At 33.3% G+C, this 121,896-nt stretch overlaps 11 protein-coding genes and 1 non-coding gene across 22 annotated transcripts; 5 read left to right on the top strand and 7 right to left on the bottom strand.

The window, feature by feature from the left end:
* Positions 1-815: 815 nt before the first annotated feature.
* Positions 816-2,546, bottom strand: LOC133313235 (xyloglucan 6-xylosyltransferase 2-like). Its single transcript, XM_061514577.1, has one exon. The coding sequence runs from the start codon at positions 2,455-2,457 to the stop codon at positions 1,102-1,104; it is 1,356 nt and encodes a 451-aa protein (XP_061370561.1). The 5' UTR covers positions 2,458-2,546; the 3' UTR covers positions 816-1,101.
* Positions 2,547-7,540: 4,994 nt separating this feature from the next.
* LOC133313248 (translocator protein homolog) lies at positions 7,541-8,041 on the bottom strand. Its single transcript, XM_061514593.1, has one exon. The coding sequence runs from the start codon at positions 8,039-8,041 to the stop codon at positions 7,541-7,543; it is 501 nt and encodes a 166-aa protein (XP_061370577.1).
* A 5,439-nt stretch (positions 8,042-13,480) lies between these two features.
* LOC133313239 (heat shock factor-binding protein) lies at positions 13,481-22,618 on the top strand. Of its 2 annotated transcripts, XM_061514584.1 has the most exons (6): positions 13,481-13,585; positions 14,390-14,443; positions 14,818-14,841; positions 14,943-14,985; positions 15,270-15,362; positions 22,605-22,618. In XM_061514584.1, the coding sequence occupies exons 1-6, from the start codon at positions 13,583-13,585 to the stop codon at positions 22,616-22,618; spliced, it is 231 nt and encodes a 76-aa protein (XP_061370568.1). In that variant the 5' UTR covers positions 13,481-13,582. The 2 variants fall into 2 exon arrangements, with proteins under 2 accessions (XP_061370568.1, XP_061370567.1); XM_061514583.1 differs by lacking the exon at positions 22,605-22,618 and having other exon boundaries at positions 15,270-15,667.
* LOC133313252 (protein SICKLE-like) lies at positions 17,080-20,121 on the top strand. 6 transcript variants are annotated; one of them, XM_061514602.1, is made up of 5 exons: positions 17,080-17,326; positions 17,399-17,606; positions 17,784-17,888; positions 18,029-18,101; positions 19,426-20,121. In XM_061514602.1, the coding sequence occupies exons 2-5, from the start codon at positions 17,576-17,578 to the stop codon at positions 19,484-19,486; spliced, it is 270 nt and encodes an 89-aa protein (XP_061370586.1). In that variant the 5' UTR covers positions 17,080-17,326; positions 17,399-17,575; the 3' UTR covers positions 19,487-20,121. The 6 variants fall into 6 exon arrangements, with proteins under 6 accessions (XP_061370586.1, XP_061370583.1, XP_061370584.1 ...); XM_061514599.1 differs by having other exon boundaries at positions 17,784-18,101; positions 19,426-19,579; positions 19,678-20,121; XM_061514600.1 differs by having other exon boundaries at positions 17,784-18,101; positions 19,426-19,587; positions 19,678-20,121.
* Positions 22,619-22,772: 154 nt separating the features above from the next.
* LOC133313247 (protein ALP1-like) lies at positions 22,773-24,468 on the bottom strand. Its single transcript, XM_061514592.1, has 4 exons — positions 23,938-24,468; positions 23,613-23,838; positions 23,175-23,515; positions 22,773-22,856 (listed from the first exon to the last, which is right to left on the bottom strand). The coding sequence occupies exons 1-4, from the start codon at positions 24,466-24,468 to the stop codon at positions 22,773-22,775; spliced, it is 1,182 nt and encodes a 393-aa protein (XP_061370576.1).
* A 3,979-nt stretch (positions 24,469-28,447) lies between these two features.
* Positions 28,448-28,564, top strand: LOC133313258 (U5 spliceosomal RNA). Its single transcript, XR_009751800.1, has one exon. It is a non-coding gene; the product is annotated as a U5 spliceosomal RNA (small nuclear RNA).
* A 437-nt stretch (positions 28,565-29,001) lies between these two features.
* LOC133313234 (small ribosomal subunit protein eS21y) lies at positions 29,002-30,865 on the top strand. Its single transcript, XM_061514576.1, has 4 exons — positions 29,002-29,064; positions 29,171-29,267; positions 29,375-29,507; positions 30,411-30,865. Exons 2-4 carry the CDS (start codon positions 29,218-29,220, stop codon positions 30,474-30,476), a joined length of 249 nt encoding a protein of 82 aa, XP_061370560.1. The 5' UTR covers positions 29,002-29,064; positions 29,171-29,217; the 3' UTR covers positions 30,477-30,865.
* A 13,430-nt stretch (positions 30,866-44,295) lies between these two features.
* On the top strand, positions 44,296-50,062 carry LOC133313227 (probable protein phosphatase 2C 40). 5 transcript variants are annotated; one of them, XM_061514563.1, is made up of 4 exons: positions 44,296-44,589; positions 47,920-49,098; positions 49,331-49,595; positions 49,694-50,062. In XM_061514563.1, exons 2-4 carry the CDS (start codon positions 47,923-47,925, stop codon positions 49,819-49,821), a joined length of 1,569 nt encoding a protein of 522 aa, XP_061370547.1. In that variant the 5' UTR covers positions 44,296-44,589; positions 47,920-47,922; the 3' UTR covers positions 49,822-50,062. The 5 variants fall into 5 exon arrangements, with proteins under 5 accessions (XP_061370547.1, XP_061370548.1, XP_061370546.1 ...); XM_061514564.1 differs by lacking the exon at positions 44,296-44,589 and having other exon boundaries at positions 46,145-48,561; positions 48,643-49,098; XM_061514562.1 differs by lacking the exon at positions 44,296-44,589 and adding an exon at positions 46,147-46,428 and having other exon boundaries at positions 46,678-49,098.
* Positions 50,063-55,151: 5,089 nt separating this feature from the next.
* LOC133313246 (heavy metal-associated isoprenylated plant protein 35-like) lies at positions 55,152-56,651 on the bottom strand. Its single transcript, XM_061514591.1, has 4 exons — positions 56,528-56,651; positions 56,348-56,421; positions 56,096-56,171; positions 55,152-55,873 (listed from the first exon to the last, which is right to left on the bottom strand). Exons 1-4 carry the CDS (start codon positions 56,649-56,651, stop codon positions 55,152-55,154), a joined length of 996 nt encoding a protein of 331 aa, XP_061370575.1.
* A 5,222-nt stretch (positions 56,652-61,873) lies between these two features.
* LOC133313242 (uncharacterized) lies at positions 61,874-75,050 on the bottom strand. The gene is made up of 7 exons (XM_061514588.1): positions 74,752-75,050; positions 74,603-74,641; positions 74,401-74,454; positions 74,207-74,260; positions 62,439-62,492; positions 62,282-62,353; positions 61,874-62,161 (listed from the first exon to the last, which is right to left on the bottom strand). Exons 1-7 carry the CDS (start codon positions 74,794-74,796, stop codon positions 62,039-62,041), a joined length of 441 nt encoding a protein of 146 aa, XP_061370572.1. The 5' UTR covers positions 74,797-75,050; the 3' UTR covers positions 61,874-62,038.
* Positions 75,051-95,424: 20,374 nt separating this feature from the next.
* On the bottom strand, positions 95,425-95,970 carry LOC133313244 (flowering-promoting factor 1-like protein 3). The gene has a single exon (XM_061514589.1). The coding sequence runs from the start codon at positions 95,950-95,952 to the stop codon at positions 95,623-95,625; it is 330 nt and encodes a 109-aa protein (XP_061370573.1). The 5' UTR covers positions 95,953-95,970; the 3' UTR covers positions 95,425-95,622.
* Positions 95,971-118,908: 22,938 nt separating this feature from the next.
* LOC133313237 (protein SRC2-like) lies at positions 118,909-120,060 on the bottom strand. Its single transcript, XM_061514579.1, has one exon. It carries the CDS (start codon positions 119,954-119,956, stop codon positions 119,060-119,062), a length of 897 nt encoding a protein of 298 aa, XP_061370563.1. The 5' UTR covers positions 119,957-120,060; the 3' UTR covers positions 118,909-119,059.
* Between the last annotated feature and the right edge of the window lie 1,836 nt (positions 120,061-121,896).

Below are 121,896 nucleotides of genomic sequence, written 5' to 3'. Positions count from 1 at the left end.
GAAAGTTTACTATTTTTTTTAATATTATATATTTTCATTACAACATGAGGGACAAAACCATAATAGCCAAATCACAAGGACCTATAGTGATTTATCTCTCAAATTGTCATGCATTGCAATTCTGAAGATCTTCCATTAATGATTAAAATACATGAAACACTGGGCTCTTTTCCTGGTTATCAGTAACTGAAGCCGAGAATAGTTATTGTCATTGCACCATAGCTAGAATGTAAAATCAATCGAATACTAAGACCGGTCTATTGTTTTTGAGTTTAACTTATGACATTTGGCTAGTTTATGTTGCACTACGTTTGCCAATATTAATATACATGCTGTTAAGTGCCCAATCCAAAAAATGAAAACAAAACTAACGGAACAGAACTATAGAAGAGTGTCTGCTTTATAAGATGATGGAAAGGTGAGAAGCTCGGATTTGGATTCACTGCATCCTACATAATCTTTCTCCAAAGCCAATTCAAACCGTCCATACATAATCCTGCAGATTAATATGTCAACATCTGTAACATAGGAATTACAGAATCATTAGACTATTAGAAGGTGGATGGATATGATGATCTTTAACGGATGCTTTTTCCATCTCCTTGACATTAAAAGCTCTGTCTATCTTAAGTTGTCGTTCTTGCTAACCATAATTGACAAGAAATCTTTCCTAATCAGACATTCCTTCCGTCATGACCCTTCAACCGAAACGAGCAAAGACATAGCAAGCACAACAAACTTACCCAAAAATAAATAAGGGAATTAATCTCTATTTCTCATCAATTTATCCACAAAATGGACAAACAGAACAGGGTCCGGGAAAGATACAGATGAGGAGGGTACTTGTTCTTTTCAAAAATCAATACAATAAATTGATATACTAAAACAATGATAGGCAAAAGCAAAATAAATTAAAGATTACAACTTTGCAACACTATCATGATGAATAGCAACTAGCAACAATTCCATATTTGGCATCTATTATAGCGGGCAGGCAGATGAACCAATAGAGTGGTAGGAAGTAGGAACCAATATCAACAACAACTATTAAAGTAGAAGCTAATCATCATTAACCTCCAAAAACCACCATCATAATAATCCTCAAGAAGAAGAAAGCTTGGTAGCTTTAAAAGCTGGATGAAGCAATCCAAGCTCATCGTTAGTATTATCAAGAGGATTCTCAGTCTCATTCCTCACTCTCTTCACCCTACGACTAGCAAGTGACTTATGGGTAAACCCATACATCTGCAAAATCTGATTGTCCCCAAAATTGTAAGCACGGTCCATCTGTTTCAAGCACCTCTCAACAGGGTAATCCCCAAACTTACCACAAGGCTTGCAACCCACAAAGTGAGTAACAAGTGGCCACCTATGATCCCCAAGACCAGGGTGATAATTCTCAATCATCTCCTCATAACGATCCACCAAAATCCCCCAATAACCATGCAAGTAATAACCATTCTCAAGGTAAACCTTGTCACCCCATTTCTCTCTCCCAGTTGCCAATAGATAAACCATTGCAGATTGATCATCAGCTTCAAAAACCGGTCTATTCTTAAGCTCCCTAGTGAGAACTTTCCCAGCCTCATCCCTTATCTTCCCTTTGGGTCCCATGGGAGCCCAAGCATCAAGAATGTCCAAAGACCATTGACAGTTTCTCAGAAGAAAACTACCAGTGTTCAAACCAATCCAATTCTTCTCATCATACACCATCTCATTCCACCCGTGCAACACAAAGTTGTGATCTTTGTAACGTTCCCAAGGCACCTCAAAAGCCATGTCGGTGAACATAGCGTCACTGTCCATCCACCATAGGAACTCAACCTCAGGGTGAGAAAGCAAAAGCTTACGAATCAATGGAAGCTTAGCCCAAAACCCTGCCATTTCCGCATCCAAAAGTGCCATGTTGTAGAAAACCTCAATCCCATGAAGCCTGCAATAATCAACCTTGTTCTTAATCGCCTTCAGCAAGTAATGGTCCCCAACCGGGTTTTCACACGGTTTGGGCGATGACCCGGTTACCAGAAGAACCCGGGGTTTATTTGACCCGATGAAATTCGGGTAATCCGGGTTGTTTTTTAGCCACGATTGGCGCTGTTGGTCCCAATCGGAGATCTTCGGGCCGAGGGTGTAAGGAGTGTTGGCATCGCGCTTTTCGTCTTCGCCGGCGTCTTCGTCGACGAGGATCTTCGATAGATCGAAGGTGGCGTAGTTGTTGTTGGATTGGGTTGTTGTCGGGTCGGGTTGGGATTCTTCGAGGACGCGGCGGGCGCGGGCGGAGGAGAGGTGGTGGCGTATCTCGTTGAAGTCTTGTTCGGGTGTGCCGAACTTGCCGGCGCCGATTGTGCCGCGGAGGACGACGACGGTGAGGAAGAGACAGACGAAGGTGACGCCGCTGTGGCGGCACGCCCTCTGGATCTGACGGCCTCGCCGAGTTCCGAGGCACCGCTGCAGCATTGTCTGAGTTGACTCGGCCCCGACACGAACGAACTCGATTACTCAGAAGTCAGAAGGACACTTGTGTTGTGATGCCAATTATGCGAAATGTGTGATGTAATAATGTGAGAGAGTGAACGCCTAATCGCGTTAGTTATGATCGTAGAATTTGCGGCATATTTTAGGGCTTTTTATTTCCCTGGACGGCTCTGTCGGTGAACGATTGTCACGTTAATACCTCCTGATACCTTAAAGAGTTTGGTGATTGTCATTTTAGATGACATAAATTATGTCATTTCAGAAAAAAGATAGACACAGAAATCATGAAAGAGAGAAAGTGTGTGTTTTTTAATTTAAAATTCAAATTGTTTGTGTCTGTACTTCTTTTGAAATGACATAACTTTCTGTCATTTAAAATAACAAACATTCTTCCTTACATTAAATTAAAATTATTATTTTGTTTTTTTATTGAAGAAAAATATATGTTAAATGTTTTAAACGTTTTTTAGTTTATATATTAAAAGGATTGCTATATCAAATATCTTGTTACATGATCATATTTCTACGCATACAACAGAGAAGAGAGAAAAAATCAAAATATGAGGCCTATGTATAAAGTTGTTTGGTTGAAGAGATCTGAAAATTTTTCCATACAAATGAACTTGGCAATCCAAAAAGTCATTGTTTGGTAGAGAGATTTATTGAAGTTCCCCATCTATGCTATTTGCATAGCATTTCTCCATTTGGTCATAGAAAGCCAGTCATTGTTACTATTCAGAATCTGAAGTTGGTGGTGGTTTTAAGTGGATAGCTGGGTAAATTGGAAAATGACAAAATAAAACAGACTAAGATACCCTCTGATTCTTGAAGACAGATGATAGATATTATCTTCAGCGCTCGTCTTTGTTTGAGTGCAGAAGCTTATCTTACATGGACCACACGCACAACAAATTTTGTCCCTTATCATAAATCTCATTTCGCAGATGTTTACAAATGGGATTTACAGGAGCATTGAACATAGAGCAACTGTCAACTCAAAGAACGAGAGGATTTCCATTGCTGCATTTAACTGGCCTGAAATGAACACAATTGCTGGTCCAGTATCAAGCCTTGGTATTCCTGAAAGACCTGCAATGGATTCCATTCACGCGAGCAGCAACAATAATCATACATGGATGTCATCAGGATCCAAAACAATCATTTTTTGAACCTGAAATGTATTTACTGACTTTGCCTGAGAATGAAAGATTATTCATGTACACAGAATGATTATGCCATCAAATATGTATTCTTCAAATAGTTGTATGAAGTGTGCCCCCAACTTGTAGTTTTTGTATTTAATATTCGTTACTGAATGCATAGTGTGTTTTTGTTTATAATATTTAAATGCAGTTCGTAATACTAACTATCTCTATTCATGAGTCGCTTTGCATCATAAATAATATATGTATTGTATGAAAATCTATATTTTCGTAAGTATAATAATTATATAATGATACTTCACGCCATCAAATTCAATGATACTTCACGCCATCAAAATGACTCTGGAACAAATAAAAAGTTATTGAGATACCACCAAGGTTACAATATAAAATATATTGAACATTATGGCATGTCCAGAGGAAGCATATTTGAAATGAAGTTGTTTTAGGAGCTCCAAATGACACAATGCAATGTAAACATATAATTTATTTCTGATATAACATACACAAACTTGAGTGATTTTTCACATCTTTACAAGTGACAAGCTTTCAGCAGGGATATTTTTACATCTTCACACAGGGATATTTTCGTAATTGTCACTTATTTCTCCATCTATATTTTACCTCAAATCAAACATAGACTTTATAAATCTTACCTAATTTGCCCGGTAAATTTTTTTCCAACCAAACAACTTTTTGTTACATTTTCCTACCAAACTCACTTTCCAACCATTTCCCTATCAATTATATTTCCCTAGTATTCAAAAAATTTCCCCTCAACCAAACGCCCCCTAATTGTATGTGTAGGAATATCATGTTACATTATGTAACATGATATTTGATTTACTCTAAGAAGATTTTGTGTTTGTTCTTTTAAAAAACATAAAATTGTGTCCCTTATTTTTATAAAGTAGAATTGTGTCCTTTTAAATAAGAAAGAGATACACCATGGAAATAATAGAGGGGAAAATAAGTATTTTTAATTTAAATTTTAAATAAAAATACTAGTTTTATTTAAAATAATCATCCTTTAAAATGACAAATATTTTTTCAGAAAAATATTTCATTGCCTCTTCAGCAATTTTAAAATGAAATCATTTTGTTATTTGGGGAGAAAAATATAGGGAATTTATTAAAATTTATAATATAATTGGAAAGAAAAATTTTTAAAATACCATTTATTTTTTATCCTATATCGAAAAATGATGTTGTTTAAAATTATAGGAGATAATTTTATTTGTTGTGACAGGAGAAATATTACCCTTAAAATAATGGTTTTAATGTTTGTAAAGTGAATGTAGATAAGTTATCTACATTCGCGCCAAAACGACGTCGTTTTGGATTGAAAAATTAAAAAATTATAATGGAAAATACTATTATAACCCTGAAATAAATTATAATTACAAAAATACCTTGATTTCCGCCTCAAAATGACGTCGTTTTGAGCTCAATGTAGATAAGTTATCTACATTGACTACAGAAAAGCGAACCCTAAAATAATATGTCCTAACATTTTTAAAATTTAAAATATATGTGTATGCGTATATGCATATTTTTTTTAATGTGTTGAAAAACAAAAATCTTTAGGTGGTGTTTGGTTGGGAGCTTTTCAGCGGATATCTATGTTTTTCAAGTATGGCTTTTAGAAACATCATGTTTGTTTCAACGTATTTTCACCAAAAACTCATCTATCCAATTTGTATGGATTTATGAGAAACATAGATATCCGCACTGTTTAGAAACTCAATTTGAAGGTGGGATTTTTCAGAAAACCGGTTATCTGGTTTTTAATGCACTGTTGATTTCATAAAGTTACCTAATTTTCCCAGTAAAGTTTTTCCCCACCAAACAACTTTTTTTTACATTTTTCTACCTATCTCATTTTATCTATCTTTCCAATCATTTCTATATCTATTACATTTCTCTACTATTCCAAAAAAATTTCCTCAACCAAACACTCCTGCGTCAAACCTAGCTAAACAATTTGGCATTAATTGACGGAGTACGTGACATGTATCACTATAATATGCTAAGTTGTTTGCGATGGTTGAACAATACAGATAAGAATGGCGTGGCCATGTGGATTTTATTGTGGTCCGGAACCACCATTTTTTAGGTGATTCCTTAGTGTAAATAGAAGTGTAAAATTAAAAAAAAAAAAAAAATAGCAGTGGTAAAATGGGGAAAAAAATTAGTATTGTGAGAGGGAGTACCAAATCAGTAGGTGATCCTGGAGCATATTAAATATTTCCCAAATTCAAATAATTTTACGTTATTTATTGTTTGAATGTCATGCCAGCCTACGATTTCAAATAATTTCTTTAATATCAGCAGGGATAATGGGTAAAAAAACCTAACAGTGGATTATGGAGTTCACTCTAAAATATTGACGGCCAACATATTGTTGTTTTTATAGCTCTTTGATAGAATTTTTTTAATTTGAAAGGATTTTGTGATCACTATTTATTCATGAAATCCTATTTACATTTCTAATTTTTATCTCCAACTCATCACTATTGCATCTCATAATTAAACTTGCATTTTGTATGTTTTGTATTATTCTTAATTAACTAACTAAATTTATTTCAAAAGTTTTTCTGTTCAAAACTAAAATTTACTCACTCTCTCGATCTATTCGATATTAGTATATCATTTGTATAAATTGCATAAAAAAAAAACATTGAAGCTGATTGTTCTTAGATATGTTCAGTTACGGAAAATATAGGAATTTTAAATAAAAATGGATTCTCTCATGTTTTAATTAACATGATCAAGGATGATGATTTTATGACCATTTATCCTCATATTTTTTTTTTATATCTTCTTTTATCATCATTGATTCACGTTTGTATAATTATAATTTTTCAACATGATATAATAATGTTAGTTAACAAATGAGAGAATTCACTCCAATCCCATTTAAATATATCTTTACTTTATAGATAAAGATATGTTTAGAAAACAATGACGAATTTTTATCAAAACTTGTTATCATGAACGGGACAAACAAAATAGATTATTATCCCGAGATAATTTCCTCTCTTTTTAATTTGTCTTTTGAAACATATAAAGTTCGTCATAAAATTAGTACCTCTCACTATATCAGATTCCTTTTATATTTTGAAATAAAAATAAAAATAGTAAGTGTAAGTTAAACTAGGATTATCAAATTTCTTACATCAACTTGGTAAGAAATGTACACCAGAGGATCGAATTCACATGAAAAAACAGATCAAAAGTAAAAGATTATCTATTTACAACTCTAAATTAAATGGAATTCTAAATTCACGGCTGGAATCCCTGAAACCAATAGTGCCAAACATAGTTGACTATATATTTCCAATTCTAAATTAAGAGTTTAATCCTCTAAAAACAAATTTGCCGATTCTATGAATATAGTCCACTTAAATGACTGAATTGTTTTAAGTATTAAAAAACGTTTTGCTATAAGTGTTCTTAAACACTTTTTAAGGAATAAAAAAATAACAATTATTAAACAAAAAGTAATATTTCTTTAATTCCTAAAATATTAAATATTTTACTTTTTAATACTTTCATTTATTTATTTTTGAATAAACCACAGATATCTTCATGGGAGACAATCATGTTCGGGACGAGTTTATGATTAAAGCTTTAAATCCCTCCCAAATATTATAATGATGTGCGGAAGATCGAACATGTGCTCTCATCCCTATCTGCTCAGCTATCATGCATCAACTATGTTAACATCTTTGATTATTTTTTATTTTTTTTATTTCTTAACAAGTATCTACCGGCTTGCTAACAAAAACACTAATAAAAATTACACATTTTTTTCTTCCTCAAACAAACCCGCATCATTGGTAATCTAAATCTAAGTGGGTATTAATTCCCATAAAGTTAATAACTATACAAAAATGTAATCAAAGAAAGATTAGCTTGAAGCTAATAAGAGTAAGATATGCAGCCCATACCAGACATGGTTTGGCCAGATCTTTAGCAAAAGGGTTGACCTTTTTAAACCTCAAATAACACAGAAAGAGGGTACCAAAATTCACAAGGCAAGAAACCGAAGCAAGCCAATATGCACTCATAACAAGCACAAGGGGGTGCCACACAATGCTTAGAGAGACTTGAGCTACGTAGAGAGACAATGCATCTGATTCCCCTTGAAACCCTCCATCAGCCCAAACTAGCCAAGCCGCGAGACCCATGAAGAAAGATGACCCTAACGTGGCCAAGTGAATGAACCAAAGTGGTGCAAACCAAAAGGGCTTGACCAAGCTACGGTACTTGCGACCTGAACCAAATAGGATGATTATGGTCAATGTGAGGATGAGAGGGACTGCAATACCTACAGCTAGGGAACGTAGTGCTCTCTTGGCTTGTGCTTTCTTTGTTTCATTCACGGTTTGAGAAGCCATGGATTTTTTTGATTTTTTTTTTTTGGTGGGGTGGTGGAAGAGGAGATGAAAGTAGAGAAGAGTCAAAACAATTTTAATGAGAGAGATTAAATCGTTAAACTAGTGTTTTGGAGCAAAATTAGGAGAGTGTTAAATTAAGAATTTGGTATTGATTAGATACATGGTAAGTAATGATAGGAACTAATATATATGGTTAATTATCCATTGAGTATATTGTGTTCCTTTTTTAAGTCAACGATTTTTAAGGAAAGGAAAATTTTAGTAACTTACTTGAATGAATTAAATCATTGGAGACTTGGAGTGTTTTATTATTATTATTATTATTATTATTGAAGGGTATTGATCAGTGATCACACCGGGTGAGGTGCAAAAAAATGCAAGCCAGTACATGAAGGAGTACTTGAAAACATGTTCATTGTTTGGAATATTGGGAATTGTTACGAAGATATCAACCTACCTCCACCAAAATCTTCATTCAATCCAACCTCTCAAGTTCAAGTGACAAAATAATATAACTCTTTATTGAATGTTTTTGTTGCCACCAGATTACACGTGTGATGATAAAAAGGGTCCATCACAGTACTTTTCAATCTTTCTACGGAAAACATGTCAACATATTAACATTCAGCATAGGAGCATCACCGACTTTAAGCAATTTGAAACCAAAATAGATTTTAGGGGCAAGGATTTTGGAAAAAGATTCTCAAAATAAATTTGTTTAAAGTTGAACTTGTCGAGGGTTAGGAATGTTAAGGGTTAGGAAGTGGAATTGAAATTTGTTTGGTACATGTGGGTAAATTTTAAATTTTGGGAATTGGAAATTGGAAATTTTATTTATCTATATTGGGGAAGGTTATATTTACATATTTTTTATTTAGAAACTACACTAAGTATGACCAGTCATACTTCAATCAAAAGTGTATAACTGGTCATACTTAGTGTAGTTTGTAAAAAAAATTTGTAAACAGATCATTTCCCGTCTATATTTAATATAAAGACTGTAAAACTTTTTCCTGTAAAATCAATTTCCCAGGATTTTATTTTCTGAAGCAGATTCTCATTTCAGAATACCATCAGTTACAAAATTTCCAAACTTTTTTCGGACAAAAATTACCTTGTTGAATTTTCCAAATCTTCTTCCATTTTGCTCCGTTTTCTCAATCTCAAGTCTGTTTTGTTTCCATGGAGTTTCAGCTTCAGGTCTCAAGGCATAGCCGATCCATTATAATATATCTTATAATGAAGATATATAATTGAGCCACACAAGAATATTAATAATGATATAGGAAAATGACAAGAAGATATATGAGCCATGAAGAAAGATAGCAATTGATCAAAAGTAACAAAGAATAATAAGAGCAAAAATAATATCAACGGCAACAAACCATAAATAATATTCAAGAGAAACTTAATGTCACAAACCATGGTAAAAGAATATATATATAAATAAATAAATAAATATATATATATATATATATATATATATATATATATATATATATATATATATCAAGTCCAACAAAGTATCAAAGCATTGCTAAATTTAACAAGTTCAGCATCAAGTCCAAAAGAAAATTCAAGATCCAAAATTCAATGCATAAAGCTAAATCATTTCCATATTTAATTATAGTTTTAGGACTTAGATCTAATTGTAATGATATTTGTGACTTGCATTACATGAGCCAAAAATATTTTTCAAATAGCATAATTTCAAAGTTCTTGAAATTCTTGGATAAATTTTTCAAAAAATAGATGGAAAATGGTTTAACATGTTTTCAACTTATAAACATTTTTCCAAGTACATATGCTTACAATGTTAGAAAGGTTTTAAAATTGAAAGGAATGCATTTTTAAATAAAATAGGTCTGCTGTAATGATATATCTAAATATGAAAAATGACATATATGGATATGCATATTGGCATACTACCCTGTCGTATATTCATATATGCATATCGGCATACGACTTTACCATATATTTGGATACGCATATCAGGATATAACCTTGTCTTATATCCGAATACCCATATTAGGATACGACCCTGTTATATATCCGGATACGAGGGGTTGATGTATCCATATATACCTCGACATATATCCGAATATATTATGCCAATAGGCCTATTTTACTTCTAGAAAGTGTTCCAATGATTATATTTTGTTGGAGACTTATAAATACTCACCCCCAACGGCTCTAAACAATTTTCGATACTTTTGAATCATTAGTTGAGTCTTTCTTCATAGATTTCATTAATCATACACTTGCATAACACATATTTGATCCTTTGAGCTTATCTTGTCATAAATAATATACCTATAGTTCTTCAATTTGCGTTATTTACTCTTTAAGGGTGTTTATACAATTCTGAACGCATTCTCTATTGTATTCTTGAGTTAATGGGTAGTGAGACCCTCAGTAATTGAGAAGCAACCCGTCACCTATGAAATTTTGGGAAAAGTTTGAAAATTGTCAAATACCTATAAATTTGGTAGAAGTTGTAAGGTTGCCAAGTACTCAAAAACTTGGTGGACCATAGAGTGCCACGTGGCCACATTACAAACACTTATAGTTGTGAAAAAAATTGTGAAGGGACAACATAAAAAGCAAAGGTACAAAAGCAAGCCAAACCACAATCCAATTAGAAGAAATTCGCAGGCTGGAAATATGAAACAACAAATATGTATTCTCAAAACACAAATATCACAATCTGTTGACCGGAGTATACTCCATACATCTTGGCATTCTAACTTCGCAGACTACAAAGCTGGGGGCTTTGTTCTAGTTCGACCGAATGGCCCTGCCCAGCTAGCTCAAATAGCTGCCCGGCAAGACCATCATCACTGAGCAGGTAGATCACATGACTCCCTTACACATGTATCCCTCATGCTCCCCACGCATGCATGACCTTTTGCACGTCATGGGTCATGTAGCCTCACACATAGTGGGACCCACAAGACTGGAAACGGTTATGACATCACACTTTGTGCATTTAGAGGGAATCTCCAACTTTTATATAAAGGGACCTTAGCTCCCTCACTAACCATCTTCTCTATTCGCTCTCCATTGTTGTTACTTTGCTGAATCTTCACCTCGACCATATTCGTACCCCGAAAACACCTCCCCCCCATTGTACCCTCAATTCATCTGAAGTTAGTATGGAGATACCTCAGAGCTTTGGTCCATACCATGACTTTCGTCATCTCCATCATATCAACATACTTCATCTTTTTGGGAAACAAATCCATACCTTCATACTTTGATTCAGTTCAAGTATTAAGATACCTCCCCAAATTAGTTGTTCGCTTGAACTAAGAAACATGTGTGATCATATAGCAACCTAACTATTCATATTTAGAGAAAAATAAAATAAGGATGGTTGGTTGTTAACTTTTTGCCGTGACATCTCCCAAAACATTTAAAGGCAATCCACTACATAAGTTTGCTATAGAGTTGATTCGACAAAAATCATCGAATCATCTGCAAACATAAGATGAGACTTCCTAAGCCCACTTCTACTAACCTTAATGGGTTCCATGTTCCAGCCTCCACACAATAAACAATGAGGTGAGATAGTTTCTCTATGCAAAAGACAAAAATGTAGGAGAAATAATATTCCTTTGTTGTATGCCTCTTTTTTTTTTTTGAAAGCCCCTTTGTTGTATGCCTCTGCTAGGACATATGCCTTAAAACTTCGCTCTATTAATCAAAATTGAAGCTTTACTTGTAGTAATGGATGTCGTAATAACATTAGTCATGCATTGGGTGGATATCAATACCTAACTAGGTTGACTCAGTTATATTTTAATCTAGTCATAGAAATTGAAATAAAAATAAACTAAGTAAAAAATATTAAATAAACCTAAAGAATCTAAGGTTTAATTGGTTTTAATTTTTGTTTAATTTAGATCATATTTGACTATAATGTTTAGATTTAAAATTAAAGCTACATAGAAAGTTAAAGAAAATATATCGACATAAAATGGGAGCAAGCACAAAACAAACACTTTGTATCATTTTATAAAGTAATTGTTATATGAATCAAGTTGGATTAGGAATTAAAGTTTTAACACATTTTTAAATGGGTCGAAAATGTTATTATTGTGGGTTGTATGAGATTGAGGCAATACTCGTGAATTCACATTTTAATTCAAACCTATAAATACTTCTATCCATAAGGGTAAAGGAACTTCCAACCCCATCAATCTATGTCTTCAATTAAAAATATATCTTTATCCATTTATGCAAATAAATAAATAATAAAGAATTTATATATATGTACGATTTATGTAAAAGTTTTTTTTTTATTTCATTACTCTATTTATTCCTTTGATGTGAGTTAGGTCTCGGTATTCCGACAATTTGAGTGGTAAAAAAAATGTGCAAAAGTATGAGACTAATATTGAGTCGAGCAGGAACAATTATCCAATTGTGATCTCAAAGGCCATCTTCAGAATTGGAATCTTTGCTCTTTTGATGGTGTATTCATCTTAGAGCTCATATTGCCACTTGAGTCAATTCTTAGTATCAATGTAAAAGAATTCTAAACGAACATTCACCATTATTTTAATATATCATTCTTTATTATTTTTATATCAATTACTGAAAAATGAAATAATAATATGCTAAAATATTAATATAATTTCATTTATGCTCTCTATATATACTAATTTAAATCTTAAATAAAGAATTATTTTGAAGCATTGCCCATGTAAAACATTTTACACAATTATTCAATCCCAACTCTTTAATACATTTAATTACGGGGATTAGATATTATGTCTATTTTACCTACTCTTTTTTAATATCATTAGATCAAAATTTCAAGAGAAGACATAAAGGGTGAAAGATGTTGAAAAGGAATAGATAGGGTAGCATTAGAAAAAATATAGGCATAATATCGCATCCCTTAATTATATTAAGAATTACCTAAAATATTAAATTTATTAAAATAATAGGATATTATGCCTATTTTTTATGCTCATTTTATCTACTTCTTTCCAATATCAATAGATCACAATCTTAATTTAATAGTGTTGAAGATAAATAGATAAAGTAGAGATCAAAAAATAAGCACAGTTTCATGTATTAAATAATGTAACAACATGATACATGTGTAACACTTATTATTACTTCGTATCAAATTAACCGATACATATATGTCCCAAATTATAAAGTGGATTCTCCACTTTGAATAAAGGAAAATACTACTCTCATTTTACATGAGGTAGTTATCTCTTTTTCTCTCACTTTGAAAATTGTGCCTCTTCTTTTTTCTTTTTCTTTTAAATAGCGAGCCTCTGTAACATGAGAGAACTACTCTATGTTACACGACAATAATATTACGCTTGAATAAATTGGAAAGCAAAAGTATAACCGAGACAAATTTCAGCTTAATGAGCTTTATTTACCCTTTTTCTTTTCTTGATACTCAAGGCGACAAAAATTCCCTATAAACTAAAAAAGGCATAAAAAATTAGAAATCCGCCAACACGAGTGTCTCCTTTTTGCAATAAACAAGTCACGACGGTGGATCACTCCAACATGGTAAGTGGTATTTCCTCCTCTTCCTTCTTCTTCTTCTTCTTTATTTTACTGTTTGGTAGATGAGAAAACGCCAGAAAATCGAAATGGGGGCAATTTCAGTTCAGAAAACCAAAACCCTAGGTACTAGATCTGGACCGAAATGGGGTTTTTTTATTTTTATTGGTGTTTCCTACTCTGAGTACCGAAATAGTTGAATTCGTGATTCCAGTGCCACTTTCGTCGTTTTCGTTGAGGATTAACGGGTTTCTATTAGAGTGCATTGATGTTTGCAACCAAATTACAGCATTGCTGTCGAAGTTTAGCAGTTAGTACCTGACAGTAAATAACGCCCTTGTTTGATTTTGGAAGTTCATGTTTTGGTTGATGTTGCTGTAATAACTCTCATTGTATTCATAACAATATGTATATGATTGTAGATACCCAAGAACAAGGGTCATAATGTTATGGTCTTTTAGACATTAGACTCATTAAGCAGTGCCTGAGACATCATGGATATTATATTCAGTTTGATTTTAATATGCTCACTCGATGCTTATGAAGTTGATAAAATAATGTAGTGGAAAGCTGAATCTTGTTCTGTCTAAACTCTGTTCTTGTTAACTGCCCGTATATGGATCATATCCTCTTCACATTTTTCTGTGTTTGTGTAACAAACGTGGCCACAAGTGGGTGTTTAATTGAAATAGAATGAATTGTTATGTCCATCATTTTTATTTTATGAAACTAGCTGTCTTGACAGTGGGATATTTAGTACTGTTACCAGCATTATGCTATGCGGCATCTCACTGTTTTTTCTTTCGGCAGGATGGACATGATGCAGTAGACACTAAACAGAGCACTGCTGATATGACAGTTTTTGTGAGTACCTAACAAATTTCTATTTTCTTCTCTACAATCGATAGACAAATAAATGTTTGCAAGCTATAGACTCTGATTAAGTGTATAATAAAAATACGACTTGTATATGATTTAAGATGATCATAAGGTGTTTTGCTTATCAAAGTGAAAAGTTCTGCAGTTATAACCACATTTTGATTGGTGCCCCCTGGTATTGTTATCTACTGAATATATGCTGAGGCTACTCTGTGTCTAAGGTAAAAAGGAAAGAGGCTCTTATACCATGCGTAGTTTTTTGTAGTTGATCTAACAATAAATGAATTGATAAATTCATCCCGTATCTCTCAAGGAATTTATTGCAGTATGTTTCCTAATTGAATTGCCGCTCCTTGCAGGTACAAAATCTTCTTCAGCAGATGGTAAGTTTGTTGTTGGGAATGATTGTGAAAAAATTTCATTTCATACTGTTGAAACTACATTCCACAGTTTTATCATGTTCAATTCCATAAATAATTTGCAGCAAAGCAGGTTCCAGACAATGTCAAACTCCATCATCTCAAAGAATATCCTTTGCTCTAAATTTTTAGTAATTTATTGTCACATTCTACTGGGGGAAATTATGTCAGATAGATAGCATACAGTCTTTATTTTATTTTTTATTTTTTTCTCCAAATGGAATGGGGAGGGGGTTGGCTTTGAATATCCACTCTAAAAAAAAGGGTGCTGAGAGGGAATTTTTTATTAATATTTATTTATTTTAGGGGGTTGTCCAATATTGTGACTACTTTAGTTTTATGTGAATGATAACGAACAACTTTGGTTATTGATTTTCTTAACTCCAATGCACTTGATGAGATGGGCAGCAGGATAGAGGAATTGGAGCAGAGCATCAATGAACTCCGAGCAGAAATGGGAGTGGAGAGTTCACCATCTCCTTTGGTCACCGAGAGGGAGAAGAGTCCCTCGAGTGAGTCGAAGCCCGAGATAGAAAACACAACTGAAAATGCCAGCGAATGATTCAGCATAGACTGTTGTTAGCGTTTGGCATGGTTCGTATCAAACAATATTGGTTGATGTGTTGTTTCCCTCTATTGCCCATAATTTTCTTTTTCAAAAAATAAATAAATTGAGGAATGGTCTAAATATTTGTCAACAACATCTTTGTTGCTATAGAAACTTGTTTCTTGTATACACCGAATTATGAATTATCTCCCCTTTTACAGATTATAGTGCTCAGAAGATTCAGATTCCTCTATAATTGCTGGATTGTATCTTTTGTTTTGTGCTATTATTTAAATTGTGATTGCGTCAAGTATGATGTTCTTTGACAGCTTGCGAGAGAGTTGTTTTAAGTTATTTGGCGTTGAATGTATTTGTATTTAAAATCCCACTATGCTATCATATGAATCAGAATTGTGGCACGGTAATACCTCAAATTGAGGATGTAGAATAGAAATTAATAGCTAAAATGTAACATTTGATTATAAGGCTTGAGTGTACTTTTGAATGTACAGTTTTGGTTCTTTGATTTTTTTTTTTCTTTCGATTTTTTAAAGTGAAAATGGCTTCATCTATCAACTTGTCGACTAATTATTAGTATGAATTAGTACTTGGCTAACCATTTATTATATTTAACTTTTTTATTTTAAATTTAATTTATTATATAAGAATATTTAAATAAATTAAAGAAAAAATCAGAAAAAAAAAAGTCATCTCAATGAAGTGTCATGTCATGATCTCTTGATCTGTTCCCAAATTTTGTTTCATTATTTTTTTAAAGGAAAAAATATTTATCCTATAATAAAAAAAAAATTATTCAGTAACTCTATGATGATATTATTTTGGGATTTAAGAAACAAAATTTATTTTAAAAGTTTAACTTTTTCTTTGTATAATGATTTGTATGAAAAAATCTTATATTTTTTTTTTTTTCAAATCTTAAAACAGTGTCATCTTGAATCATTGTAAAAATAAATTAAAAAAAGTTATTTAGAGAAGGAAATAATTTAGAATAAGTAATTTGAAAACCGTTTCTAAGTTATGCTTTTGAGAACAATTTTCAACAAAATTTTGTTGAGTGATAATGTTTGCCTAATTTTAAGAAATCTTAGGCTTCTTAAGGCCCCAGCCCTCCTCTGCGTATATTGGGAGATATTTTAGAAATGAGGTTTCCTTTCTTCGTTTAACAATATTACAAAAAAAAATTTTACACACAATATTTTGTGGGATCCACATGTTTTGAAGAAAAAAATAAAAGTTACGGCACGCAAAACGAATCTCTATAACATAACACAATCATTTTTCCTACAACATAACTCTTATAAAACCCTTTAGGTGACGTTTGATTGAGGAGAAATTTTTTGAATACTAGAAAAATGTAATTGATAGGAAAATAGTAAAAAAGTGAGAAAAAGTGAGATAGATAAGAAAATGTAAAAAAAAATTGTTTGGTGGAAAAAAATTTACTGAGAAAATTAAGTAACTTTTTTAAAATCTATGTTTGGCTGTAAGTAATATATAGATGGAAAAATGCGTGCGAGTTTACAAAATTAACCCTCACCTTATAAATTTTTTTTGAAAAGGAAGACACCCGTTACCCTACCCGTAACGTACGTCCATAAACTTTTGTAAAAAAAGGAAGTTTGTGTTGCCAACGACCATTTCAGAGCTGTGTTTGGAAATAAGCTTGTTTGTGTTTCCGCTTCTCAAGCATGACAAGATTTTCGTCGACATAGCACTCCAGACAGTCAGTGAAGGCATACAAGCAAGGTTTTAAGAACTGCCTTTGCATGGCACCGTTGTTACCAAGTTAGGGTTCGACTTCCATTGACGCACCGGAAGGAAAGAAAGGGCATGTTATATGCTTGCAATTGTTTTATAAAAATTGGTCCACCATCACAAGAGGTATGCTCATCTTTTTTTTCCCCTGTATACCATTGCTGTGGGTGTTGAACAAATAAAATATAATAATTACAGGTTTTGGAGCTGATGAATTTGATATAACAGACCCGAAGGAGGAAAAGAAGATGATATTTTTCTTCAAATAGGTTGTACTTCTTTATCAGTATTGCTTCCTTATTTTCTGTGGTGGTGCTGGTGTATGTGCAAGACAATATAGAAAGAGGGTGGGGATATGGAATTTCAGCAGGTACAATGTTGATTGCAGTTGCTGTGTTGCATTGTGGTACGCCATTCTATACATTTAAGAGGCCATGGCCAACGAGAAGTTATTAGTTTGCTTTTGATTTTGCTGTTCTCATGCCATTTACGAGCACGGTTTAAAGCTGCCGTTTGTGAATAATGTGTGATGGCTGTTATCCATATTGTGACTTGTGGGTTTAATTGCTTTTTGGATTCTTAGGTTGCATGGAGGATTCCGAGCAAAGGAAGAAAAGGCTGAAAGAAATGCGCTCGCAAGCTGATCAAGCTGAAGTTTCTGGTGGTATTGAAGGTTCTGGGGTGCCTGGTATTCTCTCAAATCCCCTGATTAAAGCTCCTTCCACTACGCCATCATGGGATAAATCATATGCTGCTCCAAGATTTGACTATTATACAGATCCAATGAGTGCATTCTCTTCTAACAAAAGGAGCAATGCCAATATCCAGGTTGCACAGGAATATTTCCCACCTCCAAATTTTGGTGGTTCTCCAATGGCGCAATTTTCATCACCACATCCAGGTACTGATATGTCTATCTGTTACTGTTCACTTGACTTCGGTATCCTTTAATCTGAGATGATTAATAAGGAACTAAGCAGACATTGCTGACCATTAGAGTCCTTATAGATTCATGTAGCATTAAGCTACTAAATGTAACGTATGCTGGTGTTACTAATATTACATCTATGCATACTGGAATAAGGACTTTAGCCCTTCCCTTCTAACTACTTTTCAGTACAGGGTAAACTGTTATTTTTTACCCCTTCAAATACTAAGTTTTCATCGATTTAGTTGTCAGAAGATTATTTACTTCAATTGACTACAATCTACATCTAAAATTTGACCCAATTAAGAAGGAAATCAGGTTTAAGAGACAAAAATTTACTGTTGAAGTTGGGGACAAACTGCTCCAGCCAATTGCACCAAGAAACAACAAAGTTTGCATATCCCCAGAATCTTTTCCCTCCTCATTTATGTGTCTTATTTTCATTAATTAATTAAATTTTTGAACATGTATATTTCCTTCTTTCTTTCTAGATTTCTATGACATAAGATTCCTAGCTGTTCTAATGGGTTTTTTTCCCTTTTTTTTAAAAAAAAAAAAATCTCTACTTGTATGAGCAATTGAGCATAATATATGAAACATTTGTTCCTACATGCTTACAATATATTGTCTGTGCCAACAGCTTGTGCTGATAGAGTAGTGAGAGTATTTAAGTTGGATGATGGTTCAAGTAAAAGTTTCAAGTATGTGAATTTCAAGAGCCTGTTGATACATATACATATAATCTTAATCTCAATCATATTCCATGTGTATAAATTTTATTCTCTTAACTCATTTGTAGGTTTCATATAATTAATTTGCCTGTTGGAAGTCATCCAACGGCAGTTACATTTTTTGATGATGCATCCTCCATTGTTGTGGCATCTAATATGCTCTCTGGTTGTTCATTATACATGTATGGAGAAGAGAAACCTAAAACTTCTGAAAATCAGCCACAAACAAAGCTTCCTCTCCCTGATATTAAGTGGGAAAATCAGCATTTAATTTGTAGTATTTTTTAGTACCCTATTTTCCTTGTGGTTTTTATTTGGAACTTATTATTTCCTTTGGGTTTTCGTTGACTGAGTTTGGGATAGAAACCTTTCTCTTGGTGATCTGTCTGGTTTTAAATGTCCTGGAGCATCATGAAACCCAGCTGGAGGTTTCTCTATATTGTCATTTACTTTTATCTATTTCCAAGTTGTCTGCAATAATTGTACTTTTGATTTCTGCCTTGGACATTTTGCTTTGCCATTATATTATCCAATCTTAATGTCACGAAATTTTACCTTACTTGCAGCATCTTCAGTTTCAAGAAGTCAATCAGATGTTGTGAGGATCATGAGTCCTCCATTTGGTGATCATGTAGAGGATAAGCTGGTCAATTGGAGAGGACTATTCGTTATTGTCATTAAAGCTAATTGGTTGAAATTCAAGAAGAAAAGATAAATGATGTGATATAGTCATGTGGAATGTTCTTTTTCTTTTTTTAATTTATTAGATGCTTTGCTGTACTTTTTTTATTTATTTTCCATTTTCATGGACTTTGCAGATTGTTTCTGACTCAATGAGAGCATCTTCAAAGAAGAAAATAAACGGAACATATGTGTGGTCATTCAGGGACACCATTCCAAAAGCTGGGAACCGCTTAGACTCAATGACAACTATAGAAAGTCCTTGTGTTGCTTCAGAAGGATCGGCTGATACCACACAAATGAGATCAAGCATAGAGAATGTTCCAATGCATGGGCTATATGATTCAAATAGATCTGATGAATCCTTGGATCAGTCAGGAATACCAGGAAAACACCATCTTGGGGTCAACATAATATGATGAGGGGGTGTGAATCAAGATAATATCCACTTGGGGTCAATGGAATCTCTCTGTTTTTTTTTTACATTGTGGTCAAACAATTCTGTATTTGCTTGCTGTTTTCAATACATGTAAAGGAGTCTGTAAAATAGTGAGGGGGTGTGAAGATATTATGTATCCACTTTGTGGTTTTTTTTAGTTCATCATGATTAATAAAATAGAAGATTTACGAGTCTCCTGATTCTCCCTTATTTTTACCTGAATCTGTTTCATTATATTCATGTAAAAAAAGAGAAGTTTGATAAATGGAACAAGCATTGTGGTAATTGATAATGATAATGTACTAAACTTTGAGGTGTGACATACAAAGTAAACCAATCTTACACGGTTCAATGACTCATGAAATAGCTTTCACACTAACATATGTTTCATACAATCTATTCTGCACTTGTACATCAACTACCTTCCCACTACACAAATACAAATGAATACTCCTCAACGTGTTCCATTCACTGCTTTCAGTCATCAATCATAAATTCATCTAAACTATGTTTGTGCCCATCATTGCATGCTCTGTCATATAACTCAGTGATGATGATGGATGTCAAACAATGCCCAACCTTTCATGTTGATTTCGAGTAGCCTTCAACATCACTTGCATCTTTTCCATCCCTGCAAGCTAAAAAGGTATGTAGCATATATTATATTAGACACATCCCTGATAGCCAACAAAGTTACCATCCCTTGGAAATTGTCAAATAAAGCAGCTCAGAAATTTGATACAATCGAAATTGCAAAAATCTATCATGTAAACACCAGTCAGAAATGCATAAAGCCACCTTTTCTCATTCATTTGATCTCTTTTCCACAAAGACTGTCATATTAAGTGATGACCAAAAGAGACAGAACCAAGAGTATAATGACCAAACATATAAGATCCCAACTCTTATTGGTTTTTTAAGGCTGCACACATATGAAAACATTGTCTTTAACTGAAAAGTGATTACTGATAACCCTTCAAATATAAGACATTGGCTTACTTAAATGCCTAATAATATCTGTATCCTTATATTATATCTCTCAAACTATAGAACTGAAGTTGATAAAGTGAAGAATCAATTGGAAATTGGGGCAAATATATGGTAGCACTGATATGCGCATGAGGCAATTAAAAGAACTTATTAACCAGAATTCTCAAACCTCAAGAAACCCATACAAACATCTATAGAAAGAAACAGCATCAAAGAGGTAACTAAATAATCTCCACAATAAATCACCTTAAACTATACTATACAACTATAAAGCATCCAAGCCTTTTCAAACCCACTAAAATTTACCAAACCTCCAATGATAATGGTGTACATACTGGATCAAAACAGATGCAGAACTACGATAAGGTTGCATATACATAAATCAGCAATTATATATGTATGCTATTACTAGATACCAACAAAATTGGACGATTAAACTTACCATTACAGTAGGAGTTAGGGAACTGCTGACCAATGTACTGGTAAAGGAGGATGCCTTTGCAGGAACAAAACCAAATTGGTCAACTTCACCAAAAAATACTGTGTTTCCTGTGGGGCCTTGTATCGGAACTCAGTTGGCCTCATAATAGACATCGCTCAATGCCAATCAGTTATGGCTAATACAAAAAATACTCCAAGAGTCAGTGTGGTATATATGACTCTAACACAGCAATGTGTATCCACTTGTAACAAGCATTGTGTTTGCAACATGTATTAAGTAAACAACCCACACCAAAACGTAACACATAGAAAGTGTTATCAAAATATCCATATTGGACCAAAAAACACTGCTGTCTATTATCAGATGTAATCAGACAACAACCTAGACACCAGGCACCGCCGAGCACCATCGCTGCACTGCATGAAGATGTCCGTTAAATTGCTATCTTTACCCAGTTTCACAGCAACGTGAAGTATCTGAGGTATAGTTAGATCTTCAAAATTTTCAAGCTCATTCACAATAGACATACGCCTGTTGCTTCCAGCTTGCTGCTGTTGAAAGCACGAAACCAACTTGTCCATGATATCGGTAGTTTTCTGGTAATTTTGGGAAATACCCTTCATGACACCAACAGCTTCTACAACTACAGGATCAGGGGTCCTTTGTCTTTTCTTTCCCTTTTGCACATTAACTGCAGATGCAGATGCTGTTTCGATTGGGTTTTCAGTTGCAATATCAGGACTGCAGGATCCTGGAGGGGTGCCGGTATGTAGTCTCCCGTAAGCTCTAGGTAGTCATCAAAGCCAATTCCACTCTCATCAATAAAAGCATGGTCTCGTTCCACACGGTTAACTGATTCTTGTGGGCATTCTGCATTGCGACCACTAGCCACATCCTTGCCAAATATAGTCCGCAAAGCATCATAGTGAGGGAAAGGCTTGTTGTATAAACCCTTTGCAGTAGGGTGACTCTGCACAAAAGATACATGTTCTGCATTATATATAGTACAAAAGGATATGAAATGGTTATAAATAATGCAATGCTTTAAAATTAGATAAATCACCTTCACCCAATCATCGAATATTTCCTTCTCCACTTCAATCATTTTTTTTTGCATCATTCCATCCAAAGCCGCTTCCCCCGTTTCCTCCAACCATACCATGTATAGCATTATATTGTTTTTTCAGCAACTTCACCCTCAAAGTGATGTGAAGAATTGACCAAAGGGTACAACCAGGGATCCTCTGGTGCATCATCTTTTCCACAGCACTAGAATATCCAGCTTTAAAGCCGTTATCTCCCTTCCAACATGTTCCAAGCTCTTATAGACATTCAACGAGGACCTTATCCTCTTGTGCGGTTCACGTATGATTACATCGCTTTTGTGATTGCTGACTACCTTCTACCATAATGTGAATGAAAGAAAGACAATATCTGCTATGGGTCTACAAATAAGAGAAAGTTAGTTTGATAAATAGAACAACATTACTTATAACATACAGGTACAATGAACATATGGATATAAATAGTAGAAAACGCTAATTCCTCCAACCATGATTATGCTAATACATGATACATAAGACGCTGTCAAGAAACGTACACTAATTATACAAGGAAAAACAAATTAACATAACAGGTTCATATACCAAATAAAGACTACATAATATCCGACAAACATAGATCAACAAATACTAGTTAAAAAGACTCCAACTCAAGCACGACTCTGCCAATTGTTAAACATATTTTGCGCGATTTCATTGTACCTGTTCAAACTGCTGCATGTTGACATCATCAGCCTCTAAAGGATCTATTGTCATTTCTCTCCTTATGTGGTTATGAAGCAAGCAACAAGCAGTTATAATCCTGCATTGCGTCTTAACTGGATAAAATGACTTTGATCTGACAATTGCCCAACAACCCTTCAGCATCCCAAAACATCGCTCAATGACATTCCTTGCAGATGAGTGCTTCATATTAAAAAATTCTTGTGGAGTCCTTGGTTGAGGCCCCTGCCTCCATTCAGTGAGATGATAACGTTGTCCTCTATACGGTGTCAGAAAACCTTCACCGTTCATGTATCCAGCATCACACAGGTAATAGTAACCTACAGAAAAACAATAAGTGAATACAAAAAGTAGTTAGTTATAGTTTGAGCATAATGGACAAATAAACCTCTAACTTAGAAATGGTAAGTTTAGTACCTTTTGGCACCCTTAAACCGTGAGGCCGCGAGATTGCATCTCTTAGAACCCTAGAATCTGCGGCTGACCCCTCCCATCCAGGCAATACAAAGATGAACTGACCGTCCTGAGAACAAACCCCTAACACATTTGTTGCTATGTCACCCTTTCTAGTACGGTATCTTGGCTTGTTAGCTTGCAAGGGATTTACCTTTATGTGTGTCCCATCGAGAGCGCCCAAGCAATTCTTGTATTTCAAACCACAAAATTAAGATTCAGTTTCAAACATGCATGGAGATGAAGTGTAACAAGAAAATTTCAATTAAACCCTAAACTATTATGTTACCTTGAACCACTTCCATCTTTCATCAGTCGATGTTTCCGCAACTGGCTCAGGCCGTTTCAGCAAAACATGATGACATCGTAACACAGCGAGTAACACATTTGAGAACTGCCTACTGATGGTTTCACCGGACCTCATGAATTGTCTTTTTATAATCCTTTTCTTCACATCATGGGTCAATATGTGCAGAAATATTACGACCATCTCTTCCACACCCATATGCGCAGTTGGTTCAAGCTTCCCAACTGTTTTGACCAACTCACACAATTTATGAAAACACCTTCTGTCCATCCTTGTATTCTCAATACAAGCAGTGTCACTTATATGAACTATTTTAAGGAAGTTAACTTCCATAACCCTAGCCCTGCCGTAATGATCCAAGGCTACTCTCCTCCTATTAGGTCTCGTGGTTTGAATATGCCGTATTAACAAAACACACAAACTGACTAACAACATCGTCAATTCATTCAAACACTGGAAATTCATAATGAGTGCAAGAACGAAACTAAACTCCATTTCATCCCCCAGGGCCATGATCTAACACGAAGGGACGAATTAAATCAATTAAGAACAAACAAATTATCTCAAAGCACTAGGGCAAATCAGCGAAACATACAAATTAGTAAATTAAATTTCAACATATATTATAATAATTACATCATCAAGTTAGTTCACACTAATACTCAGCAAGTGACCAATCTATCATTATGAATAATGCAAACAGATTTATATATGGTCCGCTACATTAAATGGTCGACTCAATACAATTCAAGAAAAACAATGGAAAGACTTGAATGCCCTGTCTTTCTAGGCATTCTACACTGTTAAATATTTTATTAAAAAAAGGACTCCAAAATTTGTAATATTATGACCCTTATACCGTAAACTAGTTGTTTCTTAAAAATAAAAGAGCAAATTAAAAAATTTAGTTTTATATCTCTCAAAATATTCTTTTTAATAATACCACAAGATATTTCTACATTTATTAAGCGTTTGATTAATTCCTATTAAAACTAGTTGGTATTATCAGCGGCAGCTATGTACTACAAAAACGGGGTCGACATGTGAAGCTTCTTTTACATAATTCATCGGATTCAGACAAAAATATAGTACACCAAAAGCACAATGCTTCAACCAACTGCAGACATGCTTGAAATTCGAGAAAAAATAATTATAGATTGAAATGAGAGAGGGAGAAAACAAAGTCAGAATTAGGGAAAATTTTTTGTTTACAAGGATAGCAGCTATTAACACTTTACCAAACTCCATAGTTATGCTTAATGTTCTTGGAAATCGGCCAGAAAAGGTTAATGTTTGTAATCCACAGTTGATGACAAACAACAAAAAAACGCGAAGTAATAACCAATACTGACGAAGCTTGTTACCTCGGTGATGAAGGAGAAATGTGCAGTTGAAGACCTAACAAAGTTGTTTCACCAATGCAATTTCTGAAATTAAAAAAGAAAACACCATGGACATGGATGAAGGGAAAACCGCTGTCTTTTGTAAGGAAAACACCTTAAAAACAGAGATGAAATGCTTTTTTGTTCCACCGACTTACCTCCCACAGCAACCAAACTTCGGCTAGAAAACGTGAGCTCACTGATGATGGTTTGCTTTCGGTTTCAGACCAGAAACAAGACGAGGTTGAACCCTATTTCGCACATCCATTCCCTTGCATGTTTCCTGTGACCGTGTGCAAATCTTGGTCTTTGGAAAGTTACGTATGTAAACAAGTCTGCAAATAGTGAAGCTACGATATTGTCCTTTCGCGCGCAAACAAGGGGTATGATGGTCTTTTTATTTAGTATGCACAGTGGGAAAATATGGTGCTTTTCAGCCAATCCACCTTGCAAAATGGAAAGTTTTGCCGACAATTTCGGTAGAAAAAGATGGGGAAATCGGTTAGGTAGCAAACATAGATAGGGGCCTAACTCACAAACCTATTTCAACCAAACGCTGCTTTCACACATTCCCACCAACCATTTATCTATCATTCTCACAAGATTCCTTAAACCAAACAGCCCCTTAGAGATATAGAAACCCAACATATTCAAATGGATATTGAAGTTTGTAGTTCTAAGCAGTTTTGATATTTGTAGTATTAATGTTTTCTGCATCTGGTTTCTGAAGGGTCCCTCTTTCTTGTATGAAGGGCTGTTAGGTAGGTGTCAAAATGGGTTAAAGTCCACGGATCAGTCCGCAAAGCATTATATTTGGCCCTAATCCATTAGGGTTTTTTTTTGTGGTAGGTCCTTTTTTAGCCCTAACCTTCACAGCCCTATAATTTAGCGGGCTGGGTTAGGGCTAAACCGCGGGCCAAACTTTTTTTTTATCAAAATTTTTATTATTTAAAAAACTAAAAATTATATAAATTTAAATATTAATAAATATAAGTAAAAATTATTGTGAATTTAATGGAGAATATAAGAGAAAGTGAAATATGAAAGAAAGGAAAATAAAGTGTAGAAAAAAATTAAAGAAAGAATAAAATAAGAATAAGTATAAGCAAAGAGTCCTACATAAGGACCTATCTTAGATGCATTTTTAAACATTGAAGTCATGAAAAAACCAAGAGTCACATGTTATGAACCATGTGAAAGGTCATTCATAATTCATGTGAAATGTCATCCATAATTCATGTGAAAGGTCATCCATAATCCATGTGAAAGGTCATCCATAATATTTTACAATACCCCTTTGGATGTATTCTACAATTCAACACCATTAGTGTGATGATTATAGAATATATCAAAGGTCATGAAAAACAAAAAAGTCAAATGTTATGAACCATGTGAAAGTTCATCAATAATATTTTACAACAAAAATAAATTTTTCAGTAATGATATATTTTAATAGAGATTTTCATCTGCGCATCAATAAAAATAAAATTTTCTATTGACATCTAAGCATGTTATACATACAAATTTGTTTTGAAACATATCGTATACAATGCACTTTAGTAATTTTATGGATAATAATAACTATTTTTTTTTGTAACGGTAGTAATTAAAGAAAATCAATTATTTTACTTTCAAGTATATAACATACTAAGAGCACTTATTCGATATTGGTATTAAGATAGTTTTTCTACCATTACTTTTAGTTTTCCACTATAATTGTTATATTCTGTTATGACTCCCGGTGAGAAAATCTTTATTTGATGACAATAGTGTAGCACCGATACCGACACGTGACACGATACAACACGACATTCTGACACGTTAATTCTAAAAAATGTTAGATTTTGACACGTTAGGACACGTTTTGATATTAAATAATATTTTTATTTTATGTAGTGTATATTATATTTAATATTCAATAATTTAACAAAAAATGAAACTAAACTTATAATATTAATCAATTTTGCAAAGAAACATAAGATATCCTAAATATTTATAACAAACTAAAAAAAATAGTAATCGTAATCCAACAAATCTAATAGTTGGAACTAAAAACTCAACGTAGCGCAACATTTGAACCTTTTTTTGAATTTCTATAACGCGTGTTGGAGTGTCCGAAAGTGTCGGACACGACACTTCAGAGTTTTTGAAGTGTTGGTGCTTCATACATGAGATCATTTAATAATGAATTTAATAAAAGTAGTAACTAAATTTTCACTTATATTAAAATTTTGTTTGCATTTTAACTTGTATATTTATGTACAAATCTTATTTTATTAAAAAACTAAATTATAAAAAATTTATAAATTTATAAAATATGTTAAGAAAATATTAAAAATTTATTTGTTAAAATATTTTTTAATGTACTGAATATGATAAAAAAATTATGAAATTATAATTTTGGATAGCACACGGACTGACCCTAACCGATAGGGCTTTTGGCCCGTGCGGACCTTGATTATTGAAGTTCATTTGACCCTATAGACTTTTTGGCCCTAATTATACTCAATAGTCTTCTTCCTTTATGAATATACTACTTTGGGCTAATTTTTTTGGGTAGTGGCATCACAGCTCCTGTGTTAAAATTCCTTGTCATTCATGTACTGAAATTAATTCATTTCAGGAGGTAGTATTTACAATTTGTTACAAGCGTGATAAACAGCATATATTGGAATTTGTGTTTTTGTTGAATTAAACCATAACTTTCAAATCGAGGTGGTGAAATTGACTCTCCAGTGTCCACCTATTTTTGTCTATTGGGCAAACTGGGATATTGTTTTGGATTTGATAACGTCAGAGATAACTAGAAGTTCATTACGTCTGTATAGAAGTGGTTGGAGGGAACATTAAACTGAAATAACATACCATGAGACTAGTTCAAACTGTTCTACCTAGAATGGGGTCGGATAAATTTGTTCAAATATAATCATGAAACTTGTTCAAACTGTTGTATCTTCAATATATCTGCTCAGTTAATGGTGCTATTTGCATCTTCCACGGAGTTTTCTATCCATGCTTCTAAACTAAAGTCCACATCGAACAGTGCACTAAGAAGAGCTAAAGTGCTTGTTGTATAAAATAAAAGAGCTTCTGTACCTTCAAAAGCACGGAGCCGTGTAATGAGAACAGAGCGAACTATTCTTTCGCCTTTTACTAAAGAATACCGTGTTCTCGTTACTATAAGCGGCATACGCCTATTTTTGGAAGAGTCTTCTTCATTGAGGACTCTGCAATGTTAGTTTAAATATCATTTAAAATCTTTTAATTTAAATATCTTTTAAAATCAATTCTATTGACATTAATTCCTGTAAATATAATTAAATTTACCTCATATTAGAAAAGGTTATTCTAAAGTAAACTTGAATCCACCTCATATTTAATTTCAATTATATTACACTTTTAATTATTTAAAAAGTAAAATTAAATATACTCTTAATTTATTTGAAAATAATTTCACTTTATATTAACTTTTTTCCTATCACATCGTATCTTATCCTGGAATTGCTACACAACACTAGACATTGCAAAGAAGAAACAAACTTTTGGGCCCAGAAAGCGCCAGGAATTAACGAAGGACTAGAATAAGCTGTATATGGGCCCATAATAATGGACGTTGGAAGGTGGCCCAAATTCACGAAACTAGGGTTCTTGGGATTTATAATAAGGCATCATCTCGCCTCCAAATTTCAACCTCCACGACTCTCATCTTCGTTCTTCGTTTCCTTCTGTGAGCTTTGCTTTCTCTCTAAGCGATTTGTGTTACCTTTTTCTTATTTATTTTTTTTGTTGATGATATATAGTGTTTATAGATACTTAATTGTATTCTGATTCAGGTATTTAGATCTTAGTCAAGGAGGTTTATAACACTCACAAAAAAAAGATGCAGAACGATGAAGGACAGATCACAGAGCTTTACATTCCTAGGAAGTGGTATGCAGTTTAATCTCGTTATCCTTTTCTTTTTGGAAAATTGTGGTCGTTTTTTTTTTTTTTTTTTTGAGTTTTAGAATTTGAAGTGATTTGCGAATTTGGTGCAGCTCTGCTACAAACAGATTGATAACTTCAAAGGATCACGCCTCGGTTCAGATTAACATTGGGCATTTGGATGAGAGTGGAATTTACAATGGCCATTTCTCCACTTTCGCCCTCTGTGGCTACATCCGTGCACAGGTATCTCTATATATTTTTTCACTACTTTGGGAATTTCATTATTGTTTGCGTTACTTGATTTGTGCCTTACCAGTAGTCTTGTGAAAATTACTGAAGTAATTATTTTGCCCTTTTATTATGTACTTGTTGATTTAGGGCAGTACTCATGCTTGTAGCTTCGTATTCCCCTATTTGTTTGTTTCTGTGGTTGATAAACTATATATTAAATTAAAGGGTTTTATAATTCTCATGTAATATGTCTACACACCTTCGTATGATTTTTTTTTGTCTCTGGCATAAGAATTCACTTTTCATCTAACATCATAATTATAAAACCCTAAATTAAACACCTGGCCAGCTAAGCAAATTGTGCATTTGTTTTTTCTGATTTGTTTGTTTGATGTTAAATTGCTGTTGGACTAGCTGTTTGCTTATGTTGCATAAACACTGTTGATTGTCATTACATGGTCTTTCAAAAAAAATTTGAATTAGCAACAAACTAAATTGGTTGACTCTGTTTATTACCTGTCTACTTGCTTTTTTCTTCTTGTTTTTTTTTTATACTTCTTTTGGTTGGTTGGGGATTTGGAATCATATAGTTTTCTTCTTTGTTTTTGTATTTCATGTCATTCCAAATGCCTTATATTTCTTTCTTTAAATTTGTAATGAAGCAGAGATGATTAATATGATTAACACTCTTGAGAAGATTTTGGGGTTTCTGCTAGTTAGTTTTCCCTTCACCCGTACCCTGGGTAGTAGTTTTTTATTATATTCTGCCCCCTTAATGGGGAGTGTTTTTTTTTTCTCCCTGATCCCTGTCGTCCTGGAACGTGCACTGATATCCTGTGGATGCAGATTTATAATTTACTTTTGAGGATTGGATTTCTTAGGTCATGATTTCATGTTCTTGTTTTTCATTTCCAGGGAGATGCTGACAGTGCACTTGATCGCTTGTGGCAGAAGAAGAAAGTTGAAGCTAAGCAACAGTAGATGTGCGTGATAGGTTGTTATGTGTTAAGTTTTATTCTTGCTAGAGATATTTGAGTATTATGATCTACATTTTGCAATACTTCTTTTGAATTTCGTTTGGTGCCTCCTTCAAGCAAAGTTGTTTTTGGCTGTTTGATGACAGTTCTTTGATAAGTATTTGGTTGTTTCCGTAGATTTATGTTAACAGTGATCTTTTGTAAGGTTTGTTTTAACAGCCCAAAGGAATGTATGTTGCTCAAGTTAGTGCTGCTATTGTCCATATGTGATGGATGATGCCGTGGCATATTTAAATTCCTATAGAAAATGGAGTGCTAATTTCCTTTGGACTGTGTTTGGACAAGGCACTTGAATTGAGTTATGTAGTTTTTGAATGTATTTAAAATCCACTCGTAAATTTTTTTTTTTTTGGATATTAAAATAGGGATAGGTTATTTTATGTATTTTTTTTCATGCTTATTTTGTCTTCCAATTTCTAATACTCTTATATTAGAATCTCAATAGAAGAGAGAAATGGTAAAGGTTAATGGAGATTTTGATCTAATGATGTTGAAAAGTGCTAGACAAAGTAGGTATGAAAAAAAGTAAGTAGAATAATTTATTATAAAATACAATTTAGGGATAAAAAAAGATAGGTAGAATAATTTATTCCAAATACAATTTAAAAGTGATAGAAAAGTAGTAAAGATAGAAAAATTAAATAGGTAGGAAATATAACAATCTCTAAATAAATATAGCAAAACTATTTAAATGTGTTGATAGCGGAAAAAGGGCACATGGGCTAAGTTGTTTGAAAACATTCCACTGCTTAAGGTTCAGCCATCCCTACAATGGTGTCCGTTAGGGGATCCACTTACTAATTGAAATTAATGGTGATTGGTCTTGGAGGTCCAGAATTCTAATGCAATGGCACATGCATGATCAATGCCAAAGCAGCAACCACTGACTATATGCTACGCTTACGATAAATTTGCAGACCAAAGCATCACTCAGCATAAAGCTACGGATGCAGGGTTTTTAAAAATGTTGAGAAGGTCGTATACAAAGAGTTTTTAGTGATTGCATTACAGCTAAATGGAAGTATAAATAATTTATCGGAAATACTATTCTTCTGCCGCAGAAGAATGAATAGTATTTCCCTTTGAGAGGTTAAAAGTTGAGTTTCTGTTCTTTTCATTTTTTTGTTTTAAAAAATAAGGGGGTCCACTAATATTTGTGTGTATAGAAAAACTAACTTACCAACTGTCATATAAGAAAATTAAACCCCATAATTTATTCCAACTAATAATAATAATAATAATAATAATTGGAGTGAGTAGTATAAATAATAATAATAATAAAAACATTAACCATATCGTATGATTTACTTCCAACTTTACTATTGAGATTATCATCATCTAACGATTTTGGAGATTGATTTACAAGGTAAGCATGAAAAAAATGTAAGTAAAATAATTTATTTCATTGTATTTAAGATCGTTGAATTAAATTTCATCTAACAGTAATAAAAAGGTAGCGAGGGTAAAAAGATTAAATAAGCAGGTAATATAACCGTCCGTTATTTATAATGCAAATGAAAATTTAATTTCCTTTTATTTCAAATTCCATGAAATTTAGAATACCTCATCCAATCACAACATTAGGATTCATTTGGATGACACGATTAGAATTACGTTTTAGAACTTTAAATTTAACTGTAATTATGTTAGAATTGGAATTGGCTAAGAATTTCAGTTTTTTTTATCTGTATTACCAGTTACTATTTTGTATTATAATTTTTAAAATATAAGGTAATTTTATGGCATTGGACTTAAAATCGCTTAGGTTGATTTTGTGTTTGAATTATATATATAAAATACTTACATGACATTGGACCTCAAATGCTATATATATATATATATATATATGAAAAAATATTTCTGCAGTTATGGTAGATAAGTTATCTGCATTTACTTTCAAAACGACGTCGTTTTGGAATTAAAAGATTAAAAAATTATAATTATAAAGACTATTATAACCTTGAAATAAATTAAAATTACAAAAACACCATGTAAGTTATCTGCAGTTACTGGAGATAACTATATCTGCAGTAAGCCCAATACGATGTCGTAAAATGCAGATAACTATATCTGCAGTAAGCCCAATACGATGTCGTAAGTTATCTGCAGTAAGTCCAATACGACGTTGTTTTGGAGCGAAAATCATGGTGTTTTTGTAATTTTAATTTATTTCAGGTTATAATAATCTTTATAATTATAATTTTTTAATTTTTTAATTCCAAAACGACGTCGTTTTGAAAGTAAATGCAGATAACTTATCTGCAGAAATATTTTCTGATATATATATATATATATATATATATATATATATATATATTAAATTTAAACATTCTCGCTGAATAAAATACAAATTCTAAAACATAATCCAAGCTCAGGGAAACGGGATTGATGAAATAGTAATTTCACTACAACGCTTGAGTTTCCTATCATGAACTGCCCCTCTAATCAGCGTCGCCACAATAATGACTTAGTGCTAATTGACTCAGTTCGTAAGCTTAAGATATTTACTTACAATTCCAGTCCAAAACCAAGATTACTTATAATCGTAAGCTAAAAACTTTTCCAATTTTAAAACCGTTAAATCAGTATTACAGAGCTGAATATCCAGTTCATCTGCTGGTACAGATACCATCAAGCAGAATTCATACAAGAATTTTAATAAACTCGGAGAAATTATTTTAGCAAAAAACTTATTGAAATTTATAAAAAGATAAGAACATAATATATTCACACACAAGAAAAACATTTTATGCAATTACGATATACTATATAAATTATTTTTGATACTTTTATAAACGTCTCATCTTTTTATTGATTAAATAATAGCAAAAAGGATAAATAAGATGATAGATGTAATGCTATCATTGTTGTTAAAATCTCGATTTATCAGTACGATTTTATGATTTTTTTCATCAAAACGATTTTATTAATATTTCAAACGTTTTTACGTTTTTACGATTTTTTTACGTTACAATTTTATGTTCTACGATTTTTTAATCTCCATCCGATTTTACTTAAGATCTCAATTTTAGCAACATTGAATGCTACCTCATCACGAGATATTTTTTTGCTGCTACATGAGTTTTTCTTTTTTTTCCAACCATTAAGTATGCATCACATCAATTATACAATTAAAATATAGTTAATGAAAGAAGTGATTACTCGTCTAACATTTAAAATATAGTAAAATATTGTCTACCAAAAAAGAAGAAGTAAAATATCTACTGAAAAAGTATAGTAAAATAGAGGACAGTGATGCCTAGAATATTTGATGCAGTATATATATAATGGACAGAATAAAATATTTCTCTTACTTTAAGAACATACCGTGTCGTTATTTGCTTTTTAGTTTTTGTTATTTGTTGGCGTAATCCTTGAAAATAAATAATTCCACCGATATATAATTAATCATTATATTCTTTCCTGTTTTATCCAAAAAATAATAATTAATCATTATAAAATAAATAAATAAAATTCACCATAACTAGGTTGCAGCACTTGAAAGGAATAAAATTTAGTGTTTAGGGCGGAGTAATTTTTTTTTTGACAAATGTTTAGTAGTTTTACTGGGTCTACCAGTGCCTACAAGTAAATAAAACATGTTATTATTATTTTTCTGAATGGTAGAATCGTGTCTCCCCAAACAGAATGGATGGTAGAGTTTTGCACCTTTGTCCAAACCATTTTCATGGGTTATACCTACCAAAAATGTTTGGTTACCATGTGGTCAACGTAAATCTGCATGTATAATTTGGGGACTCTTCTTTTCTGTTTACCGTATGTCTCTACTCTCTACTGTTCAAGTAACACCAATGGCAGAGTCAAATTTTTTTTTTTAAGGGGTGAAATTATAATATAATACTTTTATAATTACAACTATTTATAAATAATATAATAAAAAATGAGAAAAATAGGTATCATTTAGAGAACACAAAATTATATCATTCCAAGTAAGAGAAAATGATCGATAATAGGAGAGACAGCGAATGAAAATTTTTTTAAAAATGTGAGCCTCACATATTTGTGAGAGTAAAAGGACATAAGATGTGTCATTTAAAATGACACGTCTTTTTTTCTTAAAAATAAAATAAAATATTTCTATTAATTTGGAAGGGGATAAACTTCAGATATATAATTAAAAAATTAAAAAATGATGCTCAATTTTAAATGTTTATAGGGAGGACGATTATTGTTTTAACTATATCCTCGCCTCTAGTGAGTAACATTATGCACCACATGTTAGCACCTGTTTGGTGTGACGTATAAGGTATGATAGTATAAGCTTATACTATATATTATGACATTTTCTGTTGTTTGGTGTGACCATCGTATAGTATAAGCTTATACAGCATAATCCCTTAATACATCAAAATGATGTTAACTTAATCCGGCCTAAGGGTGAGTGATAAGGCCTGATAAGAGATTGATATATTAACATCGTTGACCAATGTAATTCTCAAAAATTAATATATTATTTTAGTATTAATCTATTAAAATAAAAATAAATTTTTTCAATATACTAATTTTTAAAATATTGAATATTTTTATTTTTATAAAAATTAATTCATATTTTTGACACTCTGATCAATAAATTTTTATAAAAATCAATATCATATGATATTTTTTTAAGAATTATATAAATTTTTTATTAAAGGATATTAATATTTATTTTTATCATATATAGTATTATACAGTGCATTACCAAATACTAGATGATATTATCTTATACAATATATTATTTTATACAATACCGTGCCAAACGCTGGATAGTATTAAAATTCAATCAGGTCTTAGACAATCAAGCCTTATATTATCAGGTTTTATACTATCAGACCTTATCCTATACTATGCACCAAACATGTAAAATTTTGATCATCATAATATTCAAAGTGTTTATACATTGTTTCAGCACTTCAATCATAGTTGTAAATAATTCAAATCAATAAACAATGACAGAACAAAAATAAATAAATATTGAGAATGTAGGTCTGCGCCCGTGTATAAAGAATAAGCAAGCTGCTTTTATATATATATATATAGAAATATTTCTGCAATTAATGCAGATAAGTTATCTGCATTTGCTTTCAAAACGACGTCGTTTTGGGATTGAAAGATTAAAAATATAATTATAAAGACTATAATAACCCTCAAAGAAATTAAAATTACAAAAACACCATGATTTTCGCCACAAAATGACGACGTATTGGGCTTATTGCAGATAACTTATCTGCAGTAACTATATATGAGGAATGTTATACTTACAATTTTTTTTTACAACCATATCTTAACACTGTTGATTTTCGTCAATCAACGGTTATCATTTATTGTGAATTAATAATTAATTAATGAGTTTAATTTGCAAAAATCATAACCGTTGATTGGCGGAAATCAACGGTGTTAAGATATGGTTTTAAGAGGTTGTAAAAAAAGGTTGTAAGTATAACCTTCCTATATATATATATTATATATTGTTGTAAATAGTAATTATGTAGTCATTTATTAGTAATTATGTAGTCATTTATTTGTATTTATTTAGTCCGTTACTTGTATATTGGGCCAAGCCCATTAGGTCAAAATTAGGTCAAGAAGTTTCTATAAATAGAGACCCCTATGTACAGATTCAAAAAAAAAACATCAATAATATTTCATAACCCTTTTTCAAGTTGGTATCAGAGCTCTCGATCCTGAGGGCTCTGCTTCCGCGCCTATTGTCTTTTTTTTTTTACAAAACCATAATTTCTTTGCCTCTTGCCGCCATCAGCCGCCACCGAAAAAATTTTTCCGGGGACCTTTTGGACCAAGGGGATCACTGTTGACCTTTTTTTTTTCGTTCTATCATTCTACGCAACGTTCCTCCGCCACAAACGACCCAAACACCTCCGACCGCCTTCAACCAGTTCTGTCTTCACCGTTTAGAACCCTTTCCGGTGACTTTTCAACCGCAACCACCCACAGACAGGTGCGCGCTCACCGGACGACCACACCGGAAAAATTTCAGCCGGAGAAGCCTTTCCACGCTCTCTCACGCGAGCGCCGCCTCTTTGTCCGCGAGTGAAGCCCACGAGCAGCTGCTTTCTCCGGTGCATGGAGGCGCGTCCGGCGGTGTTTCTGGACCGGACCACCACCATTCTTCTCGTCTCCGGTACACGAATGAATCGAATCAACACCCGAAAGAGAGGGATTCCAGAGACTGTGCTAGTATGGGACGGTATAGTTGAGAATAGATTATAAGAATTAATTGGTACTACCTATACTAACAAGATACATCTGCTTTTCGGTAGCCCGGTACGGAAGAACTCCACAGTTAAGCGTGCTTGACTTGGAGCAATTCTGGGATGGGTGACCTCCTGGGAAGTTTTCGCGGGAAGTGTACGAGTGAGGAAAAAGCACACTGAAAAGTCTCGTGTTAGTATGTGGGGATAGCCATTGATTCTTGAAGCGGTCGGGCGTTACATTTACGATATTAAGCTATATCCGCGGTCGGGCGTTACATTTACGATATTAAGCTATATCTATATCCCCACACTCTCTGTCTGCCCCCCTTCTCTATTTCTATCTTTCAGTATTCTGTTTTACACTTGTGTACTAACACATGCAAACATTTGGACGCACACATTTTAGATACTTGCATGTATTAACTGACAAAATTGGTTCTGTTATCGCACTTCATAGCTAATTTGTTTTAGTATTGTAATCATTTCTTTGTTTGTTGAGCTGATGTTTGCTGCCTCTGTATGTGGTGCAGGCTCTAAAGTTTATTGAATGAACCTTGTTGTTGGGGGCTTGAGGCATTATTAAGTATATGAGTTTTGCCTTTCCACAATCTGGAAAATCAAGCGCATTTTACTTCCTTTGGAATAACTCCTGCACCTAATGAGACCCAACCTGCATTTCGTCTAGATGAGTTAGAACGGCTCTGAACCATCCTTGATTATCTGAGTAAGCCATCTGATACTAGTGCTTTGGCTTTGACTGGTATGAGCCCCAAAACTCATTCTTTCCTTTCTTCATGTAATGATTTTAAACATTCCTGGGTTGTTGATTCTGGTGTTACTGATCATATGGCTTGTTGTGCTAACTCCTTTGCTTCTTATCATCCTACCATTGGAACTCATACTATAGCCATAGCTGATGGCTCACATACATCAGTTGCGGGTTCTGGTGACATAAACTTACAGCAGTCCTTACATCTTAAAGATGCTCTTCATGTTCCTAAACTCTCCACGAATCTTCTTTCTATTCATAAAATTACAAAAGATCTTAATTGTACTGTAACCTTCTTCCCCACCCATTGTGTTTTTCAGGATCTCGCCACGGGGAAGACGATTGGTAGTGCTAAAGAGCAAGGTGAGCTGTACTATCTGGTGTCACAATCTCCCGCAAATAAAGTAACAGATCACATCTTGATGTCTCATGGTCAATCAACTGCTGATTCTTTGATTTGGCTTCATCATAAGCGCTTGGGACATCCTCCATTTGGTTTACGCAAGTCTTTATTTCTGTCATTGTTTTTATCTAAGCCTGTTGAGTCTTTTCATTGTGATGTTTGTGAGTTTGCTAAGCATCATCGTGTGTCTTTTCCTTCTAGTAGTACTAAGAGTGTTGAACCTTTTGATCTTATTCTTTCTGATGTTTGGGGTCCTTCTAAAGTCCCTCATGCTTCTGGAAATAGATGGTTTGTTTCTTTTATTGATGATTGCACTCGTGTAACTTGGGTTTACTTAATGCATGAAAAGTCTGAGGTACCACATCTGTTCTTTCAATTTTATAAAATGGTTGAGACCTAATTTGGTAGAAAAATCAAGAGACTAAGAACAGATAATGGTACTGAATATGTTAATCACAGTTTTTCCCAATTTATACGAAATCAAGGTATGATTCATGAACTTACTTGTGTAGACACCCCTCAACAAAATGGGGTTGCTGAAAGAAAAAATCGTCATCTTCTTGAAGTTGCTCGTGCCTTACTGTTTCAAACACATGTACCCAAATGCTATTGGGGAGATGCCATTCTTACTGCAGTGTTCTTGATCAACCGTCTACCCACTCGGGTTCTCGATCATGTAAGTCCTATTCACTCCATGACTTCTTTTTTTCCTTCTGTTCCAACTTTGCAAAGTCTTCTTCCTCGAGTGTTTGGGTGTGTTGTCTTTGTTCATATTCATAAACAACATCGCAGTAAGTTGGATTCTAGGGCTCTTAAATGTGTCTTCCTTGGATATGCTCCTGATAAGAAGGGCTACAAGTGTTATCACCCTGGTAGTCGGAAATTTTGTTTCTATGGATGTTACATTTCAGGAATCTGAGTCCTTTTTCCAAGGTCCTCATCTTCAGGGGGAGAATAATTCACTAGAAGACTCATCACCTTCCTTCTTTGAATTTGAATCTTCAGTGTCTACTCCTTCACCTGAGTCAGTGTCTCTTCCTCTTGTTCCTGTTCCCAATGTGTCTATATCTGATCCTCCTGTGACTGATCCTCCTATGACTGATACACAGCCCACATTGCCTCAGCAGCAACCTCAATCGTCTGAACCACTGGTAAGTCCTGAATCTCATATTTCTGATCATGATACTTCTGATGACTTACCCATTACTACTGATTCTGATGATTTACCCATTGCTCTTAAAAAAAGGAAAAAGATCATGTCCCAAGAAATCTTGTTCCTCTTGTACTCAATACCCTATCTCCCATTTTGTTTCCTCTGCTAATCTGTCTGTGCAGCACAAAAGCTTTGTTTCAGCACTAGACTCTATTGCAATCCCAAAATCAGTACATGAAGCCTTGAAAGATGGGAATTGGGCTCAAGCCATGCAAGAGGAGATGAATGCATTGGAGAAAAATAAAACATGGGAGGTTATTGATAGACCTACTGGAAAGAAAGCAGTAGGGTGCAGATGAGTTTATGCCCTGAAATATAATTCTGATGGAACTCTTGAGAGTTACAAAGCTCGATTAGTTGCCAAAGGTTACTCTCAAACCTATGGCATTGATCATGAAGAAACATTTGCTCCAGTTGCAAAGATGAATACGGTGAGAGTTTTGTTATCCCTTGCTGCCCATTACAATTGGGATATAAACCAATTTGATGTGAAGAATGCTTTCCTCAATGGTGAGTTAGAAGAAGAAGTCTACATGAAAATTCCGCCTGGTTTTGATTCTGTGAAGGGAGAAAATAAAGTTTGTAAATTAAAAAAGGCCTTGTATGGGTTGAAGCAGTCACCTCGTGCCTGGTTTGGAAAGTTTACTAAGGTTATGATGACCTTAGGATATAAACAAAGTCAAGGAGATCACACTCTTTTTTTCAAGCACTCCCAAAATGGGAAGCTTACTGTGCTCCTTGTATATGTTGATGATATTATTATCACAGGTGATGATTTTGTGGAGAGACAGATTCTGCAAACACGGCTTGCCTCTGAGTTTGAAGTCAAAGACCTTGTGAAACTGAGATATTTCCTAGGGATAGAAGTAGCTCATTCGAGCAAAGGAATCTTTATCAGCCAGAGGAAATATGTTCTTGATCTTCTCAAAGAAGCAGGAAAGCTCGGGTGTAAACCCTCTAATACTCCTATTGAGCAGAATCACAAGATGTGCTATGAAGAGGAGAGTCCTCCAGTTGATAAAGGACAATATCAACGGCTAGTTGGGAAATTAATATATTTGGCCCATACCAGACCAGACTTAGCTTATGTTGTTAGTGTTGTCAGTCAGTTTATGCACGATCCAAAGGAGAAACATATGCAGGAAGTAGAGAGAATTCTTCAGTATCTGAAAGGTACTCCTGGTAAAGGGTTGTTATTCTGACGTGATGGCAATCTATCTTTAGAAGTCTACACAAATGCTGATTATGCTGGATCCGTGACTGACCGTCGTTCTACCACTGGTTATTGCAGGTTTCTTTGTGGTAACTTGGTGACATGGAGAAGTAAGAAACAAGATGTGGTCGCCAGATCAAGTGCAGAAGCTGAATTTCGAGCTATGGCTCAAGGCATTTGTGAGTTACTGTGGCTGAAAATTGTACTTGATGATCTAAAAATAAAATGTGAGGGACCTATGAAGCTGCCATGTGATAATAAGTCCTCTATTTGTATAGCTCATAATCCAGTTCAACATGATCGGACTAAACATATTGAGGTCGACCGTCATTTCATCAAAGAGAAACTTGATAGCGGATTGATTACCACTCCATACATTCCCACTGGGCGTCAATTAGCTGATCTATTGACAAAGGAGCTTCCTTCAGATAGATTTCAAGAACTTGCTAGCAAGCTGAGAATGATACATATTTATTCCTCAGCTTGAGGGGGAGTGTTGTAAATAGTAATTATGTAGTCATTTATTAGTAATTATGTAGTCATTTATTTGTATTTATTTAGTTCGTTACTTGTATATTGGGCCAAGCCCATTAGGTCAAAATTAGGTCAAGAAGTTTCTATAAATAGAGACCCCTATGTACAGATTCAAAAAAAAACATCAATAATATTTCATAACCCTTTTTCAAGTTATATATATATATATATATATATATATATATATATATATATATATATATATATATATATATATATATGTGAGAAAAATATTTCTACAGCCACTTTAGATAAGATTATCTACAGCTATCCTTTTTAACTAAGTATGACCGATCATACTTAGTTATAACAATAAAGTTGTTCTTTTTTTTCTTTCTCCTCAGACACTGTTGACTGAAGTGGCGGAGTTCTCTCTCCTCAGACACTATTGACTGACGTGGCGGAGAGAGAAAAAATAATTTCTATGTATGAATGGTCATACTTAGTTAAAAAGGAGTAGCTGTAGAGAACTTTATCTAAAGTGACTGTCGAAATATATATATATATATATATATATATATATATATATATATATATATATTAGAGGAGAGATATTCTAACTACAAAAATTTCTCACTACCAACTTACTACATATCTAATCACCATTAGATTAATATTTTCTCTCTCTTCAAAACTTTTTAACATTTTCTCTCTTTGATTCAATGGTGATGTGATGGGCAGTAAATTAGTAGTGAGAATTTTTGATAGTTAGAATATCCTCACTCTATATAGTATACTTAATACCATTTTAAACTTATTACCTGATTGATTACTGTTTGATTAATTTGAATTTAATGATTAAAAAATGAGAAAAATTAACTGCCGTGGGTTATTTATGTGCATGAATGAAGCTTCTCGTATAATACTACGATTATTTTAATTGTAACCACACATTATTTAGAATTTACCTATTGAGTTACACAAAAAATAAAATCAAATTTATTCATAATAATGGAGTTCGACTGATAAAATTTGGAGATTTGTCATATACCCATTTTTTTTAAGGATATTTGAATTTAATGTTGATTATTAAATATTTATTTATTATTTCTTAATTAGATATTTTATAAGTATTGTTCTGTAATCATTTTTTTTTAAATATTATTGCGACTACAATGTCATTTAAATAATTATTTTTTTAATGATTTTTTTTTTGAGATATTCCAATCGATTTATTGTTTCGGGACGGGTCCCAAAATTAAGGCTTTAAATTTAACTTGTATACTACTATACTTAATCTTGTTAAAAATAATTTATTAATTATTTATTATATTCAATAAATATTTAAACATTTATAATAATATCACTAACTAATAAATATTAAGAACTCCCCAAAGAGAACTAATAACTTCCAAAAAAATGTATCTATAAATAGTTGTGGACATCTATGAATTTATAATAGTACAGGTAGCATCATTGCGTCAAAAAACAATGACAGGAACGAATCTCAAAATTTTGTATAATTTTTCTTTTCTTGAGCATTGTATTTTTGGTTGGTGACCTTTATTTTAAGCTTACCTCTTCAGATACTAATAGCAGAACAAAAAAGGGTAATGATACAGCAACAGCCAACAGCATCCTATTCCATGACATTGATGATTCGTTGAAGTTTTATCATATTAAATTACCAAAAAAAAAAAAAAAAAAAAAGTAATGATAGAGATCGCTCTATGCCTACTATACTGATACCTATGTTGTCAACTCTTTATCAAATGATTATATTTAACAAATTATCAAATATCTAATCTAATCTAATTTATTTAATACTTTTAAAATATCTAATCTTTTAGAATATCATTTGTTTTAGAAATAGCTATTTTATTTTTCATTTAAAAACTTTCAAAAACATTAATTTTTTCAAAATTTTATTATTATCTCTTGATATTTTCATCAAGTGAATAAAATAAGAAATTATTAAAGTGAAATAATAAGTTAGTTAAACGTAATTAATTTTTTTAAAAGTTAGTGAAATTTTAATGGTTTCTTAATATTTATATAAAAATATTAAATAAATAATATTTTAAAATTAATGGAATTCTATTATATAAAGTAGACAAATATTAAAGAGTATCTTACGACCTATGTTGCACCGACGTCGACACGAAACACATGATATGACACGACATGATACTTTGACACGATAATTCTAAAAAATATTAAATTTTGACACGTTAGGACACGTTTTGATATATATAATATTTTTAATTTATGCAGTTTATATTATATTTAGTATTCAATAATTTAACAAAAAAATAAAGCTAAACTTATAGTACCCATCATTTTTGCAAAGAAACATAAGATATTCCAAATATTTATATTAAATTCAATAAAATCATAATCGTAATCTAACGAATCTAATAGTTAGAACTCAAAATGCAACGCAACATTACCTTTGAACCTTTTTTGAGTCCTTGCAACGAGTATTGGAGTGTCGGTAAGTGTCGGAATGTCGGTGAATGTCGAAAAGTGTCAGACACGACACGTCAGGATTTTTGAAATGTCGATGCTTCATCGCTTACGAGAGTCGTTAATAAAGTCCTATAAAAAAAGTTTTTTGTGTGGTTTGGGATAAAATAAGATTTTTATACGTGGGCCTTATGTCACTTGTTCTCTAAAATATTAAACTCATTTCATTCGTCAGACTATAGTTAATTTATCTCTTCATATAACTGATATACAATAATCACAGTCGACTACATATTTACCGATTACCTTAATGTGTACATATTTAATGATGTTCCATTTTTAAAATTTTTAAATTTTAAATTTAAATAAACTTCCTATCTTATCGTCTTTATTCACAAATGTATTTTGTTAAAAATATTCTTAAAATTATAAATAATATTTATTTATGTTATAATAAAAAAATTAATTATATATTTATATTTATCTGGAGTATGATATGTTATACATGTGAATGTTTGGATTGACTTTTTTCATAAAAATTTATTATTTTTACGTTTTTTCAAAAGAATTTTAAAAAATATTATTTTTCATAATTTATTGGTTACTCAGTCCAAACTTTATCAGTTAAATAAATTTTTAATGTAATCTTAAACAGAAAAATATTTTTGCCTACAGTTATTTGCATTTACTCCTAAAATAACATTGTTTTGGTGTTGAAATATTTAAAAGTTATAATTTTAAAATAAATTAAAATTATAAAAACACATTGATTCAGCCATTTTGGGCTCAATGCAGATAACTTATCTACAACTGCAGACAAAATAAACCCAATCTTAAAATTAAATTTGAAAACTTAAATTTTTTTATATTTTATTTTTTGAAAAAAAAAAGTCAAACAAACTTTTGTTTGTAATTTTTTATTTTTTGTTATAACTATAAGCATTGGAGTGTGAATGAAAGCCAAGAAAACCGGGTTTTGTTTAGTTTAGACCGAAATGTGAGCCATGAAATTCAACTATTTTCCTCAAAAAATGGAAGAGATTGTTTCTGTTCTCTACCATCCGAATTTTCTAACCGTGTCTCCTTTCCACACAGATTCTCCACTAACAAACCTTCTTCTCTTCTCTTCTTCCCTTTCTCCTTTTGTTATGCACCCTCACTTCTTCTTCTTCTACCTTCTTTGAGCCTTCTCTCTCTCTCTCTCTCTCTCTCTCTCTCTCTCTCTATACTTGTGTGTGTGTGTAGTTGCATTCTGAGCTCGTTGACTCTCTGTTGGGTCTGCTTGGCTTGTTGAGGATCTATTGGTAAGTGGGCTTTCTTTTTTTTTTTTTTTTTTTTTTTTTTTTTTTATGTTCTGTGTTTCCTATGTCATCTCTGTGTCTTTGTCTCTGGTGGGTTTCGGTTATTTCACGAAAAGAAAAATAAAATTTTTGGCTTTTTGCTGTAATTTTAATAAAAAACAATGTGCAATTAGAATTCCAAGTAAAAGTTTTGATTTTTGTTTTGTTTTGTTTAATTAGGTGAAAGTATTACTGAATTGGAACTGATGCAAAATGCGCGTTTGGTAATGGTTTCTCATTAAGTTTCCTAAGTTTTTTAGATTTAGTTATTTAGACTCTTACATTAAGTGCCAATGGTTAGGTATTGTGATAATTGTCATTTGTCAAAGTCAATGAAGCTTGAGTGAGAGAGATAGAGATTGTAAGCAAGCAAACAAGCTAGCCCATTGAGTTTTATGTGTTTTTAGAATTTGGGTTCTCCTTTTTTCTTTTTAATGGAAACTTTTTGGTTGATTCATAATAATCAATTGATGTCCTTCCTTCCTTCCTTCCTCTTTTCTTTTGTTTTGGGGGGGGGGGGGCTTGGTGAGAAGGACTAGCCTAAAGAAACTCCTGGAATCTTTACCTTGAAAAGAATTTGGTCTTTTTTTGTTGGAGAGATGTTTGGCATTCAGCTGCTTGGCCTTTTTTAATGATATTTTGCTAATAGGTGTTTAAACGTAGTGTCTTCAATGTTAAAGGCTATGGTGATTGGCATGTACCTTCTTTTCACTGTTAAGACTAAGGGGATTGCCATGTATCTTCTTTTCTTCTAGAGTTCTCTTATGTTGGTTTAGGAGGATATCTAATCGGCTATGCTTTTGTTACTTTCATTATAACCTTCCCCCTCCCTACAAGAATAAGAAAGAAGGAATTTTGGCAAAGAACCTATTCTTAAATAGTGTAGCTTAGTTGAACTAGTCTAGAAGGAAAAGCCATTATATGCAAATATTGACAGAGATGATCTATGAGGTTGAATATGTGTATCCTACAATGTTGATATTGAAGCTAATATTATTTGACACTTCAATTTTTATTTTAAAGAATTTCTTTTCCCATTCAAATTATTATAAATAATTTGTGCTATCATCATGATTTAGATCATGACATTGTTTTCCTTGTCGTATGTTATGAACCTTCCTTATATTCTAACACTTGAGATACTCTTAGGTGGGCCTCAGAATATAAGATGTTCTATCCTAGGATAGTTTTAAAGAACAAAAATATAAATATCTCAAGACCTCTTATTAAAATGCTAGACACTCATTTGTGCAATTTTATAATTTCCCCTTCAAATATGTTATCTTATCATACATTTAAGCCAACACTGATACTGTGAAATTTTCAGCCAAATGTCTATAAGTTTTAAGTCTATCATGTTTGATTCGAGCCATCCATTCCAATGCTCGAAAATTTCACTTCCAATTGGCTATATTGTTTGAATGCCATTTGGTTTTCTTCTAAAAGTGAGTAAACAAGGGTGTGCTGATAGTTTTACTGTAACTTCTCAGGAAGTGTGCGAGTGAGGAAAAAGCACACTGAAAAGTCTCGTGTTAGTATGTGGGGATAGTCATTGATTCTTGAAGCGGCCGGGCGTTACAAGTGGTATCAAAGCAGGGCCTCTCTCCCAGTACGGTGTGGTTCGAGGACGAACCAGGCGGAAGCTGGTGGGCATGTAACATCCCAAGCGCTGACGAGGGCTGGAAGTGATCGCCGGTGCAAAGAGGCACGGACAAGGAGCGGCTCCTGACAGGCTTCCAGTGGGGGGTTACATGAATGAATTGAATCGACACCCGAAAGAGAGAAATTCCAAAGACTGTGCAGGTATGAGACTGCACAGTTTGGGATAGCTTATAAGAATTAATTGGTACTACCTATACTAACAAGTTGCATCTACTTTTCGGTAGCCCGGAACGGAAGAACTCCATAGTTAAGCGTGCTTGACTTGGGGCAATTCTGGGATGGGTGACCTCCTGGGAAGTTCTCCCAGGAAGTGTGTGAGTGAGGACAAAGCATGCTGAAAAGTATCGTGTTAGTGTGTGGGGACAGTCGTTGATTCTTGCAAGTTGTCAGGTGTTACAAGTGGTATCAGAGCAGCGCCTCTCATCCAGTACGGTGTGGTTCGAGGACGAACTAGGCGGAAACTAGTGGGCATGTAACATCCCGGGCGCTGACTAGGGCAGGGAGTGATTGCTGGTGCGCAAGGGCACGAACAAGGAGCTGCTCCTGGCAGGCTTCTAGCGACGGGGGTACACGAATGAATCGAATCAACACCCGAAAGAGAGGGATTCCAGAGACTGTGCTAGTATGGGACGGTATAGTTGAGAATAGATTATAAGAATTAATTGGTACTACCTATACTAACAAGATACATCTGCTTTTCGGTAGCCCGGTACGGAAGAACTCCACAGTTAAGCGTGCTTGACTTGGAGCAATTCTGGGATGGGTGACCTCCTGGGAAGTTTTCGCGGGAAGTGTACGAGTGAGGAAAAAGCACACTGAAAAGTCTCGTGTTAGTATGTGGGGATAGCCATTGATTCTTGAAGCGGTCGGGCGTTACATTTACGATATTAAGCTATATCCGCGGTCGGGCGTTACATTTACGATATTAAGCTATATCTATATCCCCACACTCTCTGTCTGCCCCCCTTCTCTATTTCTATCTTTCAGTATTCTGTTTTACACTTGTGTACTAACACATGCAAACATTTGGACGCACACATTTTAGATACTTGCATGTATTAACTGACAAAATTGGTTCTGTTATCGCACTTCATAGCTAATTTGTTTTAGTATTGTAATCATTTCTTTGTTTGTTGAGCTGATGTTTGCTGCCTCTGTATGTGGTGCAGGCTCTAAAGTTTATTGAATGAACCTTGTTGTTGGGGGCTTGGGGCATTATTAAGTATATGAGTTTTGCCTTTCCACAATCTGGAAAATCTTTCATTCAAGTATTCTATATGATAAAATGGCCATTATCTAGTAGATAATTTTTTATAAATATATATTGATTATAACTCAGAGGACAAACCTGGAGCAGTGATAAAGCTGCTCCATGGTGACTGAGAGGTCACGGTTTTGAATCCATGAAATAGCCTATTTGCAAAAATGAAAGGGTAAAACTGTGTATAAGGATTTGACTCACGGCCCTCACCCCTATTCTTAGAAGTTGGTTTTCATGGGAAGTGATTTTTTATATATTGATTAAATATATTTTGGTACAGTTCAATTACATTTCATATGTTGCTGAAAGTTCTCATTTAGACATATTTACCAGTGATATTGACAGTATTGGGAATGGATTTTTTAAACCAGGAGATGAGCATGCTTAGTCCTGAAGGTGAACTTAAAATTAGTTTTGGATATCAATGCAATAGTGATGGAGCTATCCCTTGCAAGGTTGCCAATGGCTACACAATCCTTCCTGAAGTACGTAGAACAAGCAGTTTTTCTTGCTTGTCTGGTGCTGCCGTAAGTGCAAATGCTACACTAGCCAACACAAATATCTGCAATGGAGTGATAGGAGAAGAAATCCTTCCTAGTTTGGACTCTCCTAATTCTTTTCGTAGGGTACCCTCTTCGCCAAGTTTTCCGAAGTTGGACATACTATCATCTTCTCTTCACAGTAATATGTCAAACCTCAGTTGCAGCCCATCCACTCCAAGTAGTATGCTTGAATATGACCCATGTACATTAAAATCCACGAGTGCTCCTTCCAGAAGTGAAAGTTTTCTTAATGCTATGGAAGTACAAGTAGCAGGAGGAGCTGCTGGTGAAGATAGAGTTCAAGCAGTTTGTTCTGAGGAAAATGGGTGGCTCTTCTGTGCAATTTATGATGGCTTTAATGGGAGAGATGCAGCTGACTTCCTGGCTGGTACCCTTTATGACACTTTCATATCTTATTTTAATATGTTATGTTGGGATTTGGAATCAGATTCCACCAAAGCTTCTAACAATGTGGGTTTGGGTGGATCCTTTCAATACAAGTTGGATGATGGTCTTATTCTTCATGAGCATCAATCTTCGTCAAGATTTGAGGGAGACAACAATTCTAGTCTGAACATTAGTCCACCTGCCAAGTCAGAAACATCATGTAAATCATTTTCGCATGCGGTACTTGATAGCCTCCAACATGTGCTTAGTCAGGTTGAGAATGATTTCTTGTACATGGTCGAGCAGGAAATGGAGGAACGTCCAGATTTAGTTTCTGTTGGATCTTGTGTTTTGCTTGTGCTTCTTCATGGGAATGATTTGTATACACTTAATCTAGGGGACAGCAGAGCAGTATTGGCAACATGTGGCACAGATGACAGACTGAATGGGATTGAGAGCTTGAAAGCTATCCAGCTTACAGATAGTCATACCCTTGACAATGAAGCTGAAAGAGCTCAACTTCTAGCCAATCATCCTGATGATCCTAAAACCATTGTAGCAGGGAGAGTGAAAGGAAAACTGAAGGTTACGCGTGCTTTGGGAGTTGGCTACTTGAAAAAGGTTGGTATTCTTTTTTATATTTTAACCTATAAGTTTCCTAAAGATTTGGCATAGTTAAGAAAAAAAGGTAATTATTATAAACCTATACTGATATCCAAGCTACTAATGGTGAGTGGATGGAAGTGTTATGCATTTTCTGAGTTTGATGGTTTATAAACCCAATTATTGCAAAGAGAAAAATATTTGTGTTGCCAAACAAATAGACTTGAATTGTTTCTTTTGCCCCATGCAGAAAAATCTTAATGATGCTTTGATGGGAATCCTTCGAGTTTCTGATCTTAAAAGCCCGCCATATATTTCAACTGATCCATCACTGAATGTGCATAGAATCTCAAATTCTGATCGATTTGTTATAATCGGGAGTGATGGTTTATTTGACTTCTTCAGCAATGATGAAGCAGTGAAGCTTGTAGAGTCTTATATGTTGAACAACCCTTTTGGTGATCCAGCAAAGTTTCTTGTTGAACAACTAGTAGCAAGAGCAGCTGATTCTGCAGGTCATTTTTCAAGATCTCATGCTAAATTTAATTTTATTTGCATGAATATAAATTTGATGGTTGTTTCATTATGTGTTACTTAAGTGATTCTCTTGCAGGTTTCAGCATGGAAGAGTTGATGAATATTCCTGCTGGTAGGAGGAGAAAGTACCATGATGATGTAACCGTAATTGTGATCATTCTAGGGATGAATCAACGTACTTCAAAGGCATCAATTTGCATCTAAAGATTGACCAAAGAAAATTTGCATATGAAGCTTTTAAGTGGACACCTTGGTCAAGTAGTATTCTATAGTTTTAAAGTTATGATAGTCAAAGTGTACATATGACATTTTAGAACTAAGAACCATTAAGTTCCTTTGGTATTTAAGAATTTTATTTGAACACAAGAAATGTAGAAAATGCATTTGTTATGGTCTTGATGTATCTTATTGGCAACATTTGCCATCGCATACACTGTTAGATGTTTTCCTTGTATATAATATATATCAATGAAATTTAGCTTTTATAATGTGAAATATAGATAAACTACTCTATACTTTATTTGCAAGTAAAATACATTATAATGGGAATTAAAATATTTCAATAAAGAATATAATTGTTACTTTAAATACTTTTATTACGAGTTGATCTACTTTATGTTTGAATTGCGAAAGGAGCTAGAAGAAGTACATGAAAAGATGTAGAAGAATCTAAATTTAAGCATGAAAAAGAAAGTGCTTCACTTTTTGCCTTTTAGAGCTTACGTGGGTCGTATAAATATAATTTCCAGGTTTTGCAACGTTCTTTTTATAGTTATTGCCGGGAAATGATGAAATATTTTTAAGCTTACTTTATCTTAAAAGTTTCAATGGAATTTTATTTGGTTAATAAAATTCTTACGAGACAAAATTTATATTTAAGTAATTAATGTCTTTACGTAGCCCCACCATCTTCAAAAGTGTGAAGTATTATAAAATTCTTCCATGAAAGTATATGAATTTTCAATTTTACATACTTTTTAATTAGTTTCGGATAAGTATAACCCTTAAATGTTATTTTTCTGTGGAGCTGTTCTTTTTCACTTTAATGAAAGCTTGTTTATTTCTCTAAGCATAATTTTTTTTTTTTTTTTTTAAATCTTCTTGGGCTTCAGGTTTCTGATTGATGATGGTCTTCTTCCTTTAGTAACTTTACACTTTATTTCATAGATATTCATAATGGTTGAGGTACGCAAGCAGATTGACTCACGTGGGCATGGTAGTTAAAAACTAGTTTTAAAATTGTGTTTTTATGTTTTTACAAAAAAAATTCATAAAAAAAATTTCATCAATATTTCAAATGCTTTTACTTTTTTTATGATTTTTTATTACAATTTTATGTTTTATAATTTTTTATCCCTCTTCCGTTTTTAAATAAAAACTCTGGGTGCTTTAACAAAACGAAATATGCAAAGAACATAAAAGTTGGACTCAAGCGTCATCATTATAGAAATATGAATTTGTATCCTAATAATTGTAAGACCCGACAATGTAACTTTTACTCGAATTTAGAAATTATTCAATGATAGGGGTATGATATTTATGAAAAAGAGTTGTATAGCATCACTATAATTGCATGAATTATTAAAGTATTAAATCAATTTTACACTAATTTTAGGATTTTCTTTCAATTCATTAATCCTAATGTATAGAATATATGCATGTATTGAGCTAAGATTCAATTGTAGTATTACTTTACATTGATGATGGTGAATCCATGTCTTTTTATTTTATTTCTTTTATTTGTGGTGAATCTTTTTTTTTTTTTAATATTTCTACTAATTTATTCATCCTTTAGGACTAAATTGATTGAGGGTTGAAAGTAGTTAATCACTCTTTCTCTTAACAGATGTGCTTCTCAGGTCTCGAACTTGCATTCTTCACTTTAGAAGGACCTTAAGCTGCTATCACTCGACCAACATCTTGTTAGTGAATCCATGTTTTAAACTGTGGGAGAAATCACTACAAGAACAACCAACTTCTTCTTTTGTTTTTTTAATGGGAACAACACACTATTTGTTAGAATTATGTATTTGTGAAATTCAAATTCTCTATATCCTCTTACTGTTCCCAATTTAACTGTTACCCCTTCTAAAATTAATGTATATGTAAATGGGTATGTGTTTAGCACTAGACCCCTGATTTGAATTCGTGAGTATTGTGATAAAAGAAATTACCCTCCTCTCAAATATATTTTCTTTGTAGCTTAACTGAAGCAATCATACTTCAAACAAACTGTAGAAGATAAGGGTCACTCCTGGTGCATAAGTGCATGTTTGGTGCATAGTATAAGATAAGGTCTGATAGTATAAGACCTGATAGTATAAGGTCTGATTGTATAAGACTTGATTGAATTTTGATACTATCCAACGTTTGACATGATATTGTATAAAATAATATATTGTATAAAGATAATATTATCTAATATTTGATAATGCACTGCATAATACTATACAAGATAAAAATAAATATTTTCAATAAAAATATTCTTTAATAAAGAATTTATATAATTCTTCAAAAAATGTCATATGATACTAATTTTTATAAAAATTTATTGACCAGTGTGTCCAAAACATAAATATTTTTATAAAAATAAAAATATTCAATATTTTAAAAATTAATATATTGAAAAATTAATTTTTATTTTAATATATTAAAATAGTATATTAATTTTTTAGAATTGCACTGGTCAACGATGTTAATACACTAATCTCTTATCTGGCATAATCCCTTCCTCTTAGGCCAGATTAAGTTATACATCGTTTTGATGTATTAAGGAATTCTGCTGTATAAGCTTATACTATACGATGGTCACACCAAACAGCTGAAAATATCATAACATATAGTATAAGCTTATACTATCATGCCTTATACGTGAAAAACTCATATACAAGGCCCATGCTTATATAAAATTTGTATGAAGCCCAATAACCAAAAATATCATTATTTAGCTTAAAAAATAATATACTTTAAACATATACTTTAACATGTAATTAATGGATTTTTATAATATTATTTCTTAGTGTCAAAGTAGGAGAATGATAAATTATTATATTGTGGACTAACATAAAACAAAAATTCTTTGTTCCTTTTAAGTTTAAATTTCGAGTCATCCTTATTATTTCTCATATATAATTTTTTTTTAAATTTAATTACGTATGAATCTATTAGTGTTAGTTTCAGCTATACCCATTTACGAATAAGTAAGTATTTTATTAGATTCCTCATCCCTCCGAAGGTCAGTCAAATTTTCAGGGAATATAAGCATATAAGAATGATGTTCTAATATGGTACCTTTGATCCATTTAAATATGAACTTCACTTCATAGTCACAAAAAGTGGCTCTTTGGTAACATTGACTTAAAGATTAGGCTTACATGCATGAGAATAAGACATTACTAGCTTATATATTGGATTATAGAACGTAATAAAATATCTGACACATACTACCCCAAAGAGGTGGCCTTAAAATCATATTAGGCTACCAAAAAGTAGCCTTCAGCCCTTCACAATGAAAAATTGTTACCATAATACTTAAATAGCGCATTGTTCTAACATGAAGGCTAGGAAAATATTAATACTCAAATAGAGTTCTGTTCTAATAGGATGGATAATACTTGGTGGATAACTACTCAAGACTTAACGATACTCACATGATGTGTATCAAGATTAACTTATTTTATATTTAAAATAATTTATAATTAAAATTTTCTTAAAAGAACTTTTTTTTACTAAAAAAGTATTTTTTATTTAAAATTATTAAAACGAAACATACACTTAGAATATAGGAATATAAAAAAATGAGATGAAAGTAACTATAATTATATGATAACAAATTCTATAGATGCAAAATCACATGTCTGAGTGTGCAGCATTATTCTAATTGGAAACATCCATTCATCATTCTCTAACTTGCTGTTTTTTTTTTTTTGGTGGACAAACTTGCTGCTTTTATTTAACCACGTAATTTGTCTTCAAGGATACCCCATTATGTGTCAAGTTATGCTATTGAACAAAGAATAATGATTTTTTTTTTTAAAAAAAAAACAAATTAAGAGAAAACATGAGTCCCTTTGTGAAAAAAAAAATTTATTATTTGATTTTGTTTATAAGTTTATAAAAGAGAGGGGACTATTTTTAGCAAGTTCAGTTTTTAGAGCTAATTGTATGAATAAATTTTAGGTGCATCTGTTGCACTTAGATTCAATGCATCCCACCAATGGAAGCATTACATATCAGCGGAGAAAGTAATAATTTGGCAGAGGAAAAATAATTTTGGCTGACATATAATATTTCTATGGGAAATGTTATAATTACTACCTATTTTTTTTACTACCTCTTACTACTAAATCTTAACCGTTGATTTTCGTCAATCTAACGGTTATAATTTATTGCAAATTAATAATTATTGATAAATATGACCCCATAAATTATAATCGTTAGATTGACGAAAATCAACAGTTAAGATTTGGTAGTGATATGTAGTAAAAAAATAGGTAGTAAGTATAAACTCTCCCTATTTTTATTAGTAAGATGTACTGAATCTTTGGTACAATAGTAACATCAAAAATTTATTCCTCTTATGTATGTTCCTCAAAAAATCCTATTCATGCTGATTTTCCCACCAATGTATGAGATAAATTCTCACTTGAATGTGACATAGCCCTGACCATAGGAAAAGAGTGTTTCCCATAAATCTCAACTTTTGCAATGCAAATGAAGTCCAGCCACGTGTACATGTCCCAAAAACCTGCAACCAAACTTGGCATAAATCACGGCTTAGCCAGTGACCACCCCATAAGTGTCCTCGTAGTTGGAGTAAATGGAACTCCTAATGTTGAAAATTATGCGGTCCTAAGTCCTAACTCCCAAACAAGACTAAAATTTGTTCCATAATGTTTGTTTTAGCAGTTTCTGCATTTACATTTCCTACCTCAAAAAGTGTGCTACAAATTAGACCCTCCACTTCCTAGCATATGGCCTTTTTAGGACAGCATGAACCAAAGATTCTTCTTCCAAGTTACATAATTTGGATTCAGTTTCCAAAATCTTTTAACTATCTGACATTTGTTGTCCCGCGCTAATCTATTTGTTTTTTTTCTTCATTTTCTCTTGTCTAGATTAACTTGAGATTTACCCATTTACTAAATGAGCATAGATTTTATATATGAGATTCCCTATCCCTCCATAATATGAGCCCATAACAATGACGATGATATGAACTTTTTCTTGTTATCATCAGAGAATCTCCTCCTCCTAAAACTGAATACATAATCTACATATGAATATCAAAGGTGCCACATTAAACCAGGATTTACAATTTGATCCAGAATCTAACAAAGCTAAAATTGAACATTTCAGCTTTGAGGTGCCTCAAGTGCAAAACCAGCAAATCTAAGTAGAGAACAATGTATATGTCATGTGCTCAGTTTCCCTTTGTTACAAAATTACCATTGTAAAACTACCTAGGACCACAAAAAAAAAACAAAAACAAAAACAAAAAACTGTAGTGCAACATTCTCTTCACTTTCAAGCCCTCACATTATGGAACACCCATTAGCATTTTCATCACTAAAGATCTCAAAGGAAACCAACGGTGTTGATTGAAATTGATAACTATCTTGGTCTAGGCCTGCACACATGCAAGGTGAAGGTGGAGGAACATAGTAAGAAGGACCCACGTTTCTTCCCATAGTTGCAACATAAACCATTGGAGGATAACCAGTTTCTAAGTAAGAGTATGATTGCTGACGTGTAGGGTTGAGATTCATTTGGCCCATTTGCTGGCCCACAACCTGACCAAGATTCTGGAACTGGAATCCAGTGTGGGCAAGTGCACTGGTGGATTCTGAACTCAAACCATTGCTTCCATTGCCACCACCCTGAGCTTTCTTTTTCTTCTTCTTACCGGTACCCTCTACACCACCTTCGCTCTGACAACCCTTGCGGTCCTCCGGTGGAACCTGGTTGCCGGCCTGAGACTTTTTCGGCGGGTTGTTGTCGCCGGTTTTTGACTTGCTGCTCTTGCTTTCTCCTTTACAATTGCCAACATTCTCAGTTCCCTTGTTTTCCAAGCTTTCAGGGTCTCTTTGTCCGTTCCTCTTCTTCTTTGAGCTTTTCCCCTTCCCGTCGACATTTTCCGGCCAAATCTCGGCGTGTTTCCCGGCTCTGACTAGTTTCCTGAGAAGGGTCTCAACACCAACACTTCTGGTGACTGTTACTTTATGCTGTTGTGGGTCTATTGTTGTAGTGAAAACACCTGCAAAGTGCAAGATTTTCTTAAATGTTACCAAAAAAAAAAGTGCAACCAACATTTTTTGCTGGCTGAGAATATGAGAAGAAAAGAAGGGAAAGGAAAGGAAAATAACAATGCAATTAATATAGTCATGCATGGAATGAGAAGAAAGAAGAAAGCCATATAAAAACTTGGTATGCAAAAAGAGTTGAAATTTGAAGCCAGTTTCCACTTCTAACATAGTACCGTCAATGTTCTTTAGAACTTTCTTTACTTTCCTCCTGCAACCTTCACAGTGGATATAAATTTTCAAGAACCAAGTCTGAGAAGAACAGAAGAAGAACAACAACAAGTTTTAGTGCATAAAAAGAAGATAAATCTTGAAGAGGTCAAAGAACCAAAAAAAATATATATGTATGTCTTTTATCTTAAAATAATAGGATATGATTCATGAGTTGAAGAAATTGAGAGAACCAATTAAGGTAATTTGTTTACTACCTTATACTTCAAAGGCTCTGAAGCAACTTCAGCAGTTTTTGCATCCATTACAGAGAGGGAAGTGGAAGTGCTTCCTTTGAGAATGTGAATTGAAGGGATTGGAAACTTTTGAGAGCAGAGAAAGAAGTGAATGTGGGGTATTAAAAAAAAAAAAAAAAAGGGAAAATGCCAAGAATGTACTTGGTGGCATGCACTCTGTTAGGGAGGCAAAGTGTGCAGGCAAAGATGGATGGTTATCAAAGTATAATGTGACAACGACAGAAGGACACACTGCCTCTGCTGCATTTTTCTTCCCATTGAACATGTTTCTTCCTTCTTCTATCTTGCATTTTTTATTTAATCACTAATTGATTGTTCAAAACATGTAATGCTCAATTTTAAAAAAGAAAAGTAGGATACTAGGGAAAATAGTGATATTACTTTATCTTCATAGGCAATCAATTTCTTTATCTATCTTCTCCATGTTTTCTTGTCTCTTATAAATGTACAAGTCTTTTGTTTCATTTGCAAGTTATTAGTTTGTTCTTGGAGGAAGCTATTTGTTATTCTTCTAGATAAGATTCTTTATTGTAAATTCTATCAAATTTATGAGAAATATTTGCATGATCCAGGCTCATGAAATGTATAAATGATCTCTCTCACATATAAAGGATAGAAAAGAAAAACCAAAGAAAAAGTAAAGATAAAATGGTCGAAACATTTTTTTGACTGTGAGTGAGACCAGAGAAAGTTAACATGTGCCGGGATCATGTTAACTTTTTGTCATATTTATCATGGATAATAGTACCTTTGTTCAAGATTTTAGAATTTATAGTTCTCATATCATATATATGTATGTCTACATAAGTCAATCGAGTATATAAAAGAAACAAATATATATATATATAAAAAGAAAAGACTATTTTTAAAGTGTTCTACTGTACACGTCAATCAAGAATATATAAAAAACACTCTCCTATTTTTTTATTTTATTTTTTTTTACTAAACTATTTTGACATTTCATTTTTAAAAATAGACTTTTGTTCCCTTTTTTCTAGGAGGCATGAGGGAACCGATAGATAATGTAGGACAAGGTAAAAAGAGCCAAAACTGTTGTCCCACAAAAAAAGCCAAAAACTCTGGGTAAAGAGGAAGGGAAGAACCCTACATAACAATTAAGCAAAACTAAAAGGGACCCTTGAATGCTTCTGGTTGAAAAAAAAAACTCCATTTTACCCGCTTCACCGAATTTACTGCCAAGAAAAGAAAGGACTAGTCGTTCTGAAGTAATCAATGAAGGGAAGTGTGACTGCAGCAAAATCTAGGGTAGAAAATGTCCAATTTAAACTTGACCTGTTTTAGCCACTGCAATATGACCAAATTTAACATAATCCCTTGAACATTGGTTAAAGTGCTCTTCCATATCTAGTGTCTGCATGCCACATCAAAAGCTTCCCACTAGGAAATTCGTCATGTCATGTATTTTCACTTGTCAATGGAGAAAATCTTTGGTATATCAAATATATGTACATCTAATAGGAAATTTTTTGAGATTTAATGGGAAAAATAAAGAAAAATAATGATTTAAATGGAAAAATAATTTCCTCATTTGATAAAAAGATGTACCCAAATAAATACATTCGATGTTTCAAAAAAAAAATTCACTAGAATGACATTGAAAAAATACAACCTTCAAGAAATTCATTTGCACACAATTCAGGTTAAGAGTTGATAATCTCTAGTTTGAAAACAAACACTCTAAATCTAAAAATGTTTACCAAACCAGAGATATTTGTGATTGATAGTTCTGTTTTAGTAAATATTGCTACGATTACTTTCATATTCTTGAAAAAAAATATTCTATTATTAAGGTTGTGATTACAGATTGGGGACCATATATGTTCTTAACGGTATACAATCTTTAAGAAATATATATCCGCTGAAGTTTTATGTCGGGTAAAGATACATCAATGATTTTACGGTAGAAAATCATTATTATCATTGATTTTAGGTACATAAATGATTTTATTATATATTAGGTGGGTCCGAGAGAATTTATGGTAGGAAATCATTACTAATCAAAACAAATTAACCCAACCATAATAAATAATAGGTTTGACGTTAAGTTTCAAATCAAAATCCCATTTATATTTTAATTATGTCATAACCCAACCATTTTTAGGTTAGGGGAAACTCATGGTATGAGATCACCAATCACAGTAAAAGGACCTGATGTCATATTTTAATTCAAAATTTTAAAATATTGGATTTATTAATTTTTTTATTTATATAATTTTTTTTAATTCATTATTAATTTATATGAAATTCCATCACAGTTCAATATCCCAATAATATATATGTTTTTAAGCAAAAATTCTCATATTTTAAAGGAAAAATATTTTCTTCTACTAATGACTCATAACATAAATAGAGTCTACAAAATAATGAAGAAGAAAAATATAAAGTAAAACTCACTTATACTATGAGTAAGTAAGAGAAGAAAATTTCTCCTTTTTAGAAAATGATTGCCCTATTTTAACTATGAGCAAGAATATAAGGAGTCTCACATGGAGCATGGGCTCATCTATTAAGGATTTTTACTGATATGGACTTTTTTCTCCTCAAAATATAATTCCAATTATAGAGGGAGAGATTTGTGATAGATTCGAACCTTCATGTCATCATTATTTAAAAATAAAATAAAAAAAATAAGCAATAAATTAACTAAATTTACATCATAAATCAAGCCTGTGAAACATTTACTGCAATGAGTGAATGACTTTGGAATCTAAGACACCTAATCCCACGTATATCCATGAATCAACCATTACTCCAAAGGTCAGGTAGTACAATGGGAGCAGAGTTTTTACCGCGGTGAAAATTAGAGAATGGACAAAGACGAGACAAAAAGTAACAGTCCAAACAACACCATTTCCCATCCAAAACCGCACTTTTCCAAAGCATAGTATGAGGTAAGCTTGTTAAGATCTTATAATGGTAAATATGGTAGGTAAACTGAATAAATCAGCCATCATCAAGAGTGTCAAGACCTTTCGGCACAAGCTAACATGCACTCAAATTTTGCAAGCAAAAAACTACAATTTCACTGACGAGAGGAAATTCATTACCAAAATTCTTAAAGAGGTAGGATCATTTGACACCAGTGTCAAATTTGAAGTTTGACACCTCATATGAGAGTCATTAGATCATAAAAGATCAATGGTGTCACATGCTTACAAATCAGAGCCATTGATCTTTTTTGATCTAATGGCTATCAGATGAGGTGTCAAAGGATCCTGCCTCATTCTTAAAATAATATAAGAACTCACCTTATTTCTTTCTTGGGCTGAAAGATCTGCGTCAAAATAAATTATTAGGAGTGTCTCCAAGGTATATTAAATGGCATGTAGACCTACCCCTGCACTAACGTCACTCCGCACAACCCAACAAGCAATGGTTGGTTGAACATTAAATCCAAATTAAATGTTTTAACTTTTAATATGTAATATTTTAGTAACAATTATGACGTTGTAGGTATTCTGGAATTTCAGCATCTTTAATTATGGATAATCTCGTATTGAGGAAAAATGTGGGTCTAGGGCCAATTAGAAATTAGGACCCAGAAAGAATATGCACAGTGAGAGATGTAAGAATATCTCTATATCATGAGAAAACTTTCAATGCAACAGTCATAGGTACATCTATGTTAAAAGGGAAAAAAAAATATGGGCTTAAAATGAATTATAAAAAAAAATATGACTGTAAAAATGAAAAAAAAAATTCTCCGGAAGTACCGAACTCGATACTCTTGTAGCATTAAATTTTTTTCCCTATATCAGATTTTATACTCTCGGGGCTGTGAAATTTATTACCAATATAACTAATGTCATAGTTATATGAGCATATCCAAGAGACAATCTACATAAACTTACTTGTGTACAACATAATCACAGCTTCATATAAGTAACTACTAGCACTATGTACACACACCATTCTTCTCATAGTCTCTATTTTTGTGTATCCTTTCTATATTGCACTGAAAGACATTGTTTTATAAGGTAAGGATCAATCAAGCAAAATAACACTTTCAATTTGTTTTAGATATTTAATTTGTAATTGTAATCTATGTGCTAAACTGATACTTCACTGAAAGTTTTCATGGATAAAGTTGCTTTTATAATGAATAATCAAACAATGTTGAGGTTCGCCCAAACAAATCATCTCTAGCCTAAGTAAAAATGCTAATAATCATTTGTTAGTAGAGATAAAACTCACTTCAATGATCTCTACATTTCGATTGAGATTAGTCTTCGGCTGTTGATTGGGGATACTCTTGAAGAAACTCAAAATGCTGATAATCCAAATTTAGCGTTAGATATTAGATAGCACCTGAAATTAGTTATGCTTCAATAATTATGATTTGTTTTGTCCTGACAAAGTTGCACAATCAACCTCAATGAAGAGTCGAGCAAGCTCATTTGCAAAACCTCGTATCCATGCACAAGGATTAAAAAATAAAATGTAAAATTATCAACTTGACTTGTACTCAATAACCATCATAAAGTCCTAGGAAGTAAGAAGGCACAATAGAAAGGTACAAAGGTGGACAGTTAGAATGTTTTTTTGGTGCATCATATGCATCATACATCTATCCAAAAAAATAAATAAATTTGAGATTTGATGAAAAGTACTTAAAAAGAAGTGAATCAAATGAGAAGAAAACTTTCTCTTTTTAAAAAAAAAATATACCCAACAAAAGAAATTTCTGGTCAGGAGAGGTAGAAAAAAGAAATAATATTGTGAATGACCAGTTGGTAACAGGAGAATGCTTTATTAGTTGTGACTTGTGAACTCTATGAGACAACTCAGCCACGAACAATTACTTCGGGTTGGTTAAATACGTTCCCTATAAAAGTAAATGAAAACATAACACAAGAGAAGGGTAAAGGCATAATTTTCCACCGATTGATTCGATTCCTATGTTGTAAGCACCCTAATTTAGTTTAGGGGTTTAATTTGTCATCTTGCATGAGAATTAAATTCTTATATTATGACTAAATTAGTAATGGACTCCATATTTATTTATTTTTTTAAAAAACTTTACACACAAATTAAAAAATCACAACAATTGAATTCTCATACAATATGAGAATTGAATTATCATACAACATAAGAAAATAATTTTTCTTTAGTTTAAATACTTAAATTTTTTTTAGGAGTTGCCATTTACATACACAAGCTTTTTTCAGAAGTTATTTGAATATTTTGTGTTAATTTGAATTTTAATAAATGGCATTTTTACTCTTATGTTTGCAATTTAGTTTTTATCTTTATCAATATACATTATTTTTTTGGAAAAAAAATATTTAAAAAATTACACAACAAAAGTAAAGTAACCATTTTAAATGGATATAATAAATATGCAATGTAACTAAATTTCCACCATTCCCTTCTCATACCTAGATCTTAAATTTTTTTAAAACTAGTCTGCTCTATATAAAAGGATTTTATGTTTTCCCAATTTAAATGAAATTAGTGATTGCTCGATTATTTTTATTTATTTTTCATATAAATTTTTGAGGCGTTAAATGTATTATACCCAAAAGTACTAATCAAGCAAAACATAGAACTAACAATGCAAACACACAGAAATCATTAAGCTTCTCTCAGGGTATACACTGCTATTAGCAAATACTCCAAACTAAAGCCCATTTAATTTTCAGCTACTTTGCCACTATCCTCTTCCGGTAACAACTGCTGCTCTTCCTTGTCAATTTCTTCAATCTTAGTCTCCTTTGACTGAACTTGCTGGACATCTCCTGAGACATCCTGAAGCTGCAATGCATTCATTCATCTTAGCACATTTAATAATTGAAGTACAACGTAAATTGGGAAGAAATTTTCAAAAACAACCCCAGAAATTGCAGAATGAAATAAATCCTCCCAAAGACTTACCCCCAAGTTTCTTAAGCTAGCAGTAACATCCTCTTGTTGTTGCTGAAGGGTGGTCCTCAGATCTTGAAATTCCTAGTTTCAATTTTACAAACAAATATCATGCAACAAAATTAATTTGAAAGAGAGCACTTGAGGAAAAATCTAAAAGCACACTTACTGCTCGAAGTTGGTCTACTTCAACATTAAGTGTTTTCTTAAGTTCTGACAGCTCCTGCATAAACAAAAAAAGACCCATCAAGAGTTGCAAAAGTACAAATTTACCGCATGCATAAGAATGAAGCCACAGTAACATCCGAACCAGTTATAATTCAGCCACCATAATAACCAAAAACAAACAAGAAAGAAACGGGGAGGAACTATCTATTACTTTTCTCTTTATTATTAAGAGTTATGACCACATTATGAATGAAATATGCATCCTATCTGAACTGGGAAAAACAAGAATAAATATAAACCATGGCCATTGGAAGATCCTTTCATTTACGAAGGTAGCCAAAGCAAATATTTGGCATGTATATGCCCATCTATTAGCTTAATAATATATCATTACAGGTTTCTTGTCAGTTGTTCCACTCTGCGTGTTAAAGGTCAATAAATGGGTTTGTGTCCAACTAGATGTATTTAAAGGAGGGTAAAAATATTTTTGGTCCCTATACATTGCACTCATTTTTAATTTTTGTACCTAAATGAAAAAAAAAATTCAATTTACTCCTTACACATACAATTGTTTTCAACTATGTAGCATCGATACGACACGCAACAGGTGACGCGACACTTGACACAACACGACACTCCGACACGTCAATCCTAAAAAAATATGAATTTCGACACGTTGGGACACGTTTTAATATTAAATAATATTTTTAATTTATATAGCGTATATTTCATTTAATATTCAATAATTTAACAAAAAAATGAAACTAAATTAATAATACCCATCAACACGTTATAAAGGTGGAAGCTTTAATAAAAAAAACAAGAACTGGGATGAGAGAAAGAGATAATATCAAAGAGAGAGATCAAATCAGATTAGAGAGAGAGACATCAAAGAGAAGGAGATACAGCAAGAGTGTAATAAGAATTGACAACAATGGTGCCGAGATGATCTCTTATCTACTTAAGGGGAAAAAAGGCAACAAAAAAAAATGATATATATAATTAGGTGGAAGCTTTATTAATATATTTTAATTTTAAAAAAAAAAATTAAAAAAATATAATATTTTTACAAAAATGTCATTTGACCGTGTCGGAGCTTGTCGGACACAATCAAATTCGCGTGTCGAAATGGCCAACGTGTCAGGAATGTTGACCGCATGTCGGACACCGTGTTGAAACGTGGCGGACACAACACTCCGTGTTTTTTGGAGTGTCTATGCTTCCTTGGTTTTCAATGTCCTTGCCATCTGTAGCCATTAAAACACCATAGATGGCTATAGAGACCAAATCGAAAATAAATGGCAAGTATAAGTACCAAAAATATATTTTAACCCTTAAAGAAACTGTTCACTAACAAGGGCATCAACAAATCAGACAACGACAATATAATGTAAATAGTACTACATTTCCCCTCTGTTTTACACAATCAATAAAGAGAAATTTCCAGAACCAATTGCTAGCAAAGAATCACTAGCTAAGGTATACTTCAGATTAACAAAATCTCCTTGTAGGAATATGGATTATATCCTAAGGCTGTGTTTGGTACTGTATAAAATTGAATTGGATACAATAAGCTATCATATCTGGCCTCCTGAAATGTTTGGGGCAAACATTTATACTATAAACATAGGGAAAAACAAGTGTTGTTGCAGGAAGATTTTTATGTTATGCTATAGAGACATCGATCAGCGTGATTCCATTTTTTGTTTTTTGTTTTTTGTTTTTTTTTTTAAAACATGGGCCCAATCGTTAAATGTGTCTGCTAGAAAGAGAGGGAAAGTCCTGGTCCTGTTGCAGGACACTCATAAACCCCATAAACATATTCAGATTTTATCCTATATCTTGTATAACCCCATCCAGCTCACAAGAGTGAGATAAGGCAGGACATGATAAGCTAACCATCATTCTCACTATTGGGTTTAAGTTTAGGAAAACAACTTTTTGACTAAGTACATATTTATTTGTGCTACCATACCAATTTTTAAATAGCAGTGCACCAAGCATGGTATAGATAAGAGTTTATCGATCTTTTATCATATATATCCAGCCTTAACCTATCCTTTTATACTACCAAACGATGCCTACGTATTACTTCTCCATGTGCTTTATTAAGAAGGATATGATACCAGATACATGATCTACCCATCTCCATGATGCATGACCAGATATGCAGCTACGAGGATATGACACGAGATATGTAATGTACCCACCTCCATCATCAGATATGCAACTATTAGCCCTACCGCTCACAAGGAATCAGAAATCCTTACTTCCTCCTAGATTAAGTGCTTTTTACTATTCTCGGACTGTGGGTGCAAGAAAAGCGAGCACGTGATATCAGGCTTGACTTCATTTTTACACACTTGACCTGCATCCAATACCCTAGAGTTAGAAAAAGCACTTACGGTAGGAGGAAATAAGAACTTCTCCGTAAAAATAACTATTTTGAATGTACCATATTTGCTAGTAAAATCCTGTGGTATGGTTTCAAAGAGTAGGGATCAGGTCAATTTACACCTTTACTAGGGATAGGTTAAAGAAGACAGACTTGGTACCAGATCAACTTATAGCTTTGCTAGGGATTAGGTGAACTTATATGTGTATTCCTTTCCAAAGATTATGCATCCATTCAAATGCTTTTAGGAATTGCTCAAAGGATTGATCTGCTCATTCTCTGAGTATTTCAATTTATCTTACCCCTTCCCTTTACAATTTCATAAAAATTATACAATCTTGCCATCTTGATGAATCCTATTGTTATCAAAAGTATATCTTAGGCATGAGAAAGGTGAACGAAAAGCAATGTACACTTGAAGCAACTAAGAGGAGAAGATTGGCCTTCACAAAATGATGCAGAATGGAGAAGCATATCTACTTAAAATAATTATGATATTCAATGATTATTGTAGAGGCCAGAGGGCGAGCCACGCAACAAGTAATAAGGTTTCTCCTTTATGATCAGAAGGCCACTAGTTTGAGTCTAGGAAACAAACTCTTCGCAACAATATAAGAGTAATGTGCTATCGACCCTCACCCCAACCCTCGATTAAGATTCACGCTACCCACTGAAGGTGGATTGCTTCCTTCTGTTTAGATTATGTATGTGTGGGCCATGGATTGCGGCCCATTTCTCCCACTTACTTGCAAATGGGACCCATTTCCTTTATTTTCATGGGTGGACAATGCAAGTCTTCCTCCAAACCCAATACCCATTCCAGACCCAACTACGTTTCGGCCCAATACTCCACCAGTTCGGCCCAACCTTGCTTCCTTCTCCTCAACCCTCTGCTCCAGACGCATCATTTGCTCTAAATTAGCTGGACAATAGACTTTGGTTTTTGCAAGAATTTCTTCTTTCAACCCCATCGAAAATGCAGCTTGTACCATGTCTTCATCAGCTTCTTCTTCATCAATTTCTTTTTCTTCTTCTGCACCGTCGTCATCTTCTTCTATTTTCTGATCCGTGTCTTCTTCGTTGTTTGCTTCTTCATCTTTGATTTCCTTTGTTTCTTTTTGTTCAACTTCTTCTTCTACATTCTCTGCACTTTTATTTTTTTTCCTTCTTTTCTGTTCTTTGATCCTGCTACATCTTCCTTCTCTCTTTCTTCTTCTTTAATTTCTTCTTTTTCGATTTTTTGTTCGTGTTTTGCTTCTTCTTTCATTAAAGCTTCTCGCTTTTCTTCCCAAGCATCCATGATCCTTATCATCTTCCGCATCAATTCCATGACATCCTTCGTGCTGGCCTTCTTCAATGCTTCAAGATATCTGTTGGTTTTGTTCTCCATTTTTTATCTTTTTTACTTTGTCCTTTTTTTTTTCAGATCTGGACCAAAAGCACCCCTAGACCAGAAGTGCTCTGATACCAAATTGATGGAACCCAGAAAAATATATCACTGATTTCATTAACAATGGAGGTATAGCCTCTTTTTACATACACTATTACAAAGATAAAATGCTAAAAATAAATCCCAAAAGACCTCAACTCCCAGAGATCCCCAATTTTCTCCACTAATCAATTTTGAATTCATGCATAGCCTCACTTCCACACTCCCCTCCTTATATCCTATTATTTGAGAATATTCTAGAACAACTCCTTACTAACTAACTAATTATCTTAAGCCCATCACTAATTATCTCAGCCCATCATCCACGTCAGCACAAGCAGCAACATCTGCACTATCGACGTGATTTTCCCTTCTTGGCAGAATATCCTCTCCTAACAAATTTGGTGACTCAGCATGGCATGCTTTCCTCTATAACATTTCCTAGAATATACTTTTGGAGGCCTATCAGATTATTGTGATATTTTGGGATTATTATGTTATTGTAAGTAATTTTACGATTTTCCCTTATTTTAGAGATCCTTTATTATTTTTAGGGATTTCATCTTTAAAGAGTTGTATGTTTTTAAAAATATTATCATGTTAGGATTTCCTATTTGATTTGTGTAATTCAACTATTTCAACACAAAAGCTTAAACTGTTGGATGAAAGTCATATTAATGATTTTATATTATATTTCTTTAACATACCCCCTTACACAAGTGGTCATTGAGCTTGAAAGGTGGACAATGCACAAGCCCCCATTTATTTGTGCTAAAAAACTTCATAATATTGAAATATTTATCAATAGAATGAGTGGAAATAAGGATTGAACTTATGACCGCTTGGTCATAAAGGCTTTAATGCAATGTAACACAACCTATTTAACATACTAATGGTTTTATCTTATATTTACTTGAATTTAATAATAAGGATTTGTAATATTGAATTATGTAAAATCTATACAAGAGCTCTCTATATAAAGAGTACTGAAAGACCTAATGGGCTAAGCCCAAAATACGCTTCTAGAGTATTCTAGCTATTACAAATAAATAAATAAAATACTAATTCTAATATTTACAATACTCCCCCTCAAGCTGAGGAATAGATATTTATCATTCCCAGCTTGCTAGTAAGCTCTTGAAACCTATCATTAGGAAGACCCTTAGTCAAGACATCGACCAATTGACGACCAGAAGGGATATATGGAGTAGTAATCAGGCCACTATCGAGCTTCTCTTTGATGAAGTGGCGATCAATTTCAATATGATTGGTTCGATCGTGTTGGACTGGATTGTGAGCTATGCAGATGGCTGACTTGTTATCACAGAGTAACTTCATAGATCCTTCATATCTCACCTTGAGATCAACCAGAATGATTTTCAACCACAACTACTCACAGATCCCTTGAGCCATAGCCCGGAATTCCGCTTCTGCACTTGATCTAGCAACCACATTCTGCTTTTTTACTTCTCCATGTTATTAAATTTCCACAGAGAAACATACAATAGCCCAAAGTAGATCGTCTGTCAATCATAGATCCAGCATAATCGGCATCTGTATAGACCTCTAAGGAGAGGTTTCCTCCTCTCTGGAACAATAGTCCTCTGCCTGGTGTGCCTTTTAGGTATTGGAGAATCTTGTCCACAGCCTGCAAGTGTTTCGCCCTTGGATCATGCATGAATTGACTAACAATACTAACTGCATAAGCTAGATCAGGTCTAGTATGAGCTAGATATATCAATCTTCCCACTATTCGTTGATACTGTCCTTTGTCAACTGAGGGCTCTCATTTTCACTTCCTAGTTTGTGATTTTGCTTAATCGGGGTATTGGAAGGTTTGCACCCGAGTTTTCCTGCTTCTTTAAGAAGGTCAAGAATATACTTTCTTTGACAAATAAAAATGTCTTGTTTTTGAATGAGCAACTTTTATCCCAAGAAAATATCTCAGATTACCAACAAATTCAGCAATCAGTCTTTTCCTCAAAGCACATTTCTCATCTATATCATCTCCTGTTATGATCATATCATCAACATAAACTAGAAGGATAGTGGTCTTACCTTCTTGAGAATGTTTAAAGAAAAGGGTATGATCTCCTTGACTTTGCTTGTATCCTATTGAAAGCATAACTTTGGTAAATCTTCCAAACCAAGCACGCGGGGATTGTTTCAAGCCATACAACGCCTTCTTCAATCTGCAAACTTTATTATCTCCATTGGTAGAGTTAAATCCTGGTGGGATCTCCATGTAAACTTCTTCTTTTAATTCGCCGTTGAGGAAGGAATTTTTCACATCAAATTGTTTTAAATCCCAATTAAAATGAGCAGCAAGAGATAACAAAATTCTTACAGTATTCATTTTGGCCACTGGAGCAAATGTTTCTTCGTAGTCAATACCATAAGTCTGTGTGAACCCCTTGGCTATCAGTCGAGCTTTGTATCTCTCAAGAGTCTCATCCGAATTATATTTTGGAGTATACACTCATCTGCACCCTACTGCCCTTTTTCCATTTGGCCTGTCAACAACTTCCCATGTATTATTCTTCTCCAATGCATTCATCTCATCCTGCATGGCTTGAACCCAATTATCATTCTTTAATGCTTCATGTACTGATTTCGGGATTGAAATGGAGTCAAGTGTTGTAATAAAACTTCTATGCTGCATAGAGAGATTCTTAGAAGAAACAAAATGAGAAATAAGGTGTTGGGTACAGGATCTTTTTCCTTTCCTTACAGCAAGGGGTAAGTCATCAGAATTAATATCAGGCTCAAGAATAAAAGAAGCAGTGTATTCAGTACTTACCAGTGGTTCAGGCGATTGCAGTTGCTGGTGGAGCAGTGTGGGTTGTTTCTTCCTTTGATACACTAGTTCAGGTGTCCCAGCTTTGCGTATTCTTTGTCGATCAATAGGAGGCATGTCAAATGAGGATTCAGATCTATTTTCAGTCTCAGCAGTAACTAAGTCTTCCTTCTCAACTTGGGTAATAGGTGTAGGCAACAGAAAGGGAGACTCAGACTCAGAGAATATGGATGAAGCTTCTATATTGTTCTCCCCCAGAAGATGAGGGTGTTGAAAGTAGGACTCAGATTCATGAAAGCTAACATCCATAGAGACAAAGAATTTACGACTGGGAGGATGGTAACATTTGTATCCTTTTTTGTTGGGAGCATAGCCAAGGAAGACACACTTAAAGGCTCTAGGTTCTAATTTACTTCGATGCTGTTTATGAATATGGACAAAGGCAACACATCCAAAGACACGAGACTGGAGACTCTGCATAATAGGAATAGGAGGAAAGAAAGAAGTCATGAGATCAACAGGACTTACATGGCCAAGAACACGGGAGGGTAAACGGTTGATCAAATAGGCTGCAGTTAATACAGCTTCTCCCCAGTAGGAGTTGGGTACAGATGTCTGAAACAACAATGCTCTAGCAATTTCAAGCAAATGCCGATTTTTCCTTTCAGCAACCCCATTCTGTTGAGGGGTATCCACACGTGAGCTCATGAGTCATTCCTTTGTCTCTAATAAACTGGAAAAGATGCTGATTAACATATTTCATACCATTATCTGACCTCAAGCGTTTTATACTTCTACCAGATTGGGTTTCAATCATATGATAAAACTGAATAAACAACTGTGTGACTTATGCCTTATCTTTCATAAAAAATATTCATGTTATCCGAGTATAATCATCAATAAAAGAGCAAACCATTTAGCACCAGAAACATTAGGGACTTTGGAAGGGCCCCAAACATCAGAATGAATAATAGTAAATGGTTCAATACTTTTTATTTCACTAGAAGGAAAAGATACACGATGATGTTTTGCAAACTGACAGACATCACAATTAAAAAACTCAACAGACTGAGACACAAACAAAGACGGAAACATAGACTTAAGTAAACTAAAAGGAGGATGACCCAAGCGCTTATGATAAAGCCAAATAAGAGAATCTGAAGTAGACTGACGAGACATCGAAGTTTGATCCTTGGAACCTTCTGCAGCAAAGTCTGGAACCAGATAATACAACCCATCCTGCTCCTTAGCAACTCCAATCGTCTTCCCCGTGGTGAGATCCTGAAAAACACAATGAGTAGGGAAAAAGGTTACAGTGCAATTAAAATATGTAGTAAGCTTATGAGTAAAAAGGAGATTGGTAGAAAGTTGAGGAACATGGAGAGCATTCTTGAGACACAAGGAGGGTTGGATTTTAATGTTACCAGAACTTGCAACTGATGTATGTGATCCATCAGCTACGGCTATAGTACAGATATCAGCAGTAGGATTATAAGACAGAAAAGGGTCAGTGCAGCAAGTCATATGATCAGTAGCACCAGAATCCACAATCCATGAGGTTTTGAAATCAGTACAAGAAGCAACAAAAGAATGAGTGCATGAGTTCTTACCAGTCATAGCCAACGAACCAGTACCAGAAGGTTTATTGACAGATTCAAATACGGACCTAAGCCGTTCCAATTCCTCACGGCGAATAGTAGTAAACTCACCGGGCATCTATGAGGTCTCATTAACAGGAGAGATGTCTAAGGGAGCAAAGAAGGACTGACCACGTGGGTTTGACTTACCAAACTTCTCCTGAACCTATTGCTTTCCATGAAGACGGAAACTAACTTCTTGTGTGACCTGGTCTTTTACAATAGTTACACCAACGCCCCTCTTTACTAGGCTTAGGAGGAAAAAACCTTTGTGGTTGCTTAGTTAAAACCATAGCAGATCCGTCATTTGGCTCAGAATTAGAAGGAGTTGGAATAGTAACTTTAGATGAGAGCATAATAGACCCTTCGGATACTTTGGTATCCATCATGACAGCCCTGCGACTTTCTTCATTTCAGAAAGAGGAGGTAATTTTTCCTTACCAAGAATTTGAACCCAAATAGAGTCATACTCAGAGTTGAGCCCACAAAGAAAGTCAAAAATCCGACTTCTTTCAATAGAGGAAGCCAGAGTGGCTGCATCCTTGCTACACTCCATATTCAGGCTTTGGTATTGATCAAACTCAGTCCACAGTGCATTCAAAATGCCATAATACTCTGTCACAGAGGAAGAGCCTTGCTTGGTAGAAAAAAATCTTATTTCGCAGATCATAACAGGTGGCGGCATCTTGTTTCATTGAATAGGTCTGCCTTAAGAACATTCCAGATCTCAAGAGCAGTAGGTAAAAACATGCAATGTTGACTAACCTCAGGAGTCATAGAGTTCCATAGCCATGTCATAATAAGTGAGTCTTCATCATCCCAATCAGCAAATGTTGGAGCTGTTTTGGCAAGAACAGGTCCTTCAATATGAGCAACTTTACGACGTCCTTTGAGGATGGTACGAACAACCTAGGACCATTGTAAATAATTCTTTCCAGTAAGACGATAATTCTGATGAAGAGCAGGAAGATTAGATGGAGAAAGAATAGACATCGGGCTTGTAATAGACGGTTGACCAGTTGGAGGCTGATTGGTTGATGTGTCTTCAACGTCTGACATATCGCTACCAAGAGAATCAAGATGATCGGAACAGTAAAAGATCTCTCCGTTTCAGATCGAACAACTAAATGGTGTCTGATTAAACAAACAAGGATAGATCCAGAAAGAACAGGAAGAGACGAGCAGAACAGAAGTGGTCCGCGGCCGAGAACCACTGTCACGCGCCGGTGAAGCTGTCACCGCATGGGCTTCACGCGCAGAGAGGAGGATGGCGCGTGTGACGTCCGGCGAGGCTGGGCTTTTCAGGGTGAGGTCGTCTGGCGAGCGCGGCTGTGTCTGTGGCTGGTCAGAGTAAAAAAGCCACCGGAACAAGGCTGTTTGGCACGGAACAGTGTTGTTTGCTTGTTTCGCGGCTGTTCTGGTCGTTCCTTGCGAATGAAACTTCCTTAGAATGATAGGTCTAAGAAAATAAAGTGAAGTAGGAGTCCTCTCGGTCCAAAAAGATCCCCGGAAATTTTTTCAGTGACGGCTTTGTGGCGGCGAGAGGCAAACGGGGTTTGAGGCGGTGATTTGCGAAAGCAGAGCCCTCAGAATCGAGAGCTCTGATACCAACTTGAATTTAATAATAAGGATTTGTAATATTGAATTATGTAAAATCTGTACAAGAGCTCTCTATATAAAGAGTACTGAAAGACCTAATGGGCTAAGCCCAAAATACGCTTCTAGAGTATTCTAGCTATTACAAATAAATAAATAAAATACTAATTCTAATATTTACAATATATTTCTTTAACAATTTGATTAGGATTTTAAATTTAATTAGGATTTGTATAGGATTTTGATTATCTTTGGGTTATAACTACCCTTGAAGGGCCTTATATCATTTATATTTGATATTAATTAATAAAAATTGTTCAGTTTGAATCCCGAGAATTATTAGTTGTTGGAAGCCCAAGGGTTCCTGGTTCTCTTCATATCCGTTCTCCATCACAAATGCACCCAAGCCATGCCCCATGCACCTTGGGGCATGAGGGGTTTTTCTTAAAACAAACACAACATCTTCAGAAACTAGAAATAAAGCAGGTTACTATACACATCTTAAGTTGTAAACATAAGAGGAGAGCAACACTGCTAAAATTATTGGGATTATAGATTGACGTGATTGATATGATAAGACATGATACAAAAGATGAAGTATTAATCCCTAATTATACTAAATAGGGGACTCTTAAAATTAGGAAACTAAATAAATACGGGAATCAACAGAAACTAATCCTAATTGATAAAGGAAACTAATCTTAATTGATTCCCGTTTATCAGGGATATGATGATGACAAAAATATTTAGAAGTAATTAATACTAATTTTCTACATAACAGAAATATTTAAGAGTGATTAATTCTGACACTCCAAAAACACACAAATAGAGAAGGCAGAGAGTCTAAGGAGACGAAGAATGAAATGGAAAAATAAGATCAAGAGAGTTACATGACTTGTGAGCTCATGAGGAAAAAGATTGAGACGTGTCATTAAGGTAAAAACCACATCCTTTATATAGGGAACGAACAGTTTGCAGCTGATATTGCAAAATTGTAGGTTTCTTCTTATCATATTATAAAACAGTGTTGTAAAATGTATTATAGATTATCTGAGATATAGCATCTCTTTTCAATGACACTCATGGGTGCACCCACTTTTGGTTCCTTGCACCCACCCAACTCCAGGAACCCTTAACACTTCTTAAAAGCATTGATTCTCCAGAACTAATTTTATCCTTCCTATCTGGAAAAACAGCCATACCTAAGTGATCCTGACAGTTCTGACTATTCACAAAATCAAATGCAGTCTTGTTCAATGTGAAGTTAGCAACAATGGAGGTGAAGACTTTCAAATTACAGCCTAGAAGCTTTCCTTTCTGACACAACAGATTTGGCATAAGAAATACCTTATGGAGTTAATTCTCCTAGAAAAAGCACAGGTGACGTGATGTGAATATGGAAATGAACCAATTCTACAACTTACAGAATCCAATTCCCAAGTCAGCATAGGGTTACACAAGAACATGTTTACAAGGAAGAGCCAGCATAAACAAATAAACATGCACCAATGCATGAGTCCACACATGATGCAAAGAAGGAAAAGGTACTATCCTAATAAATGCCTATAAAAGCATGAAATTCATTATACAAAAAAAATCAATTTGTATACCATAGAGTATTTTATGTGCACCCAAATTACTTGATAAAACATAATAGATGAAACATTGACAATGAAAACATCACAGGAAAACAAAAAAAAGCAAGTTGCTAGTTATCTTCAAGGCAATCTTATATATTTTCCTCAAATAATTAAAAAGAAAGGCATTCAATCCTAGCATTTCATCTTTAGAAAGATCCAGATAAAGCATAGAACACTAAGGGAATTAGTGATATGAAGCATAAGAATCATCTTCACACAAAAATCCACAGCAAAATGCAAGTTTTTGCAGACCGAGATTGATCATTATCACTTACATCGCGATAAACCTTCACTTGTGTGTCTAACTTCGACCCCCAACTTTGTAAATCCTAGCAATAGATCCAAAACAATAAACAAACAAATAAATAAATCAGGAATAGTAAGAAATGAAACACGCACTAAAGCAAGTCGAATTAGTGAGTTAAAATCATAACTAACCAACAGCACCGTGAATATGAAAAAATGTTACCTGTTTCAAACTCTGAATTCTGCCGAGAAGCTCCGATCTTGATTCATTAAGTTCCTGAGAACAATTCCAAACAAATATAATAACATATACAACCAATAAAAGGAAAAAAAAAAAAAAAAAACTAGTTGCTGGAAGTTCCATAATAATCTCTACTATCATTAGTAAAATCAGACTATAAAAACTTTATGAATGAAAAACGCACCGAGATTTTAGACGAAATCGGAGTGATGTTCTCCTTGTTCTGAAAAATTAAAGGAAGGGATAATTAATATTGATAGTGAAGATTATCATAAATCGAAGAAACTGAGAATGATGAATGAAACAGAGAGAAGAAGAGAAGAGAAGACAAACAGTGGAGAGAGGGAGAGATGGCGCGGTGGAATCAGGAGTAGCCATTGGGGATCGGGGTTGGTTCAGGGATTTGGGATTAGGGTTTGATTCGAAAGTGGAAATTGGAGCGTGCTTTCTATTTTCTCTGTTCAGTGACTGTTGGAAAAACACAAACGTTATAGAGTAAGTCACAAACAGACAACCAACGAGCTCAAATTTTGAAAACTATCAGGTTAAGGAGCTGCAATTGGGCGGGATATCGCAATTTGCCAGCAAGCTTTTAGTATCTCCAACTCCAACTCTCCAAGTACCAACTACACTTTATGATTAAGCCAAAAATATTTGTTCTGTATGACGAGACAAACTTATCTCATTTCATTTTTCGGAAAAAAGTTTCTGATAATGTTCATCGAAACGACGTCGTTTTGAGGTTGAAAAATTAAAAAATTAGAATAATAAAGACTATTATAACCCTGAAATAAATTAAAATTACAAAAACACCATGATTTCCGTCCCAAAACAACGTCGTTTCGATGAACATTAGATAAAAGTATCTAAAGTAACTTTAGAAAAAACAAACCCTTCATTTTTACAAAGAAGTTAGATTCACATTTTTATTTCTTTTTTGTTAACTTTCTCGCTCATTCTTTATTTATGGGTTTGCTTTTTCTACAGTTAATGTAGATAATTTATCTATAGTGAGCCTAAAATGATGTTGTTTTGAGTCGAAAATCAATGTATTTTTATAATTATAATTTATTTCAGGGTTATAATAATATTTTTTATTATAATTTTTTAATTTTTCAACTCAAAACGGTATCATTTTGGGAGTGAATGTAGATACTTATCTACATTTACTGTAGAAACATTAAAACTTTTATTTATTTCTCTAACTTAAAATGATACAACTTTATATATTTTAAAATGACAGATATTTTTCTCTATTATTAATTATCTTCTTTCCTTTCGTTTACGCTAGTATCTTTTTCTTTTTTTTTTTGAAAACATATATTTTGAATTTAGATCAATTTTAATTTGACCTTCAATTTGGTGATTTTAAGTATTTTTTTTCACTTGAAGTTGTTGTGAAAGTAGGTTCCATATTCATGATGGATGAATTTAGTATTTTAAAATTTTCACAAAAGTACATTATTATTTTATAAATTGTAATTTCAAACAAATTTTGGTATACGAAATTATTATAATCCATAATACATAATCAATTATAATTGTGCAACCTAGATTAACACATAAAATATATCAGCGAAGCAATAAAGTGATAGAATAAAAACATTAGTGGATAAAGAGATTACTAACAAAGATTTATACCGATTCAATCATCACTATTTGTGATCTACATCTAGTACTAAGCTCTCGCCCAAGATTTCTTCACTATACACCATGCTTAAAATGGTGTTTGGAAAATTGCTACAAACCAGGAGTTTTACGGGTGCTTGGTAACCTTACGATAACTTCCAAATTTTTTTGGTGTTTGAAAACCTCTTGGATCTTATTATCCTCAATCTAAAAAGTATAACAAAGGAAATGTTACAAAATGACTCAGACTCTCTAGGTGCCTATGTACAAGTTGAAGTGCTAATTGGTATAGATGACTTTTATAAATGATGACCTCAAAGAACCTAATAATAAAAAATATGTGATAAAGAGATTAAATACAATGAGTTCTTTGAATAAAAGCTCAATAAATGATCAAGTTGTGTAAAAAAATTATCTTTAGAGATACAATGAATGAGTATATATAAGTTTAGGGAAAAATATGTGTCATTTTAAATGGCATAAGTTGTATCATTTTGTAGACACAAAGAGGTGTGAGTCTCACTAAAAAAATAAAGACAAAGAAAATATATGGATCCCATCTCTTTGTGTCTATGAATGACACACACTTTTCCCATAAGTTTATAACAAAAAATAGTCGTTATAGCCGTCGAAATGTTTGTTGGCTAGTAAGTATCGGAATACTTTTCAAGGGGTATTCAAATAAGTTTAATGGCATAAGTTGTATCATTTTGTAGACACAAAGAGGTGTGAGTCTCACTAAAAAAAATAAAGACAAAAAAATATATGGATCCCATCTCTTTGTGTCTATGAATGACACACATTTTTCCCATAAGTTTATAACAAAACATAGTCGTTATAGCCGTCGAAATGTTTGTCGGCTAGTAAGTATCGGAATACTTTTCAAGGGGTATTCAAATATTTTTAATTGCAAGAAAGTATCTTGATATTCACAAGAAAGTATCTAGATACTTTCTTGATAAAAGCTAAATTATACAACAATTAAGGTCCAAATTGACTCCAAAGGAGTTCCAATCACTTTGTAAGTATGTTTTTGTCTTAGGAAAAATATTTTGGGTTTCTCAAACATTTTAAAAGTATTTTTTCATAAAAATTTTTAAATCATATTCAAGAATGAAAGACCATGAGATATGCAATTTGAAAAACATGTAGGCTTTCAGTTCATTTGTCCAATATTTTGATCAAATACCTTTACTTTTGAGTCTAAATCCTATAGATATACTTCTCTAAGGGTCTTGGAATAAAATTAAAAAAGACACATAAATATATTGTGGTTCAGCCAATTTGGCCTACGTCTACACTAATGAAGTTTTCCCCCTCTCAATGATGATCAAGGAGGGAGGGGTTCCCTTTAATATAAATAGGAGATGATATAATATTTGGGCAAAATTATTTTGCCCATAATCCAGTACATCAAGCGATTTATTGCTCTTTTTATGAGCAAGACTACAATCAATCAATTTCCCTAATTTGTCTCTACTGATATTTTCAACACTCACCCTCCAAGTTGAGGCAAAGATGTCAACCAAGCCCAACTTGACAATGATATTTTGAAATTAGTTCTTAGGAAGGGCCTTAGTCAGCACATCTGCTAATTGGTCTTCACGTCAGATATAAGGTGTCTCAATTATCTTTGCTTAAACCTTTTTCCTGAACAAAATGGCAGTCTACTTCAATATGTCTAGTTCTCTCATAAAACACTGGATTAGATGCAATATGAATAGCAGTTTAGTTGTCACAATACAACTTAATAGGATTCTTCATTTGCTTCAAAGAAAGGTAAAAAAATTGAGGTCTTTAAGCCAAACAAGTTCATTGGTGGTTGATGCCTAGCACAATATTCGACTTCTGCACTAGAACGTGCTGCTACACTTGTTTTTTACTTTTCCAAGTCACAAGGTTACCTCCAACAAAGGTATAAAAACCAGAAGTGGATCGTCCGTCGTATGGGCTACCTGCCCAATTAGCATCAGCATATCCAACAATGTCACTGTGGCCATTTCTCTCTAACTAGATGCTTTTTCCTGGGCAAGACTTCAAATATCTAAGAATTCGATCTGCTAGATTCATCTGATCTTATATTGGTTTATGGAGGAATTGGCTAATGTAGCTTACCGAATAGGATATATCTGATCTGGTAATGGTGAGGTAGATTAACTTGCCAAAAAGTCTTTGGAATTGTCTTGGGTCAGATAGAGGAATAGAGACTTTCTCAAACTTACAATTGTATTCCATATGGATATCAATTTGTTTGGATGCCATTTTACCAGTCTCCTTCAGAAGATCCAATACATATTTTCTCTGTGAGATGAACAACCCTTTATTGGATTCAGCAATTTCAATTCCCAAGAAGTACTTTAAGCGCCCCAAGTCCTTGATATCAAAGGTTATAGTGAGATATTTCTTCAATTTATCTATCTTAGTCATATTATTTCCAGAAATGACTATATTATCTACATAGATAAGGATTGCAATGGTATTTCCATTCCAGTGTCTTGCAAATAAAGTGTAGTCTGACTTACTTGGATGAACCCAAAAGCGGTGAGTGCCTTGCTCAGCTTTTCGTACCAGGCACGTGGAGACTGCTTTAGACCATAGATGGCACACTTTAGTTTGCACACTTTACCAGGTTGAGACTCAAGAGGGTGACCTAGAGGCAAGTCCATGTAGACATCCTCTTCAAGATCTCCATGCAAAAAGACATTTTTAACATCCATTTGGAAGAACAGTCATCCATGACTGTCGACAACAGACATAAGGACCCTTATTGTGTTCATTTTTGCTACTGGAGAAAAGGTCTTTGTGTAATCTACACCATAGGTCTGGGTGTATCCTTTAGCAACAAGCCGTGCTTTATGTCGCTCAATAGACCCATCACTTTGATATTTAATTTTATAAATCCACCTACAACCTACAGTGTTCTTGCCTTGAGGAAGAGATACAATTTTCCAAGTGTGATTTTTATCAAGAGCAACAAGCTCATCGTGCATAACGGCTTGCCATTCTGGACTTGACTTTGCTTCTTCAAAGGTGGAAGGTTCATGATGCTTGTCAATGGTGTTAGAAAGGTCCTATGCCCACTAGAGACATGATCAAGGCATACATAGTCTTGAATTGGATAAGTGATAGCCGTAGAGACATAGTCCTTTAATTTGGTTGATGGCTTGATTGTTCTGGTGGATCGTCGCACAGTCTGATTTGGTATTACTGCTGGATTAGAGGTTGAGGTCTCAACTATCTAATTTGGTATTGCTGATGGAATAGAGGTGGAAATCTCTGCTTTAGGAACATCAAGAGATGGTATTGTACTTGTTGTTTCAAATGGAATTGGTCTGGGAGAAAAATTCGATTGTATATCAATGCCAATTTCTCCCTGATTTTTATCCCTGGAAGAAAAGTACATAGAACTCTCATCAAAGTAAAAATCTCGAGAAATATATAACTTTCGGGTACCAACATCATGACACTTATAGCCTTTTTTCACAGTTGATTATCTTAGGAAAATACACTTGGTTGCACGAGGCTTTAGTTTGTTGGCGTTTTGCATATGAACAAAGCAAACACTTCCAAACTCGTAGGTGAGATAGATCAATATCACGGCCATGGAGAACCACCAAAGGTGATTTGTAATGGAGTTGTTTACTAGGTGTCCGGTTGATGAGGTAGCAACTGGTGAGTACTGTATAGGACAAAAAATGATAGGGAAGGTTTCCATGAAAGAGTAAGGAATGAGTGACCTCCAGTATGTGTTGATTTTTTCGCTCGGCAACACCATTCTACTGGGGGGTACCGACAAATGATAATTGATGAACAATGCACATGGATTTAAGAAAAGCATGCATAGAGTGATTAATATATTTTGTACCATTATGACTACGTAGAATTTTAATGCTCACCCCATACTGATTTTTAATCATTTGATAAAATTCCTAAAAAATATTACAAACTTTAGACTTGGAGCGCAATAAGTAAAGCCACATGCAATGATACTTATCATCAATAAAAGTAATAAACCATCAAAAGTCATCACAAGAGTCAGTTGGGGCTGGGCCCCATACATCAAAGTGAACAAGTTCAAAACTAGTAGAGGAAATATGGTCACTACTATAAAAAGGTAATCTATGAATTTTTGAAAAATGACATGTATTATAAGTACTTGAATCAATAACATATTTGGAATTAACATGATTCAAAATCTTATCAGAAGGGTGACCCGTGCGCCAGTACCATAATTGGGATTCATCTGTCCTGCAAGTAGCTGAAAGACCCAAAGTTGATGTAGGAAGCAAGTATAGACCGTTGTGATATGAACCTTCACCAATCTTCCTCTCGGTGCGAGTGTCCTGAAAGATTACCTTTTTTTGGAAAAAATATGACATTGCAATGTAGATCTTGTGCGAGTTTAGCAACATATTATAAATTAGCAGATAAAGATGGAACGAATAGTGTATCAGATCTTGTGTCAAATGGATTAATTTTTCCCTGACCTCTTATAGGAATCTTATTTCCATTTGCAACAGTTATAGGAGCAATGTGATTACTATAAGATATATCAGATACTAGGGTAGAGTCATGGAACATATGCTCAGTAGCACTTGAATCAATAATGAAAGATTGAAGAAAAAATTGGCGAGTGCAGAATACATACCACCATGAATGAAGAAATGACTAGTATAAGAGGATTTTTCACTGGTGCCAAGGTATTCCTGTAGATGAACAGTAAGTTTCCCCAAGGTAGATTGTAGGTCATCGAATAATTCCCTTGAAGGTGCTTGTGAGACATTACTATTTACGCCAATGGGACGATCCCTGGATGTTTTGAGATAGGGGTGTAGAAGCCAGTAGCGTTCACAAAAGTGGCTGCCTTTATTGTAGTGATCGCAATGGTATTGGTGGCTGCCACGTCCTCTCCCGTATCCCTTAGGACCAGATCGACCCATATGACATGCGGAAATAGAAGAGGACGAATTACCTGAACCTGGCGATGAGGTCTCCTGGGAAAAAGAGTGGTGTGCTAAGTGCTCGGTGCGATCACCAGTAACGGGCAATATTGGCTTTATGGCACGACTACGCGTCTCCTCCTAGTGAATGGTGTTACAGACAATTGGAAATGACGGAAGTGGGGACGTCATCAAGATTTGGCGCTTGAGAGATTCATATTTTGGCTTGATGTCAGCAAAGAGAGTAAACACCTGATCTTGCTCCTCGTGAGTTACATAGTCAGTTATCGCCGCTGCTATGGGACGACATTATTAAAGCTCATCCTATTTTTTTCTTTAATTGGCCAAGATAATCAGTGAATGATTGCGAGGGTAGTTGATAGGTTGTGTGAAGCTCCTGTTGGAGCTTAAATATATGAGAAACATTATTTTCATGCCCAAAGTCTTGTGCAACTGATTCCCAGAGATCCTTGGCAGTGTCTAAATATGCTAAAAGTTCATAGATATCAAGTTCCATTGAGTTGAACAACCATGTTAATACTTGATTGTCAGACGCCTTCCAAGCAGTGTAGGAGGAGTCTGTCCTGGCTGGAGCTCGATCAGTAAGGTGAGAGTCTTTGGAGCGACTACCAAGTGCAATAGTGACAACGCACCTCCATAGCATATAGTATCGGCCATTAAGAAGAATAATTGTGAGGTGTCCAGCGCCAGGAGCACTAGTCTTGTTGGAAGTCGCTATCGAACCAACAACAAAACAAATAATTCGTAAAACAAAGAACCAAATACACATGATTTAATGAAATAAAGAACCTGACAACATTAAGGTCTGGAACAGTAAATAAGATCTGGCAGCAACCACGAACAAGGTCCACTAGAGACAATATTGAACAGTAAATGCCAACAAAATGTGGCAACAACATGGGCTGAAACAATGGCAACAAAATCAACCCCGGCAGCTGATGCACACAAGGGCGGAGATGGTAGCCATAAGGTACTGCAACGATGACTGACAACAATGGTTGAGACGATCGCGTGAAGAGGACATGATGTTGCACGACAACAGTGGCACAGATAATGGACGATGTTGCACAATCGCTAATGGCTTTGCAGTGGACGACGGTCGAGCCCTTAGCCGGCGGATGCGAGGTCGACGGCTAATGGTGTTTGTAGCTAGCCGGAAAAGGACGAACAAGGGCTACTGCTAATGGTGGAAGGGGGCGGTGACTGCTGTTCGATTTGGAACAAGAGAAAGATCTAGGGCAATAGGGAGGGTGGGTATTTTTAGGAAAAAGAAACTTTTTGTTTATTTTTTTAAAAAAAGTATTTTTAACCAGCTCTAGATACTATATTAAAATTGAATAGGACACATAAATATATCGTGGTTCAGCCAATTTGGCCTATGTTCACACTAATGAAGTTTCTCCCCTCAATGATGATTAAGAAATGGGTTTTCTTTAATATAAATAGGAGATGATACAATAATTGGGCCAAATTATTTTGCTCACAATCCAATTCATCAAGTGATTTATTGCTCCTTTAATGAGCAAGATTACAATCAATCAATTTCCCTAATATATGTATGATATCTTCAACAGTTATCCTACTTCATAGTGGTTTTTGATTTTCCTAATATATGTTTGATATCTTCAAGAGTTAGGGTGTGCATGACAACCTTTTCGGAATGAGGTTTTTTTCATTTTCTGTTCCTGAGAATAAAAATGGATGAGAAACTCGTTTGGTAAAATCGGTTTATTTTTTTGTTCCCCAGATGAACCAGTTTAATTTTTGTGCCGGAAAACAAAAAAAAGAATCAAAAAATTTCTGTTTTTCTCATTCTTGGCACAAAAACAGAATCAGTTTTTTCTCCCCCCTTCTCTCTCTCTGGCTCTCTTTCTCCCTCCCCTCACACAACAACACCAAACCAACACAAAAATAGAATTAGTTCGAATTTCACTCTCTGGCTCTCTCTCTCCCTCCCCTCAGAGTTTTCTCTCCCCTCTCTCTCTGGCTCTCTCTCTCCCTCCCCTCTCTGAACGGCGCTGACGGCGATCTTGGGATCCGATGTGTTAATGTTGAGACCAGGATGTGTATGTGAATGTGAATAATGTGAATGTGAATGTGGATGTGGATGCATATAATATTAGGATGAGGTAGAAACCAAACCCCACATGGTGAAACAAAAGAAAGAGATTGCATACACCACTGTATGAACAGAAAGATTGGTGTAGGACCATATACGACCTTGATTTCACTTTTCAATTTTGTATTGTGCGTTGTTATTTGCACATTACTGTTGTTACATCTTTTTTATTAAATAAATAGAGATAATGAATAATGTATTAAAGTTTGATTTTTTATTTCTCGGAATAAAAAAAAATTGTGTTATCAAACGTAATTCTGATTCTCAGAATACAAATAAAATATGTTAACAAACGTAATTCTGATTCTCAGAATTGTTCCAAGGCACAGAAATAGAAAAGAATCATTTCTTTTCAGAAACAGTGCCGGGAATCAGAATGATTGTCATGCGCAGCCTTATCCTACTACGTAGTGGTTCCTGAAATTTAGTACATGTATTATTAAATTCGTTAATAATTTTAAAATACTAAATGATATATGATAAAAATAAATAAATATATGAATATATTACTTATATAACAAATTTAAACTCATAAACTTTGAACTTAATTAATGTGCAAAGTGCATGACAAGACACGACCTCTAATTGGTCTAGTCAAAAAGAAAAACTCAACTAATTTGATCCATTCTTCGCGGATAGGGCATAAGTAAAAGTGAGTGACATAAATAGAGCTTCTTCTCCTTGACTTCATTCTTTTGTGCTTCGTAATAAAGCAAGAAACTGACCATTCAATGAAAAAAGAGCATCATAGCCCATACAAGAACAGAATGGGCTTCAGGTAGGGCACCACACCGTGCATGATTTATGAGATTGCAATTTGCAAGGAAGCTAGCTTCTCTTTCATTGGCTTTTCTTTTGTTATGTTTAATGACCATGTCTTCAGAAAGGTGGGTGATAAGGGTCTTATCCTTGAGTAAATTTCGTGGTTTTTCAATTGGTTGAGAAGGGCAAAGTATGATGGGAGGCACAAGCATTGGAGATCCATGTGATCCAATTCCAATGCATGGTTGTTTGTGCAATATCTTAGGGAAAATATTTTCGGGTATGGAAGATTTTTCAAAGTAGATACAAAGGAAAGGTTCTTTCTTTGCATACAGAATATAGAAATGTACTACTGACATTTCAAATCACTTCTAATGGAGGTATTCGATACTTTGTTGATGAGAAATGCTTCTATCCATTCATATCATGTTATTTACAAGTATTTTACCTAGTGAAATTTCTTTTATAAATTATAAATGGAGGCTGTATAATAAAATATATTGGGAATAAATTATATTTTTGAAAAAAAAAGATATCATGTAAAAATAATAGTGAAAATAAAGTACAATTTTTTAAATTTGGTAATTTTGGTGAAGATAGTGTACACTCATCGCACGAAAAAAAAAAGACAAAAAATAATAAATCCAAATGGGATATTCGAGATATAGGAAAAGTAGCCTCTGAACTTCAATTTAGTTGATAAGAGTATGTTGATGTTATATGATGAGTGAGTTCATATGGAGTGCGGGTTTGATCCCCAATCCACCCCTAAAGTAGCAATTACAGCATGTCATATATTTATAAAATATAACACGTACGTGGTTTTGCATAATAATTAGGATTTGTTCCTTTTTAATAATACGAAAGTTCCTAAAGGAAAATGAGAAATAAGACGAAGCAACAAATTTAATTTTTACCGCAAATCCACAATCCCTTCTAGTTGCTAAGTAAAAGGGACCAATTAATTGAGTTACACACAATTCCTACTAAAGATCTGTGCTGCTAAGCCAGTTTAGTAACGAGGAATTTGAGTAGATTATATTAGGTTATGTATTTAATTCTTATTTGTATATAAAAAAAATTGTGCTGCTACAATTACGGGTTAATTAATCTATTATCCTTTTATTTTTTTAAACACAATTCACACCCCTGTATAAAGTCTAAATAAATTCATCTTTCACAAACTGACAGGAAAACATTAAAATAATATATGAAATAAAACAAAAAGAATATACGACCATGAAATTCAAAGTTTGAAAAGAAAAAATATTCTTTTTAAAAAAAAAAAATAGATCTTCATTTTAAAAAAAATTCTCCTTTTTTTTCTCCTTTTCTGTTTTGTCTGAAGAGCTTCCTTTAAAATTGATCGGTCTCGTTCTCTCTTCTTTCTCTTTATTTTCTTTCAATTCTTAAATTAGTAAATACTTAACTTTAATTAATCTTTTTATTTATATTAAATTTTTACAAGCATAATATTGTATACTAAAAAAACATATAACAATAACATAAATAATATAATATTTTATAATAATATTTTGCATGAAACTTTTGTATATTTATTTACTACTACATAATTGTAAACGACAAGAAAGAAATCTGAATAGCCACACCTTGCAATTTAGGGGTGTCTTGGATTATGATTTTAAAAGACTTTTTTGAGATAAAAAATATTCTAAATTTTAAAAGATTATTTAGAATTGAAGGTTAAGACCTCCTATGCATTATGGAATATATATTTTGATGATGACAAAAGATTTACAAGAAGTCTCAAATTGAAGATAGAGCTTGAAGATACAAGTGGTTAGGTATTTTTAGAATTTTGTTACACACAATATTATATCATATAGTATCTTCCTAAGCTCCAATGCATATCGTCGCATATCATGCTAATTTCATAATAAATAAAATTGATTAATATTTTGTTAAAGATATGTTTAAAAAAAATAGCCTTTCAATTATTAAAAGGCATCAATCAATATGTTGATTTCCATTGTATCTCGTGGGTATGTTGAATAGAATATATAAGTAGTAATAAAAAGCTATATAAAAAATAAAACATAAAATAATAAAATACTCATATAACTTTTAATTCAAAGCAATCATCATATTGCTTTCAGTATCACGTGAAGTTAGCTTTTGTGAGTTATTTTTTTTAAACAATATATATATATATAATAGTTTGCTTTATCTCTTTTTCAGTAACAGTCTTCGCCCCTCGTTATCATCCTTGCAAAATCTTCATTACCTTGAAAAATTGCTATTCTTCATCCTGAATGCAGAGCATATTTTTTCCTTTTCTATAACTGATTTGACAATACCCACTCATCTTGATTTCTTGACTATTTTCATCTTCTGAAAGAAAAGCGTTAGTTTTTCCAATATACATCGATTCCTTTTCGTTCACTTTATCATCTAAGTACATAGAAAGAACTTTCCAAGAAATTCATATTTTCGTTCACTTTATCATCTAAGTACATAGAAAGAACTTTCCAAGAAATTCATCTCCTTCCCTCTTGCATCTTCATCAAGTAACTTTGGGTTTTGAGGAAATCTGTTTGGGGAAAAAAGTGGTGGACATCAAGTAACTGGCTCAACCGATTTGGGTCAAGATTTATTTTTCTGAGAAATAAAACTGCATACTTAAAGAAGCCACTTGCCAAACAAGTGGTATCAGAGCTTCGTGCTCTGAGTGATTGGCCATTGCCAAAGAGTTAAAGATCCTATGACTTCTTTCCATCAGGATATTCCTCGTGAGGGTGGTTCCACCTATCGCCCTCTGCTTTTTCAAAGAGATTGATTATCCCTACTGGAAAACAAGGATGCTGATTTTTCTTGAGTCGGTAGATCTTAAAATTGGGTACAGTGTAGAGAAAGGATATCAGCCTCCAACTAGACTAGATGAAAATGGTAAAAGTGTGCTTAAAAAATACACAGAGTTCACTAGAGAAGAATTAGAGAGAACCCAATACAACTCAAAAGCAAAGAACTTAATAGTTAATGCACTTGGTAAGGACGAAGTCTATCGAGTATCTTCATGTAAGACTGCACGTGAGATGTGGCTCATTTTAGAAACAACCCATTAAGGTACTAGTGAAGTAAAGCGTTCTAAACAAAATGCATTATCTAGGGAGTTTGAGCTCTTTGAGATGTATGAGGGTGAGTCTATATTTGACATGCAAAAACGTTTCATGTATATATTTACATCAATGAATGCTTTAAATATTTTTCATGATGATGAACCATAGTTATTAAAACTGGACCGACTCGGCCGGGTCGACCTGGAACCGGTAAACCGATCATATAACCGGTCCGATTGAAGCAACGGACCAGCCATGAATCAGAACCGGTGCGACCCGATGCGACCCGGCCGGTTTTTATAAAAACCGGTGCCCCGACCCGGTTCCAAAAAAAAATCCAAATTTTTGTTTTTAAAAAAAAAATCATAATAGCCATATTTGAATATTTTTTTGCTTATTGACTTACATAAGTTATGTACCTACAACACTAATATTATCTCAATTATGTACTATGCATAAATTTTTTGAATTAATTTATAGTTAGAGATGTCATTTTTTGAACCTAAAACTATCACGATCATTATATTTTTGTTTGATTTTTTATTTGATAATAATATGTGATATATTATTTTTTGTATTAAAATATTTGAAATTTTTATCATTTTTTTTAGATATTTGAGTATGTTTATAATTTTTAAATATAAATTATAAAATTGCATATAATTACCGGGGTCATGCGGTTGAACCAGTGACCCAGTGACCCGATACCTCGACCGGGTCAATGACCGGGCTGGTTTTAATAACATTGTGATGAACTGTTAGTTAACAAAATCCTGAAATGTCTTACTAAGAAATGGGATGCAAAAGCTTCGGCAATCTATGAAGCTAAAGATCTCTCCACAATGTCCGTTGCTACCTTATTTGGAAAGGTTCGGGAATACAAGTTGGAGTTAAACAGAAGGGCTAACCGTGAGCTTAACAAGAAGAAACGAAAGGGATTAGCTCTCAAGGTATCATCATCTCATTCAAAGGAAAGCAAGGAAAGTAAGAAAAGTACTGATACTTCTTCAAGTGAATCAAGCACCGATGAAGACGATGAAATGACAATTTTCGTGAAAAAGTTTAACAAGTCGTTCACCAAGTTCTTCAACAAGAAGTTCAATAAAAGGAGAAGAAGGGCCAACAACCCAAGTATAAAAGAAAGAAACTCAAATAATGCTTATTTTGAGTGTGGAAAGGAAGGTCACTTCCAAAAGGATTGCCCGAACAAAAAAAATAAATATGACAATGACAAGTTCAAGAAAGGTAAGAGCAAAAAGAAGAGAGCTTACATGGCATTTTCGGATGACACTTCAAGTACCACAAGCTCCTCATCAAGTGAACAAGTTAACCTTTGCTTCGTGACACAAATTGAAAAAGATCAAATTGAGGTACATTCTAGCCACTCTTCTAGTTCTATGTGGGATTCCGATTCGGTATATGATTCTAATTCGATATGTAGTTCTAGCTCCTCTTGTGATACCTCTTCTATGATTGGTCCATCATATGATGATTTGTTGTATGCTTATAAATGTTTGCAAGTTAAAAATAAAAAATTAACCTCTAAGGTTAAAAAAATAAAAAATGAGAAAAATTGCTTGCAAGACAAAGTTGATAGTTTGACCACCATTGTAAATGATTAATGAAATACAATGAGGATCTTAAAAATGGAAATCTTTTTATGAATTGTCTTGTTGGATCATGTGATGATGTGAATCCCCCTTCCACTATTTCATGTACTAAATGTGTTGAATTATCTAATGAAGTTGATAGGTTGAAGGTAATGGTTGATAGAATGACTAGTGGGAGAGACAACTTGAATGTCCTCCTTGGTAGACAAAAGGGTTGAGACTACTAAACATGAACTTGGTTTTTAAAAACCTTCCTTTGCTCAACCAAGAAAGGCAAACCATTATCCCCCTAGGTTCATGTCTAAACTACCATTTAAGAAATGTACATATTGTTGCATGAGTGGTAATCTTGTATATCAATGTAATATTAAGAGGTATGGCCTAAAAGGAACTAATCTTAAGTGGGTTCCTAAGAGGACTATAAATGTGGGCAACATTGCTTCAACATCTTATGGACCTCAACCTAACACATCTAGTATGTTCTTTAAGGTTAAGAACATGATATATGTTCCTAAGAAAACTTAGTGAGCATGTATCCATCATGTGCCATGGACTATTTTATTTGATAAATCACTTTGCACATGATGTCTAGTTGTTGTTTGGTGGTTAATATGATATGCATAGACTGTTTTTAACACATCTTATGTTATATATGTTCAATATAAATGTTCTATATGTGGATAGAAAGCTTACTTCATGCACTACATGCGTATGTACTTGAAAATTCTCTGTTTTACTCTTATATTCAATTCTGTCCAAATAGGACAACAAGCTCATTTGCAACATCTTCCTTTATAAAATGTCAATTAGCAATTTTTGATGAAATATAAAATTGTTGTGTAAATTAGATTACATGTTTTATATGATAAATGCTTGATCTTGCTAATGTGCCTAGAAAGGAAAGTGTGGAAGATTATGTTGTAGGTGTTTAAGAGAAATTAGAAATGAATGAAAAGATGAAGATCGCATTAAAGATGCTAGCAAATTGAAGGACCTCTTAGATAAGCCCAAGAATTGCAAAGAATCAAAACTTGGTACAAGACATGGGTAACATTTGGATATATGATATGCTTGTTATATGCCTTATCCATCTTTGATCCTCGATATATGCTATAATTGATTTTGATAATGTCAAAGGGAGAGAAAATATGAATATCATCAAATTGAGCTTATGAGCTTATGCATATTGTAAGTGAGAGTTTTGAGAACATATGTATTCCTTATTTTGATTAGCATAATAATTCTTAGTATGCATATGATTAGGGGGAGTATGTGATTACATGATTTTAATATCGTATGCTACTAACCCTTACTTGTCTCAATTTGAGTTTAAGTTGCCATCATCAAAAAGGGAGAGATTGAATACCTCCTATGCATTATGGAATATATATTTTGATGATGACAAAGCATTTACAAGAAGTCTTAAATTGAAGATAGAGCTTGAAGATACAAGTGGTTAGGTATTTTTAGAACTTTGTTACACACAATATTATATCATATAGTATATTCCTAAGCTCCAATGCATATCATACTAATTTCATAATAAACAAAATTTATTAATATTTTGTTAAAAATATGTTTAAAAAAATAGCCTTTCAATTATCAAAAGGCATCAATCAATATGTTGATTTCCATTATATCATGTGGGTATGTTGAATAGAATATATAAGTAGTAATAAAAAACTATATAAAAAGTAAAACATAAAATAATAAAATACTCATATAACTTTTAATTCAAAGCAATCATCATATTTCTTTCAGTATCACGTGAAGTTAGCTTTTGTGAGTTATTTTAAAAAAATAATATATATATATAATAGTTTGCTTTATCTCATTTTCAGTAACAGTCTTCGCCTCTCGTTATCATCCTTGCAAAATCTTCTTTGAAAATAGACTGAGCTCATTACCTTGAAAAATCGCTATTCTTCATCCTGAATGCAGAGCACATTTTTCCTTTTCTATAACCGATTTGACAATACCCACTCATCTTGATTTCTTAACTATTTTCATCTTCTGAAAGAAAAGCGTTAGTTTTGCCAATATACATCGATTCCCTTTCGTTCGCTTTATCATCGAAGTACAGAGAAAGAAATTTCCAAGAAATTCATCTTCTTCCCTCTTGCATCTTCATCAAGTAACTTTTGGTTTTGAGGAAATCTATTTGGGGCAAAAAGTGGTGGACATCAAGTAACTAGCTCAACCGATTTGGGTCAAGATTTATTTTTCTGAGAAATAAATCTGCATACTTAAAGAAGCCACTTGCCCAATAGAAGAGACTTTAAAGATTTTCTTAAGGTAGTGTTTGGTTTGAGAGAAATTTTTTTTTACTAGGGAAATGTAATTGATAGGAAAATGGTTGGAAAATGAGTTTGATAGGAAAATGTAAAAAAAGTTGTTTGGTTGACCCAAATATTACCAGGAAAATTTATTTAAATATGCAAAATCTATGTTCGGGAGAAACTTTGCACCTGTTTTTTCACTTCCTCAGTCATCTCAAAATACCACATCTCAAGTGGTATTCTGTAACAGTGAATTTCATCCAAAAATCAACACAAAAGTCATTTTCCCATCTATCCTATTTGTCTGGTATTTCTTGAAAAAACCTGAACCAAACGTGGTATTTTCCAATATCCACCTACACTTTCCCATCAATCCTAAAATAAACCTTCAACCAAACACTACCTAAAAGATTTTTTTTACTATCAAGATTTCATAAGATTGGATTTTAATAGAATCTATAAATTTGAAAGGGCAATATGAATTTACAATATTTAAAAAACTACATGAATTTTTAACAAACATTCAAAATTACAAGAATCAATAAAAAATAATAAAGAAATACAATGATATTAATAAAAAAGTAAAACTTAATATAATTTTCTCAATCAGAAAGCATAATATAATTTTTAACAAACATTTAAAATTGTTAAGCAACAGCTTTCCACATATGTCTAAAGAGTCCTCCATGCATTAGCATTTCCTCATTCCTGCTCTTGGGTTTGACCAATAAGTTAAAAATTATCTTCTTCATTTGGTATCAAAGCTATGCATATATGATTATAAAACTCATTTTTTTATTTATTAAAATAATTTTAAATTTGCATATAGAACCTAAAGTTCATGATAAAATTTCGTTTGGAATTTTTTGCAATTGATCTTTGAAACCTTGGGGGTTTTTGTTCTACGTGATGATAGTTTTTTAACCATATATCATATGCATATTTTCATTGATTATTCTAAGAAAATTTCGAATCTAAATTTCTGGGTTTATTACATGAAAATTTAGAAAATCTCTCAAATTTTTTTCAATCGATACATTGAAACCTTAAATTGCTTTGGGACTTTTGAAAAACAAGTTTTCAGTTATCTATTGACAAAAAAATTGTTTGAATATAGCGAAGGAATTTCATTCATGAATGTATTGTTACGAAATATAGGGTTTAGATTATGAAAGTTTCAATCTTTCTTTAAATTGATATTGTTTTATTGATGCAAAACGAAAATTGATTTGAGGATTTTAGTTCTCTTTTTGTTTTCCCACTCTTTTATATTGTTTTTAATACAAAAGTCACACCTTTTTATGTAAAGAAAAATCGTGACCCATAGCTTGAAAATCATTGTTTAAACTTCTAAAAGCTCTCAAAAATCGCTAGAAATTGCTGTTTTTGAGATAAATTATATTAGAATATTGTTGTTTTGTTGTTTCTGGGTTGTTTTATGATGAAAATCGCTCAAATATGTTGTTTTTGAGCTTTGACTAGGGGTGTTCATCAATTGATTCAAACAGCGGTGACCGAATCAAGAAATAGATAACCGAAAATCGAAAAAATCAAAAATCGAAAAAAAATCCGTAAAATTTAATTGGATTGGATCGGTTACCAATTTGGTTGGTAAAAACCGATCCAATTCAAACTAATTCAATGATTCCCCAACCCTACCCTCTATCTACTTAGGTCTTTCCACAATCATAGCCCAAAAATCATATAGCAAAATTCTAAACCCATTAACCCATCAAATTGAAGAAAGTGGGTTGTGCTTCATCTATGTTATATATATATATATTTTTGGGTAAGATACATCATATATTTTTATTGCATGAGTTATTGTTGTACAGTAACTCCTCTATAAGATGAAAATTTCGGTTACTCCGTATCTTAAGCAACCATATTGTAAATTTTTTGTTGGAGGTAAAATATGGTAATTCAACTTTTTGTTGTACTATACTGAAATTAGATTATCATTTACTGATGCTTCTAGATTGCACAATAATCATAATACAAACTTTACAAAGCCAACACATATAAGAGATATGTTATTTGCACGATAATCATCATACAAGTTTTATGCTTTTCAAAATATCAAAAATCAATCCAATCCAAACAGAATAAAATTGGATTGGATTTGAAAAAAAATCCAAACCGAATGAATGATTATATGATCAAATCAAAGGTATTGGATCAGATGATTTTTGTTTTCATAACTGATCTAATCCAAACAGCGAACACCCCTAGCTTTGATGAAGCTCCCATGGCGGAACCCGGTTTTGAGCGGGTTAACCCGCCAAAGGAAGAAGAAGACACTGTAATAGATAAATCTCAAGAAATCTTAGGGGTTAGGGTGAAATTGTGAGAGAGACATCCTATTTATATTTCTCACTAAAAAGTCTCACGAAATCACACGAATAAAGAATCCATAAAAATTGTTAGATTTTTTAATAACACAAGATTGTTTTTCCTTTGTTTAAAATCCTGATTGAATACCAACAGATTTGGACAGACTCTAAAATAATCTTTTAAAATCTTAATCGAATACCATGTGACTTTTTTTCAATCCTTTAAAATTTTAATTGAATACGAATGAATTTTTTTATCTAAAAATAATCCATTAAAATCATTTGAAATCTCAATCCAATATATGCCTTTAGACGATTCTGACTAAACCTTTTATTTAAATGGGTAATTAATGTTATATAAATTATATTTTTAACAAAAAGCTACAAAGTAATGTAACTATCTATCTATATTTATATCTATATATTTAATATTAAAATTGTCTTGAGATTTGTAAAATGAAAAATATCTATTGATCAAATGTAAAAAAATTAATTCGAAAGTATTTTTTTCCCATTAGTTTTAGGTATTTTATTTATGACTTAGTGCATCCATAACTTTAGAAAAAAATTATTTAAGATTAAGAAAAATATTAATTAATTTTTATAAAAAATAAAGGGCCATGATTAAAAATGACTTGTCATCTCATAAAAAAAGCGATTTAACTTATTAAAACAACATAAGTTTCTTATTTATACTTTATTTATACAACTTGCGAATAAAAATTATTCCAAAAAAAAAACTTACGAATTAATATTATTCCAAAAAAAAATTACGAATAAATATTGAATTATAATTATAAACTTAAATGATAAGTTCACCCCAAATGTAGTTACATACAATTTATTAATTTTAAATGCATTTTTTTCAATATTATATAAAATTATAATTGTGTATTTGGATTACTTTATTTTAGTATACAAAAAATCCTTTTCAAAAACTATCTTTCATCTATTTTGATTATATAAGTCTATTTTTAAGTTAAAATACTCATCTAAACATGCATTATTTATTTAACTATTAATAAAAAAAACTCATATCATAGATATAAAATTAATTTGAAATAACCATGGAACGCACACGTAAAAAATAAATACACTGGATACCAAAAAAATAAAAATAAAATAAAAATAAATACACTTGAGCATACCAAAAAAAATAAAAATAAATACACTTGTGTGTTTTTTTTTTTACAATTAAATATATCCTTCCAAGTGAGTTATATCAAGCCAAAAGCTTGCTTGATGCATTTAAATTCATCTCTAAATACTTGTGTAATACAATTTAATAATTTTAATGATGAATTGTCTTTTATCTATATATGGAAATATGCTATTTCGAGTGAAGATGTGGAATTCGAATCTCCCGATAATGTTTTGCTACTTGCAATTTCAAAACAGAATGTGCTGTCGTTTTATTCATGATTGTCGTTGAGTTGAATATATACATATATATATATATATATATAGACACACACACAATGTTTAAAATAAAATTTCTAATAAAATAGATTATTTTTCTAACATAAACTAAGATATAATAAATGTTGTACCTATATATGTAAAATTTACATAATTGATTTTATTCAAATAAATAATCATTTATCATTAAACATACCCGTAGGTTTGCTTTCGCGCTACAAAATTTTTACGAAATAAGGAAATGCTATTTATATACATAAAACATTATATAGTTTTGCACATTTTTTTAAGAAATTTAAAATAGGAAATCTTTAAATATTATTTTTTATTCAAAAAGAAAAAAATTAAAATAATTTGATTTAGAAAAGATAACATCAAAGAATATAAAGTATTGTTATGTCGGATCAATTTTAATTGTCAATTCTCGTCTTCGATCACGCATGACATGAACTTGGAACAAAAGTCACATAAAACTTGATTAAAAAAATAAAAAAAGAAGAAGAAGAGAGAACCCATACATGTACCGGAAAATCAAATTTCTCATGTACAGTTGAGTTCGTCGTAGAAAAAGCCAAAAGAATCAAGTAAATAAGAAGAGATTCAAGTAATTAAATAGAATGCGATTTATACAGAAGGAAATGAGTTACATATATATATATATAACTCAAATTTTCTAATGAAAGTAAAAGTACACAATGTGAATATTTAGCACACAAATTAAGTCTAAGTAAAGCTCAACCTTCGAATAGAATGACTAAAATGATTTACATAATCACACACCTACAAATGACATCAGACACAAATTCATCTACAAAATACACTAATTAATGTAACCATAATCATTTAGACATAGACACCAATCCCCATGGCCACTAATCTAAAAGTCAAACTAACATAAACACACTTTTACATAAATTAGAAAAACCAAATTAAAGAAATTACTCTCCAAGAATTAGTGAGACACATGCAGAGGGTTGTTGGTTATATATATATGTGTGTATATATATATATATACCTACATGTCCCTGACTTCGAAGGAGTTCCTGTTCTTGACGACTATATCATACATATGCATGGATTTGAACTTGTTGAAATCCCTTGGGAGAGAGATAAGGTGCACGGTGGAGCGTTTGTGGAATTGAAGAAGGTCAGGGTCATCGTAGTAACGCTCCCACCCCAGTGAGCTCAGCTTGTGCTCTAGCACCGCGTATGAGGTTATCACTTCATTACTTGCCGTGTGAACTAGCACCCTGCGCCTTCCACCCCGGCCACCGTCTACTGCCTCCGCCCCCGGATTCTCCACTAGCCGGACCACCCCGTTCCTGAAAACCCAAACCCCAGACATTCTTATATAGATTACAAGAAAGAAGAACAAGAGGAATTGAAGAAGGAAAGAGAATAGTGTGTGTGCGTGTGTTTTTGGGTAGTGTAGATATATATGTGTACAATGAGATATGAGGAGGGGAGAATAGGGTATGCATATATATACATAAGGTGAAATATGAAATGATGGGTAAGGTTTATTATTATTAATTATTATTATTATTTATATATTAAGCACATATATGTAATAAACACTTTATGGCGGAGATAAAGACTACCAAGAATAGGGATGTTTGGATGTGAGTACAGCTAAGGTGGGACCCAGTGGGGGAGAGCCCTCTGCTTAGTATTCATTTGAAGCAATTCATTTGCTTTGGTCTTATTCGGATTGGGGGGGAATACCGATTCCCTTAACCATTTGCGGAGTCCAGAGTATTGTAACCCCACTTAGAGAATCTTTGTTTTGTTTTGAGAAAGACTTATTCTAGCTAACACAAAAAAGTCAAGAGAGTGATATATAAATTTCTACATTCACACAGTCTTAATAGTTGTTTAGTTTATACAAAGTCATATATATATATATAACATATTTACTGGCCACAGACTAATGAGGTTCAATTTACTATCATAACAAATTTATATGATCATGGATTGTGGAGAAATATAATTTGGACTTGAATGTGGTTGTGGAATACAAATTTTCTTTTTAGGTAGAAAGGAGGATGCTCGTAGCATAGTAGACTTAAGTGAATAATATGCTCTTTTGGAAAAAAGAAAAGAAAAAGCTTTTCCTATGGTTTGTGAGGAAGTATATCAAATGCGTCGTTGGGGGGACCAAAGATGAAAGGAACTTATATATCACAATTAATTCAGGTCGTTGGGTGTGGAAAATAACATTGTTGATTTTCCTTAGGACATTCATCATGTGTATGGGAGAGGTTTTCCAAGCATTTGTTCTTGTTTAATTTATGTATATGTGCTGCCTAACTGTCTATATATGCTAATCGTTACTTTCGGTAAAAGAGTTTATTTGTTTGCCTAACTAGTGTTGACTATTCAAATCGCCACCCTTCAAATTATATTTTTATAATTTGCGTGGGGAAGCATTGGATGATAACAAGGAATAATAAACTTTTTCTTCCTTCCAACGAAATCCTTGCGTTGAAATAAATCGTTTTGAAAATGACTTTACGAACCATACATATCCTTTTGCAACTTTCCTTCCCGATATATAGGGAATGGGTTAGGTAGCTTATATTTACATATTATTGTGCTTAATATCGGCATTTCCCTCGTGGTTAAGGATTCATGTAAATTATAGCATGATCTTTCCCAAGCAGGATTTAGAGAAGAATACCAATAGCACTAAGCATTTTCAAATACCAGAGTAACACAGACTTTTAGATGTGGGTTACAAATTATGCATTTGTCTTGTATGTATATATATATGTGTGTGTGTGTTGATCAATTATTTGAGAGTTCTAGGTTCAAGCCAATAGAATTTTCTGGAAGATTATAAGGAAATGTCCATGGAGGAACAAGCACAACAAATTAAGAGTGAATAAAAGTAGAGCTAGATCCCAACACCCTATCCCACCCAACCAAATCAAAGTTGAGCTATCAAAGTTGTAGGCCTTTAGGGCACACATTCTCTTTAATCCAACACCATGGTCGTGACTCTTCTTCAATTTGCCATTTCCTCCTCGTGCCACGTGGTCCTGTGACTGTGATGCTACACTATTCTTTTACCGAAATTTTATTAATTTTGCCTTATCATGACATAGATTTTGATGGGGGCTTCTCCTTTAGAGAAAATATAAGAGAGTCTTCTTTTTTCCAATGAATCCCCTGGGTTTTATAATAGGAGATAAATATATTTTTTAGAACCCACAATTATAATTAAGACCCTGTTTTATTAATTTTTTATTTTCATGTTATGACTTTTAATTAAGATATTGTCACACAATGTGTCAGTACTCTTGATAATATAAGCTTAATCAGCTGTTTTAAATTCAAGTCTTGATACCAAATATACTACTAAAATAAATGACTAGGGACAGATAAATTCCGTCCTTAAAAATTATGTCCCTAAAATTATTAGGGATGAAAAAAATTCTCTCCCTAAAAAGCTTCTGGCTAATGATTTGGGACGAAAATAAAATTTTGTCTCTATTTGCGATGGAATAATTCTATATTTAACATATTTTTCGTCCCTAATATGATCAAGAAAAACAGTTTCAAAAGGAGTTAAATCTATCCCCAACGGGGAGGGAATTATGGATGGAGTTTGTCCATCCCTAATCCGATAATTGATGGTCTGCTAAAAAAATTAAAAAAAATAAACTAAAATTATATCCTATTCATTATTTTAATTTCAGTAACATGAGCACACACATAAAATTAATTGAGGATAATGACGTAGACAATGAGGTGGCACCAAAACTTGTTTCAATCACTCACCATAACTTCCAGCTCAGACAATTTAAATTCTCAACTTCCAAAACAAAATTTCCCATATTGAACTTTCATGATAAGCCATGTCAACATTACCCATTACTTTCGGGATTTTGCCCATATTTGTTTGTGCAATAAAGTTATTTGGAGAACATATGCTTAGCTTCAAAACAGCAAACTTTCTAAATATGCTTCTTTAATCCCATGTAACATATTGAGAATCATAAAGGAGTTGGCTCCACATTAGATGGAAAGCTTCCTCTAGCAGCACATGTATAGAACAAGCCATGTGAATGTCCCATAGAAAAAGCCAAAATCCTAGTCCTATATTTAACAAAACAAGATACTTGATCGTATCAGCATCCTTCATGGATGTAAATATCTTTCCATGTTAGCCTCTCCTTTTAAAAGAAGGGCTATGATCCATCTAGTCACTAAAGGGAGTTGTTGGCTAGGGCTTTGCTTCATGTAATAGGTTGTTTTTATTTTTAGGAGATATTAGAATGGGGTTCATTACTTTACGACTAGTCTGATTTGGAGCGAATCTCAAAATTAAGACTTTAAACCCTTCTTAAAAATGATACCAGGAAAGATCAAATACATGCTCTCATTCCTCACATACTCAGTTAGCTGACGCCAACTGAGCAACTATCATTTGATATAATAGGTTGCTTTCTAACTGGTTGCAAAAATCACCAATTCTTAAAATTCATATTTTAGATGATTGGGTTTTTATTTTACCAATTATAATCACGTTCTTTGATCGTATTCAACCAAATTTGCCTGATTCTGCCTATGATTTTTGGCCAAAAAGATTTTAAAATGTTAAGTTCGTCTGAAAAACTAATAGTAAAAAAATAGTGCTTTATGACAAATTAGATGAAAAAAAATTGCATACCACTAATTTTCTAGTCTGTAACTATAAATCAATGGCACAATACACAACCCATCTATTTATTTAAAGAAATTATACAATATTTATTTATTTATTAATTGAACAAGGATGATAAATATAAGACTTTAATATCATATGAGGTAAAGATTCAACCCAATATTATAGTGAGACTAGCTCTCCCAAAAAAGAGTTTTTGCATTCATAAAAATTTGAACCAAGATATTATTTAAGCAGAATCAAGTATATATGTGCTACTTGAGCCAACCCCTGATTGTCGATGTTAATTAGTTTATAATTCCTTCTGAGAAATTTCACCGATTTTTACTGCAATGAGTCACTTTCAATTTTTCACTAAATTTATTCTTGATATGTTTAGTTTATAAGTTAGTGTTCTTTTCGAGTTTGCGATCAATAGATTTTGATACTAACGCTATTATTTGTAATATAAATTCTCATAAATGTATTTTTTTTTAATACATCTCATAAATGTATTTAGTTAATGCATTTTTCAGTATGTTTGGCGTCATTAATTTTATGAATTGATTTAATTTATAAATGAATACATTATTTGAAAAGGGTTAAAGTATAAATAAATTATAATTTGAAAATTCCTAAATATTTTTTTTGGTATACGAAAATTCTTAATTTAAGTTTTGTGTGTTTAGAAATTCACATAAATTTGTCTGGTTGTCAGTGTATTTGTGTTTAGTTTTAAATGCTTGAATTGACAATTTTATCCTTATTTATTTATCTACTTTTTTTTTTTGGTACAAATTTATCTACTTTACGTATTCTAATAAATGCTAAGAAAGTGAAATTATTAATATAAAATAAATTATATTCATTTTTAAAGTATTCAAAATTTCAAACATAAAAGCTAATTTAGAAATAAATTATAATCTTATTTTGATAAGTTTAAAAAAGGAGAACTGGTTTTGAAATCAAATCAAATTTAATTCAATTTTAATGAGTGCAAACTTATGCATGAATGTATTTCAATCCATGGATTTTTAAATTATTTCCATGTATCATATTTATCCTCTTTAAGCGGTTTGAAACGCTGCGACTTCATGACTACTTAAGCTAAGACTAAGTTGGCACAATAGAAAAGTGATATAAATAAAGGAAAATATGTATTTTATGTTGGGGCAGGTTATATTTACAAATTTTTTTGTTTACAAACTACACTATGTAGGACCGATCCTACATTAATCACACAGTATACGACCAGTCCTACATTAGTGTAATTGCAAAAAAAGTTTGTAAACGGATCCTGTCCTTTTTATGTTATATTAGAAAATTTTATCTTATACATATATAAAAAATGAATGAGACTCACTTTTTTCTTTCTCTCTTTTCTTCTCAGGTTTCGTTTATTTTTATGTGTGTTGTATGAGATAATTTTATCTCAATGCAACATGAAAAACATATTTTTAGTAAATAAAACTACAACATGGGTTGGTTTTTTTTGTACTCATATATAATAACCAAGAATATAGAAGCTATGGTAGATGGGACCTAGAGATGCCATGCCTTCCGTGAATGGAGGCAACTTTATACGACAAGACTTAATTCCCCATTAGAGTGATACACATATATTATTAATTAATATACTGATAGCCGCACATCACTTATGTAATATTAACACGCATCTAATTTAATTAGAATCCTCTTACTTTTTTTTTTTGGTGGAGAATCCTCATACTTTTAAATTGATTAAGATTTTTTTTTTAAAAGAACAAAACTAAAATTCTCTACGCATGACATATTAAATAATGCGAGCATACATCATTCTTCTACCATTAATTTTGGTACTTGGCCTGCAAAAGAGGAATTTTCCTCCAAAGTGATTTTTCCAAATGATCAGGTAACAGTTTGTGCATCTTAAGGCCCCGCCAAGGTATATAAGTTTATTCTGCATTCTACTTGGAGTTAAAAAAATTACAAGAAAACCCGATTGGTTTTGTTATAGTATTTTAAATGATGGGTAAGATACCAGAATTCTTCTAAATGGGGATAGAAATGATAGGCGAGGGGATTTTTCATGGAAAAGAATAAGATTAAAGCTAACGGAGAATGGGTTGTTTGCACATGTATTGTTAGGTTTGAGCCTAACTTTGATTAAAAAAAAATATGGACCGAGAGAATTCGCATATTTATTTTGAGAATAAAGTACTAAACATAAGGAATGTAGGATCAAGTCTATCATAAGGCCATTTTAATTAAAGAGAGAATTTTCTTGCCATATTCTTTTTTTTAGTTTCCCAACCGGTTCATCTTCGAAATACATCCAGTTCGAGCACTTGTCGGACCCGATTAAAGGAAAAACATCAACCTCCAAGACCAAGGATTTGCTTGGGTCAGGGTTCAAACCTCGTCTCAAGCAAATTCTTGAAAAAAATTTGGGAGCCAGAAGACGTGCCACTCTCCTCGAAGGGGGGATTAGTCTCATCCTTCCTCCGGTAGCGAAGCTCAATGCACCCGCTGTTCCAATGAGGGGCTAGCATTCAGGCTGTACTCCGAGGACAATGTGGCTTGAGGAGGTTGAAAGAGGATATCTCTAGGTTATACAAAAAAAAAAAAAGGAAAAACATCAAAAAATAATTAATACGTACGCAATTAATGTATCAAACTAAAACCCATATAGGGATTAATTAATGGGTTTGATGTTTGTTATTTTAAATGACATAAGTTATGTCATTTTAGGAGAGAGATAGACACAAGGAATGAAAATCATGGAAAGAGAGTGGGTATTTTTTTTTAATTTAAATTTTAAATAAAAAAATTAATTTTGTGTCTGTCTCTCTTAAAATGACATAATTTTATGTCATTTAAAATGACAAACACTTTTTCCTTAATTATTTTGATCTCACAAACTGATGCGAAGACATTTAGGACTTGTTTGAGAGTTAGATTTAAGAAGGGAAGGAAAGAGTTTTATTAATCTCTTTCGGAAATGGATCCTCACATGTGGAAAAAAAAATATGATATGGTCATGTGGGAAGATCACAACCATACAAAGTTAAATCAATCGTTATAATTTCATAACTATCTATTTTAACATTTTCTCTCTCTCCTCCTTTATTACCATTGATCCATCTTTATATGGTTATAATTCCTCACATGAAATGACATGATTATGTGAATTTTCATATAAGAGGATCCAGATCCATCTCTATCTCTTTCCTTATTTGTGAGTTTAAAAAGTGAGGGAAGGATTTAGGAATTTTCACAAAACCCTCCAAAATTAAAGTTCCCCAAATTTAGAGATTTTAACTCCCAAACAAAGAAAGAGAATACCCTTCATTTCTCTTTGCTTCCTTACCCTCCCTTTTCCTTGAATTCTTTTTCTTTTCTTTTCCTCCAAACTCGGAAACAAAGTTTTATACCATGCAACGAGTGTAATTTACCTGTGATTGTGTTGTAATTAATGCTACCTTGTGTGCGGATAATGAATAATACGAGAGATAAATATAGATATTAAAATGGACAGAACTCGATGAGTTAATACAAATGACTCAATAAAATATGTGAGCTAATTAAACCAATAAAATTGAAAAAAAAAATAATTTTTATCTGATTTAACTTAGTTCAATATGGCTCTTAATAGGCTGGGCTGACTTAAACGTTTGAAATTATCATAGTTAATTATTATAATTATTTAATTTTATTGAAATCTTAATTTAAAGAAAATATTCATATATTTTAGGTAATAATTAATTTTGAATCTTTTCATGTAAATTAATTTAAAAAATTTAATATAATATAATTAAATAAATTGTTTAAAATTGTCATTTTTGAAAATTCTAATTATATAGATATATAAGGAAAATTGTGAGCTAACATATCACCCTGAATAACTCATAGCTCGCATTGTATCGGGTAAGGTTTGAGTCAACAATTTATCTTTGTGAATTATACCCTCTACAGATGAGCCTGCATTTTGGCCCATTGGGGATGGACTCGCGTGATGTGAATCAACTCCCGTAAAGATAATAATGAAGGTCACAAGATTACTTTCCAACCAAAGGATGGTAGCTCAGTTAGCAAGTGAGAGTTGAGCAAGTGAGAGTGAGAACATGTGTTAGATCCTCCTCAGTACTATCTTTTGAATGAAATTAAAGTCTTAATCCTGGACTCGCCCCGAATAATTTTTTTTCCGTGGAGGATACTTGTGATTTATTAAAAAAAATTACTTTCCATAAAAATATTTCACTAGTTTTAGAGGACCTACCAGATATCTTTTGTCATGACCCATATCAGGTCATAATTTGGGATGATAATCGTGTTTGTGTCAAATCGAGGTGTGACACGAACACAATTTATTCATTTTACGAATTGACAAGACATAACATGAGTAATTCGTCAATCTCCAAAATATCCTGTTTATTATACGAAAATTAACATAGGTAAGTGATTTGTTAGCGGGTTAACACGCAACACAATATTATGATTGTGGGTTAACTTGAACACAAATTTTGTATCATGTAATAAATTGACAACCCTAATCATGATCGGCACACAAGTTAACTATTATAATTTGAGGAGTATTTCACAAAAATAAATTCTAAAGAAATGATATTATGTCTATATTTTTTTATGCCTACTTTATCTACTCATTTTCAACATGTTAGATCACACTCTCAACTGATTTTTGCAATTTCTCTCTCTTTTTGAAATTGTGATCTAATAGCGTTGAAAATGAGTAGGTAAAATATGCTTGAAAATAATGTAGACATAATACCATATCTCTAATTTCTAATATCAAAGGAAAAGATTAGTAGTAACTCATAATTTTTATAATTTTGACATGGACTCCCATAAATAATACTAGTGTGATAGAACCATCCCAAAATAATCCGTGAAGAATCAAGTCCTTACACATGCCAAACAACTCAAAATCAACCACTAAAAAGTTCAACTAGAAAACTTAATAGAGCCAATATTGAATTTATATATAAATTAATATCCAAAAAAAAAATTATATATAAATTACAACCCAAATTGAATATAAGGAAAATGGGCGATAGATCTCTATCAATGGAACCTCACTAAAATACCAATGCTGAGACCTAGAGGTCTTGGCCGGTTCACAAGAGTCTGACTGTCTGAAATAGAATAGGAAAATAATGCGAGTCACCACAACATTATTAGTAGACAATGAAAAATGCAATAAGCGAGACACGATATTACAATGTATAAATTGTAATTGTTGAAATATAACGTTAAGCCCAATTCAATGTATAAAAGTCCATATTTTTTCTTAGGATGATATAAAAGTCCATACCTTACTTAAATAATAATATTTCTTAAGTTAAATAAGCTCAAAAACACAAACAAACAAACAAATAGGCTCCCGTGCATGGCATAATGCTTTATTAGCAATTAATGATCGATATTCAGCCTCAAGGAGGAAATTTTAAGCGAAAAGTGATTTTCCAAAATGATCATCTATCTTATTCAAAGTTTAGGCATCTTAAGTGTTAGTGGATGATGATCCCACCATGGTATATGAACTCATTCACCATTATTTTAAACAAGAAAAATCTAATTCCGTTTACTAAGTTCTAAATTTTTTGAATGGGTATATATCAATGATGCTTCGAACCTGGCAAAAAACAAAGGCCAAATGGTGAGAATTTAGCGGTAGAAAGGAAAAAGGATTAATGGATGGAGAATATTTGTTTGATTATCAATTATTAATCTTGTGTCTAACCTCGATTAAATAAATATGAAATGAAGGAGTTTTAATAGGTTTTGAGAATAAGTTCGGAACCTATGGAATGAAGAATTAATCTGTTCATAATTAAGGGTGTCTTGAGAGAGAATTTTCTTGTCATTATTGAAGGCAAACAATTATTAATTTCTTTATTTTAAATGTCAAACCAATGTTATAAAAACCGGACCGACCCAGCCGGGTCGACCCGGAAATCGGTGAACCGGTCATGTAACCGGTCCGATTTTCATATTGGACCGGCCATGTTACAGAACCGGTGTGACCCGGTGCGACCTGGGCAGTTTTCATAAAAAATGATGACCCAGTCGGTTTAACCGGTGACCCGGCCCGATCTATATAAAAAAAAACTAATTTATTTCCATAAATTAATGTCTTTTTTTTTTTTTACTCTCAAAACACAAATGATTTTTTTTTTTTTTGAAATATTTGAGTGATTTGTAATTTATTAACTTACATAGATTATGTACCTATAACACTAATATTATCTTGATTATGCAATATGCAGGGGATTTTGATTTGATTTATAGTTAGAGATGTTGTTTACTGAACCTGAAACACTAGTATCACAAATGTTATATGTTTGATTGATCTTTTGATGGACAATGATGTGTAATTTATTATTTTCATATTAAAATATTTGAAATTGGTATATTTTTTTACAAGTATTTAAGTATATTTATAGTTTTTTAATATAAATTGTAAATTTACATATACTTATTGGGCATGCGATTGAACGAGTGACCCACTAGTTGAACCAGTGACCTAGTATCTCGACCGGGTCAATAACCGGGCTGAGTTTAATAACATTACGTCAAACTAAGGAGAAAATGAGGATTTGATTTTGTAATTGAAGTAATACCATTATTTTTTTTGGGGTACATAATGCCATATACTTCTACCCCCTCCCACAAAAAAACAATAATAATTATGTATTCTATTTTATTCGTATATTGTGTTTAATTAATAATTAGGAAAAATATTTATCTTTTAAAGGATATAATTTTGTGTCATTTTAGATCCTAACCGTTGATTTTCGTTAATCAACAGTTATAATTTATTGTGAATTACTAATTAATTAATAAGTTTGATCCAATAAATTACAATTGTTGATTGACGGAAATCAACAGTTAGAATATAAAATGAAATAAATTTTATCCTTTAAAATGATAAATATTTTTGCTTAATATAATTTTGAACTCCTCGTCTATAATATTTCTTGTAACCCGAGCAATAAACAGATAATTTTCAATTTTATGTGATATAATATATTTTGTTTTATATTAAAAATTATAACCTGAGACAACAAACTAATATAAAATAGTAATTTAAGCAAATAATATTAGAATGGTTTAAGAGGGTGTTTGGTAAAGGAGATATATTTTTTTATCGAGAAAATTTTTTTCGAGAATATGATGGGAATTTATTTTTTCCGGATAAGTTACAAAAAGGTGTTTGGTAGGCCAAATTTTTTTCGAGAATATTGGGTTAATTTTACTGATGCTATGTTTGGTTGATTGTAAAATATTGATGGGAATCTGAACCGAAATAATAAAATTACCCATCATTTTGAATATTGAATCTCTTGTCAGTCATCAAACATTTATTTTACTAGGGCATTTTTGTCTCAATGTTGTTACGCATTTTTCAGTTGGTGGGAAAAAATAATACCATGGGTGAGAAAGCGGTTATCATTGCTTGAAAGAAATAACATCTCAAGCAGCAAATAAAAAGTAAAGTGGAGGTAATACACATATATCTCGGCTATAGAGGATGATAGGGTAATACACATATATCTCGGCTATAGAGATGATAGAGGAGGAACGGGATGTTCCCATGTCCTTCAAATGTTCTATAAGGGTTGAGAACTTGATGCTACATTTAGGTCTTAAGTCAAATACTACCCCGAGTCAGCAGTGTTTAAAAGTTGATCATCCTGAAATAGAGTACCGCAGCTAATGAGCTGGAGGAAAGAGCCTGGCTAAAAGAGTTTCTATTCATGAATAAAGCCAAGAGCTGAATAGTGAAGATTAATAAATATATGCACCCTGGTAGCTTGGACAACCAAGCTACCCAGCTGGGGGGCAACTGTTATGGACCTACATAAGCCCATATGTTTAGATGGCCCACCAAGAGGTAAATACTTGACAGCTAAGCAAGGAGTCAGTTGGGCCCATGAAGCAAGGGATCCAGGTTATTCAAACCATAAAGGTAAACTCTATAAATAGGAGATAAAGACCACATGTATAGACTAATCTCTATCTTATTATTATGCAATCACTGTGCACACACACACCACCCCATTAGCTAAATCCGCATAGTTGTATACGGTGATTCGTGACCCTTGAGGTATCTAATTGATAGATACCTAGAGAGAGCACAAGATCCCACATTGATATACTAGCCCCTGGCTAGACATCTCTGTCGCATAGACAGAACACCTTTCACAAACACCTTGCCATCAAGGTAGAATTCTGGGTAAGCACTTAAGACTTATGGCAAAGATTCCAATGATGCATCTTCCGTGTATAAGCCTTCCAGAGACCCTTGACCCCTAATTGCTATGTGAAACTAAAGAAGATTCCAATAGGGAGTCCAACTATGTAGTAGCAAGCCAAGTTTATATAACCAATCGTAAATTGCCATCCATTTCCAAAGGCCACACCAGATTTCACTTGGGAAACACTATTCAGAACTATGCTTATACCAAGAAGGTAGGCTATCACCCACGGCTTATATCATATTGTCACAAAGAAAATAACAACTTGGGAAACACTGTTCCTGAACATTCAAGCAAATAGAATAAGAACATCAATAACAGGATTGTCTAGTCGACCAACAAGGAACACAAGGCAAATAACATACCATTGCCCTAAGTAAGTCATCACAGAAGATGCATGACTTAACTTAGTAAAAACCCACAAATCCAAAAATGCCATCCAAGAAAACCATGTTCGCCCTTCTTTGCATCCTGTGATATTATTTTCCATGGCTAAGCCGGTTGTACCCCAACCAAATACATAGATGAAGATGTAAAACACCCCATTGTGGATGAATAAAGGCACAAATAATATGCACACAATAACTTTAACCTAGCTCTGAGATGTAAATAAAGCATAGGCTAATTTATATAAGTTATAAGGCTTTTCAAGATAGCATCTGTAACACATACAAATGAGATGTAAATAAAGCCCAAAAATCACGAACCAAGCTACAACAACACTAAAGAAGGAAAACACAACACAAATAACTGACAGGACTTCCTTGACCATGGTTATTTTTAAACCAGTCGTGACAACATAAAGCACAACACCATCCTTGCCATGCTTGAAAAGGATAAAAACAAGATCAATTGATAGACTCACGAAAATAGAAGCTCCATCATTCTGACCCCATATGATCCAACTATTGAAGTTTTTGATCCTATTAATATAGCTCTACATATAAATATTTTTAAAAAAAAAATTGTCTATGCTCGGTAGACGAACATCAAACATTTAGCAAGAATAAAAAAATCAATGTGAAATCAAATCCGCCAAAATGCTCTTTCCCTAATTGTTTCCTTAAGTTGTTATCTATTTGAAACGATAAAAGTGTAGAATTGAAGTCCTCAATTAAAGATAGTGCTGATGGTGAGATGGCAAGGAAAATGACGATTAGCCACTCAAAAGTAATTTCTTGAAGCATTGGAACTAATGTAAAGTTTATTTCACTAGTAGTTCCCTCTTCCGGTTCCTATACCAAATGGTATGAGTAATTCCCCCTTATGTTAAAAGGTTGAGCAGTGGTAACCAATAATGCATAGTGGAAAAACTTCAAAGTTAGGGATTCTATTAAAATGAACAGCGGCTGAACACTGGTATGATGACACAACTTGTATCCATCTGTAGAAATTGCCAACTTGCTCAAGGTACAAACTGTTGGATAAGCTTCAATACTCAAGAGGGGGGTGAATTGAGTTTTATAAAATCTTTTCGTAAAGTGCCTCTTTTGATATTTTAAAGAGAGATTTTTCACGAAATTGATTTAACAAGAAAAAGTCTAAGTGTAAGAACAAGTGTGTGATCAATAAAGTAAGCTAGCAAATAAATAAACACATACCATTGCCCTAAGTAAGTCATCACAGAAGATGCATAACTTAACTTAGTAAAAACCCACAAATCCAGAAACGCCATCCAAGAAAACCATGTTCGCCATTCCTTGCACCAACCAAAAACATATTTAACGAGAGACAACACAAAATCGCATCCTGTGATATTATTTTCCATGGCTAAGCCGATTTTACCCCAACCAAATACATAGATGAAGATATAAAACACCCTATTATGGATGAATAAAGGCACAAATAATATGCACACAATAACTTTAACTTTGCTCTGAGAAGTAAATAAAACATAGGCTAATTTAGATAAGTTATAAGGCTTTTCAAGATAGCAGCAGTAACATATACAGATGAGATGTAAATAAAGACTAAAAATCACGAACCAAGCTACAACAACACTAAAGAAGGAAAACACAGCAGAAATAACTGACAGGTCTTCCTTGACCATGGTTATTTTTAAACCAGTCGTGACAAGATAAAGCACAACACCATCCTTGCCATGCTTGAAAAGGATAAAAACAAGATCAATTGATAGACTCACGAAAATAGAAGTTCCATCAATCTGACCCCATATGATCCAACTATTGAAGTTTTTTATCCTATTAATATAGCTCTGCATATAATTATTTTTTGAAAAAAACTGTCTATGCTCGGTAGATGAACTTCCAACATTTAGCAGAAATAAAAAAAATCAATGTGAAATCAAATCCGCCAAAATGCTCTTTCCATTATTGTTTCCTTAAGTTATTATCTATTTGAAATGATAAAAGTGTAGAATTGAAGTCCTCAATTAAAGCTGGAGCAGATGGTGAGATGGCAAGGAAAATGACGACTAGCCACTCAAAAGAATTTCTTGAAGCATTGGAACTAATGCAAAGTTTATTTCACTAGTAGTTCCCTCTTCCGGTTCCTATAGCAAATGGTATGTGTAATTCCCCCTTATGTTAAAAGGTTGAGCACTGGTAACCATTAAGGCATAGTGGAAAAACTTCAAGGTCAGGGATTCTATTAAAATGAACAGCGGCTAAACACTGGTACGATGACACAACTTGTATGCATCTGTAGAAATTGCCAACTTGCTCAAGGTACAAACTGTTGGATAAGTGGCTTCAATACTCAAGAGGGGGCGTGAATTGGGTTTTATAAAATCTTTTCGTAAAGTGCCTCCTTTGATATTTTAAGAATGATTCTTCAAGAAAATGATTTAACAAGGAAAAGTCTAAGTGCAAGAACTAGTGTGTCATCAATAAAGTAAGCTAGCGAATAAATAAACACATACCATTGCCCTACGTAAGTTATCACAGAAGATGCGTGACTTAACTTAGTAAAAACCCCACAAATCCAGAAACGCCATCCAAGAAAACCATGTTCGCCCTTCTTTGCACCAACCAAAAACATATATAACAAGGGACAACACAAAATCACATCCTGTGATATTATTTTCCATGGCTAAGCCGGTTGTACCCCAACAAAAATACATAGATGAAGATGTAAAACACCCCATTGTGGATGAATAAAGGCACAAATAATATGCACACAATAACTTTAACCTAGCTCTGAGATGTAAATAAAGCATAGGCTAATTTATATAAGTTATAAGGCTTTTCAAGATAGCAGCTGTAACACATACAAATGAGATGTAAATAAAGCCCAAAAATCACGAACCAAGCTACAACAACACTAAAGAAGGAAAACACAGAATAAATAATTGTCAGGACTTCCTTGACCATGGTTATTTTTAAACCAGTCGTGACAACATAAAGCACAACACCATCCTTGCCATGCTTGAAAAGGATAAAAACAAGATCAATTGATAGACTCACGAAAATAGAAGTTCCATCAATCTGACCCCATATGATCCAACTATTGAAGTTTTTGATCCTATTAATATAGCTCTGCATATAATTATTTTTTGAAAAAAACTGTCTATGCTCGGTAGATGAACTTCCAACATTTAGCAGAAATAAAAAAAATAAATGTGAAATCAAATCCGCCAAAATGCTCTTTCCATTATTGTTTCCTTAAGTTATTATCTATTTGAAATGATAAAAGTGTAGAATTGAAGTCCTCAATTAAAGCTGGAGCAGATGGTGAGATGGCAAGGAAAATGACGACTAGCCACTCAAAAGAATTTCTTGAAGCATTGGAACTAATGCAAAGTTTATTTCACTAGTAGTTCCCTCTTCCGGTTCCTATAGCAAATGGTATGTGTAATTCCCCCTTATGTTAAAAGGTTGAGCACTGGTAACCATTAAGGCATAGTGGAAAAACTTCAAGGTCAGGGATTCTATTAAAATGAACAGCGGCTGAACACTGGTACGATGACACAACTTGTATGCATCTGTAGAAATTGCCAACTTGCTCAAGGTACAAACTGTTGGATAAATGGCTTCAATACTCAAGAGGGGGCGTGAATTGGGTTTTATAAAATCTTTTCGTAAAGTGCCTCCTTTGATATTTTAAGAATGATTCTTCAAGAAAATGATTTAACAAGGAAAAGTCTAAGTGCAAGAACTAGTGTGTCATCAATAAAGTAAGCTAGCGAATAAATAAACATATACCATTGCCCTAAGTAAGTTATCACAGAAGATGCGTGACTTAACTTAGTAAAAACCCCACAAATCCAGAAACGCCATCCAAGAAAACCATGTTCGCCCTTCTTTGCACCAACCAAAAACATATATAACAAGGGACAACACAAAATCGCATCCTGTGATATTATTTTCCATGGCTAAGCCGGTTGTACCCCAACAAAAATACATAGATGAAGATGTAAAACACCCCATTGTGGATGAATAAAGGCACAAATAATATGCACACAATAACTTTAACCTAGCTCTGAGATGTAAATAAAGCATAGGCTAATTTATATAAGTTATAAGGCTTTTCAAGATAGCAGTTGTAACACATACAAATGAGATGTAAATAAAGCCCAAAAATCACGAACCAAGCTACAACAACACTAAAGAAGGAAAACACAGAACAAATAATTGTCAGGACTTCCTTGACCATGGTTATTTTTAAACCAGTCGTGACAACATAAAGCACAACACCATCCTTGCCATGCTTGAAAAGGATAATAACAAGATCAATTGATAGACTCACGAAAATAGAAGTTCCATCAATCTGACCCCATATGATCCAACTATTGAAGTTTTTTATCCTATTAATATAGCTCTGCATATAATTATTTTTTGAAAAAAACTGTCTATGCTCGGTAGATGAACTTCCAACATTTAGCAGAAATAAAAAAAATCAATGTGAAATCAAATCCGCCAAAATGCTCTTTCCATTATTGTTTCCTTAAGTTATTATCTATTTGAAATGATAAAAGTGTAGAATTGAAGTCCTCAATTAAAGCTGGAGCAGATGGTGAGATGGCAAGGAAAATGACGACTAGCCACTCAAAAGAATTTCTTGAAGCATTAGAACTAATGCAAAGTTTATTTCACTAGTAGTTCCCTCTTCCGGTTCCTATAGCAAATGGTATGTGTAATTCCCCCTTATGTTAAAAGGTTGAGCTGTGGTAACCAATAACGCATAGTGGAAAAACTTTAAGGTCCGGGATTCTATTAAAATGAGCAGTGGCTGAACACTAGTATGACGACATAACTTGTATGCATCTGTAGAAATTGCCAACTTGCTCAAGCTAAAAACTGTTGGATAAGTGGCTTCAATACTCAAGAGGGGGTGAATTGAGTTTTATAAAATCTTTTCGTAAAGTGCCTCTTTTGATATTTTAAAGAGTGATTCTTCACGAAAAGGATTTATCAAGGAAAAATCTAAGTGTAAGAACAAGTGTGTGATAAATAAAGTAAGCTAGCGAATAAATAAACACATACCATTGCCCTAAGTAAGTCATCACAGCAGATGCATGACTTAACTTAGTAAAAACTCACAAATCCAGAAACGCCATCCAAGAAAACCATGTTCGCCCTTCTTTGCACTAACCAAAAACATATATAACAAGAGACAACTCAAAATCGTATCCTGTGATATTATTTTCCATGGCTAAGCCGGAAGTACCCCAACCAAATACATAGATGAAGATGTAAAACACCCCATTGTGGATGAATAAAGGCACAAATAATATGCACACAATAACTTTAACCTTGCTCTGAGATGTAAATAAAGCATAGGCTAATTTAGTTAAGTTATAAGGCTTTTCAAGATAGCAGCAGTAACACATACGGATGAGATGTAAATAAAGCCCAAAAATCACGAACCAATCTACAACAACACTAAAGAAGGAAAACACGGAAGAAATAACTGACAGGTCTTCCTCGACCATGGTTATTTTTAAACCAGTCGTGACAACATAAAGCACAACACCATCCTTGCCATGCTTGAAAAGGATAAAAACAAGATCAATTGATAGACTCACAAACATAGAAGCTCCATCATTCTGATCCTATATGATCCAACTATTGAAGTTTTTGATCCTATTAATATAGCTCTGCATATGAATATTTAAAAAAAAACTGTCTATGCTCAGTAGACGAACTTCAAACATTTAGCAAGAATAAAAAAATCAATGTGAAATCAAATCCGCCAAAATGCTATTTCCCTAATTGTTTCCTTAAGTTGTTATCTATTTGAAACGATAAAAGTGTAGAATTGAAGTCCTCAATTAAAGCTAGTGCTGATGGTGAGATGGCAAGGAAAATGACAATTAGCCACTCAAAAGTAATTTCTTGAAGCATTGGAACTAATGTAAAGTTTATTTCACTAGTAGTTCCCTCTTCCGGTTCCTATACCAAATGGTATGAGTAATTCCCCCTTATGTTAAAAGGTTGAGCAGTGGTAACCAATAATGCATAGTGGAAAAACTTCAAGGTCAGGGATTCTATTAAAATGAGTAGCGGCTGAACACTGGTATGATGACACAACTTGTATGCATCTGTAGAATTTGCCAACTTGCTCAAGGTACAAACTGTTGGATAAGTGGCTTCAATACTCAAGAGGGGGTGAATTGAGTTTTATAAAATCTTTTCGTAAAGTGCCTCCTTTGATATTTTAAAGAGTGATTCTTCAAGAAAATGATTTAACAAGGAAAAGTCTAAGCGTAAGAACAAGTGTGTGATCAATAAAGTAAGCTAGCGAATAAATAAACACTTTCAAGAAATCAAGCGGAGGTGTTTAACAATGGCTAAGTGCTCTTAAAGTACAGATTATACAAGTTGAAGAACTATGGGTGTTGACATTTTCTCAAGAACAAAGATCAAAGAGTATTTTAGATCAAGATGAATGACAATAAGCAAATGATGTGATTTAAATCAAGAATGATGATCAAGAAGAGTTGTTAAATCAATAGAACAATAATCCCTATTTATAGAGGGCCCCCATGAGAGTTTATACAACCATTTTCGCAAAACTAGCCATTTATAGCCATTATTTTCGTCCTCTGGTGCAAGAGGGAATCGATTTCTTTGCTGTGAGAATCGATTCCCAACTTTTCCAGAGAGTGGGATTCAATTCCCATTGAGTGAGAATCGATTCCCAACCTGTTGGAAAGGTTCGAAATACGTTCATAAGCTTTCTTCTTTATTTTAAATTCCTTTCAAACATGTTCAATTACTTGATTGAATCTTGAAAACATATTTTTATAAATATGTGATGCTAGAAATCCTTTTTGTTATCAAATGATGATTTAATGCATGTACTTTAACAGAAATATTTTGAGCTTACTTATGCAAGAAGTTAATTACCCTCACAATTAATTTTATGTCCTAAAGTATATTACTTGATAATTCTTGGATTTAGATTCTTCTTTTGAGGCTTGAATCTCGATGAACTTCATGAATGTTAGATGATTATTTTTTTTTATTGTTGCAACTTGAGGCCTTCTTTCATGCTTTGTTTGTTATCATCAAAATCCTTTAATCTTTTCATTCTGCATTGGTTCCACATAAACACCATTGAAGATCCCCTTGTAAAGAGAATCAAGAGCTATCCATATGCTATCACTACCAGAACAAAAAAAGTCATTATATGCCTGGGAGAAGATATCTAAAACAATTACTAAGTTTATAGAACCAATGCCACCGAAGGAATTCGCAGCTGCCGAGTGAGCATTCAGAACCCACCTAATTGCATGTAAAGTTGATGCCCAAGCTCTAGTTGTACCAGGGGTCACTGTACAGAGGAAGTAACCCAGTTTATGAAGTTTCCCAATATAACTGCAACAACCATCATAATATGGGAGTCCATTTGAATACATCAGATAAACTACACTCATAATATTTTCCTCAAGTAATTGTTTTGCCCTCAACCGATTGGTTGGTAATGCAAAAGAAACACAACAGCCCTTATGCCGAAACCGCCAAGAAGGAAGAGCTGAAAATATGTTGAATTTGTTGCCACTCATAAAACAACAGAGAAATGATAGAATGCCTAAGAAAAGGTAAAATTTAAGATAAATGTGTTGCACTATGTGATTCATGGAGTCTGGAAAGTAAATGCAAGTAATCTGAAGTAAGCGTCTCCCCATTTTCAAAGGGACCACACCTCGTTCATGCCTTACATCGAACATCATGCACACTAAATTAAAAAATGCACAGATATTCAATAGTGCTTGGGGTTGAGCCAGTGCATGCAAGTGAGGAATATTGAATCCCGAAGGATCACCGTCAAGCCATGGAGGGCCAGTGGAATCAAAGTCAAACCCCACCTAAAAGAGAAGAGTAAATGGAAAATGTACTACAGTGGATCGTTCACCTGATTTATGGAACATCATTGTTTCTGGTAGAGGGATAGCTCCTCCAGATGTGGACTTCTGGCAAAGAGTGATGGCATTGTCAATTACTGGAGAAGTCAATGAAGACAGTGCTGTCGCATAGAGCAATGAGGCTTCGATCTCTGGATCTGCATCGACATCAACACAAACAACTTGTTCCAAAGGAGATGCATCTGCAAATTCATGAAACATCTCTCGATTGTTCAATGATTCAACAATCGGTTGTTCCACCTCTGTTCGATGCACCTCTTTCTGGTCTATTGTCTCGGATTAACGAATAGTTAGCTTCAACCAAAACTTGCGAAAAGCCTATTGAATTTTGATAGCCACTTTTGCTTCATGCAGCTCATGAATCAATTGCTGAAGCAGGCATGTCACGTTCTCACATTTGGTGGTCACGACTGCCAAACCAAATTTCATCTCCGCAAAAATAGAGTGAACTGATTGTTAGTGAGCGTCATTGATGGAGATAGGTGTCATGGAGTTTGAGATCAAGGATGAAAACATGATGAAAATGACTCAACGAAAGTATCAATTGTTAAAAAAGAAAAATGAACAGAAACAAAAACATGAAAAATACCTCTCTTCGAGGAAGAGTACCTCCTAAACCAAACAAAGATTCAACTATTTCCTTTTTTATTAATAGTGAAATCAAGACCTTTTATACAGCCAAGGCTCCTATTAGTAACAGAAAGGAAAATAAAAACGCATACAGCAGCACCCAAAGGAATCTAATAACATATCTTGATAACTGAAAGCAATATGCAAAAGCAATACACAAAGGCATACTAACATAACCACCCAAACAAACATGTAAAATTTTCCCTCACAGCTCTCGCATTTAATGCTTATAACACAAATTGGGCTGGATTTTGTTCCTCTTGATCCCTTTGATTTACCGGCCCACGTGTATTATATAGTCAATATCAACACAATACAAATTTAAAATTAAGTTAAAATCTTCAACATGAACACAACTTACTTATTTTGCGGATTGACACGAGACAATACGAATAACACACAACCTCAAAATGTATTGTTTATTATGCATGTTGACACTACACGACATAACACAAATAATCTGTGAACAACAAAATGTGTTGCTTATTATGTGAGCTGACATGATATGATAGACACGAATGTTGGATTTTTGGGTTTAAATTCCATGGGTTATGAATGAAAAGTTTGATCTAAAAAAGTGTATTTTTTCATGTGGAACGTATGTGTCTTTTCGTGTCGAACGGACGTACTTTTTCGTTGACAAAGAGGTGTCTTTTAAACGTGACCTTACATTTTCTATAAATATATAGAGAGTTAGAGTTTTGGTTAAGTTTTTCTTTCTTCCATTTGCATTCCATTACTCTAGTGTGATTCCTCAAACATTCAGTTGTGTTTGTTAAGACTCTTGATTGATAGTGTCATCATTCTTGGGACGCAATCTATTATCATGGGAGACAATTGTTCATCAACATGCGACATCCGTAGAGGGAACAAATTGTCTTAAGAAGACAACAACTATTGGGCTCAAATTTATTACATATTGACATCTCTTTCATATATCTGTAAGTTCATTCCTTATTTTTAATGCACCTTAATTGTAGATTTAATTATAGCATCTTCGTTGCATGGATTCAAATCTTTTAGTGATTATTCACCCACTGTCTTCTACAATAACGGATAACTTATTTACAATACGTCACGAATAACTTGTCAAAAGCCGAATAAGAGAAAACTCAATTTTTTTTACCTCCAAGATGTTGGGACATTGACCATTGTGCCACCCCTTTAATAAAAATTTACTTGATTGCCACGTCTGGATATTTTTTTGCCAAAATGCCACGTCACAATCTCGCTGGTCTGACAAGCGGGAATGGGTTGGACACGTGTCAGCGTCTGAATGGTCAACCATTATCGCTGGACTGCCCAGCTAGAATGACAGAATGCTGACACGTGGTAAAAGTACAGACATCCAGAGAATGCCTGTACTTTTGCCACGTGTCAGCATTCTGTCATTCTAGCTGGGCAGCCTAGCGAGAATGGTTGACCATTCAGACGCTGACACGTGTCCATCTCATTCCCGCTTGTCAGACTAGCGAGATTGTGACGTGACATTTTGGCAAAAAAATATCCAGACGTGACAATCAGGTAAATTTTTGCCCAAAAAGTGACAATATGGTCATTGTCCCCAAGATGTTAATCATATGGAATGATGGAGCTCTGCTTGTCATTGGCATTTTTGCTATCTTAGTTCAACTAAACCATCATTAATTTTTTAAAGAATTTAATGTTTTTCGATCAAGATAATAATTAATATAACCTCAAAATAAATTAAAATTAAATTATTATTTTTTCAAATCGAAAAAGACATCATTTTGACTCTCTAGAGATAAATTATCTCATCAAATAATGGTAGCTCAGTTGACGCATAAGAGTGAGAGCATCTGTTCAATCCTCCACATTACCATCTATGAGAGAGAAATTTAAAGCGTTAATCCTAAACTCACCCCGAATCGAACTAATCAGGAAACGATGAACCGATAAAATATTTTTAAAAAAATAAATAAATTGTCTTCAAATACTAAAGAAACATTAAACCTTTTTTTTAAATCTAAAAAAATGGACAAAAGAAAATTTTTGCCATGCAGCTTCATCCTCATCTTAGCATAAAATGCACTAGCTAATATGTTACTCCCATGAAAGCGAGTAGAACAAGAGAGGTTCTAACTTTCAACTTAGAGTAAATACTCTTTTCGGTTTCAAATTTTACGATACCCGCTATAGTCCCTAACAAATAAAAAAGCTATTTGTGGTTCCTAAAAAATTTAAAGTGAATCCATTTAGTCCTTTTGAGGGACTAATATAAATTTTTTTAAATTTATGAGGGACCACGATTTCAACTAAATAGATCTATTTTGAATTTTTTAAGAATCACAAATAACCTTTTTATTTGTTAGGAACTAAAATGGACATCATAAAATTTATCGAGAACCGAAAAGGATATTTACTATTTAAATTATAAAGAAATCACAAAGAGAGCATGAAGACATGTCACACGGATGCATGTTATATATCATATCAGATAAATATACAGTCAGGTTAACTTCAACAAAACCAAAAGGCAACCTCATAGAACATCATTAATTCATTATACAGCCCCAACAAAAAAAAAAAAGTGAAATCCGAAAAACAAGATAATTCTTTTAGAAAATTAAAAATCAAATCCAGCATCATCAAAGCCAGCATCGTAACCAGCATCATAAGAAGCAGCATCAGATACCATGTCCCCAATCAACATTCCACCCAATGCACCTCCAAGCAACCCTGCTCCCAACCCCATTCCAAACTTGTTCTTCTTAGGTTTCTGACCCGCTGCATGCCCGTAACCCGGTTGTTGCGGATACCCATAACCCGGTTGTTGCGGATAACCATAACCCGATTGTTGCGGATACCCATAACCCGGTTGTTGCGGGTACCCGTAACCATAACCCGATTGTGCCTGCGGATAACCACCATACGCCTGCGGTGGCGGCGGGTAGCCATGTCCAGCGGCGTATTGTGGCGGCGGCGGAGGATACGACGCCCCATACGGCACCGAGCTACTCCCCGCTGCTGCCGCCCCCGGCGGAGGATAAGCCATCACCGGCTCCTGCTTCTTCACCGCCGATTTCGTCGCCGGAGCGGCGACTTGTTCACCGAACTTGTAGGAGAAATTAAACGAGCCCTGGGTCTTCCCGGAGGGTTTCCTCACCTGGTAACTAACTTGCCGGAAGGAGTTGCCGTCGCCGGGATTGTCGAGAAGTTCCTTGAGAGGGACGTGGACGGTGCCGATGACGGTGTCGCCGGCGAGGGTGCGGTCGGACATGAGCTTGACCTCGAGGGATAACCGGTTCTGATGCACCAGCGATTCGTTAACGGAGAATTTAACGGTGAAGTTCCACGTGGGGTTGGTGCCGCCGTCTTTGTGAACATGGGTGGTGGCACTCTGAGGGTGGAGCGTGTCGCCGGAGAGATAAACGACGGCGTATGCGTCCATCTTGGAGAAAAGATTAACATCTTTGAGGTCTTTAGCGGATATGATGTTGAGTTCTAAGGTCCTGTATTCCATGGTTATGGAGCAAGGGAGGAAATAGAAACAGAGTACGATATTTGAGAGATTTTGTTGGGTTTGGTGTTTTTGTTGGAGGTAAAGGTGGCAACTGAAATTAACATTTATAATGAAGTTATGTTAGTTTGAGAATTATAGGGAAAACAAGATATTTATGAATCTTCCAGGTCGGTACTGTTTATTATTGACGCGTATCTTCTGTATTACTATTTTTACTTTTAGTTATCGTTTTCTTTTCTTGCCCTGTCCCATTTTCCAAAGGTGGTTCTGTTTTTTTTTTTCTAATTATTATTAATGTTAAGTACCTTTTCCTCCTCATCAATGTCTAATTTTCTTAAAAAAAATTCGATTCATAATTTGTACAAATTTAAATTCATATTAATTTTTTTAAGAAATTAATATGGATTTTCTTTGAATTTCAGATAAATCACAATTTATTTATTTAAAAAATAAAATAAAATTGCCTATAATTTTTGTCGGGGATTTAAAAGATAATTTATTGAAAAAACAAGTATCATGTTATAGGACAATTCTCTTGTCATGTTATAGAGACAATAAGTGTGGGATCCATCGTATTTAAAATAAAAAGAAAAAATACAGCACAAATATCAATATATATGTAGGAAACTTTACATTTATCATGCAATATGACAAATGCAAAATTCTAATTTATTATTAGTATTTGAAAATTATGAATATAATGTTAATGGATAAAATCAACATATACAATAATAAGGACAGAGAAAGTGAAGGAAGGATTGAGAAAACAAAACTGATTGATCCCACTAGTTTATTGTGTCCGCTCGAAACTTTTTTTTATGTAATATTATATAGACGAAGGTTATACTTAATATATATTTTTTATAATAACTTACAATTATATCTTAATACTGTTGATTTTTATCAATCAATGATTATTATTTTTATAAATTAAATTCATTAATTAATTATTAATTTACAATAAGTGATAATCGTTGATTGGCAGAAATCAACGATATTAAGATATAATTCTAAGAGATTGTAAAAAAAAAGTTGTAAGTATAATCTTCCTCTATTATATAATTCTCTTATTATTTATGCTTTATCATTAAGATATTCTGTAAAACTTGATGCACCCTGAAGTCATTTTATATAATTAAAATTGTTTGGTTAACGTGAAAGAATAATTAATGCGAAACTTAATTATGTAGCTGTAGAAAGGAAAGGAAATTGTTCCATTCCGATGAAATTCTCAAACACGAATTGCACTTCACTAAGACACGCGTAATGTGCATGTATCATGTCGACGCATTTCTATCCGGGCCACGGTTTGGACACGGCACCAATTTGCATGTTCGAGAATTTTTGAACGCAAATCAATGAAGCATATTGAAAACTGATTTTTTTTCTTTTTTTTTCTTTTCTGCAAAGTATATGAAAAGTGGGAAAGTTGAGTTATTGGGATCCTTATAGACTAAAACATTTCATGGAATGGAAACAACTTACACCAAGAAAGGTGGCATTGGCCTCAGATGCTTTGTACTCATTATCGGTTTTATACTTTTATTTTGATCACCTTTTTTTTCTAGGCATAATTACATTTATACCATGCATTCACATAGTTTGTTCTATGTACAGCTGAAAAGTGGTCTGTTCTGCTGGGTCAAAAGGATTTAATAATTTTTGGTGTCATTTGAAGATTGTTATTAACTTATTATTATTGGTTTACCAAATGAGTTTGTTTTTTATGCCGTTACTCCAGATAAGTTATCTGCAATAAGCTCAATACGACGTTGTTTTAGAACGGAAATTATGGTAGTTTTATAATTTTAATTTATTTCAGGATTTTTGGGAATAAATGTAGATAACTTATCTGCAGTAACTGCAGAAACATTTTTCCCTCACCAAATTTGCAGTGCAGTTTCCAAATTCAACTTGAGATATTTGGAAAATGTGTATGA

This window comes from Gastrolobium bilobum, unplaced genomic scaffold, assembly GCF_033153095.1.
Source record: "Gastrolobium bilobum isolate Gb01-03AN ecotype WA unplaced genomic scaffold, APGP_CSIRO_Gbil_v1 utg3862, whole genome shotgun sequence".
Lineage (NCBI taxonomy): Eukaryota > Viridiplantae > Streptophyta > Magnoliopsida > Fabales > Fabaceae > Gastrolobium > Gastrolobium bilobum.
The sequence above is the reverse complement of the archived record's forward strand: the minus strand, read 5'-3'. Positions and strand labels throughout refer to the sequence as shown.

Bases quoted from the DNA above. Each gene is read 5' to 3' on its own strand.
- LOC133313248 (XM_061514593.1), bottom strand. From the start codon at position 8,041: ATGGCTTCTCAAACCGTGAATGAAACAAAGAAAGCACAAGCCAAGAGA.
- LOC133313252 (XM_061514598.1), top strand. From the start codon at position 17,576: ATGTTGATTGCAGTTGCTGTGTTGCATTGTG. The intron at 17,607-17,783 runs GTACGCCATTCT...TTGGATTCTTAG, and splicing joins AGTTGCTGTGTTGCATTGTG to GTTGCATGGAGGATTCCGAG. The intron at 18,102-19,425 runs GTACTGATATGT...CCTTACTTGCAG, and splicing joins ATTTTCATCACCACATCCAG to CATCTTCAGTTTCAAGAAGT.
- LOC133313227 (XM_061514562.1), top strand. From the start codon at position 47,902: ATGGATTTTTTAAACCAGGAGATGAGCATGCTTAGTCCTGAAGGTGAA. The intron at 49,099-49,330 runs GTTGGTATTCTT...TGCCCCATGCAG, and splicing joins GAGTTGGCTACTTGAAAAAG to AAAAATCTTAATGATGCTTT. The intron at 49,596-49,693 runs GTCATTTTTCAA...ATTCTCTTGCAG, and splicing joins AAGAGCAGCTGATTCTGCAG to GTTTCAGCATGGAAGAGTTG.
- LOC133313242 (XM_061514588.1), bottom strand. From the start codon at position 74,796: ATGGCTACTCCTGATTCCACCGCGCCATCTCTCCCTCTCTCCACT. The intron at 74,261-74,400 runs GTAACATTTTTT...ATCTATTGCTAG, and splicing joins GAATTCAGAGTTTGAAACAG to GATTTACAAAGTTGGGGGTC. The intron at 62,162-62,281 runs GTAAGTCTTTGG...AATGCATTGCAG, and splicing joins CTAGCTTAAGAAACTTGGGG to CTTCAGGATGTCTCAGGAGA.
- LOC133313237 (XM_061514579.1), bottom strand. From the start codon at position 119,956: ATGGAATACAGGACCTTAGAACTCAACATCATATCCGCTAAAGACCTC.
- LOC133313239 (XM_061514583.1), top strand. The intron at 14,842-14,942 runs GTAAGTTTGTTG...AATAATTTGCAG, and splicing joins AAAATCTTCTTCAGCAGATG to CAAAGCAGGTTCCAGACAAT. The intron at 14,986-15,269 runs ATATCCTTTGCT...ACTCCAATGCAC, and splicing joins AAACTCCATCATCTCAAAGA to TTGATGAGATGGGCAGCAGG.
- LOC133313234 (XM_061514576.1), top strand. From the start codon at position 29,218: ATGCAGAACGATGAAGGACAGATCACAGAGCTTTACATTCCTAGGAAG. The intron at 29,268-29,374 runs GTATGCAGTTTA...AATTTGGTGCAG, and splicing joins CTTTACATTCCTAGGAAGTG to CTCTGCTACAAACAGATTGA. The intron at 29,508-30,410 runs GTATCTCTATAT...TTTCATTTCCAG, and splicing joins GTGGCTACATCCGTGCACAG to GGAGATGCTGACAGTGCACT.
- LOC133313247 (XM_061514592.1), bottom strand. From the start codon at position 24,468: ATGGCCCTGGGGGATGAAATGGAGTTTAGTTTCGTTCTTGCACTCATT. The intron at 23,516-23,612 runs GTACTAAACTTA...GTTTTTCTGTAG, and splicing joins CGGTTTAAGGGTGCCAAAAG to GTTACTATTACCTGTGTGAT. The intron at 22,857-23,174 runs GTACAATGAAAT...TCTTATTTGTAG, and splicing joins ACATGCAGCAGTTTGAACAG to ACCCATAGCAGATATTGTCT.
- LOC133313246 (XM_061514591.1), bottom strand. From the start codon at position 56,651: ATGTTCAATGGGAAGAAAAATGCAGCAGAGGCAGTGTGTCCTTCTGTC. The intron at 56,422-56,527 runs GTACATTCTTGG...ACATTCTCAAAG, and splicing joins AACAGAGTGCATGCCACCAA to GAAGCACTTCCACTTCCCTC. The intron at 55,874-56,095 runs GTACTATGTTAG...TGCACTTTGCAG, and splicing joins AGTTCTAAAGAACATTGACG to GTGTTTTCACTACAACAATA.
- LOC133313244 (XM_061514589.1), bottom strand. From the start codon at position 95,952: ATGTCTGGGGTTTGGGTTTTCAGGAACGGGGTGGTCCGGCTAGTGGAG.
- LOC133313235 (XM_061514577.1), bottom strand. From the start codon at position 2,457: ATGCTGCAGCGGTGCCTCGGAACTCGGCGAGGCCGTCAGATCCAGAGG.